The 144179-nt window shown below is 48.2% G+C and overlaps 2 protein-coding genes across 3 annotated transcripts; both read left to right on the forward strand.

The window, feature by feature from the left end:
- The first annotated feature begins 14196 nt into the window (after nt 1-14196).
- Nucleotides 14197-57743, forward strand: LOC125944333 (uncharacterized). Its single transcript, XM_049664710.1, has 3 exons — nt 14197-14328; nt 56488-56753; nt 57709-57743. Exons 1-3 carry the CDS (start codon nt 14318-14320, stop codon nt 57741-57743), a joined length of 312 nt encoding a protein of 103 aa, XP_049520667.1. The 5' UTR covers nt 14197-14317.
- A 12691-nt stretch (nt 57744-70434) lies between these two features.
- LOC119444709 (uncharacterized) lies at nt 70435-106502 on the forward strand. 2 transcript variants are annotated; one of them, XM_049663582.1, is made up of 4 exons: nt 70435-70546; nt 84593-84932; nt 88541-89077; nt 106326-106502. In XM_049663582.1, the coding sequence occupies exons 2-4, from the start codon at nt 84896-84898 to the stop codon at nt 106439-106441; spliced, it is 690 nt and encodes a 229-aa protein (XP_049519539.1). In that variant the 5' UTR covers nt 70435-70546; nt 84593-84895; the 3' UTR covers nt 106442-106502. The 2 variants fall into 2 exon arrangements, with proteins under 2 accessions (XP_049519539.1, XP_037564994.1); XM_037709066.2 differs by lacking the exons at nt 70435-70546; nt 84593-84932 and adding an exon at nt 75938-76173.
- Nucleotides 106503-144179: the final 37677 nt, after the last annotated feature.

A 144179-nucleotide genomic window follows, 5' to 3' on the forward strand; every position in this document is an offset into this window, starting at 1 on the left:
TTGACAATAGCACAGATTCCACTTTCCGGTGTACATATGAAACCTAACTTTCTGTAAAATTTCTCACTGGGCCTACTTATACTTTATCAAACAAACTTCAAATGGTGTGCCGTCATGGAACAGTCTTGGCATGAAATGACCCGAGATACCTATGAAATAAAAGAGTCAGGAAACATTAGCTTTTGTAGAAATATATTAAAGATTTACGTAAAAATGTACTAAAATACAAAGCGCAACACTTGTGCAATTAATTATTAATCACAACACAGTACTTGTGTCTGAACAATCCAACCTGTGCTTTTCAGGTGACCAGAAACACCATAATAATAAAAAAAATGTTCAGGGCGGCAAGTGCACAACACTTGTACTGTCCAGACTTGAGCTCTTCTGGACACTTCAGGTCCCTTGCGAGAAGTGAGGCCAGAGTGTTCTTAACGTAGGTCATGTTTGTCCCAGGAAACTTGTGACAGGTAAAGCCTGCAATACAGGAAAAACAGCATGACGTTAAAGATCAATGTTCCACATGCAAAAGTGCGATATACAGTACGCCCTGTTATAATGAAACTGCTTCATTTGTTTTGTTTATTCCAAGTTTTTCACGAGTTCAATTCTAGAGAATGACCAGCTTTCAAAGTGGAGTGGCACCGGAGGACTCCACTTAGTACAATATGCAGAAGGCAAACAGGAAAAGCCCACTGTGGCAGAATAACTTCATGAATATCCTTGGTGTGAAAATGTGAACGTTGCTTGCTTAGGAACAAAATGGTGGAAAAAAGACTTCATACAGTTGGTGAAAAAACTTAAAGGTAGACTACTGGCAACTAAAATTAGTTCTCTCAACAATCATAATCAAAATGTGCAGCACTTTATTGCACTTTTCCTCGCAGGAGTTGCTCCAAATACGGTTATGCGGCCAGAATTGAGTGTGGTATATCTGAATTTGTTTTACAAGCTCATATGCTACTGGAGTGCACTTCTCGCATCGTGATGACCATTCTTATGCCTCTATACTGAAAACAAAATACTGCTTATAAAGAGGATTTACTGCAGTTGCACGCCGACCTGGTTACACTAACACAAATAAATGCGAAGAAGAAATACGAAGAAATGCTCAGTCTTACAAGAGAAATATGCAAGTGGACTGGCTCTGCTAATCCTTTGAGGGTCACTGCCATGCATGTAGATTGGTGGAAACAAATTGTGTGGTCACGACCATAAATATGAGGCAGCGAAAGAACATATAAATAAGCATACCTTTTAAGAATGAAGTGTCCCCAAGCATCACATTACAGATTCTGTAACCTTCTGCGACTTCTACAAAAATCCTGATTGTGCTGTTGCCCCTTGGCTTCTTCCAAAACTGATCTTTCTCTTTATTCTATGGTGCCCATCACTGCAGTAGTTTGGGAGTATTCAACTAGTTTAATGTTTTGTGAGTGTCATTACATTTAAAAAATGTGATTATGCTAGTTTGCCCTGCATGCTACAATAAACATGGTGTAAAACAGCGGACACTAAGAAATCTTTGTCACTTTGTGACCTAAAAAGTTATTTACCCATTTTTTTTCTCGAAAGGTCACTCTGAAGAACGATTCAGAATAAAAATATAACACTTAAATTGGGGGACGTTTGCCAGAAAATATGTGATCCTCAAAGGGTTAAACATGAACACCTACAAAGCTCATTCAATCTTTGATAAATCTAAACCCATAGTACTTGAGCACTGGTTTATAATAACGCTGAAAACAGGCAAGTGTGTCCTTGAATTAAGAAAGCAGGAGACATTTCCAACAATTTCAGAGTGGGACCTGTGGACATGCCTCATGTTCTGTAATAAGCTTTATATAGTAGCTGCCAAGGGCCTATTGAGTACTGATCATTTTATGGGAACGTGAGGAAAAGTCAAATAAATACCTGTGTTTTTTCCACATCCTACAATACAATGTGATAAATTGGATCTTAATTGGTTGAGTGCCTAGAATGAATGGACATTGCTAAACATAGCAATGTTGACAACGAATTTGGCAACTGTTCCTATTGTTGCTTTCATCAAAACAACCAAACAATTATGCCCCGTAACTTAAGCTCATTCTGCTTAAAGGATACTGTCTGCCACCACATGGACCTCCTTCAAGACAGGAGCAACTTTAATTCAATGTGGTCTGTTGAAATAGGTGAAACCACTATGTTTTGCGTTACAGAATCTGGAGGGCCATTTTGATTGCTGAAATTTGGTGGAAGTGCTGTCCCTCGAGTTGAGCAGTAACTGCACTTGAGCATAGCTTCTCCACAATTCCTATAACAACACTTTCAGGCTACTTAAGCACACCCGCTATAGCAACAGATTGGTAGCAAGCTTCACAGATTGGTACTACAGATTGGTAGTTGCTTCATTGCAACTGTTCATTGCAATGACAGTCAAGTAGTGCAACTAATGCGCAAATACACCTAACTTTGTCAGTTGGAGCCACCAATCACTTCTGGCAGTTAAGGCTGCTTTTAAAATTTAGCACTTTAGTATGGAGGCGTTAGAGACTTGAGATCAAATGAACATTCATTCCAAATAGTAGGCTATTGTAGCACGTAGTTGCAGACACAGGCTACTTGAAAGTCATTTGTTGTGCTAATAGCAAGCTGGTAATTCCAAGTACAAAATGTGAAGGCAAAAATGCAATGGGTAAAAGGATGTACGGTACTTGCCTATAACAGCGTTGACCCTGATAAGGCCAAGAGCCTCTTTTTGCCTATTGGTGGTGGTGTTTCCGAGAAGTAAGTGGCCCATGAGGTTCTCCTCAGTGAACACATGGTGAATCAAGGCCCTTGCAAACTTGCCTGGTCCACCATGGCAAGCTGTGCCAGGATCATCTGAATGAGCACCTCTCCAACCTATGTGAAATGGCACGTTTAGGTAAATAATATTAGTGAGGTAGTTTAAGGATTTTAAGCACATTTACACAACAGCCACACTCCGAATAAATCACACAAATACTGCCTGCTCCAGACCTAAAATGTCAACTAATCTCTCTAATAAAAACAACTAAAACTAATGTCATAGCTTGTTATGCTACTGGGATGCCATGTGATTACTGAAGTTACTCTCAGTAACTGAAGATGTGATTACTGAAGTTACTTACTCAGTTACTGAAGGGCCAAAGGCTGAAACTTCACACCATGACATTATTTTGAATGTTTCATCCCACTAAAGCAGAACATAGCATCCCACAGAATCTGCCTTTTACGTGAATATAGAGCGCCTACGCGAAGGCGTTAGCGCGAAGTACTCGATAGCGTCGAAGGGAGATAATGGTTAAAAAAAAAAGTTCACCGCGCGCGTACCGGTAGAAAACAAACCACACATAACCTGATGATTTCACAGCATTCACTGGCATCAGCCCTTTATCTCACCTATCACAAAGAATCACATATACGCCATTGCAATTCTTTATTATTATCGCACCACAGCGCGTGTCTACCGCACGGCGTGCAGCGGATTCTGGGCACTCGATCCTGAAGCGAACAGCGCAGCAGAATACATTAGAACGGCAAAACGCCCCGCGCATATTTTCGCCGATCCCGACACGCCATGTAGTAGATGCACGTCAATGGACGGCGTTGCGCGAACGAAATATACTTGATTACAGTACAGTTCAGATTATTTCACGTGCCATTGTTATTTCCACAAAAACGGCAAAGCACGAGTGCTCATTAATAAGGCTAATTTCAGTCGGTGCTGGAACACCGTACCAAACATTGTGGCGCGCACAACATGCCCTGTTTTAGCTGGCTCCACATAGCTGCCCACCAAAACGGCAGAGCACGAGCGCTCATTAATAAGGCTAATTTCAATCGGTGCTGGAACACCGTACCAAATATCGTGGCGCGCACAACATGCCCTGTTTTAGCTGGCTCCACATAGCTGCCCACCAAAACGGCAGAGCACGAGCGCTCATTAATAAGGCTAATTTCAATCGGTGCTGGAACACCGTACCAAAAATCGTGGCGCGCACAACCACGGCCGGGCTCGACTGGCGCGCGCGTTCGCAAGAAGCGAGCGCGCGCGCCAGTCGAGCCCGGCCGTGACACAACATGCCCTGTTTTAGCTGGCTCCACATAGCTGCTTTACGTCGCCGCAAGCGCGCTGTGAAGTTAAATCAGGACAAAACTTCATGCTCAATATCACAAATCTAGTGCTGCACAACCAATTCTCGCAACGGAAGGATAGTACTAGTAATGAAAACGAGCACAGACGCGCGTGGAAGACACGCACGGGCTCTGTACGCACTTTTTCTACTAGCGTCGCAATGAACGAGCAAGTCGAATTCGAAACACTCACTCACCTGCGATGTGGCTGAGTCGGAGGCGATCATGGTGATCTTCGAGGCACCGTGTAGCCCATAAAGACCGAGCAATAAGTTGTAATATACCAAAGATGTCAAAGCGAGGCAAAGGGCACAGAAAACACAGCAAACTCATCACGCAACCCGCACACATACGCCGCACGCACAAAGTTCCGGAATCCGCCAAAGAGTCACCAGCGCAAGCGCGCATTCACACAAAAACGCTCATACAAATCCACGCTTTCATAGATGTGAATTGCCATATTTATTAACAAATCTTGTAATATAATGGTATTTCTTAACAATTTCTGTGGTTTGCAAGAGTGTGAAAATTTTCTGCTTAGCTTCCTTGAGGAACTATTTTCTTTATCGCGGTAACGCAGTCCGCCGGCCGGTCACGTACGCAGCGCGCGGGAAATAGTGCAAAATTCAAACGTCGGAATTGTCACGCCCTGTGTGCGCGCACAGTTTTAGTCGTTTGTATTAAGAAGAAATATTTATTTTAATACGTGAAGCAACCGGCGCGAAATGAACTACGGACCAGCAACGTACACAATTGTCGCTGTTTGTGCTTGTTAGTTTGACATCATGAGGAACGGTAGACAGCATGCCGTCCCGTTGATTAAACATTTGTACCTGTGCTTCTGCGCTACGATTTGCTACCGGCAAAGTATAACAGCGTAGATTGTGCGCGGTGGCCAAGCAGTTTCCCAGCACACTGGCCAGCACCGCGTATATACGTGTTACAGAATAGACCTAGGCTTTCATGTAAAATATGGACACCACGTCGCAGAGATCACCCAAACTTGTTTCATTTTATTGTGCGCTAAGGGCTAACAACTAAACAAAACGCACTCTTTAAAAAACATATTTATTTATTATGCTTACATACTACTTTTCCCACCATCTTGCCCATATGTAACATGGAGGCAATGCCGTTTTCTGACACAGACAGGGCACTGGCCACTTACAATAGTAGCCGATGGGAATCCAGGAGGTGCCCAATCATCGGTCATTGGTCACTGCTTGTTGGGAGGTTTGTCTTGTGCTCCAATGTGGTGTATATATATATATATATATATATATATATATATATATATATATACAGGCTGGTCGTTGTTAAGTATTACGGAAGTTTTAGAAATCGCCTGTGGCAGGTAGCATAATTCTTATCATTGAGCTGGGTTAATCGATGAGGCGGACATTAGTAGCACGAGCAATCGAAACACACATTCAACTAATTAAGAAGAAATCACTAATTAACTTCTTATTTTATTACTTTACGACACATATTGCGATTTACGAATTTGAGCCGGTGATCTTTTCAGGCGTATCCACTTGGAATGAATTTCCAGAATGACACCAGTTTGGAGATATGCGCCATCAAACTCGCCGTAAAAATGCACTGTTGTTACACTTAATTTGTTACCAAAATGCTGTTTTATACATAACTAAAGTAACTAAAACGCCCATGTATTTCGTCCCACACTTTGGGCAATAATATCTCGAAACTGGTATTATACTGGAAATTAATTTTAGGTGGATGCGTCTTGCAAACTCACCGGCTACAATTCATATATTGCAATATGTGTCGTAAAATAATTAACTAAGAAGTTCATTAGTAATTTTTTTGTTAATTATTAGAATATTAGTTTGGATTTCTTGCGTTACTAATGTCCGTTTCTTCGAATAACCAAGCTAAGTGATAAGAATTATGCTACCTGCTACAAGCGATTTTTAAAAATTTTCGTAAAGCCTATAATTTTTAACACCCACTATATACAGGGTGTCCCAAATTTTTGCACCGACACTTAAATATAGGCAAATGCCACGTAGCTGGACAGAACCAAGGTAATGTTGTTTGCCGTCGCTTACAGATACTCAATTTTTTACATTAGATAACTAATTCGATAATCATTATAATTAATAATTATTAATCAATTAATAAGAAATAATTAGCTTCTCAGATATTATATTTAGCTGAAAAGTGTCAATCAGAAAATTATAGAGCAACAGGAAACACTCCCGATACAGCTTTCTGTTGCCCAATACGTGGTACATTAAAAGTGTTTTTCCGAGCGTGAAAGAAGCCCGCGGATACACGCATAGTGCCTCGAGCGGCTAGTTGTGCGGCAATTTTGCGTGTATTCGCGGGCTTCTTTCACGCTAGAAAAAAAAGAAAAAGAAAGAAAATCAATTTTATGTTGCACGCATTGAGCAATAGAAAGCTGTATCGGGAGTTTTTAGTGGCAGGAGCGTCGAGTGCCATTTGTTCTTTGGACAGTACTTTCGGTTCACCTCCTGAGATGATCAAGAGGTGAAAATAAATCGAAAAAAATAGTAAAGTACAAAATTTACGAATTTCATTATAGATATGATATCAGAGCATAAGTTTAGCTATAAGTTGAGTTACTGAAGTGTCTGGAATAATTAGAATTAATTAGCTGAGACGACCGGGGATGCAATCCAAGTAAATAAAAAAAAATAGAAAAAAAATGGTTCAGTTCAGAATTCATGACTTTCATTATAGATATGATATCAAAGCATAAGTTTTGTTGCAAGCGGACTTGCTGAAGTGTCTGGGATAATTATAACTAATTAGCTGAGACCAGATTAAAAATAAATCAGGAAAAAAAGAAACAAAGTAGTACAGTGCAAAATCCATCGGTTTCTTTATAGACATGATATCAAAGCATAAGCTTAGTTCAAGTTGAGTTACTGAAGTGTCTGGAATAATTATAATTGATCAGAAATCACTTATTACTGTTTACCAAAGCACTGAACACCAACGCCGGGATGCGAGTGCAAAAAAGAAACACCTAAGTCAAAGTTTAAGGTTGCCTACTCTTTTAAGCATGAAATGCTTTTAGCTCCCGTTGTCGGGGATCTTCAAGTGACCTTGAGCCAAAAGCCAAAGCTGTTATCCGGGCATTCAAAACGAGAACATGCCGGCAAGTTGAAAATGAAATTTTGTCACCCGTAGGCACGAGTACAACTGGGCATGGACGTAGAGTGCAATATAGCGTACCGTACATGCAATGCATTGTACTTGATATAAACAAAACATATGAGCAAACGAAATAGTAAATGGTGTCTGCTTGACACTGGCTTTGCCACACATCAAACACCACTATGACAAGTTGCGAGAACAAAACGAGGTCATCCGAGCAACCAGTCAAACTTGAAAAAAGGCGGTCTCTGGCACCAACCCTTTACTACACATGCTAGTTACTCTCCAAACAAATTACAAAAAAAAATATTGCTTGCGAGTTCTTCCCAATGTTTCTTGACAATATCACTCAAGCTGTAACTTCTATTACGCTGAAGTTTTGTCATTTCCAATAGCAACGTTCAAAAGGCAGATAGATACAGGGGCAGATAAAGTGGGCCGATCCTGGAGGCAGTGCAGAAAGGGTCCAAGCTCAATGGCACATATCCCCTGTGGGCACGGGGACCTCTAACGCTTCCTTGAACTGCCCTTGTCATACGTGGGACACAAAGAGACAAAGTTAACAGCCCTTCCTCTGTCGAGAAAATGGAGTACTGACTATTGATATGTTGTTGGCATATTGTTGAGGAATTGTTGACACAATATGCTTTCAATAATGCCTCAATAGTTATTGAACGTACACAACAATACCTCAACAATAATGTTGTTGAGCGCTTCACAACAGTAAAGTCATTGACTAGTTGTTGTTGACATATTGTTGAATAATGTTGAGTATTATTGAGAAGTGTGGAGCAATATTGACATTGAATATATATCTGAAAGCAAAGCTTGTCGCCGTAAGCATCTTACGTAAGCAAAGGTATATCTTACGTAAGCAAAGCTTGTCGTCCGATTCTAGTAAGCGAAGCTTGTCGTCCGATTCTAGCATGCTGGTTCTAGCGTGACGGCTTCCGAAGCCCAGGCGAAACGTCAGCGAAGAGCCGCCGACCCTGAATTTAGGGCAAACGAAGCGGAATGCCTGCGGCAGCGTCGTCTTGCCACAAGCTCCCCCAGTTACGACTCGAGAGATAAGCATTTGGTTCAAGTTATGTGACACGCTATATATTTAGTGGTGATTAAGTGAACAATAAAACGATATATATGTGTAAAACACATACACGTCTACATGTGTGTGTTTCAGATATATATTTAATGTCAATATTGCTCAAAAATTCTCAATAGTACTCAACATTATTCAACAATATGTCAACAACAATTAGTCAATGACTTTACTGTTGTGAAGTGCTCAATGACTTTATTGTTGAGGTATTGTTGTGTACGTTCAATAACTATTGAGACATTATTGAAAGGATATTGTGTCAACAATTCCTCAACAATATGCCAACAACATTTCAATAGTCATTTTCATAAGGGATATGCCGATGACATCAAGATGTTTAAGAAAATTCACACTGTTGATGACTGTCGCCCCTGCAGTCTGACCTGTTTTCCTTTGCTAAATGGTGCAAGGATAATAACCTTACCTTGAATGCTGCTAAGACCAAAGTCATGACTTTCACACGCAAAACAGCAAGTATTTCTTTTTCTTATTCTGTAGATTCTGTGCCGTTGTGTAAGGTCTGCGAGATCAATGATCTTGGTGCACTTTTTGATGCAACCTTACACTTTTTGGCTCACACTAAACGTGTTGCAATGCGGGGTATGCGCTCTCTTGGTTCTGTATGCAGACTATCGAGGGAATTCAAGTCTCCTACACCGTTCCGCAAATTATACAAAACCATCTGTCTTCCTCAACTAGAATATGCGTCGGTCGTCTGGAATGGCTCTTCTAGATCCAACATTGATATTATAGATCGTGTCCAGAAAAAGTTTCTAAGCATATATAATCACCCCTTTGCAAACCTGGACATTGCACCCTGTACTAGCACTATTGGATTGTTGTCATTGCCCTCACTTCGCGACCGACGTAATCGCGCTGACCTCCTGTTTCTCTTTAAACTCCTTCACGGTAACCTCACGTGTCCCGAACTTCCCAGCTGTGTCATGTTCCGTATCCCACGCAAGATCACCAGAGAACATAGACCTTTCCATGTTCCTCCCTGTCATCACGAACACTCAACTGTCCACAGAATACAGAATCTTTATAACGCTTACTTTCGTGAACTTGATATCTTTCATAACTCCTTGTCATCGTTCTTTTCCGTCTATTTCATCGCCGTTGACATCATACGGAAGCTCACGGCGACAGCGACGCCGACGTCAGAAATCCGCTTTGGAGTGTCCATATAATTGCTATCGCAATAAAAAGTTGTCGCAGTTCCACCTAAAAGGCGAAGCATCAATTGCGATAGCAAATTTGTAGAGAGCTATACAGAGTAATGATATTAGCTTTATCAGCTGTATAAACTTGGATATGCAGCAGCACCGCCAACACGCAGAACTGTTGTCGACGCCGTCGGCGTTTTGCCCGCGTTCGCTCAATATGCGTGCGGCGTTGGTGACTGTTGCCGGAGCCTCTGATATAAATAGGCACTTGGTGCCGCAGCTAAACGTCGCCTCCCTTCCCTTCCCTCCCCCTCCCCCCCTCCCCCACGGCCTCTCGTACGACGGAAGAAGGCGCGTTTGCTCTACATATATGGTGATTGTAAAGGAGGAAAGAGACGCCTACTTCTGCAGCCCTTAATGGAGCAGGGCGCAGAACGCGCGTTTGTTCTCCGCCGTGCGTTCACTCCCCGTGAAAGCGCGCGCCCCTCGCTCCCTTTCACTCGCACATACAGCGTTCGGCGCGCGGCGACGATTTCATGTCCATTGACGTCATACGGAACCTCACGGCGATGGCGACGGCGACGCCGACGGCAGAAATCTGCTTTTGAGTGTCCATATAATTGCTATCGCAATAATAGAAACCGCCCGATACTTTACCAATTCCCCGCAATACTACTCGAACAGCAGCGGCGTTCGAACAGTCTCGGAAGCCGCCAATGGCGTTTTCGTCTTCGACTCGGCATCTTCGTTGGCGTCTTCGTCTCGGCGCAATTGTGCGAACGAGCTCGTGCTTAGCCTCCTATATTTTTTCATATATAGGAGGCTATGTCAAGCAGTGTCTCCCAAGGAGGGTGCCTCCGCGCCTCGGCGACGCGGAGCTATACTGACCTCTTCGCAGAGCAGTTTGTTCTCGAGAAACGAGATGTCGCTTTTGGCGGCGCGCCATACGTTACCTCAGCAAAAGCGCCCGAATACGAAATCATAAGCGCTTCTACCCTGTTTCTGTGTCATCAGCTGTCGGAAATGCAACTGGGTTTTCGCTCACGCACTATGCTCTATTTATGCTGCAAAATGTATAGCGGTGAATTGAAGACGTGTGCAGTGGTTCGCTGCAAACGTAGTCACTGGCATATTAAAGAATAGAACGAATATGTGTGACCAAGTTCACGGACCGTTTTTACATAGGGACAGCATCTGTCGCCAGCCCCTTTAAATGTACGACTTTCCTCGTGGATAAAAGAAATTCACTGATCCGCCTGCGTTGCATTGCTGACCTCAAGAAAGAAAAAAGACTTAAACCCCGGTACGTCGGCAAGAGTGAGTACTGCTCGTTAAACAATGGCATGCAATGACTTGCTGGTGTAGTATGTTTTGCGCACGTTATCTACACACATCCACCCCTACTCACACGCATGCTTACGCATACTCTATCGCCAACGTATAAAGATTATGTGAATAGGCAAACACTTCAATCGGTGGGTCAAATCATGGGTCACAGCGAATACACCGACAGCAAACCAATGGCTGGAGGTGAATGTTTCGTGACGGTACACGGGAGTAAGCGAGTTACTAGCGATACTACATATTTGCTACATGCTACTATGAAGTACAGAACAGCTACGTTCCAAGCCTGTGCGCAGCAATTACAAATCTATTGCAACTTAGCACACCGGCGAGCGATTAGGCAGAAAAAAAAATCTGATAGTGACCGCACCGACGAACTTCACTGAGTCAGAAACGTGACAAGCCGCTGCTTCAAACTATTTTCCAAATAAAGAACGAAAAACAAAACACACTGATCCCGATTCAATTCATAAGCGGAAAGCTTGGATAGCTTGGAATGCATTTTTAGCCTCGCTTTTAGAACAAGCACCATATGCGCTGCTCGCGCCGTTTGGACAAAGCTTAATAAACTGAGAAAGCGCTTTTACGTGGCCTCTGAAGCTCTGGCTCAAGCTTCGTGTCGTCTACCCAATAAGCGTCTACGATATCTCCCGAAAAGGTTTCCTGAGCGGCGCCGGTCGTCATGTTCATCCATTGTAAACACGAAGGCAACGGAGGCAGCTGAGGCAAGCAGTGGACGCGTCACCACGTGATCAAACATGATAGCGCCCGCGGTATCGCCACAAAAAGGGTCAATACTGTGGAATGACGTCATTGCCTAGCTTCGCCCTCGCGCTGCTGTGGCGAGAAGCTAGGCTGAGCTATAGTGGAGGAGCGAGTGGCGCTCCTGCTGAGGTTAGGCAAGGCGTCCATAGGTGGCGCTGTGGCGGGAGCGGTGCTTGGAATCTGGAACGTGGAATCTGGAAAGGAGTAATGATGCCAGCGCTAACATTCGCAAATGCCATTCTATGCTTAAAGTCGGATATCTTGTCGAGTTTGGAAGTTAACCAAAGATTTGTAGGCCTGTTGGCTTTGGGAGCCCACGGTAATACCACAAATGAGGCAGTGCAGGGCGACGTGGGTTGGGCCTCTTCTGAAGACACAGAAGCACAGAGCAAAATTAGTTTTGACGGAAGGCTCAGGGAGATGGATGAAAATAAATGGGCGGCTAAATTGCACAAGTATTTGTACATGAAAAGCGTGGACACAGAATGGAGAAAGAGGTCAAGGAAGTTGGCAACGAAGTACAGGATAATCGAAACTGTAAATCCAGGAGTGATCAGAAAGAAAGTGAGAGAAATACAGACCGTGAACTGGATGCAAAGAATGGAAACAAAAAGGACAATGGAGGTTTACAAGAATGAGAAGAAAGAAATTAGAAAGGAAAATCTGTACGATAACACAAAGGGCAGTGCATTGCTATTTGAGGCTCGAGCCGGTTGCCTAAGGACCCCAACATACCGGAGCAAATATTCGGAATTAGAGGACGCATGTGTATGCTCTGGAAAAGATCCAGAGACTACTCAGCACATCCTAATGGAATGCGACGGGATTCACTCAGCGAGAACCGTAGGTAACGTGCAACTCCTAGAAGCACTTGGGTTTAAAGTGGAAGGAAACATTAACAGATCAGCTGTAGAGATAAGCAAGAGACGATTAGAGTACTGGTGGAAAAAAAGCAGGAAAAAGATGGATACGATCTGATCTCTTAAAATCATAGGTAGGGGTATAAGGTAAATTTCTGTAAAGAAAAGAAAAAGAATAATGAGAGGTAATCAGCATAACTGATTAAATCAAGCAGGCTAGGTGACTATTTGTCGCCGCCCCGCTTTAAAGGGGATGCCAATAAGTCATCGTCATCATCATCACGGCGGGCGAGCAGGTGGTGGCGCAGCTTGGGCGAGGAGGTGGCTCTCTGTTGCTAGGTGATGTTGCTAGGCAACGCAGTGAATCATCGCTCAGCGAGTTTCTTTTTTTTTGTCAGCGAGGGACGTAAGTTACCGGCCGGCTTAAACAGCTCCGCTGGTAAAAAAAAAATTCGAGACGTGTTCATTGCCGATATTCGCTGCGCCTCTCGCGGCCTTTGTATATGAAGTATCTGCGCATCCTTCGACTCGGGCTACGAGTGATAAAAAATTAAATGATGGGGTTTTACGTGCCAAAACCACTATCTGATCATGAGGGACACCGTAGTGGGAGACTCCTGATTAATTTGGACCGCCTGGGGTTCTTAGAATAACGTGCACCTAAATCTAAGTACACGGCTGTTTTCGGCATTTCGACCCCATAGAAATGCGGCCGCCGTGGCCAGGATTCGGCCCTGCGACGTCGGAGCTACGAGTGTTAATGCGGCCCTGTGGCTGGTGCGAAAGTTGTAGGCACGAGGTCACCTCGGAGTCGGCAGTGGCTATGAGTGACGCTGACTCACTACTGCATCAGAAATACTATGGAGCACGTAGAGAAACCGGATGCTTTCTGTCACACTTATTAGTGTCGCATGCTCCACGCGCAATTTCTGAAATGCTTATAAATTACACTTTACGTCTGTGGTGAACGATTCGCGTCAGTACTCGCCTTACTGTCGCCTGGACGATACACAAAGCCTGCGTTCCCACAGGCTATTCTCAGATGCTGCTACGAGGCGTTTGTTCGATGTTGAGAAAGAAGGCGCCGCTTATACGTCCGCTGCCTACCGTGTAAGCAGGCAACATCCACAGAGCCGTCAAACGCTCCGTCGCGTCACCGTCACGGCACCTGTTTTCGTCAGGGGAGAAGGTTTCCAAGGTGTTTTCTTCTCAATAACGTGTCGCCGGCGACGCAGAGCCGTGCTCCATGTTTCACTCGCCAGCGCGCTGACGGAGCCCCGCCCCTACAAGTTCCACCAACCAGAAATTAAGAAGCCGTCACTAAATACAGCAATTTCACAAAGCTGAAGCTTGCAACAGCAGCTTTCTGGCGTTGCTTTTTCTTTTTTTTTTTTCATGCGTACCACGTGTGTTTCATCGAAGACACAGCTGTGCGTTTTGGTGATGCTCAGATATGCGGCATGGACAACGCCGAAGGCCGAACCCGCGATTCCTGCACAAGAGGAAATAGCGCCTCTTGCTCTTCACAACCACAATATCTCTCTCTCTCTAGCTGTGCATGTTCGCGGCGTCTGTTCTTCGCATGTGCAGCAATATGCGCCTTCATGTTGGCACAGCACGCGTGGCACTGACGATTTCTATGTAAAGCTCCGTTTCGAAGTTGACATCGGTGGCTTCACCTCGCCCCGTTGCAGCTGGTGCGCAGTGAGCGCAATACTCTTATATTCTAGCGCACTGTACCCGTGGCTGTTGTGGCTCGGCATTTTGACTGCAGGTTGGAGTTGCCAGTCGCCTCGATGGAGATCCGGTAAGTTGTTGTCTACAATAATATCGATACTGTGTTGATAGGGTACTATTAGACAATTTATTCTTAGTTTATGCAAACATTAATCCAACATCAAATTATTTAATAGATTCAATGCTTAATGTAGATTATATTTCTGTAGGTTTAGGCGAACATGGGACCACTCAGTCAACACTGTACATAATCGTGCTGCTGCCGACGTCGCCACCGCCGTCGCCTATTCGTACGCTGCACCGTCTAGCCTGCTGTACGTTTTCAACAGCGAAGCTATGTAAGCTCGAGGATGGTCCGTCGAGTATACGCCGCAAAACCTCCGCCTGGCGATGACGTCACCATGCGTTGCCTAGCAACGCTTCGCCCGAGCTGCGCCGACCGCGCCGAGCCTCGCCACAGCTGCGTGAGCCGTGGCGTCATCTCGCGCGCCTCATGGCTTCGCTTTACCTTTGCAGAGCCATGACGTCACCGCGCCGTGTGGAGTGGTTGCCGAGGCTGCTCAGAGGCGGAGCTAAGCCGTGACGTCACTGCGCCGACCCACGAGAAGTGGCCGTGGCCAGAATTCGACCCTGCGAGTCCCCAACCAAACTCCGCGTCACCCCCGCGGTGACACAAAAGCCCCGCCGTCTCCGCGCCGAGCACATCGCCGCGAAGATGGGGCGGCTGAAGAAGAGCGTCACTCCCAAAGAAGACGAAGCGCGGCGCGAAAGCCGCCGTGCTGCTACTCGAGAGCGAGTGAGACGACTTCGGTGTGGTCCTGAGTATCGCGTCGCTGAAGCGGTGGCGAAACGGCGATTCGTAGAAGATCCGGAGTTAGGAAGGAGCCCGCGAAATCGAGCAAAAGCGTTTGAACGGCCAGAAGTGTCCAGACACTTTAATGACCGAGTGTTCGTTGCTCCTTGAGCTGTCGATGATTCCGGGCTGATTTTGCACAAAACGTGGCCGAGTCTCGAAGCATAACCTCACAAAAACTTGGCCGAATCGAGGTAAAGCTATATAGGAGGAGTCGCCAGCTTCACTGTTTGCCCAGTCTTCGCACCTCTAGTCTGAAGCTGCCCCTAATGAGACGCATGCACATTTCATACGAAACTATGAGTTTCAAGATACGAAACTGCGAACTCGCTGCACGTGCCGCCACCAGTATCTATCAGCCCATCTTGTTCCAAGAGACGTGGTTGTGGTCCATTCTGGGTGACGAGGCCGGCGCGAAATGCAGCATGTCATATCTCAACGCCGACGAACCCCGGAAACGTCGGCCACTCCTCGCGCCGGACTACAGAGTGCTGCGCTTTCGCTGGCCTGGCGTCCTCGTGCCGTGCGCGCTCGCGCGTCAACGCTTCGTCGGCCTTTAGTGGCCTTTAGTGGCTTTAGTGCCCTTTAGAGGCTATGTTTGACTCTAAATAGCCAAGCCAGCCAAGCCCAAACCAAGTTAAGCAAAGGAAAGCAAAGTTAAAGCTAGGGAAGGGCCACCAGCTTCGCTGTTTGCCCAGTCTTCGCACCACTTAGTGTGAAGCTGCCCCTAAAATTTTTAACAGCCAAGCTGTTCTAGCTAACCGTAAAAAGTACCGCCTGCCGCAAAACATCGCCGAGCAGCAATTTCTGCAATATTCACCCGCGTTGCCTAGGAACCACCTCGCGTAGTGCAACCACCTCGCGCATAATGCGAGGCAGCTTAGGTTCGAGGCGCGACGGTAGGCGCTGCATTTTCCGCTGGGGGGCGCCACAACGCGTAGAACTGTCGTCGACGCCGTCGGCGTTTTATCCGCGTTCGCACCGAACGCGCGTGGCGTTGGTGACCGTTGCCAGTGCCACTGGGGACGGCTCAGAGGTTTTCAACGAGATCAGCCATTACTCGTCGAGCCGCGTCGGAAATCTTACCTACGCAACGCCGCGATGAGTGCCTAGGACAGCGCCAGCATCAACGCCAGTGTCAGCGCCGCGGTGGACTCCATGGCTACACCATGGCTGCTTCGCATACTACTCAGGTTTCCCCTACGGAAAGATGGTGTAATTTTTTTTTTTGAGGTGACGGTGACGCGATGGAGGGTTTGACGGCTGTGTGAGTGAAGCCTTCACAAAGAACGCCGGCTGCGTTCAAAGTCTGCATCACGCATTTTGTATCCTGCTCGGCTTGGTGCTTGCCTTGTTGATGGCGTCTCGCTTCGTCTATAGTGCCTGTCATAACCTGCACCATCACTACACAGAAATGTCGTTTTAAAGGCTTAACAATCAGGTTGCTTTCTCCGCCTTGCGTTGTCTTTTTGTAGAGGTGTTATAATAGTTAAAAATGGAACATATAATATTTTATCACTTGTGAATACACGCCAAGTGCCTCGAGCGGCAATTTTGCGTGTATTCGCGGCTCCTTTCACGCTCGGAAAATACTTTTATGTAGCACGTACTGAGCAACGGAAAGCTGTATCGGGAGTTTTTCATATTGCTCTACAATTTTCTCATTGACACTTTTCATCTAATTTTATTATTTGAGAAGTTGAATAATAAATTAACACTAATTATTCAATTGGGCGGAATGCAAAAATAATCTGAGCATCTCCAAGAGACGGCAAATAACATTACCTTGGTTATGTCCAGCTACGTGGCATTTGCATATTTTTCAAAATATTGATGCGTAGTAGTTGGGGCACCCTGTATAGCATGAAGGACGAAGAACCTAGCAAGAAGGAGGTTTTGTAAAATCTTGCGCTTATTTGTAGTCTTTCAAACGGAATATAACAATCGCACCACCGAGAGCGCGCACTTACGCTAGTTGAACGCCTTTTCATCGGATATCGTGTTCGCGACCATGATTATCCGTTGTTCTCAAAATTGCGATAATCCTAGGCTAGGCGTTTTATTGCGATAACAATTATATGGACACTCCAAAGCAGATTTCTGCCGTCGGCGTCGAAGTCGTCGTCGCCGTGAGGTTCCGTATGACGTCAACGGCGATGAAATCGTCGCCGCGCTCCGGCCGCTGTATGTGCGAGTGAAAGAGCGCGAGGGACGCGCGCTTTCACGGGGAGCGAACGCACGTCGGAGAGTAAACGCGCGTTCTGCGCCGTGCTCCCTGAAGGGCTGCGGGATTAAGCGTCTCTTGCCTCCTTTCCATATATGGAGAGCAAACGCAACTTTTTCCGTCGCGCGAAAGGCTGTGGGGGGACGGGAGGAAGGAGGCGACGTTTAGCTGCGGCACCAAATACGTCATCATCATCATCATCATCATCATCATCATCATCAGCCTATATTTTATGTCCACTGCAGGACGGAGGCCTCTCCCTGCGATCTCCAATTACCCCTGTCTTGCGCTAGCGTATTCCAACTTGCGCCTGCGAATTTCCTAACCTCATCATCCCACCTGACTTTCTGCCGTCCTCGACTGCGCTTCCCTTCTCTTGGTATCCATTCTGTAACCCTAATGGTCCACCGGCTATCCATCCTACGCATTACATGGCCTGCCCAGCTCCATTTCTTCCGCTTAATGTCAACTAGAATATCGTCTACCCCCGTTTGTTCTCTGATCCACACGCTCTCTTCCTGTCTCTTAACGTTAGTCCTAAGATTTTTCGTTCCATCGCTCTCTGTGTGGTCCTTAACTTGTTCTCAAGCTTCTTTGTTAACCTCCAAGTTTCTGCCCCATATGTTAGCACCGGTAGAATGCAATGATTGTACACTTTTCTTTTCAACGACAATGGTAAGCTCCCAGTCAGGATTTGGCAATGCCTGCCGTATGCATTCCAACCCAATTTTATTCTTCTGTAAATTTCTTTCTCATGATCAGGGTCCCCTGTGAGTAATTGACCTAGATAAACATATTCCTTTACAGACTCTAGAGGCTGACTGGCGATCCTGAATTCTTGTTCCCTTGCCAGGCTATTGAACATTATCTTTGTCTTCTGCATATTCATCTTCAACCCAATTCTTGCACTTTCTCGATGAAGGTCCTCAATCATTTGTTGTAATTCCTCTCCATTGTTGCTCAATAGGACAATGTCATCTGCAAACCGAAGGTTGCTGAGATATTCGCCGTCGATCCTCACTCCTAATCCTTCCCAGTCTAAGAGCTTGAATACTTCTTCTAAGCATGCAGTGAATAGCATTGGAGAGATTGTGTCTCCTTGCCTGACCCCTTTCTTGATAGGTATCTTTCTACTTTTCTTCTGGAGAACCAAGGTAGCTGTGGAATCCTTGTAGATATTTGCCAAGATATTCACGTATGCCTCCTCTACTCCTTGATTACGCAATGCCTCTATGACTGCTGGTATCTCTACTGAATCGAATGCCTTTTCATAATCTATGAAAGCCATATAGAGAGGTTGATTGTACTCCGAAGATTTCTCGATTACCTGATTGATGGCATGGATATGGTCCATCGTAGAATATCCCTTCCTGAAGCCAGCCTGTTCTCTTGGTTGACTGAAGTCAAGTGTTGTCCTGATTCGATTGGAAATTATCTTGGTGAATATTTTATACAATACTGAAAGCAAGCTAATGGGTCTGTAATTCTTCAATTCTTTAACGTCTCCCTTCTTATGGATAAGTATAATGTTGGCGTTCTTCCAGCTCTCTGGTACACTTGAAGTTGTGTACCAAATACGTATATACCAAATACGTATATATATATAAAAACGCCGCGCGCGTTCGGTGCGAACGCGGGCAAAACGTTGCCCGCCGACAACAGTTCTGCACGTTGCTGGTGCTGCTGCATGTTCAAGTTTATACAGCTGATAAAACTACTATCCTTACTCCGTATAGCTCTGTACTAATTTGCTATCGCTATTGGTGCTTCGCCTTTCGGGTGAAACTGTGACAAATCTTTTAACGTGATAGCGTTAAGGACCCCTTGTCGCAGAAAATCCGGCGATGGCAACCGGTGTCGGCACCGCTGTCGGCGTCACCTGTTGCCGGTGACGCCGACATCCCCAACCACGCAGGCCCTCTATTCGTATTTAGGTAAATGTATATGCCACACCTTCTTATGTGACATGCGGTGTATGCGGGCTATATTGCCACACCATTCTATCATTGATTTTGCTCATACCTTGTCTTGCATTCTTGGCAAAGCTATTCCTCGAAATTTTAAGAATGGCAATCCACACACAAATGCCATGAAACAAAACACCCACAGCGCATGTCATTTATGTTATAGGTTCTGAGAGTGAAATATTAAAAGTACGAAACAAAAACGGAAACCTGAAAATTATGTAATTATTTGGCGCGACTGTGCAAAATCTTCGGGATCGCCCCACGCAAGAGGCCGCGTTTCTACCACAAAGTACGACTTCATGCATAGCGTTCGCCGCCAGTGTTTCCCGGTAACCATTACGGTTGCTTAAGTTGCACTTGTCGGGAAGCCTGAGAATTAGTCAGGGAACTTTGAATGCTATTGCGTTCCATTCTTAAAAGCGAAGCTTAAGCGTACTCCAATTTTTTGCAACTACAAACCTATGGGCGGCAACTTTCATCCACGAATATAATGATTACGTGCCGAACGGGAGCTCCCAAAAGCGAGGCAGAAACCAACTACCACTGTCGGCGAACCTATAGATACGATGCGAGGGAAAATATGAAAAATGATAAAAACGCGATACCACTGTTGCGTTGTTTCAGAGTCGCAACGTTCGTTTTGAAAACTCTCGGAACTATAACATAACTAGAAACAGCCACATGTACTTTATTCTATACAAACACTCTTGATGATGATGGCAACCGCCAGCTTGTATTGAAGCTACGGATTCAAAAAAACACCGCATATCCACGGGGTGAATGATGATGAGTGGGCGAAGCTCCGGAGGGAATCATCGGTAAACCGTGAATCTTCCGTGTAATTCGCCCAGTCTCGCCTCACTAAATTGAACGATTGACTTCCACCAATGACACGCGCCATATGTGACGTCATTCCTATTTTGTAACGGCGCCCTTCATTATAATTGCACCATCTCCCGCTTAAGGGGACGCTAGCACAAACGCGTTAGAAACGTGCAGTACTCTCTAGTAAGGGGGAGAGGCCACAGCGTCTTACGCAGCCGTTTACACATGCCGGAACGTGCACCGCGTTTTCCGACGCCATCACATGACTGCTGAGAGAGTATAACCCCCGTATTCATAAACGCTCCTCGACTTGAACTTGACTTGCCACCGCCTTCAACGCGTTTCGAACGCGCTGCCCAAGGCGGTGGCAAGTCAAGTTCAAGTCGAGGAGCGTTTATGAATACGGGGGTAAGGCGGAGAGGCCACAGCGTCTTACACCAGCTTCTTACACGGGCCGTAACGCGCTAGCACAAACGCGTTAGAAACGCGCAGTTTTTCGTTGTTGGGTATTTATTGTCATCGTGGTGCGTGCGTTCATGTGCGCTTCGTGGCGTAGTGGTTAGCGCCGCGCGTTCGGAAGCGAGGGGTCCCTGGTTCGATTCCGCGCTACGGACACAACTTTCGGAATTTTTTTGTAGCGTTAGCTACACTGGCCTAGCCAAGTCCGTTTCGCGCGGCACATCAAGACCCGTGCTGCGCATGCGCAAGGATCAGTGATGTCACACGGCTTGCGCACCGGAGCAGCAGCCCGGCGGATCGGTGGTGCCGCTCGGGCGCGTTCTCTTCGGCGGCGCCCGTGTCTCCCGCTCAAAGCAGACGACAAGCAGACGACACGGCGTTCGCTTAACGCGCACGCCGTAACGTTGCATTTTGTAGCGTTAGCTACACTGGCCTAGCCAAGCCCGTTTCGCGCGGCACATCAAGAGCCGTGCTGCGCATGCGCAAGGATCAGTGATGTCACACGGCTTGCGCACCGGAGCCACCGGAGCCGGCACCTCTCGCGCACTCCGCCGCCGCCGCGCGCGACTCACCGCCGCCGGTCTGCGCATTCCAGAGGAGTGACGTCGTAGCCGTGGTAGACGCATTGGCGCCGGCGCGCGCTCGCTGTGCAGTCGCCGTCTCACACTGCGCTGGAGCCGCTGCGCTTCTGACTGGCGTTTGCCAGTGTGGTATAGCCATGGAGAAGGAGAGCGCAAATGCTGCTCAACAGCGCAGAAGAACGGAGAAGCTTGACTCATTGGATCCCGAAGTAGTTGCCTGGCAATTAGCGGTTGAGCGTAGGAGGAATGAACAGAAGAAGGCTAAACGTGCTGCGGAGACACTGGAGCAAAGGGACGAACGTCTAGCAAAGCGGCGTCGCCAGGAGGCTGAGCGACGTGCCCGACCACCCCTGCAGCAACAACAAAACGCCGTCGATGACGTCAAGGCTCGCCGATCGACTGAATATACTGTGAAACTCAGCGAAAGCGCCAATGCGACTCGGACCTTCAGCTGAACCTTTGCTAACGCTACTTATATCCTGGCATAGCCGAGCTAAGCCACTGGAACTATTTTAACACGAAAGTGTTTTATGCCGGGGTCCACCAAGACTTCACTGACGTATTTCCGTCACGGAAATACGTCATAGAACATAATACAAAGAAAGAAACCAGAAGAAAAAGTTCCACAAACATGCAAAATTTGGAAATCGAACCCACGACCTCTCGGTCCGCGACGATAGATCGCCGAGCGTTTAACCCATTGCGCCACAAACGCATTTGCAGAGAGCTACACAGACGCGCCTTATATATCTAACACTCCTCCGTGTACCCGCGCTCTTGCTCGGGGCGGTGCCGCCGCCTACGAGCAGAAAAGAGAAGTACTGCATTATGACACTAACGCGCACCGACAGTGAACGCTTCGGTGGTCTCAGCACTACGACGCCTCGATGCCAGCACTCGAAGGGACGCTGGCATCAAGAAGCACTACCAACGCCACCTAGGTGGCGTTCACCGTACTCAGCACAGCGGAGCGTGGCCTCCGCAATTAGCTCTGAAAATGTTTCTGAAATTGATCGCGGAGGCTGCAATTACGACGCGCTGTACGCGCTGATTTGACTCGGTGACGATTCAGTTACGTGCTTTGTCTTGCGCGTTGTATTAGTGTGTCAGTTACGTGCTTCGTCTTTCGCGTTGTGCTAGCGTGTGCAGCGTAGTGTAGCTTCCATATGCACGACGGTTGCTCATGGTCATCGACGTTGGTAGTCGTGATGGAGGAGACGTGCCACCAGGCGTCAGCGTGGGTGCATCAACGCCTAAGGGCGCTTTAGCCACAAAACACCAATAGACATTATATATCAATGTGCAATAAACATTACACTACTTCTGTGAAGACACGTTTCACCTATACCGATTCCTCTATAAGAGGGATCAACCACATTTTTTTTCTCATAAATGTAGACGTGGCTACCTACTACGACTACTATTACTACTACTACAGAGCAGGGACAGACCCACACCCTAAGGAGCTTCGCCCCTAAAAAAGTTGTCGCAGTTTCACCTGAAAGGTGAAGCATCAATTGCGATAGCAAATTTGTAGAGAGATATACGGAGTAATGATATTAGCTTTATCAGCTGTATAAACTTGGACATGCAGCAGCACCGGCAACGCGCCGAACTGTTGTCGACGCCGTCGGCATTTTGCCCGCGTTCGCTCAAAATGCGTGCGGCGTTGGTGACTGTTGCCGGAGCCTCTGATATAAATAGGCACTTGGTGCCGCAGCTAAACGTCGCCTCCCTTCCCTCCCCCTTCCCCCCCTCCCCCACGGCCTCTCGCGCATCGGAAGAAGGCGCGTTTGCTCTACATATATGGCGATTGTAAAGGAGGAAAGAGACGCCTACTTCTGCAGCCCTTAAGGAAGCACGGCGCAGAACGCGCGTTTGTTCTCCGCCGTGCGTTCACTCCCCGTGAAAGAGCGCGTCCCTCGCGCCCTTTCACTCGCACATACAGCGTTCGGCGGCGCGCGGCCACGATTTCATCTCCATTGACGTCATACGGAACCTCACGGCGACGGCGACGGCGACGGCAGAAATCTGCTTTTGAGTGTCCATATAATTGCTATCGCAATAAAAAAATAACAGCATATCCACGGGGTGAATGATGATGAGTGGGCGAAGCTCCGGAGAGAATCATCGGATCTCCCGCTTAAGGGGACGCTAGCACAAACGCGTTAGAAACGTGCAGTACTCTCTAGTAAGGGGGAGCGTCCACAGCGTCTTACGCAGCCATTTACACATGCCGGAACGTGCACCGCGTTTGCCGACGGCATCACATGACTGCTGAGAGAGTATACCCCCCCCCCGTATTCATAAACGCTCCTCGACTTGAACTTGACTTGCCACCGCCTTGGGCAGCGCGTTCGAAACGCGTTGAAGGTAAGGCGGAGAGGCCACAGCGTCTTACACCAGCTTCTTATACGGGCCGTAACGCGCTAGCACAAACGCGTTAGAAACGCGCTAGAAACGCGGCCTTTCGTTAATGTTGGGTATTTATTGCCATCGTGGTGCGTGTGTCTATGTGCGCTTCGTGGCGTAGTGGTTAGCGCCGCGCGTTCGGAAGCGAGGGGTCACTGGTTCGATTCCGCGCTACGGACACAACTTTCGGAGTTTTTTTTTTCATAAAACGCCGGAAGCGTTCTCCGGAAGCCGGAAGCTGGCTTCCGGAACCGGAAACGGAAGCGGAAACGGAAGTGGAACCGGAAGCGGAAGTCGGCTTCCGGTTACACTATACGTATACATATATATGTATATATGGGCATGCATACATATACGGACACACAACGCCATCTATTGAGCAATTCATAAAATTAGACGTGGCTACCTACTACGAGGGGGACGAACGCGTGCCGCTATAAGGAGCTTCGCCCCTAAAAGTAACCATAGCTTTCTGTCCCTGTGCCTGGCGTTTCTGATGTATGAAGTACAGAAATAAAATTGAATTGAATTGCCAAACTGTGGATGGATATAACACCGAGCCGGCTATATTATTATAAACAAGGTGTTTTGTAATAAATGTACATGGGTGCCCGCAATACTTTTCGTGTTTTTTTCGTACTGCTATGCCATGCTGCGTGACTCGGTATAAGACGCGGGTTATTGGTTCAAATTGTTCTCGCGTATCTTATTGAAATATGTCACGAAGAAAACATTTTTAAATGAGGAAGCATAAAAGACCCCACATCGCATAGCCTTTGTCTTACTTGACATGTTAACACATTAACGTGATGGAGGCTAACCTTTATCGCCCATATATGAATGTTTCTCGCGGAATAAAACGTGGGGCACATACAAGACATCTATGTTGCTCTTCCTAGGATACTTGCGATATAGCACACCAGTGCTGTCCAACGCTGGCAACCTAACATCCATATTCTAAAGAGAATTCAAAGCCAAGCCCTTCGAACGTGTCTCTGGCTACCTCGATGTGCTCGAAACAGCAACATCGAGTGTCATCGCCAGAGATCCCGCACCAGACAGATGTGTATAGCTGCGTACGCACTCCGGGTCCATATTCTTCATTTGTACAGAGTTCATGACCACCACCGTGCTGCCTTGGCAGGGAAGAGAAGGCAGCGTTTTCTAGTAGTTGCGGCTAACCAGTACTTTACATCATTGACATTCTCGCCCGCAGTAGAACGCCATATGCTTCATGCTGCCTGAAAAAAGCCTCCTCTGTACCTTGCAGGTCTCGGAATTGCGAGCACGGCTAGCCTATCATCTGCGGCTCTCATGGAGATCACATTGGAGATTTTACATAGTTCGATCGCGAAATTTACTTATATACGCTTACACTCACGGTTCGATACCGGGAAATTCGACGAACGTCTTCGTTATCCCATCTCGATCCGCGGTCATCAAGTTCAACAGTTCACAGGCCACGACGTCTACGGGTTCTGTACTCGCCACTCTTCACGCCGCTATTTAATATATTCAAAATAAAAAAACACCTTACAACACGGCAATATTCTGCGACTCTAACGCAGCCCTTCAAAGCGTGCGAAGTGTGAGACAGGTAAATTAAGCCCGATTGGCGCCCCAAATTGACAAAACTTCTAATTGAGTTGCGCATAGAGGACAGGTCATAATATTTCAGTAGCTCCCGGGACATTACGGCACCCTTGGTAACCACTTCGCTGATGACGCTGCCCGCTTCGCCCATGGTGGAGCTAGAACACTCCTTATACCGTTATCAAAAGTATACACGCTGCAACAGAGCTTCGTCATCTCACTCGTAACATAACGTTCAAGTCATTGGAATACTCCGCGAACTTCAACCGACACTAATACAGCCTGGATCTATCGTTACAAGTGCAGTTACCAACAAACTTTTCACGACGGGACGCAACACTGTTGTGTCAACTGTAGGGGTTTGAGTAGTCTTCATGAAGTCATGCTCTCATTGCATTGTAATGGCTGACTCGACCATGTGTGCTAAATACAGATGTGATGAGACCATTCGTTTTCTCCTGTACGACTATTCACGCTTGGACAAACAACGCCAAGCTCTACCATGCGCCTTGAGTGCGCGAGGACACCGGCAGGATGCTCAAAGTGTGCCTCGGCGTGGAGAACTAGGAGCCGTACTTGCGCACACTTACAACGTCCAGCACGCGAGCAAGGACGTGGTTGACTGCACCCCCACTAGAAGACGTGGAAGCAAACTGATTTGGAGGCGTGTTGAGGCGAGAGATCAACACAACTCTGCAGATGCCCTTCATGAAATCGAATGTACACTTGTTTTGGCGTTCGTGAAGATCGACGGTAAAGTACTCGGTAAGCATCAGAGGTATATCCTTGCCTGTGTCGTTCTCATAGCACATTTGCACTCATGGTTGGAAGCTGAAATAAACGTAACAAACACCTTGACACACACTTCTGCGTGTCAGTGCAGTCGCCGCCATGATAGCTGGCCGTCGAGTTGCTGCGGCCGAGCAATCGAAAGGAATTTGATGCGTTTTTGGCATGTTTCCTGTCTACCTGCGTCATTGAAGAACTCTGTGTGTTTTGTTAATGTTACGTATTGCTTTTAAGTGTGCTGAAGGTGCAAAACTGCACAAACAGAGCTTCTTTCTTTATTCACGAGCTACGGAACGCAGGCATAGTTAAGCTTAGGCATGAGTGCCTAAGCTTAACTATGCTTGTGCGAGGGTTGCTTTCTCGGTTCTCGTTGATATTTTTCTCCTGATTGCGCTATCGTCAACCAGCGCCTCTGCGTGGACAAGTGTAGGAAACTATGGAGCGCGTAGGCTGTCTGCTGTCATGTAGTGCTAAAACGTAGCGCGCGTTATTGTACTACTTATTGTAGTGCGTAGCTTTGTCAAACCATGCCTTTTTAGGTGCTGCAAATATATTTTGCGAGGACAGCCTGCTATTGACAAGTGTAAATCATTTTCACTATTGTGAGTAGGCTTTATATCTGAAAAGGTATACATTGGGATTTTTAAAGGGGCATCGCGCACTGTCGTGCACGCGTTGGCGGGAATTGGTAAATCCAGGCAGGTTGAAACTAGTTTCCACTAGTAAACAACATGCAAGTTCTTCCGTTCTCTGCACGAGTCCGCGTGATTAAAACGTGGTGGTAATATACGTCTTACATTTGCGCCTGTTTACTATTCTGAAGAAAGTAAGGGATATTCGAAATTATAACGTGGTGAAGATTGAGCAAACGGTCAAAAATGAACGCAGCATGAAAACAGTGAGAAGAAAACTTGGCATAAGACAATGCAAGATGTATGTACTGAATGATAAGCAGGGTAATATCATCCGCAATTTCGATGACAAAGTAAAAGCAGCGGAAGAATTCTATACTGACCTGCACAGTCCCAAAGCAGCCATGCTGCCGTCATTCGAAGTACTGATGAACAGGATAAAGAGGCTCCTTCTATAGCTAGCAATGAAGTTAGAAAGGCTTTGCAAGACATGAGCCGGGGAAAATTGGCTGGGGAAGATGGAATAACAGTGGACCTAATAAAAGACGGAGGAGATATTATGATTGAAAAGCTTGCGGCCATTTATAATAGCTACATTGGTTCTCTACAAGAAAGGTAGAAAATTACCTGTCAAGAAAGAGGTCATGCAACGAGACACAATCTCTCCAATGATACTCACTGTATGCTTTGAAGTATTCAAGCTCTTAGACTGGTAAGGCTTAGGAATGAGAATCAACGGCGAATATCTCAAAAACCTTCGGTTTGCAGATGACATTGTCCCATTCAGCAACCATGGGAACGAAATACAATACATTATTGAGGACCTTAACTGTGAAAGTGTAAGAGGGGGGATGAAGATTAAAATATTCAGAAGACAAAGATAATGTTCAATAGCCTGGAAAACGAGCAAGAATTTAGAATCGCCAGTCAGCATCTAGAGTCTGCAAAGGAGTAAGTTTATCTAGGTCAATTGCTCACAGGGAACCCTGATCATAAGAAGGAAATTTACCGAAAAATAAAATTGGGTTGGAGTGCATAAAGCAGGCATAACCAAATACTGACTGGGAGCTTACCACTGTCGGTGAAAAGAAAAGTGTACGATTATTGCATTCTACCGGTGCTAACATATGGGACAGAAATTTGGAGGCTAAAAAAGAAGCTCGAGAACAAGTTAAGGACCGCACAAAGAGCGATGGAACGAAAAATGATAGGCCTAACGTTAAGTTACAGGAAGTGAGCGGTGTTGATCAGAGAGCAAACGGGGATAGCCGATCTTCTAGTTGACATTAAGAGGAAGAAATGGAGCTGGGCTGGCCATGTAATGCGTAGGACACGCGCGTAGCCAGGGGGGGGGGGGGGGGGGGCTGATGGGGCTTCAGCTCCCCCCCCCCCCGAAATTCTTTCGTGCTGGCACACACCGCCGACCAAAACTACCACCGACGCCGGCAATCATGCTTTATTTTGTCTACAATGTCCTTTTCACGCTCGAAAAGACATTTCGGCACGAACATTGCGAACTCGGGCTGGATTTCGTGACAACGCCCTTGCACCTGGAGTCACGTAACGCAAGGAGCCCCATCCGAGCACAAACTTTCAACGGCTTTTCGATAGCGAGCGGGCGCGTTGCGGCATCTCGCAGCGGCTGCGAAGTAAACGGAGCGCATGGATTTCAATTACGAAACTTTATGGGTATAAAGTTCTCATAAACGTTTGACGCGAAAGGTGCACTGACATTTCCAAAGGCATGCTTTAAAAGATTTTCAATTCTAGAACTTTATGGGGTTAATGTTCTTATAAACTTGGGCCAACATGCGCGCACTGAAACGCTCGTGTCCAAACCGTTCCATAAATGGAAGCGTGCGCTCGCAATCTCCCACACACACGCAAATACTAAATATAACCGTGACTGTCAGCTAGCAGCTGATAATTTTCTCCAAACCTTTTCAGGAAGCGTACCCAATGTGATTGATCAGCTGGACCAGGGCAGGCAAAGTAAAATATGAGAAAACAGAAGTGAACGGCCTATTACTGAGGATTCTTTTTTTTTTTTGCGGGCGACAAGATTTTTTTGCGGGCGACAAGGTCTGACTCTCAGTGACCACAGGGACAGGGGCCCTATGGATTTAAGCAATGCCCCTGCTGAAAATACAGGCATTTTCAGAGTGCTTCTTCGCATGCGAGCTGATTGTGGAGATATATATCTGAAGAACCATTTGGAAAGTTGCCTCAGTATTGCCTCGTATTTAAGCCCAGACGCACAAAACAAAATTATAGAAATTTGCGGTGACATTATCAAAGAAAGCATAGATTCAAAAGCAGGCTGCTTCTCCATAGTTCCTGACAAAACGACAGGCATCGCTGGAATCGAACAGCCTACTGTTTCTGCAAGGTACCTAAACAAGTATGCCAACGACATCAAGGGAGTGTTTTAGGTTTTAGCACCGGAATAGATGCCCGTCTCTCACTGCGACAGCAGGTTCTATGTAAATGTGTAAATATTCCTGCAGCTTCTAGTCACCCTTTCAGTGACCACTGCCAGCGCAGAGAGAATATTTTTTAACAAGAGTTTACTAAAAAACTACTTGCGCTCTACAATGTCTGTGGAACGCATGGTTAGGGTGGCGCTTCTATACACCCACAGAGACGTCGGCATCAGCGTGTCCGAAGTCATTGACCGCTTCGCTCAACTTTCCCGCCGAGAGAAGTTTGTCCTTTAGATAGCGAAGCAGCGAAAATCAATGCAAGTAAAAAGCACTGTTCCTTCAGGTCCATAACTTCTTAATTATGAAAACGTATGACCGTTCATTAGCTTTTAAAACCGCAGAAATTTTCGCCGTTTATTCTAGCAGTTAGCATCATGATCACAATTATCACGCGAATACAAAAATTACGAGGATACCAATAACCAATTTTGACCAGCCTTGCTCATTGAAAGCCCGGCCCACGCGGCGTTCGCCAAAAACACACTCGGATATTGGGTAGTTCAACTTACCGGATCATCTGTGGCCTTCGTTTGTCCTTTTCTTTCATTTTCAGCTACCTGCGTTTATTTCTTTTTTGAAACGAAGGAATACCCTACTTTTTTTTTGGGGGGGGGGGGTGCAGAATAATTGTTGGCGTTGTGCAGGCAGTTAAATTACACATTTTAGTACTGATTTATGCATTATTCCTCTATTATTCTACCCACATGGCACTGTCGCGACCGCTGCATGGCCCAAGTACATATCACGATTTCTGCGATCATAGTTATGTTCTTGCCTAGATGATCTGTCTTTCTGTGCGCAAAGTTTACTATCTGTGACTGAGCAACATGTTTATTTGTCTTATTTGACGCATTATATACACTGACGTTAGCTTAAATACGTAGATTTATTGGAGACTCAGACGTATTCTTAAATATATTATTGCGAGGTTTTGTGTATACAAGCAGTGAACTTTGTTTCCAGCGACTCTTTTTCTGCCGTTTAGCGAGTTGTATCTTCGCATTTGTATATTCCATTCTATCTTCGCATTTCTAATATATATTTTCCAGAACTCCATATTTTATTTGTACTCACTGCTGCGAGTATTATCTCGGTGTAATTACATTACACGACAAATTACAGCTGCTCCTGCGCAATCGATTGCAACGAGGGATGGCACCATTGAGGTTTCTTTCTGGCTGTTGCATATGTAGAAAAATGTAAACAAGGTTCTTGAATGACAAAGATTCATCAAAATATTTGTCCTCAACTTATTAATTTCATGGCCTTTACGTTTTTCATATAAGCTGCATGCACTGCTTTGCTGGTTTCGTACTGATCTTGGCCCTTTTCGAGGCGATCCCGTGGGCGCTGCCATATTTGATCACGTGGAGACGCGTCCATTGCTTGCCTCAACTGCCTCCGTTGCCTCCTTGTTTACAATGGAAGTGTATGACGCCGGCGCGGCTTAGAAAACCTCTGCTTTCGCAGATATCGTAGACGGTGACTAGGTGGACGACACGAGGCTTTGATCACCTGCAGCTTCAGAGAACATGCAAAAGCGCTTTCGGAGCTGATTAAGCTATGTCCAACGGCGCAAGCAGTGTATATGGTGCTTCTTATAAAAGCGGGGCTAAATATGCATTCCAAGCTTTGCGATTATGAATTAAGTCAGGATTAGTGCGTTTTGCTCTTTGTTCTTTATTCGGCAAATATGTTGAAGCAATGGCTTTTCAGTTTCTGACTCAGTGAAGTTACTCGGTGCGGCCACTATCTGATTATTTTCTGCCTAATCGCTCGCGGGTGTGCTCAGTTCTGAATCCGATAGATTTGTTCTTGCTGCGCACAAGGCTTGCAACGTAGCTCTTTTGTACATTGTAATACCTTGTAGCAAATATATATTGTTACGCAAAAGCTACGGAAGGACAGAAGAGGAGAACGAAGTGCGCTTGTCTTTGGAGCGGCTCGGTGTCGGCGCGGCAACCCTTTGCCCTTTTTCATCGGTTCATCTTTAAATAAACGCACCCCATCGTAACAGTTTTGGTGGATGGTGCTGGGTAAAACAACGGCGCCCCCGAAGAACGACAACGAACCGACCGCTGAGGCGCAATCCGTGGAGCTTCGACGAAGTCGCCGAATTGCCGGTCTGCCACCAGAGATGGCTTCTGACGGCGACAATCCGCCACCTTCTACCAGCGTTCCATGGCAGCCCTACATCGAGCCACGCACCTTCGCTGGAAAAGACGGAGAAGACGTCGACGGATGGCTCAGCTTCTACCAACGAGCAAGTCGGTTCAACGGCTGGAATGCCACCGCCCAGCTTAACAACGTCGCCTTCTTCCTCAAGGGAACAGCGTCTGTGTGGCTTGAAAACCATGAAGAAAGCTTGACAACTTGGGAGAAGTTCGTAGACGAAATTAAGAAGTCTTTCGGAGATCCGACAGCTAAAAAGAAGCGTGCAGAGCAAACGCTAATGCAGCGAGCTCAAGTCCCCGGCGAAACATGCACTACGTACATCGAGGAAGTGCTTAAGTTGTGCAAGGCCCTGGACCCTCAGATGTCAGAAGAGGATAAAGTTGGCCATCTGCTGAAAGGGATCGCTGAGGACGTGTACCAGTTCCTCATAGGAAAAGACCATCTGGAATCCGTAACGGACGTCGTCCTGCACTGCCGCACATTTGAAGCGCTCAGAGCTCGGCGTATCACACCGAAGTTCGGTCGCCTGGCCAACGTGACTAACGTCGCCAGTGTTGACGTGGTCCCAGCTCCATCCGACCTCGCCTCAATGATTCGGCAAGTGGTGCGAGAAGAGCTTGACCGACGCCAGGCGGTATCCCTCTCGACTCCTCGGGTTCGAGAGCCTTTCTCTTCCGGCGACTTTGGTGAGACGACCATTACCGCCGCCTCCGTAGATGCCTACAACTTCGCGCCTCGTCCAGGAGTGTCAAACCATACTACGAACGCGCATCCCAGTTACCAGTTTCACAACGGTTACTCACGCAGACCGCCTGCAGTTCCTCAAGAGTGGGACGGCCGTGCCAGTTATCCTCCTACTGACAATTTCAGTGCGTCCCGTGAACGCCCCATCTGCTTCCAATGCGGCATTCGCGGTCACGTCGCCCGATTTTGTCCTCACCGCCGTCGCACGTCACCACCGTCCTATGAACGACCGCGTATTTTTATCGGCGGGGCAACCGACAAGGTGACGAGACACGTTGGTCCTCTGATTCTGATAGCAGGACGCTCTACCAGGCGAATTACCGTAGCGACTCACCAGCTTCTGTGCGGAGCTTGACGCCGCCGCCTTCACGCCAGCGCAGGTCTCCATCTCCGCGACGGCGTCGCACGTCACCGCCGCCGGGAAAGTAGGCGGCGCGACCAATGGAGGTGCGGTCGCTAGTCATCTTCAGCTACATGCCCCTATGCCTCCGCCAGTCGCCATGTGTCATAAAATGTCACAGTTTCGCCCTAAGGGCGAAGCAATGAATGCGATAGCAACACAGCAATGTCATACGAAGTAAGGTGAGCGGCTTTGGTAGCAACAACACGCAGAACTGTTGTCGACGCCATCGGCGTTTTGCCCGCGTTAGCTCAAAATGCGTGCGGCGTTGGTGACTGTTGCTGGAGCCTCTGATATAAATAGGCACTTGGTGCCGCAGCTAAACGTCGCCTCCCTTCCCTCCCCCTCCCCCACGGCATCTCGCGCGTCCGAAGAAGGCGCGTTTGCTCTACATATATGGTGATTGTAAAGGAGGAAAGAGACGCCTACTTCTGCAGCCCTTAAGCAAGCACGGCGCGGAACGCGCGTTTGTTCTCCGCCGTGCGTTCACTCCCCGTGAAAGAGCGCGTCCCTCGCGCCCTTTCACTCGCACATACAGCGTTCGGCGCGCGGCGACGATTTCATCTCCAAATGACGTCATACGGAACCTCACGGCGACGGCGACGGCGACGGCGACGGCGACGCCGACGGCGACGGCGACGCCGACGGCAGAAATCTGCTTTTGAGTGTCCATATAATTGCTATCGCAATAATAAGATTCGTGTTTTAGTGGACAATGTTACCACTTTGGCCTTAGTGGACACAGGAGCGAGTGTCTCTGTTATCAGCCAACATTTCAAAACCCGACTAGGCCGTAAAGTGATGTTTCGCTGGGACACCTCTAATACATTTCGTGCTGTGAGTGGCGAGTTGCTCCGACCTATTGGTGTGTGCACCGCGAACGTTTACTTCTCCGATAACGTGTATCAAGCCGAATTCGCAGTGCTTGCTAAATCCACTCACGACGTAATTCTTGGCCTCGACTTCCTACAACAGTGCGGTGCCACTGTTGACTGCGGTACCGGCGAGCTTTTCCTCTCTCCTCTTGCTGACCAACCTGCTACATGTTCACGCACTCTCGCCGTCATTGAAGATACTGTCTTACCGGCACGTTCCTTATCCAGAGTACGAGTTGCTGCTTGCGGTGTCGACGCCGATACATTTGATGCAATTGTTGAGCCTGTGCCTTCGATGGTTGTGAAGAAAAGTGTGCTCGTACCTCGATGCGTCCTCTCTGTGGCCTGTGGAACAACTACACTATGGGTGTCCAATTTAGCCTCCCAGTCTGTCGTGCTACCCAGCGGTATCCGACTTGCCTCTTTTGAAGTGGATACCAGTCTCAGCATAGGCGCTTTAACTGATGACACGTCCCATGAATCCCAAGAGCACGGTGCTGAAGACTCGTTGCCGTTTCTAAAAATGATCAACAAGTCATTGTCCTCAGAGAAGCGTCAAGCCCTGGTCAGCGTCCTTCGAAAGCATGCGTCATTGTTTGATTTCGCGCAGAACGCTAACAAAGTTCACGTTCCAACTACGCGGGCTCGCCACAGGATCGACACGGGGCCCGCGCATCCCATAAGGCAGAAGCCTTACCGCGTGTCCGCGTCAGAGCGCAAGATCATCGCTCAACAGGTCGACGACATGCTAGCCAAGGGCGTCATACAAGATTCCTCTAGCCCTTGGGCTGCGCCGGTCATCCTCGTGAAAAAGAAAGATGGGTCCTGGAGGTTTTGTGTCGACTACCGGCGTCTCAATTCTGTGACGAAAAAGGATGTGTATCCACTTCCCCGGATCGATGACGTTATCGACTGTCTTCATTCCGCATCCTACTTTTCATCTGTAGACCTCAGATCGGGCAACTGGCAGATACCCATGCATTCAACTGACAAAGAGAAAACCGCTTTTGTGACCCCAGACGGCTTGTTTGAATTCAACGTCATGCCGTTTGGTTTGTGCAACGCGCCTGCAACATTTGAACGGTTTATGGACACGGTACTGCGCGGCCTGAAATGGGAGATTTGTTTATGTTATCTTGACGACGTCGTCATTTTTGGCCGCACCTTTGCAGAGCACAACCATCGACTGGACGTTGTTCTGACGTGCCTTGAACAAGCTGCCCTTACCCTCAACTCAAAGAAATGTCACTTTGGCCAACGAGAGGCGCTAGTACTTGGACATCTAGTGGACAAGCAGGGGGTGCGACCAGACCCACAGAAGTTCGCTGCAGTTACCGGCTTTAAACAACCGCAGTCACAACGCGAGCTGAGGAGCTTCTTGGGTCTTTGCTCGTACTTTCGACGTTTTGTGCCCAACTTTGCCGATACTGCCTACCCTCTGACTTCATTGCTGCGCAAGGATAACCCTTTCACCTGGACAGCAGATTGCGATTCCTCGTTTCGTCAACTGAAGTTCCTGCTCTCTTCCGGACCAATCCTTCGCCATTTTGACCCCTCTGCCTCAACAGAATTGCACACTGACGCGAGTGGAATCGGCCTCGGCGCCGTCCTCGTCCAGCGTTTTGGTGACGCCGAGCATGCCATTGCCTACGCCAGCCGTTCGTTGAGCAAGGCCGAACAGAATTACACCGTCACTGAGCTAGAGTGCCTCGCTGTCGTCTTTGCAGTCCAGAAGTTCCGGCCATATCTCTACGGGCGCCGCTTTACGATAGTTACTGATCACCATTCACTATGTTGGTTGGTTGGTCTCCGCGACCCGTCTGGCCGCCTTGCTCGATGGGCGCTACGTTTGCAGGAATTTGACTTTGCAGTCCGTTTCAAGAGTGGCCGGCATCATGCGGACGCCGACTGTCTTTCGAGGCTCCCTCTACCGACAAGTGAATGTGACGCCGACAATTTCGATGAGTTTCTGGCCGCCATCGACGACATTCTTTTTCCCGATCTGGCCACCTTCCGGGAAGAGCAGCGTAACGACCGCAGCCTGGATGGCCTCTTTGCCTCAGCTGCTCAGCCAACAGGTAACAATGGCTTTGTCATCCAAGATGACCTGCTCTACAAGAAGAACTACGCGGCTGAGGGTGCCCGCCTCCTCTTAGTGGTCCCTAAGAATTTGAGAAACCACGTACTCCGTGCTATGCACGACGACTCCACCGCTGGACACCTGGGTTTCACCAGAACATACCACCGCATTCAGGGTCGATTCTATTGGATTGGTATGCGACGTGATATAGAAAAGTATGTGGCCAGTTGTAATAAGTGCCAGCAATTCAAGCGCCCTAATACTGCACCGGTCGGACTCCTTCACCCTGTGGCACCACCATCATCTCCTTTCGAAATGGTTGGAGTTGATCTTCTCGGCCCATTCCCGCGCTCATGCAATGACAACCGCTGGATTATAGTCTGCGTCGACCACCTGACGCGTTATGCGGAAACCGCAGCGATGCCAACGGCCACGGCTCTTGATGTTTCGAGCTTCCTCCTGTCCTCCGTTATACTGCGTCATGGACCCCCTCGTGTTATTGTGAGCGATCGCGGTCGCCAGTTCGTGGCCGACGTAGTCGAAGAGCTGTTGCGTCTCTGTGCTTGCCACTTTCGCCACGCGACCCCGTATCATCCGCAGACAAATGGTCTAGTCGAGCGCACTAACAGAACTTTGACCAACATGCTTTCGATGTACGTGGATTCCAGGCACAAAAATTGGGATGACATCTTGCCTTTTATCACATACGCCTACAACACCGCAAAGCATGAAACTACAGGCTACAGCCCTTTCTATCTTCTTTATGTTAGACCACCCCGCAACTTCCTTGACACCATTCTACCTTTTACTCCTCATGCGGACTCTTCTCTTGCCCAGACTCTCTGCCGCGCTGAGGAAGCACGCCGCATAGCTCAGCTCCGTACATTGGCATCCCAGGACCACTCCAAGATCCGCTATGATGCACGACATAAGAATGTGTCCTATGACAAAGGGGACATTGTATGGCTTTGGACACCACTTCGCAAGCGCGGCCTGTGCCAGAAGTTTCTGGCTCGTTACACCGGGCCTTTCGTCATCACCGATCGCCTCAGTGATGTAACCTACTTGATTGCTCGCCTCGTGTCCAATGGCTACCGGTCTAAGAAGACGCAGCTTGCTCACGTCGCTCGCCTGAAACGCTGTCATCCACGTGACTCAGAGTGGACGTAACAGTTACTCGCCCAGCGGGCTTCGTCTGTGAAGGGAGGAATGTTACGCAAAAGCTACGGAAGGACAGAAGAGGAGAACGAAGTGCGCTTGTCTTTGGAGCGGCTCGGTTTCGGCGCGGCAACCCTTTGCCCTTTTTCATCGGTTCATCTTTAAATAAACGCACCCCATCGTAACAATATTACAGCTAGTAACTTGCTTACTCTTGTGGACCGTCACGAATCATTCAGCTTCGACCATTGGTGCGCCATAGGTGTAGTCCGTCATTTATTGTGTGTATACTGTGCGCACATATTCAAGTGTGGTGTCCATTCACTTATTCTTGATACGTCGGCGATAGAGTGGGCGTAAGTTTTCCTGCCATATGGACAGATGTGTATAGATAACGTGCGCGAAACTTACTATGACAGGAAGCGGCGCTACTCCCTTTGTCATTGTTTAACGAGTGGTACTCACTCTTGCCGACGTTCTGGGGATGAAGCCCTTTCTTTGAAGGTTAGCGATACAATGATGGCGGATGAGCAATTTTCTGTATCCTCGAGGAAAGCCGTACATCTCGAAGTCCCGGTAGCACGCTCTGACAGTTGCAGCAGCGGTCCGCGAACTTCGCCACACAGATTCATTCTATTCCTTAACATATCAGTCACAATTTTTGCAGTCAACTACTACACACGTCTTCTATCCACATCATTCAATCTAGCATGATTGGAGCACAGTGTGTTAGCCAAAACTCAGTTGCATTTCCGACAGCTGATCGCACAGAAGGAAGGTAAAGCGGTAATGATTTCGTATTCGTGCGCGCTCGCTGAGGAGAGGTATAGCGCGCCGCCGTGAGCGCCATCTCGTTTTATTGCGATAGCAATTATATGGACACTTCAACCGGATTTCTGCCGTCGGCGTCGCCGTCGCCGTCGGCGTCGCCGTGAGGTTCCGTATAGATAAAATCTTCGCCGCGCGCCGTATGCCCCAGAGGCAGCGTGCGGGGACGCGCGCTATCACGGAGAGCGAACGCACTCAATCTCCCACGCGCAAGAAAGGAAGCGGAAAGCCAGCGCCGGAGGGAGCAGGGGGGGGGGGGGCACTTCTCTGCCAACAACCGCGCTCGTCGCTCGTCCGCACAGTCTCTTATCTCTCCCACGCGCAAGCAAGGAAGCGGGAAGCCAGCGCCGGAAGGAGCGGGGGGGGGGGGGGGGCGCACTTCTACGCTGCCAACAACCGCGCTCGTCGTTCGTTCGACCGCACCGTCTCTTATCTCCACACGGCTCTGACCTTTATTTCGCCGCTCAGTTTCCGTTGAAGCGATAGACCGCACGTACCTTCGCCCGCTGCCAGCGTTTTGACAGTCGTTGGCTGCAGTCATTCAGTGTGATCTACTCGTGTTTGTTTGTGCGCGCTCACACCACGCTTGTTCATTCAGTTAGTAATAGTCGGGCCACATTTTCCAACGCACGCTACACATGCAATGCTGCCCAGATCGGCAGTGCAGCACTACAGGTGTGTCCCTTCGCACGCGCTGCCCACGGTAAGCGCTTCTCATCAACACCACCGTTTCACACGCGCCTTCTCGTGGTCATCGAGTCTCTCTTCATGTCGTCTACTTACGCCGCAGCACACCTGCTTACTTAATCCAGCTCATGTTTACTACAATTCAAATTGCTACCAAAGCCGCTCACCTTACTTCGTATGACATTGCTGTGTTGCTATCGCATTCATCGCTTCGCCCTTAGGGCGAAACTGTGACATTTTTTTTTTTTAGGAGCGAAGCTCTTTAGGCTCTCACGATGTCCGTTGTACTAAATTGCATAGCAAATTAGTAGAGCGCTATAAAGAGTAGACGTTAAAGAACCCCAGGTGGTCCAAATTTCCGGAGTCCCCCACTACGGCGTGCCTCATAATCAGATCGTGGTTTTGGCACGTAAAACCCCATAATTTAATTTTTTATAAAGAGTAGGGATAAACTTGACACATTCGATTACTAACTGAATTTGGTTAACAAGCGCGGTGTCAACGCGCACAAGCAAACATGAATAGACGCGATGACCGCAGACAACCACTGTCAAAACGCGGGCGTGGGTAACGCGGCCGCCGCCGTAGCGAGCGAAGGTTCGTGCGGTCTATCGCTTCAACGGAAACTGAGCGGCGTAAGCACAGCGCATACGAAGGTCAGAGCCGTGCGGAGATCGCTTTCAAGATGCGGTGCGCGCGACAACAGCGACAGCCGGCACAGGCGCAAACTACAAGAACGCATTTGTTGGCAGAGTAGAAGCCCCCCCCCCCTCCCTCCCTCCCATGCTGCCTTCCCGCTTTGCTCTTTTCGCGTGGGAGATTGCGTCGCTAGTTCCCCTTGCGCCCGGTTGCAAGATACGCATTTGGCGCCGCAGCTCAGCGTTGCCCTCCTCCCTCCCTCCCTTACCCCCCATACCCCCACGGCCTTTCGCGCGATGGAAGTCGCGTTTGTTCTCCGCTGTGCGTTCGCTCTCCGTGAAGGCGTGCGTCCCCCGCGCGCTTTCACTCGCACATACGGCGCGCGGCGACGATTTTATCGCCCTTGGACTCATGCTCCACGTCTCATGCTCCTCCTCCGCATCGCCCTCGTTGATCTTCTCCCCCATCGGTGGGCGCACCTCGTTGAGAAGCGTGCTCACTACCGCCCTTGTCGGCGAGATTTTCCCGCGGAAGCCGCATTATAACCGATATTTCGTCTCACGCGGCTACACTGTAAGCGGTATGCGTATACATGGAGTGCTATGGGAATATTAACGGGAGTCTGAAAAGACCGTACTATATCCGGCCCTGCACTATAAGCGGTTAGGTTCAGTGGTACAGTGGTCTATACTGTATACCGCTGTCTAATGATTTGCTATCGCAGTCAATGCTTCGGGCTAAACTGTGACTTTTTCTAGAACAAACTGCTCCGCGAAAAGGGTCAATAGTTCTAAAGTTCATGTGATGTTTGCTTTACTTATTAATTAGACAAAAAACACGGAAGCATTGATATCAGTTATTTCTGCCACAATTTTTGGGGCATACGAATATACTCTTTTATGAAACCATACATATTTTAATGGACAGTGCATAGCGTTCAATAATTCGTTTGCAGCATCTAATATACAATGAAATTGGCAATGCAGTTATTATTCATGCATTTGATCCCACGACAAATTCTATAAGGAGGAGGCCGCGCTGCAACCTCAGCCCCCCCCCCCCCCCCCCCCCCCCCGAACAAAATTTCTGGTTACGCCACTGGCGTAGGATGGATAACTCTTGGACGATTAGATTTACAGAATGGGTACCAAGAGACGGGAAGCGCAGTCGAGGACGGCAGAAAACTAGGAGTGGTGATGAAGTTAGGAAATTTGCAGGCGCAAGTTGGAATCAGCTAGCGCAAGACAGGGGAAATTGGAGATCGCAGGCTGAGGCCTTCGTCCTGCTGTGGACATAAATATAAAAAGGCTGATGGGGACTATTCGGTACAAACTTCGTCCACGACCGTCGTTTTGTTTTCGTCCTCGCAATTGACCCCGTGAACGGAAGACAGTCTGCGTTACGCCACATTTGGGTGCGCGGCTAAGGTTGCGAAAACTTTAGATAAATAGTATCGTCTATGTACGGCATTTTACATTTCAAAACCACACTTGTACAAGACGCTGTATAGTTAGCCGTGCGTTAATTACGCTCAGACTGCATTTACGTTTTGACTGATTCAGGACGTGACACTTTTTCTTTGCAGATGTTCGGATGAATGAAAAGTCATCATTCCAACGTGTGTTGCGCGTTTGAGCTTTCTAACAGTTTTTTTTTTTTTGTTTTTGGGGCGCGAAGTCAAGCTTTCGCGTTCACGCACCCTGTGTTTGTTTATATATTCGAGTGTCTTCCATCAAATACCTGTTGATAGTCTGCGCTCGTGTTTGTATTGTGTCGCGATTTTATTTCTTTTTTCCCGTTCCAAGAAGTCGAGCAATCGCAACTCTTTCAGACCGGGCAAGTGTCTTTAGAAAGCCAAATAAAGAATCTGATCAAAGCAATAGAAATACCAAGCGAAGCGGCTTGATCTGTACAAGCCGCGACAGTGTTCTTGTCTGGAGGTACACTGGTCGTGGACGACATAACACTCAAAGCTCTGGCATGTATATGAACATCGTGTACATACATTACCTATAGACTATTGGCGAGACAAAGAGCTGTGTTTTTTGTGCTAGACCAGAACTCGACACTAAATTTGTCCACGATACTAGCCTCAAGAAAGCTTCTAACTGGAAGCAGGTAGCCAACCCGAAGGGGCAAAACAAGTGCACAGTTACTCTGCCGAAATAGCGCAAAAATTATTTGCTTCTGCCAGTTTCATAGCATTCTATCATCGCTCCTAGCACAACACACAATAAACAAGCCTTTAATACGCTAAAGCTTCATGCGTAAACACCCAACAATTTTTAAAGCCTCACCCAGCGTAACTCGATGGTAACTCTAATTGCGATGCCGGCGCCCTCCGGAGCTAACTGCCAAACTGCGAGGGTGAGCGACAAAGAAAGCGCGAGGAGAACAAGAGAAGGAGAGGCCGGTCGAGGAGGAATGTCGCTACCTTTAGTTTTATTCAAGGGGCTTAGCTCGTTGTGAAGCTCGCTGAGGTCAACCGCGTGCTCTGATTGACCTCTGTGGGTGACGTCGTACTTGGGAACACTCGCTGCGCAGGTGGAGCTGCAAAAGCGCCGCTAAACAGCGCCCCCTACGGCGAGTTCGTTGGTTTCGAGTAGGGGGAAAGGTAGTCGTATGCTGCTGAAAGCTCAGGAGCGCAATGGAGCCGCCGCTTTCGCTATTGGTGCTGTTTGGAATTCAGTGAATTTCAGGCGTGCAAGAATTCTTCAGGCCAAGCACTCTTCGAACAGGCAGGAAGCTCATCAACGCCCAGTACGTTTTCGACGTGCAGGGAATCCCAGGGACTATTTCGGCGCACTGCCACTCGCAAGTTCAGCAAATGTCATACGACATTGAAACACAGGAAAGTTGTACGGGGCATGTTCGCGCGATTTGCGACAATGACTGGACAAAGAGATTGCTCTTTGGAAACGCAAAATAAGCTGCTATAAACGACGAAGCGGAATCATGAAAGGTCCACCGACGACTGCCGAATTCGCACTTTCGGGCCGCCGTGCGTCTATGCCGTTTTTGCAGCACAGTCAATCGCGCAAGCTCTTTTGCAGCATGCACGGCAGTTGTGCGTAATTTTCGACATTTGTCTCCACAATATTATTCAAATTGTGTGCGTGTGCGCGGTGGCAGTTCGAAAATTCGCATTCTGACAGCCGTGGTCTTGCAATCTGCCCCGTGTTGGCTGCGCGCTCTGAAACTACTTTTAGTCGGTATTCGCTGGCCTTGACCTTTGTTAACCTTACCTGGTTAACCTAATTCGGGGCGCTGGGCAGGTGAACAAGTCGCGTTGCTTACCCTACATGTATAGGTTGTAAATACCTTACATGTGTATACGTAGCAAAGAGCGTTTCTCTTGCGTACTTCACGCGTTGAACAGCACGTATCCAGCGTTCCCGTCGCTCTGCTTCCTACGGCTTTCCGGGGAACCAATAGAACCACACATGATGATTACGCCCCTCATGTTCATGACAATCTACCAAGCAACGATAACGGTGGCTGCCGCGCTTCGGGACCGCGCGCTGCTCAGCGTAATTGTCAGGTCCCCCTGCTTTCGGCACGGTCTGTCGAAACGGAGAGCTCTCGCTTTCTATGTCCGACAATGCAGACGGCAGCGCACAAGGTCGTGCGCACGTTTCCAGCACTTTTCGAGTCTGAAAACTACTAAAAAAAATTCCATACAACGCACAAAGCGAGCGAGATCTCTGCAACTCAAGGAACGCCGTCCATCTTAACCTACCCAGCCAACTTCGTTGCACGTTAAGGTGGGTGTTACGCTTATTTCAGCTTCCCCCCATGAGCGCAAATGTGCTATGAGAACGACACAGGCAGGAAGATACCTCTGAAGCATACCAAGTAGTTCACCGTCAAATCTTCACGAGCGCCAAAACAAGAGGACCGTCGATTTCATGAAGGCACCCTGCATACTTGAGTTGAGGTCTCCCCTCAACACGCCTCCAAATGAGTTTGCTACCACGTCTTCTAGTGGGGGTGCAATCAACCACGTCCTTGCTCGTGTGTTGGACATTGTAAGTGTGCGCAAGTACGGCTCCTAGTTCTCCACGCAGTGGCGCACTTCCACATCGTACTTTGGCGCTATGACGCGTTTGTACAACGTCAAGCACGTCGTGTCTGTGATTCAACAAGTTTTACATGTTGCATGAAATTACCGCGTTCTTCAGTGAAATCTGCAACGCGTCTGTTGTTGTAATGCGTAATCTATCGCTTATAAAGGTGTCAACTCAAAGTTGGTTCTGGCGATTAGTTGTTTATTTATTTTATTTTATTGATATAGAATATTGCTCTAAATACTTTTCTACCACGGAGAAAACTTTCATCACATCTATAAAAATGCCATCCCATATTTTCTTGCGCATATGTAGGCCTTGCTGTTGGCACATAAACCTTGTCGGTCGGGCAGTGTTCATTAGAAGCTACCGTACTTGCTCGACAAAAATTTCCTGTTCTTTATTTCTTGCCGATATTTCTTACAGATAAAGGCTGCTGTTGCAGTATTATTATGGCCGATACGTGGAAGCGATCGTTGATCGGGTCAAAGGAAGGACACTAAAGTGAGGGCGTGAAACAGATTGATATTCCAAAAAAATGGCAGAATGTTTTCGTCTGTCTCATTATTTCCATGTTGGTTTCGATGCTTAGCGCAGCAGTTCTCTTAGTTGGTTCTACCGCAAGCAAAGCAGTAGGCGACGTGTAAGCACTGCTGATGCATGTTGAAGCTGCACTGCGTAGGCGACGAGGCGTCAAAGGCTTATCCGACGCGAAAGACAAGCCACCTGCGGATACTGCGTCGTCACCTCAGCAGATGGGCCTACACCAGGTTACTCCGCGTTGGAGCCTCCGCTGCACTGAGACAAGGGCTTACTGTCGGCACTCGTTAGTGTCACCAGGGTCCTTCAATACTTTCTTCTGGTCATGAAACTTCCGCCGAAGTTTCATACAGGGACAAAATCTGCCACCAGAGGCGCCGCCGTGAGTAGAAGGGCACCGATCTGCCGAGCTTGGAAGGGCAGTCGCGCGTTCGCGTGAATGTTTGCCATGAAAAACACCCCGCCCATATTTCTCTTTAACTGTGTCCGCTAAATGAACATAGCAGTGCTTACTCTTGACCAAATAAGATAGCATGGGAGTTTATTACTTCAAGTCATTCATTGTTAGCCATGGTTAACCCAAGGCTGCCCGTCAAGTGTTGCAATTTCACTTGTGCTCGTACCTACACCTACGTTTCTTGATTCATGTGTAGGTGATTAAAATCGCGCTTAAAATGTAGAGTGCGCCATGACTAAGCCTAGCAGACGTACAGATTAACGTTGCTTCCGCAAGAAGTTATGATGCGCCCAACTGCGCGCTGGCGGTCCGCAGCGCTTATTCTCCTGTTCATTGCCTGTTTATTCTGGGGCATCGCGAAGCTGCCAATGGGAATTTCGCGCGCAGAACAGGTACGTCTGAATAAAGTCTTCTAATTGCAGCAGCAGCTGTGAACAGTGCATGCTAGATATAGGAAATATGTATGGTTTCTAAGCGAAAGTTCTTGCATTTCCGCATGCAAATTTAAACGTGATCAGTTCAAACCTGCGCGAATGTATTTTTTTTTCATTCATTCACATTTTATGTCACAGTGACCATCAGTTCAAGATTGGCGTTTCACTTAGTCGCCCGAAAACACCAGCCGAGTCTTTTTATAAAGATACCAGCGCAGATTGAAACCAGCTCCGAGCTTCCATCGTCACTAGGTTATCCAAGACTACATTTACCGATCAAACTGAATAACTATATTATTTTTTTGCATGTCTCTCTTGTTTGTCTTTAGACTCAGTTTTCTTAACCCAACTAGAGCCTAATTTTTTGCATTATTTTTTCTGCCTAACAGAAAACAAGTTTGCGCAGGTCTTTGTGGATCGCGTTTTGACTAGTGCTAACCACGCTACCCCTTGCAGGATAGTATCTACTTAGTAAAAGGGCGGAATGGAGGGCATGGTATACGATTATTAGGGAGTAATTACTAACAAGCGTCAAGAATGCAAAAGTGCAGCAAGCACTAGTGCACTTATGGTTGCAATTAAGATTGCGTTTGATAAACTGGCAGAAAAGTTGGTGGATAGAGAGAATGAGACAAAAACACCAAGAAAAATAATTTGTCCCTGCTTTCCTCTCTCCTGTCGCTGGACAGGATGAACGAGCACTAGCACGAAATAGTCTTTTCCTTTCGCGTGTAAAAAAATGCAAACGGCACTTAATTAAAAAAAAGTGCACAACTTCAGCCGTAGTGCGTACAAAATGTATTGCGCATCCAACACTGGCCGAGGAAGTACGGTCGTCGAGCAGAATGTCTTCAACAATGTTTATGTTGACATTGGCACAGGCCGTCCACGGTGCACACTCCTAGGTGCTCGTTCACAATTTGCCGAAGGCGAAGCAGCTGGTCTGATGGCACTTGAAAAAATCCCCTAGTCTTTATTTAGGTCAGTGCACTTGGCTCTCGGGAGGTGCTCCTCATTGTTTGGAGGCAGTCCTTGCAGCTTATTTTCTTAAACTTTCTTGCACTCTAGCCATCAAGCTAGTCCAAAATGCCGCCCTTCGTTGACTCCGGATGATTGATATCTTGCATACACTCAGCCGGCTCCAGTAGTATATCTTCCAAAAAAAAAAACCCGCCAGGATCTCAAATATCAATCTGAAACTCAAATATCTTGCTCTATCACTCAGTGAATGACATGAGTGAAAAATATTAAACACCAGAAAGCATAATAGATTTTCACTGGATTTAAAACGAGACGTCTTTGCCATTAGCATCAAATGGCTAGACAATCATTATCACATTTCTATACAGTGCACAGCAACTCTGCAAGTTGTTTTGTTGTGTGTTATTAAAAAGTTCACCTGGTTAGCAGTAGGTTCTTTATGCTAAAAGAGATCTTGGATTTTTAAGAGTAGGCGTGGCCCATCTTCATTTTAGTCAGCGCTATCACTTTTTCGTTTGGATCATTAAGGAAAAAGTAAGCACGTTCATTGCAAATGCCGTGCTTCAAGTAAACCTCTAAACACAGACACCGTCGCGGTTTATAAAAAAAAAACAAAAAAAAACATCAGGAATGAGGGCTTACCGCACCGATTTTTTGGACTTCATGTCATGTTTGCCTTCATGATGCACTGATCTATAATGAGCATCTCGCGGCCCGACAGCTTCTGATAGGTTTCCTGCATGCCACGTTTTTCATTTGCCTGGGCCTCCGCTTTTGCGGGCTTCATCTGACACGAATGAAATTGTGGCTTCACAGTGCGAAGTTGGGCCTTCATCCTTTGCAGCTGTCAGGCAAAGCAAATAGCGTGCTCTGTTAGGCACTCTGCATCAGGACCGCCAAGGCGATTAACAGTTCGTACTTTATCTGGAAAGAGTGACCAAGAACGAATATCGCAATGAGAGTGATGCCAGTTTACCTGCGTAGTGAGCAAGTAGCATACTCCAAAGGTGTGTACCACACTTACCGTGAATTTCTTCTTCGGCTGCATCGGTGACGTCTGAAGTTGCGACGGCCGCAACTTCGGCTTCAGCGCAGTTTGAAGATACCGCTCGCCGCCTTTTTGCAGGTTCGGTGCGTGCGAACGTTCTTTGGGCTTAAACAACTACACAGGCACGCCTTGGAAAATCCTCGGAATGGCGTCTTCTCCCAGTTTGGGTCGATCGCGTGGCAGTGACACAATGTTTCCAATCACTGTACACACGTCCGCACGAATAATGTCTCCGGCATCAAAATGTTTTTTGCACACGCGAAAGTACTTCGATTCAAACGAGAACCCGGCAGTCTCTTGTCACGGGATTGCTCGCTTCCACCTGTCGCGTAGTTCCGGGTTGGCTGGTAAACAGAATAGGGAGACTTTTTCGTCGACGCCCTTGAATCCGGAGCGGCAGCCTGGCTCACAACAAGTGTTAGGTATCACTACTATGGTGAATTACAAAATGTCGATGTCACTACATGGAGAGACACGTTCAGACGGAACAAAAAACAACTATGCACAACAGCACGCCGCGCCGACACTCCGCTTTCCGGCGGCAGCGGCCGCATACCCCGTCGCCCTTCTAGCGACGCCAGCGCCGCGGCGCCGCAACTGCGGGCGCTATATGAAGCTCTCCCATAGCGTTACGCGGGAGTTTCATGACCAGGAGAAAAGTATTGAAGGACCCTGCTGTCACGATGCAGTACTTCGCTTCACCGCTTCAAGTATGCGGCACCATACCAGTCAAGAGTTCATATTTTACGCTTTCGCCGCCGACGTCGCATCCGTTACAGGAAGTTGATCGTAGACCCCGACATAAAACACGTTCGTGTTAAAATGCACTAAGACACCAGGAGGCGCTGTATGACCCCGCATGAGCGAGGCTCGAGGTCTTCCCGTCTTGAGCCGCGACTATGGTCAAAGACGGGACAAGCCACGGTTCTACGGCCAGGAAGCGACAAGGCGCATCACCGCCACGATGGCAGATCCTCGGAACCATATACCCATGATATGGGTTAGATAAGGGAGAAAATAAAATCATACGAAACAGCGTCCATCGTCAAACCCTGCAATAACCCGTTACACCCATAAGCAATATAATTGTCGCTCGTCGTCTGGCCATGTTTTTGCCTAACTGTACTGCACTTTTCGTACAAAATTGGCAGCGGGCAACAAGAGTCGCAAGGAGTTGAGAAATTAGGCGATCTGCTAAGGGAGAGAGCCGAGGCAACTGCCAACCAAGAAGGACAAGCAAAAATTTGCAAATATAACCATTGTTTGTGAAAATATTCGTCGATCAAAATAATAATAATAATAATAATAATAATAATAATAATAATAATATTATTATTATTATTATTATTATTATTATTATTATTATTATTATTATTAAGATAACTGCCTCTGTGTCAGCACTGAGGCAGAGCTCCTCCAGTGGCGTAAATGAATCCCCACGCTTTGCTTTCAAGCGTGGTGATTATGTTGGTTTATATAATTCCTTGTCCACCACCGACTGGTCACTGGTTACCGACAAAAGCAATGTTAATGACCAAGTAGATCAGTTTACAGTGCTTGTTTTGAGCAGTATGCGCAAATACATTCCCCAGTACAGGCCTAGACGCTCTAGATATCCCCACTGGTTTTCGTCTGAACTCATAATTGCCCTAAAGCATAAAGATCGCGCACACCGAAAATCCAGAATTACGTTGCCTAATGAGTACAGAGAAGAATTCCGCTTTTTTCGGGCTCTCTGTAAACGTCTCTATAAGCGGGATCAAGATTCATATATGGTATTCTTGGAAAAAAACGCCTCCGACCGGCCGGCAGAATTTTGGCAGTATATCCGTAAGTGCTCCAATAAACATGGAGAGGGTTTTCGCTTACTTGACTCTAGAGGGGCAGAAGTCCAAGCAGTCGCGGATTGTTTTGCAGCCCATTTCTCTTCCTTATATAAAGATGCAGGTTTCAACGCTGATGCCAGTCAGCAGCACACGACGGTTCCTACATCTAGTGCTGTGCTGTTTGATGAAGAGCTTGTCCACGAATGCCTTAGGCGCTTGAAGCCTTCCCTATCCTGCGGCCCTGACGGCATCCCTTCCGCAATTCTAAAAGCTTACGGCAGTATATTTGCTCCTGTATTGACATCTATATTTAATAACTCTTTGACTACTTCCACTTTCCCTCACATGTGGAAAACCGCTCGTGTTTTTCCTGTATTTAAGTCTGGATGTAAATCAGATGTGTCGAATTATCGCCCAATTTCTCTTCTCTGTGCTACGCCCAAGATTTTGGAGCTTGCTCTTCACAACATATTGTCTTTTACTGTGAAGAACTCGCTCATTCCGAATCAGCATGGATTTCTCACCGGCCGCTCCACTATCACAAATCTCGCAAGTTTCATGACACAGATCTCCACGCCGGTACTTCAAAGGGGGCAAGTTGACACCATTTACTGTGATCTCAGCAAGGCTTTTGATGTAGTCAGCCACTCGCTGCTTCTGATCAAGCTTACGCACCTTGATGTTGACTCGTCAGTTGTGAATCTCTTGCGCAGTTATCTTCTTGATAGATCGTGTTATATTAACGTCAATGGCCAAACATCTTCTTCTTACTTGGCAACTAGCGGCGTCCCTCAAGGGTCAGTATTAGGACCACTCCTTTTTTTAATTTTTATTAATGACGTTCTTTCTGTTATTCGGAACTCTTCTTTCCTTCTATATGCCGATGACATCAAGATTTTAAGAATATTCACACTGTTGATGACTGTCACGCCCTGCAGTCTGACCTGTTTTCCTTTTCTAAATGGTGCAAGGATAATAACCTTACCTTGAATGCTGCTAAGACCAAAGTCATGACTTTCACACGCAAAACAGCAAGTATTTCTTTTTCTTATTCTATAGATTCTGTGCCGTTGTGTAAGGTCTGCGAGATCAATGATCTTGGTGTACTTTTTGATGCAACCTTACACTTTTCGGCTCACACTAAACGTGTTGCAATGCGGGGTATGCGCTCTCTTGGTTCTGTATGCAGACTATCGAGGGAATTCAAGTCTCCTACACCGTTCCGCAAATTATACACAACCATCTGCCTTCCTCAACTCGAATATGCGTCGGTCGTCTGGAATGGCTCTTCTAGATCCAACAGTGACATTATAGATCGTGTCCAGAAAAAGTTTCTAAGCATATATAATCACCGCTTTGCAAACATGGACATTGCACCCTGTACTAGCACTGTTGGATTGTGGCATTGCCCTCAGCTTCGCGACCGACGTAATCGCGCTGACCTTCTGTTTCTCTTTAAACTCCTTCACGGTAACGTCACGTGTCCCGAACTTCTGAGCTGTGTCATGTTCCGCATCCCACGCAAGATCACCAGAGAACATAGACCTTTCCATGTGCCTGCCTGTCATCACGAACACTCAACTGTCCACAGAATACAGAATCTTTATAACGCTTACTTTCGTGAACTTGATATCTTTCATAACTCCTTGTCATCGTTCTTGTCCGAGCTTTGCCTTGTATTATAATATCATGTATTGTTCAAGTGTCCTTCTCCTCCTTTTTCTTTTGTATTTACTTTGCGCTTTGTTGTCCGTACTCTCTTCTTTTCACAATTTTTATTTTTATTCATTTATTTTTTAATGATTTTTCCCTGAGTGTCTTGTTTTTGGTTTGTAATGTATGCGTGCGCCAGCACTCAGACCTTAGGGTTGTTCCTGGGCACGTTAAATAAACATGATTGATTGATTGATTGATTGATTATTATTATATTAATAATAACAAATTCTATTTACTTCAATTCGTACAACGTGTTTCAGCGTAGAGCACTGTACGGGCCTGATTTTTCAGCCCGAGCCCGGCCCGGGCCCGTAATACAAAGCCCGAGCCCGGCCCCGGCCCGGGCGTACATGACTGAGACCAGCCCGGGCCCGACCCGGGCCCGGGCGTTCATTACTAAGCTTAGCGAGGGCCCGCGTGTGCATGACCAGGCCCGGCCTGTAAGAAAAGAATCTTTTTTTTTTTACTTACAGATTGTACCGTATCTGTCAGCCTCACCTTCTCGAGGCTTAATCAGCTGCAGTATATAACCAATAAAATGCCGAAATCTTTGTTTCTCCCACGGCAACATCAGTAATCCGGCCCATTGCCTGTGCTACTATTTTTCTGGTGGTGCGCATGCACTTACCTTGATTTGTATGATATGGTTCTATGATGTCATTTAGCATGCAAATATACAAAGCATTTCATTTTACCTGAACCAAATTTTGAAAGATTGCCTGTGGGAGATAGCACAGTTATAATCCTTGATCTAAACTACTCGGTGAGACGGCGATTACTTCCACGAGAAATCAAAACGCCTAATTGAAGAATTACCATAATTACGCCATTTAACATTTTAATTAATTATTTTATGGCACATCTTTCAATCTACGAATTATAGCCGCCGAGTTCGCAAGGCGTATCCACTTGGAACGAATTCTCAGGACTAAACCAGTTTCCAGATACTAATTTTCAAAGTGTCCGGCGAAATCAATCAAATCAAATTAATTTATTGTCCAGTTTACATGCTGGACGGTCATTTTGGACTAAAAGCTACATATGTAGCTTGACGTGACCCATAAGACCAGGCAAGGCAATAGTACAGCAAACATTGCTGCACACATGCACAATAATTTACATATATTTCCAGCTATCGCTGGAATTCCTCATAGACGAAATAGCTATGATCGGAAAGACAAAGAATATTTGCGTCAAGGCGAGTTAACAGAATTGGAAAAAGTTTTAACAGAATGCATTTTAAACAACACTACAATAACAATACTAGCTATACAAAACAACGCAACACCAGCTATACAACATAGCATGAAACTGAATTTTACAAGATCAACATTTGCTAAGAAAACGAAACAGGATTTACATTATATACTCAGAACCAGTACACAAAGGCAGAATAATAATCACATCAGATACATTACAAGCGACCAAATTGTCAGCTGAGTTATTTCTTACTAAAATTACCGCCATTTTTGTATCTGTTCAAAGTGAATGGTAGGTAATGTATTAACGACTGATGCTAATAGAGTGTTCTGAAGTATGGAATAGACCATATCTCAGGATTTCTTGCGTTCGCATTATTGCGACGACGCTCTAAGGAGGCTAATTGTTTTATGTAGTTGCAAGCTAATTCTGACATGGATGGCCTAATGGATGGTCAAAACGCCTAATTGAATATTTAACATAATTACGCGAATTAACTTTTTAATTAATTATTTTACGGCACACCTTTCAATCTACGAATTATAGCCGCTAAGTTCGCAAGGCGTATCCACTTGGAACGAATTCTCAAGACTGAACCAGTTTCGAGATAATAATTTTCAAAGTGTCCGACGAAATGCATGGGCGTTCCAGTTAACTTTTTGAGGAAAACGCTGTTTTATGCATTGAAGCACAAAAGTAACTGGTCTTAGAGCTAAAATAATGCCATAGTATCGACACTGGTGCGATGGCAAAAGCGGTAACGTGGAAATAGTTTGAGGAGTGGTTCTTTGTATAATTTATTTTTCCTTACGCGGAAACAATGTTCGTTTTTGCGGAAAAGAAAAAAAAAATTTAGCGTAGCTTGCACTGGCGGCGCAATGCTAAAGAGACAGCGGAGATTATGGGCACCTAGCTAGTCCTGGCTTTTGGGCTAGACTAAGCACTACCAAGCCATCCCCAGCATTTCCCGGAATTTATTTATAATTGATTGATTATCGATTAGCTATTGATTGGCTATCGATTGTCTATTGCAAGATATTGGCCACGTATTTGGGATAGGCTAAGCACTACCAAGTCATCCCCAGTATTTTCAGGAATTTATTGATTATTGATCGATTATCGACTAGCTACTGATGGGCTATCATTTGCCTATCAATAGGCAATTAGTCCCCACCATTCTTAGCTAAACTTATCCAGGCTCAGCTTCGCTAGTTCACAGGTGTATGTGCCATTCCGCTTGGACCCTTTCTGCACTGCTGCCAGGATCGGCCCACATTTTTGGATTCAGCGGACACATTAGGCCCGGCTGAAACAGCTCCGCTGTTAAAAATGAGAACTTCATCTGTTTTACTATTTTCTTTGATAAGATATATTCATGTGATAAGATATACAGTCAAGAGAGCGGTGTGGATCTGAGAACAAACGGGGATAACCGATATTCTAGTTTACATTAGGCGGAAAAAATGGAGCTGGGCCGGCCATGTAATGCGTAGGATGGATAACGGATGGATCATTAGAGCTACAGAATGGATACCAAGAGAAGGGAAGCGCAGTCCAGGATGGCAGAAAACTAGGTGGGGTGATGAAGTTAGGAAATTCGCAGGTGCAAGTTGGAATCAGGTAGCGCAAGACAGGGTTAATTGGAGATCGCAGGGAGAGGCCTTCGTCCTGCAGTGGACATAAATATAGGCTGATGATGATGATGACAGTCATCTTGCACGTGTCACTTCAGCTTGGCACAGAATGCACTGAAACATGCAATGCATAACAGTCGCGTGTGCTCGAAGGCCTACTTAGGCCCTTCAATGAGCGGGCCCAAGTCCGGTCCGGGCCCGTGACTTCAAGCCCGAGCCCGGCCCGGGCCCGCAGCCTCAAGCCCGAGCCCGGCCCGGGCCTGGCCCGAGCCCGCCGACAAACGCTTCGGACGGCCCGGCCCGGCCCGCGGGCCGGGCCGGGCCCGTGCAGTGCTCTATTCCAGCGTGCATAAGCGTTGCCGCTTGTGTGCGGGGCTGCGCAGCCAGGTTAAGCACATGAAACAAGAGCGAATAAAGCATAGTAGACAAAGAAGAAAAAAAAAAACCAACCAAATACGCAACAAGTGCTTGTGCGACGTAAGAACAAACAAACAAAAACTAACAGTACAAATGATAGTAAATTTTCTACTGTGCACACTTTCATACACGAAATAAAATCTTTAAGAACATGGCAAATTGGAAATTACCTCAGTCTATATTTTCAATCAGCCAAGGTCGAACAAACTTCTTAAGGTCTTTTAATCAGGTAATGCTCGGGAGGGTTCGTACTTTATTGAAGTGATCAGGAACACAGTAGATGCGGGTTCTTTTGCCAAAAGTGGTGAAGATGCGTGGTATGACATACTTTCCCGAATGACGGAGAGGCCGTACTTTAATTTTGCAGATTTTAAAGGAGCTGTGAAACAAGTTCCTGTATAATATTGCCATGGGGCAGAAATAGTGAAGCGAAAGTGTATTTACACGTATTTACAAAATCGCAGCAACGCTGGATACAAAAGATGGCTGCCCGAGCCAGCCGCGCGCTCTCCTAGCTAAATCGTATTCGTTGTTCATGGACACACCATGCCCCGCTGCTCCGCAACATCACGCCCCCGTCGGAAAGCCGCGGTCTCGGCGGTAGTGTTTATGGGGGCGAAGTCGCGGTGAAATAGGGTTTCAGCCTAGAGACGTGGACGACATCAGTGGCAACAGGGGCAGCCCATGTACGATAGTCCAGCGGGGAGACTTCGTAGTTGACGTCGCCGAGCTGACGCAGGATCTTGTAAGGCCCGGTGTAGCGCGAGAGAAGTTTCTTGAACAATCCGATGCGGCCGCCTGGTGTCCATAGAAGAACTTAGGATCCAGGGGAGAAATGAACGCCCCGGTGGCAGATGTCGTACCTCGTCTTCTGCGCAACCTGTCAGGCAGTGAGCAGTGAGCGGGCAATCTGGCGAGCTGTGCGAGCCAGGGCGAAGATGTCGCGGGTATACTGAGTTGGGATGTAGGTCGCGCGTGGAAGTATGTCGAAGGGCAAAGTTGGGTGGCGGCAGAACAGTAGATAAAATGGTGAAAAGACGGTGGTCTCTTGGCGGGACGAATTATAGGCAAATGTTATGTAGGGTAACGAGCCGTCCCAGTCCCTGTGATCAGGAGTACAGGACTGGGACGACATGGATAGCATCTCCGTCAACGTCCGGTTGAGCCGCTCAGTTAACCCATTGGTTTGGGGTTGATATGCGGTGGTTAGCTCGTGCGCGGCCGAGCAGGAACGAAGAAGATATTTGACAACGCGGGACAAAAATGCGTGGCCGCGATACGTGAGCAGCTGCCTCGGGGATCCGCATGACGTCATACAGAAGGAAATCCGCAAAATCCGTAGCGCAGCTTGTCGCCAATGCTCGCGTGATGGCGTAGTCAGTCGCGACAGCAACACACTTGTTGCGGGTTTTACACGTAGGAAAAGGGCCTAGGATATCGATGCCGACGCGAAGAGAGGTAGAGAAACAACTTTATTTATCCCATCTTAAAGGGAAAGGGGCTGCGAGAAGAAGGCGAGAGAGGTTGTCCTACTCGCGGTAGGCCGCCTCTACCACCTCAGCCCACCTCAGGATAGCTACCTGAAGTTCGGAGTTATAGCTGCGCATGGCAGCCTCCCACAGCTCCCATTACTTAAAACGCAAAATAATGGTTCGGAAAGGACCGCAATGGGGTGTAGGCGTCCAGCGGGTAATGCAACAGGTCGTTTGCGACCCTGACAGAGTGCACCGACAGCAATGTAGCGGCGCACAGAGTGATACAGGCCCGGCATAGAATCCGGCGCGCGCTTCGTATATCTCGTTCCTTTCTTCTTCTTCTTTCTGGGGTTTTACGTGCCAAACCAGTTCTGATTATGAGGCACCTTCGTATATCTCGGTCAATGCCACTAGGTTAGCTGCTGCGCACGCCTGCCGGCCTTGGTGCCCGCCGCTGCTTCCTCGGTCTCTCGTCACGCAGGACGTCGGGGACTTGCGACCTTGGCCCCGCAGGCTGCTGCTGCTTGCTGGCTCGGGCAGCACGTTACGCTATGATACATTACTCGCAGCGCGAAACTCGAAGCACCGCTCAGCGGTGTTCAGTTAGACATTAATGCTTTAGTATTGACAACTCATAAGTGCTTAGGTGTCCTCGGATTCTTTTCTGTTGTTGCCGATGTTCATTCCGTTGTTTCATTACAGCGTAAGCTGTTATGGGCTTACTCCATTTGCCATTCCGAGTCGCGATGATGCCGCCGCCCCGTAGCCGCTATCGCATGCGAAAAAAAGTACCCGCTCTCCGCCGGGATCGAACCCAGGCCCGCTGCGTGGGAGGCGTATACGCTACCACTGAGCCACGCAAGCGCTTGCTATCCGAGAGCGGGAAAATTACGGCGCCGGCAAACTCAACCTTTCAGACACCGTAAATTTTGCTGCCTCCTTAACCAGATGGCTCTCACATGCCGACGGACGCTCGTGATCACGTCGATTGCGCTAGATTGGGCACGTTGCAATGGGAGCGAATGTGACAGCCGTAGTTGCATTGTCGGCTGCTTGGCTGGGCCGGACGGATCTAGCCATCGGCGATGGAACGCGTCGGCTTGCACGCGCGACGGCGTCCCAAGCAGACCGCGTCGGGCGCGTTGCAATCGGAGCGAATATGACCATAGTTATAGAGGAGGCTATGATGTGACAGCCGTAGTTGCATTGTCGGCCGCTTGGCTGGGCCGAACGGCGCTAGCCATCCGCGGTGGAACGCGTCGGCTTGCACGCGCGACGGCGTCCCAAGCGCGTTCCTGACGCATTCAGTCAAATTACTAGGTTGTGCTGTCGATACGCTTGATTAGCTTACACTGTGACTGTGCTGCGTGTGCCGCGCAGGCCTGGCATTTTTTAGTGTTCGCTTTGTTTCTCTACCTTTCCCGAACTGCCGCATTTCTTGCAATGCAAAACGTGAGCAATGCAATTGGACGTAAGTATTTCCGTGTCAGATCTCTCGTTTTTATTTTCTATAGTGTTTGCAATGCGCCCCTCTCCCGAGCCTTCTCCTGCAGTGGCACTAACACATAGTGTTATGTTTCGCGTAGTAAATACTGAACAAAAAGATTTGAATTGCAAAAAGCTGGCGACATGCACATTTACTGTGCGTTTGCTTCAGCACCTCCATAGTTGAAGTGTTATAGGAGGAACGTTTCTTATTCAAGGACACATTGCACTTTCTCTGCTAATATATAACCGGCTGCCTCCATGCCAATATTTAAGACTGCGCTGCTCAGCGGAGTCCATTTCCTCACTCCACGTCTACCATCATTTCAACCATGAATAAATTGATTACGAAATGTTTATCTGGTCACCTGTGAATTGGTGGAGATGCGCAACACTCAGCTGCATGCAAGCAAGTGGCTCTCGGCCATCGTCATTGTAGTGTTCCGTAGAACATTAAGGTCTACTGCCGGACGGCCATTTCTTTACACAATAATTTATTTGGCGTAACATCGTTTTTCTCTTTTTATCTCTTCCAAAAAGTGCAGCCTGAACGTCGGTGGCGTTTGCTCAATGGAGGTCGGAATGCCTGTGGGTCGCTGTCCAAGCGATGACCACGGACACACTGAAGCGGCGGTTATCATTGACCGCTGCTGGAGCATCCCCGCAACCATAGCCGCAGCAGCATTCCTTGTCTGCATGCCGTCGGCGTGTTTCGGCCTCTTCTTCGTCCTCTTCATGAACCAGTTCGGCGCCACGAGGGAAGAAGCAGCCTGGCCGGAGAACGTGTTCGCCTTGGCCAGCCACCTGTCAGGCGAGGGATTTCACGAAAAAAAAAAACTTCAGTGTTTGCTACTCATTCGTAGACATAGAGTGCATTCGTGTGCAACCATGTCACCGTTATTTCACCGAGAAGCAATATTGATGTGTTCGCTTAGAAACACTACCTGCCTACTGAAGTAACATGCACCATCTCGCAAATTTTTCCAAAGCAACATTGCTTGTCGACTGCAGGATTATCTTTTGCACCTTTGTCGCCGTCGTGTTCTGCGATGGGTAGGATGAGTATATCTAAAGCCCCGCCTCCACTTACATGTCATCCCCTCTGCCTCCAGATGCGAGAAGCATTGAAGCAAGTTATCAACATTGTGGAAAGTCAACTCCTGACAAATGCTAACAGGAACTTGAGTCTATTTCGCCAAATATTTTGCAGTGTTAGGTAAGACACATCGTAAAAAAAAAAAAACGCCTGAGCGACATGTGTGCGTGTGTGTGGTCTAGAGGTGGCCTAGCGGTAGAGCTGGCTGTAGAGACTGCCACGTAAGTGGGAGGTACCGTGTTGAAATCCCGGTGCTGCCTGAAACCCACCGATTTTTAAAGACGATAGTCTTTCTTGGACTACCTAAACACGAAAAACTTTGTCACTCGTTTGAACCGCCCGGTCAAAACCAAGTATGACAAGAGGAGGTGCAAGAGAGAAACAGAGAGAGAGAGCGAGAGTAATAAATAAATAAATATGTAGTGACAAATACGGGCGCCAGCAGAAGACTAAGAAGACGATTCTTGTTGTTGGTCGTTGGCCGTTGCCAAGCTTCGTGCACTGTCTCCGTGAACGACTGCTGCCCGTGCCCGTGCTGTTCGAATCGTGTTGCGGGGAATTGGTCTAGTATGAGGCGGTTTATTTTTCTTTAGCTTCGTTTGGTACTTTCCTCTTATTGCGTAATTAATCTGATTGTGAGTTCCTAATGTCTCTTTCTTCTCCCGACCAGAGGGCTTTCCTCTGGACGGCTTCGCTTCCCACTAATGACGTTCCTATAGAGGCTTTCTTGCGCATTGGCATTCACAGCGTTCCACTGGCCCTAGTGCCGACCAATGGGGGATTCATCCGTGTGAAAATTCCAAAGGCGACTCAAGGAGAGCTGCGGAAAGCAACACCGCACTTCCAAAGCATAACCGATGTTTGACAGTTTGGCAGATGGGGCATTCTGTGCAGTTCGCCGGGCCAGACCTGTGTCTCCGACCTTCTGCAGTGTCAAATGTTCGCGAAGCACCCGGTGAGGGCTTTTATTCCACCTCATCTAGCTTGCGTTAAGGGGCTCGTTCGTGGAGTCGACGTGAGTCTGTTTGCTTCCGAGGTCCTCCAGATCTTCTCCCCGGCGGATGCCGTCTCAGCCTACCGATCTTCACGCGTTTCTGATAATCAAAGAGTCCCCACAGAGTCGGTCACTGTCACCTTTGCAGGCATAACTAGGCCGTCAGAGATCAAGGCGTGGTCCTTATTGTACAGGGTGGAAGCACTTTCTCCCCACCCAGTGCAATGCGTTAAGTGTTGGCGATATGGCCACCGTATTAAGGGATGTAGGTCTGATGTTCGTTGCCGCATTTGCGGAGAAGGCCATGATGGAAAAACGTGTTCCTTTCAGAGTGAACGATGCTGTTTGTGTGAAGGTTCCCACCCTGCGGACTCTACGAAATGCCCTGCGAGGGACCAAGAGCTTTAAATTAAACAAATTATAGAAAGGAAACGGTGTTCGCATCGTGAAGCTCGTGCACTTGCATTAGAGAAATGATGTGGTTATGCTGAAGCTGCTGCTCGTCACACCAAAGCAATGAATGCATCTCTTGGGGATGCTGTAGCTGCAGCTGTAGAGAAGGCTATGGCAAAAGCCCTTGACAGTTTATTTACGAACCTTTCAGAGACAATTGGGCAAGTTTTCACTTCTCAGTTGTCGCAACTTTTGCATGTTACTGCGCGTCCAAGTGTTCCTTCTGGAATCACAGTTTCTGATGAAAATACAAAGAAACACCTATCGGCAGAGGCTTCGCCTCGCAGTACAGATGACACCGCAGCTCCCTCAACTCCTGTCGAGCCTGACGGCTTTAACAGTCACGAGACCGGTTCAGATACCACTGAGAACATGGATTTGGATGCTCGAACGTGTAAACGTCGTGCTTCTCCACACTCCCCGAGAGCAACTACCCTCAATAAACTAAAAGCTAAAAAGAGTCAAAATGACAGCTTAACAAAGGATGATTTCCTAAAGGATAACATTCTACAGACGGCAGTAAATACTGCCGGAATATCGTCAACATAGGAAGCTTGAAAATGCTGCAGTGGAACTGTCGTTAAATTTTTGCTGCAGCCGCTGATCTGTTATATCTCTGTGAAGAACTTTCTCCTGATTTGATTATTTTGCAAGAAACTTGGTTATCCACAGAGAAGAGTTTTCATTTAAAGAATTATCGCAGTTTTCGTCTAGATCGCCCTTCTTGTAGAGGGGGATTAGCATTTTTCATCTCAACAAAAATTTGTCATAGAGCTAAGATTAGTCACCAGTCATTCTCTGCTGAAAGTGAGATTCTAGCATTGGATTTAACGCTTCCTGGATGCGCCCCATTTTCGGTAGTCAATGTTTATTTTCCTTCAGGAGTTCTCAATACAGTTTCTCTTCATGCCGAACTTGCAGCCTGCCGAAAGGATCTAATCATAGCTGCTGACTTTAATTCTCACCACGTATCATGGGGTTATCAGTCCGACCCTTGTGGTAAAAGATTGCGGGATTTGGTTTCGTCAAATAATCTTACTATATAAATTCGAGAACCCCAACTTATGTCTCCGGCAAATCACATTCGGTGTTAGACCACTTTTTCCAGTTCGCGTTGTGTAATTTCAAATCCCGGTGCCGCCTGAAACCCACCGATTTTTCAAGACGATAGTCTTTCTTAGACTACCTAAACACGAAAAAAAAATTTCTCCTGGTCTGCTATCACCTCGGCCACAAATAGCGACTATCTTCCAATAATTTTTGAAGTCATGCGACCAATTAATTTGGTCCAAAAGCATATCCGCACCTACGTTAACTAGAGTAAATTTCAAGATTCACTGCGATCAGCTTTAAGTAAACAGATTGGCCTAAATAATGAAGTTAAGGCAGTTAATCTGTGTCAAGTGATTAGTGACAGTTGCAAAAAATCCAGCTTCAGTATGCATTCACCTAAAGGGGGTACTTATTCACCATGGTGGAATCCGGACTGTGAACGCGAATATAGAAGAAGAAAGGCAGCCTGGAGAAAGTTACTGTATAATCAATGTCCACCTAATTGGAATGACTATAAATTGGTCACAGCTACATTCAGGCAAACAGTTGACAAAGCGAAAGAAAATTATAACGCTAAACATTACAGAGACCTATCGCAGTCTAGTAATAAAAAAGCCCTATTTAGGTTTCTACGGTCTAAAAAGATTGTTTCAGCCCCAATAAATGTAGAGTCTGTTAGCTTAACCTCCAGTGATTTGGTACAATCACTGGAGGAGATTGCAAAAGGCTTAGAGCGTCGGTTCACATCACTTCGCCCCTATCATATACCGGCGCCTAAAACGGCTAATGATTACATAGAAGTCACATTAGAAGAAGTAATGAGAGTGGTAAAGATGCTGTCAGCTTCAGCCCCAGGTCCTGATGGCATAAGTACAGCAATGATAAAACTATTATTCGGATTATCTCCCCAGGATTTGCTTATTTTTATAAATTTCTCGATTAAAAATGCATGGATTCATCCAGATTGGAAGGCTGCCAAAATAATTCTGCTACTCAAAAAGCCAGGTGATGGATATACAATAGACAACATTAGACCTATTTCTCTGACCTCAAATCTCGTAAAGTTAATCGAGAGAGTTCTGTATGGTCACATCGATAGGTGGATAGGCGAGAACAAAATATTAAGAGATTCTAAAATAGGATTCAGGCCCGGCTGCTCAATTTGGTGTGCTCATGTTGACTTGGAGAGTCGATTTCAACTCGCTCACCGCAACAGGCAGTACGCGGCCTTAGTGACTTTAGACATTGCGAAGGCGTATGACGGTGTCGATCACAGTACCTTAATCAACAGACTCGAAAGTGTGAGTCTCCCACAGTATATAATTGCATGGATTCAAGATTTTCTAAGCGGACGCACAATTAATTGCTATCAAAATGGTGTTTCTTCTCACAGTTACAAAGAGACAGGGGGCGTTCCTCAAGGTGGTGTACTTTCCCCCGTATTATTTATTATTTCACTAAATCACATCCCGACTCATCATGACGTACAGGTATACGTATACGCTGGTGATATCGCATTTTTCTCGGTATCAAATGATATACATAGCTTATATAAAACTTTGCAATCGTATTTGAATCAGATTGAAATTTGGCTAGAAGGAATACAAATGTCGATAAATGTCAGCAAAAGTGCAATCGTTGTTTTTCCCTTAACTGTTCCTATCCGAATAACATTGTCGTATGGCCAGGAGATTATTCCGCAGGTGCAGTCTTTAAAATACCTGCAATGATTTACACAGAAAACCTTAATCGGAAGAGACACGTAGAATACATCGCATCTAAAGGATTACGCGCTTTGGTTTATTAAGAAGAGTCAGCAGCAATCGTTAGGGAATGCTCAGGGAGACCTTGCTGATGATTTATTGTATGTATGTCCGCCCTATTCCATAGTTTGGATGCGTGTTATTTTCTGGAGGTCCTACTTATAAATTACGCCCTCTGCTTCTTTTAAAACGCCAATCACTACGTCTATGTCTCGGCCTCCCAAAATATGTAGCGAGTAATATTCTTTATCATGAAACTCACCTGCCTTCTCTTCAAACTCGTTTTCGTATACTGACAGTCCGAACATTACTGAATATATATGCTTCTCCCCAGAGACGCTCTTTCGATATGTTTATTACAGAACAGACTGTATTTTGAGAATCTATGGTCCAGACTGCATTGTCCCCAGGTAGATTTTGTGCAGAAACTATTACAGCCATTACAAATAGGAATCCTTGATCTGGATTTTCAAAATTTCCTTACTATGACAGTAAGCGTAGAATTCGATGATATATTTACTAATAACGCTAAACTCTTGCCTATTCGATACCTAAAAAGTTTGTTAGATGAGCACCTCGAGAACCTCCAAATAAATGCAGTAACAGCCACAGATGCTTCTGTCAGTGAAGAGAAGGCAGGAGTGGGTATTTTTTCGGCATTATTAAATTGGTCTTTCTCTCTTCGACTACCCTACTTTACGCCAATAATTCAGGCGGAGTTATTAGCGATCATCCTAGCTCTACGAAAACTTCCCACATCTATTACTTCAGTCGTAATCTTAACCGACTCCACTATGCTTTATCGCCTATGGCTAGGGGTGGCATTCACTAAATCTTATTCATTTCTGATTGGAATGGCCGACAACGCTCTTTGCGATGCCTGTCTTTGCGAGGAGACGCTGGAACACATTCTATGCGACTGTCCTGGATATAATGTTCAGAGACTGTCCCTGGCGTCCGTTCTAGCGCACCTTGACAACAGACCAATGTCAGCTGAAGTGATTTTCACATGTCGTCGACAGAAGACATCGCAGCTGAAGGCGACGAAGGGAATACTTCGGTTTTTAAAAGCAACGGGCTTGGACAAGCGGCTGTGACAGTGATGTCAGGTACCACGCAAGAGTGACGGACTGTGACTGACGATGTGTGTGCTGTGCTGTGTGCTCTCTCTCTCTCCTCCCCATCTTTCATTCCCCCTCATCCCGCTCCCATGTGTAGGGTAGCAAACCGGTGGTGCTGAACTGGTTAACCTCCCTGCCTTTCCTTCTCCACTCTTTCCTTCCTTAACCGACTCCTTGTCTGTTTTCTCCGCTTTATCAGTGCCCAATTCATCCATCATTCTCCGAGAATTTCATTAACCATCCCACAACATTTACGCCTTATCCATCTGGTATGGGTGTCAGGGCACGCGGGGCTTACTTTAAACGAATCAGCAGACGCACTAGCAGCGGCATCTCTTAAAGGCCCGGTTCTGAGGATCCTAAGACCTTCGGCATACGTCACTTCTGCGAGATTTAAAAGATCTCTGTCCAAGAAGAACAGGCCAATTCATGCGTACTGAATAACAGCAATTTTAAGCACCTTACATTTCCTTGGCACAGCAGATGGTGTTCAACAAGAAAATTTGAAGTTTCATTTACTAGAATGCGTTGCCGAATACCAAGGCTTAATTTCTATTCCCATAGGTCTGGTTTCGCGCCTTCCCCTCAATGCATTTATAGCAATTTACCCAAAACTATGGATCATTTCTTTATAGAGTGTCGTAGGTTCACCATGCATAGAAAACGACTTCTAGAAGGTGCCGATTGTCAACTTGGATTGACCATTACGCTACCTATCATTCTATCTCGGGGGGCGTCGGCCCTAGGACACTGTAATAGGAACATATGTGATGCCTTATTTAATTTTGGAATGGAAACAAGCCGACTGCCATGGTAATTTTTTTCACAAGACAACAAAAATATTTGCTTCAAATTTTAAGATGCTATAGCATGAAAATTATTCTTTGCGATTAGACTTAATTTATTATCTCATTCTTAAGTAAGAAAATCCCATTTAAGTATCCATCATTTTTCTTCCTACTGACGCCCGATTCATGGCCAATCCCCCATAGTGGGTTGTGCTATATCTATAGGCACCAAACCAAACCAAAGTCGTTGCCTGTTTCTGGCATTCATAAAAACGCCAAGCGCATCTAACCTTGAATGCGTCCTATCAATTGGTGGAGCGTGCGGGTTCCCTTTTTATCCTGTAACTCCGTATCCGGACTCTACCCCCAGCCTTGGCAATGCCTGACGACGCGCCACAGCAAGGTGCTCCCGCTACACTGCTCCGGCGTACCACGGCAGCCAGACCCTGTCATTTTCAACGGCACCGACGAGCAGGACGTCGAGAACTGGCTCACTTCGTATGAGTGGGTAAGCGCCCACAATAAATGGGATGACGCCGACAAGCCCAGGAACGTCAACTTCTACCTGGCGGGCGTAGCACAGCTGTGGTTCCACAACCATGAAGCTGATATTGCCAACTGTTCCTCCTTTAAAACGAGCTTCGCGGAAGTCTTCGGCCGACCCACTGTTCACAAGCTCCGCGCAGAAGAGCGCTTACGCGGTCGGGCCCAGCAATCCGGCCAGAACTTCACTTCCTACATCGAGGATATTGTGGACCTCTGCCGTCGCATCAACCCTGCTATGTCCGAAGCTGATAAAATCAGACACATCATGAAGGGGATCGAGGACGACGCCTTCCACATGCTCATTGCCAAAAATCCCCAAACTATTACGGACGTAGTCCAGTACTGTCAAAGCTACGACGAGTTGCGGAAACAGCACATTTCTACAGGCCTCCCGAGCTCTGACACAGCCAACATGTCAGCGTTAACTGTAGGCTCCGTTTCTACTGACACCACCATGCTCATGCGGCAAATACAGCAGTTTGTCCGAGAACAAGTGGCGCGACGATTGTTCCTTGTTTCCTGCGTCCCGGACTCCGCGCAGGCGCTTGCTCCTACGCTCCGACAGCCAATACAGGAGCGAATTTCTGAGGCTCTACCAACCACCTGCCAGCATCCGCCTGTTTCCGCTCCTCTGACCTATGCTGAGGTCGCACGCCGCCAGTCACCAGCAATGCCACTCAGCATGGATCCTGTTCGACCAGCAAATACCTTCTACGCTGCGCGTGCGCCTATCCACCCGAACCCGCCTCATTTTCGCCGTCCCGCGCCGCCGTCTACTAATCCTTGGCGCACCCAGGACAACAGGCCTATTTGCAATTTATGTTGTCTACCTGGCCATGTCGCACGTTTCGGTCGTCGTCGTGACCTCCGTACTAGTGCGGGCGTAGTAAATCAAGGCTACTTTCCTTCTGAGCCACCACACCAGATCTCTTCCCACTCAACGACGAACAGCTGCTCACCGAATCGACGTGACTACGGCCCACGTCGGCCGCCCTCAACGCGTCGCCATTCACTTCCCCTATGGTTCGTCGCCCCCCAGCCGTCCAAGCGGAAAACTAGCCATCGCAGTTCCGGAGACAAGCACTGTGCTCGTGTCGACAACTTCAAGGCCTCGATTTCTACCTGCGAACGAAATAACCGTGAATATCGAACGCGTTTCTGTGCAAGCACTTGTCGATACTGGAGCCGTTGTGTCTATTCTTAGTGGAGCACTGTGCCGCAAGTTAAAAATATACCGATTCCGCTTTCCGGCGTCTCCCTGCGTACCGCAACCGCGCACCACATTCAACCTTCAGTGGCATGCACAGCTCGCCTTGTCATTCAGGACGTTTTGTATGTAGTCGAATTTCTCGTTTTTTTCACCATGCTCACACGACGTTATTTTGGGTTGGGACTTTCTTGTTACTAACCATGCCGTTGTTGACTGTGCGCGTGCCGAACTTGAGTTGTCGCCGACGGGCGACACCGCATCTGACAAGCCGCCTTCTCGAGTGGGCGTCGCCGCGGACACTGATATTCCTCCTTTGTCTTGTGTTCTTGTGCCACTTTCTTGCGACTATGCTCCCTATTCCACCGCCCTGTTTGCGCCCTTCGAAGCCTTCACCTCTCGCAAAGACTTCCTGCTTCCTTTTGCAGTTCTCACAGTCAAAAACTCTCGCAGCGCCATTTATGTCACGAATCGGTCCTCTTCCCCAGCCACCTTATTCTGCGGTGAATGTATAGGTCGGCTTGATGATGTTGATTCCGCCTACTCTACTCAACTCCATGATGACACGATAAGTCTTCTCGTCGACAGCATTGCTCCTGTTACCATCGACGATTCGTCCTCCTTAGAAGCCTTCCTTCCGTCAATTGATTCCGAACTCCCACCTGCCCAGCCTACCCGACTCTTGGAACTGCTCGACCGCTTTCGGATGTCGTTCGATCATAAGCAATGTTCCTTGGGTCGCACATTCGCTGTCGTTCACCACATCGACACCGGCACGCGTGCACCTCTACACCAGCGTCCATACCAAGTTTCTCATGCTGAACGCCGTGTCATTGACGAACAGGTCAACGCCATCCTTCATCGTGGTGTAATACAACCCTCACACAGCCCTTAGGTCTTCCCAGTTGTGCTGGTGAAGAAAAAGGACGGTAGCATCAGATTTTGCGTGGATTATAGGCGCCTTAACAAGATCACATGAAACGATGTTTATCCGCTGCCCCGAATCGACGACGCTCTCGACTGCTTGCAAGGAGCAAAGTTCTTTTCCTCTTTGGACCAACGATGTGAATATTGGCAGGTCCCTATAAATGAAACTGACCATCGGAAGGCTGCGTTTGTAACCCCAGACGTGTTATATGAATTTAACGTGATGCCATTCGGCCTTTGTAATGCGCCTGCCACCTTCGAACGCCTCATGGACAACATTCTTAGAAGCCTCAAATGGCACGCGTGTCTGTGATACTTGGACGACGTAGTTGCCTTTTCGAAGGCCTTTGACTCCCATCTGAACCGGCTCGCAAGTGTCCTGACTTGCCTTGCTAACGCTGGATTGCAGGTTAACCTGAAGAAGTGGCCCTTTGCCGCCCGCCGGCTTACCATCTTAGGCCATGTTTTCAGCAAGGACGGTGTCCTTCCTGACCCTGCAAAGCTTCGCGCCGTCGCCGAGTTCCTCAGGCCGTCTACGCTGAAGGAAATCCGTAGCTTTATAGGCCTGTGTTCGTACTTTCGCCCATGTGTGCGCAATTTTACGTCCATAATCGCCCCCTTAAGGCAGCTGCTTGCCAACAGCCACGGCATCTCGGCATCGTCTACAGCTTGTGAAGACGCGTTCGCCATCTTACGCCATCTTTTGATATCCCCACCTATTCTACGCCGCTTTCACCCAGACGCTCCAACAGAAATCCACACGGACTCTAGTGGAGTCGGCCTCGGCGCTATTCTAGACCAGCGTAAGTGTGGCTTCGAAGAGTACGTCATCTTATACGCCAGCCGCACTCTCACCAAAGCGGAAACGAGCTATTCGGTAACGGAAAAAGAATGTCTTGCTATCGTTTGGGCGATCACCAAATTTCGACCTTACCTATATGGCCGTCAATTTGACGTCGTGACTCATCACCACGACCTGTGCTGGTTGTCATCATTAAAAGACCCATCTAGTCGCCTAGCTCATTGGGCGCTTCGTCTACAGGACTAAGACATCCATGTTGTCTACCGGTTAGGCCGTAAGCATTCGGATGCTGACGCTCTTTCGCGCTCACCACTTAGTGTGGTGATGCATCTGGCTCGACCTACGATTCTTCTTCTCTTACATTCGCCGACATGCCATCTGAGCAACGCCGGGATCCTTGGATAGCCTCTCTTCTACAGTAATTATCTCAGCCATCACCCCGCACCACCGACCGCTCGCTTCGGCGCACTGCTCGCCACTTTGCCATCCGCGAAGGGCCCCTGTACCGCTGCAACTACCTGTATGATGGCCGTAAATGGTTGCTAGTGATTCCTCGCCATCTACGCTCCGATATCTGGGCCTCTTTTCATGCGGATCCGCAATGCGCCCATACCGATGTACTAAAGACGTATGCATGCCTATGGTTTCGATACTACTGGCCCGAATGTACCGCTTCGTTCGGCAGTAGGTCCACTCGTGCACCAAGTGTCAACGCCGCAAGAGCACACCTAACCAGAAGACAGGGACGCTACAACCATTGCCTTGTCCCTCGCGGCCTTTCGACCACCTCGGCATTGACTTGTACGGCCCTCTACCGTACACGCCAGATGGCAACCGCTGGGTTATCGTCGCCGTGGACCGCCTCACGCGCTACGCCGAAACTTCAGCGCTTCCGGTGGCCACAGCAAGTGAAGTCGGCTTGTTCATCTTTCGCAACCTTGTTCTTCGACATGGTGCGCCTCAAGAGCTACTGAGTGACCGTGGTCATTCATTCCTCTCCGAGGCTGTAGAATCCCTGCTCCGCGAATGCAACGTTGTCCATCGAACTACAAGCGCCTATCATCCGCAAGCCAATGAATGGTATGACTGAACGCTTCAATCGCACTCTCGCCGACATGCTCGCTATGTACGTTTCCGCTGACCACACTAACTGGGACTGCATCCTTCCCTTTGTTACGTATGCCTACAATAGCACCACTCAGTCTACCACGGGATTATCTCCTTTCTTCTTTATGGTCGCGAACCTTCCTCGTTTATGGACACGATTCTTTTTTATTGCCCCGACTCATCAGAACCTACGACTCTATCCGAAGCTGCCACCTATGCCGAAGAATGTCTTCAGATCACATGCTCACTTACCGCGCAATACCAGGCCAGCCAGAAACATAGTCGAGACGCAGGCTTGTCTTTTCCATCATAATCACCTGGAACGCTGGTATGGCTCCGAGTTCCCTCGTCTACTCCCGGCCTTTCCACAAAGTTCAGCTCAAAATCAGACGGCTGTTACCGGGTTCTCCGACAGACGTCCCCGGTCAACTGCGTCATTGAGCCTACTCAGCCATCTATGGACCAACGGCGTCGCGGACGCGAAGCTGTTCATGTCGACCGACTGAAGCCGCCCTACGACCCATCATTGGTGCCAGTTTCATAGGTTGCCAGGATGGCAGGATGGCTCCTTTTTCGCCTGGGAGTAATTGTAGTGACAAATACGGGCAGCCAGCAGAAGACGAAGAAGAATACGCTTCTTGTTGTTGGTGCTCGCACTCGCTCCGCTTGGCCGTTCCCTGTTTCTGGCATTCATAAGAACGCCAAGAGCCTCTAGCCTTGAACGCTTCCTTTTAAATAAAATAAACTTTCTCGGCGAGGCTAGATTCGAGCTCGAGTATCCACGGTCCCAAGTCGAGCGTCATACGGCCTAGGCTCTACACACACGCTGGTAAACCTTGCATTTATGGGAACCATATGATGGCGTTGTACCAGCGATTGTAACAGAACTAGCTATGGGCGAGAGAAAGAGAAAATGAGAGCGAGAGGAAGAGACATTTAAAGGAAGAGAGAGGAAGAGAGAGAAAAAGAAAGAGAAGCACAGATAGAAAGAGAGAGACAGAAAGAAATGAAAAATGAAACGCTGCAAATGAAAAAATCAACGCGTAAGAAATGGTGTCGAAGAGACGCTACGCGTTAAAAACAAGCCAACTTTTAAGCCGCGGCTCTGTATCGGGCTTTGAGCCAACAGAAATAAAAGGTCCCAACAGATGGCGCGTGAGCAGGGCGAACGCAGGAAATTTGAAGTGAATTCAGCAAAACCTCCATTGCATCTGTCATGGGAAGAGTGAGAGGAGATGGGAAGAGCGTGAGGGGTGGGAGGAAGAGGAGAGAGCGTATTACGTATCAGGGGCGGCAGAAGACTATCGTCTTTCAACGTCATTTGCAGCGAAGCAAGCAGATATGCCGCCATTTTTGTCTATTGGGTAGCGGTGTTCCCTGTCCTGGTGCTGGGCTCTCGTGGGGATTCACATCTCGAAAGAACGCCCAATTGAGATTTCAGGAGTTGTCTCTGGGCGCCTCTTCAAGCACAGGCGGCCTTGTTGTAGCGCACCCGCTGCAGCTATGGGAGGCAAGTGCTACCGTCGGGTACCGGTAAAATAGATACAAGCGCACTACCAGCCTGGTGCTCGGCCATTATGGGACCTCAGCGATTGGGAAGGGGTGTTTGTCCTCAAACTGAAGGCGTCCCCACCTCAATGGGTGCTTGGGGCGCCACATGGGAAATGGCCGCCATGGAGGCGACCCAAATATCACTTTCTTGTGTTCAGGAGAGTTTCGACGGGAATTTAGAGCGCAGGTGCCTTTCCCAAGCGTTTCACCGCTGAAGGAAGTCGAACGCCAGACCGGGGTGCGCTCGCGTCCATTTGAACAAGTGGGTCCCCGGCGATGTTGGAATTTGAGCCCACATCCTCCCACAGCCGAGGCGGGGGCTTTTCCTGGCATTGGTCAGGTTCCTCGACCGCAACAACTCGCCGTCGCCTGTCAGTCATGGTGCGAAAGTGCGCGTCGACCGGGATATCGGATTTGTCAAATCGGTTGGCTATCTCGACCTCGTCTGCCACGTGTGGAGCTTTTGTCTCCCCGCAAGTGTGGCGCTTCCCGAAAGTGCAACGGGAGGCCAGAACGTTTCGAGGTAGTTGACTTCGTCCCGAGAAAAGCTGTTTTGTAGCTCTGGAAGGTCGTTCAAGACAGCCCGTCCCTTCCAGCTGAGCGCTTCCAGGTGAGGAGGCAACGCCGGGGCAAGTCAACCATCGGAGAATAGAGCCCTTGGAGAGTCCCCCTGGCCGAAGGGGACTTTCACGGGCCCTACAATTTGAGGAAAATGACGACACCTGAACGGACTCGACGATTGGCTATAAATGGCGTGTCCTCGACAAACTGAAGGGGTTACAAGCCAGAGACACATTGAGACGAGACATTCTTCTTGCCACGGGCCGCATCGTCCGATTTGCTGGCGGCCCTAACGATGGCTCATTTACTGTATATTTGCTTTGTTCTAATCATGTACGTAATGGAAATAATCCTTCATTTCTCTAAGTCCCCCTCAACGTCATCCAACTCGCGCCCTCAACGGCAAGATCTCATACCCGGCGTTTTTCTTCGTTGCCTTCGTTTAGTGAAATTCAGTAAACTTGCCATATGTTTCCTTCTATTTCTTTCAGGAATTGGTGTCTTCATGCTGCAGCGGAGCATAAGGACTTATCACATCATCCTTCTTAGCTGTGTCCTTAGCAGCGTGGCAATGATTGGCTCAGCGTTTTCCCCTAACATCACGTGTATGAGCGTGACCTTCGGCGTTATGCAAGGTAAGAATGACTTTGCTTAAAATAGGGTCATGTATCAGTAGCTCATACTGCGTCAGATAACGCGATGGTCGCGGTTTTTATGGGCCTTACTTCACTAAAACAGAAAAGCCTGCGTACCGGTTTCTGGATGTGCAATATATTAGGTATGAGCACGTGCGTAGTACTTCCTCCTATTGACCAGACCTGATTGTTGCTTGCAGTTATTGCTACTTTTGTGTTCTCTGACTTGATTAATAGCAGGAGACACAGTTTATTTTCACCAGCTGGCAAGGTAACAAAAATTCATGACGGCCTGTCAGCTTCTAGATTTTGTGTAGGAATGCGTGTATCTAGCTCAAGTGCTCACAGGGAACCCTGACCATCAGTAGGAAACTTACAGAATAAAAATGAGTTGGAGTGCATACGGCAGGCATTACCAAATCCCAACTGGGAACTTACCAATCTCGCTTAAAAGAAAAGTGTAACATCATTGCATTCTACGGGTCCTAACACGTATTGACACGCAGTAGTGACAGAGAAAAACACAGGAGCAATAACTGTGTATCAGAAAACTAACACTTTATTGGGCGAATTATGCCCCTGGAAGGAAGTGGCATTCATAGAACGACTTTAGCGGCGAGCACAGTCGGGGACCTTCGAAAGTCTGGGGGGGTCAAGCGCGTCGGCTGAAAGAAACCCGCGAATACACGCTAAATGCCTCGAGCGGTCGGTCGCGCGTCAATATTACGTGTATTGGCGGGCTTCTATCAAGCTTGTAATAACGCTTCTATCTAGGACGTATTGAGCAACAGAGAGCTGTTTCAGGAGTTTTTCCTGTTGCTCTACAATTTTCTCATTGACAATTTTTATTCAATTATGACATTTGAGAAGTTAAATGAATAATTAATAATAATTAGGTAATTAGATAGAATGTAAGCAAAAACTAATCTGAGTATCTCCAAGCAACGGCAAGCAACATTACCTTGATTCTCTACAGCTACGTGGCATTTGCATATTTATAGATCTTGGTGCGTGATAATCGGGACACCCTGTATATTTCTTTATGAATACCTTACAGGTTTACAGGAACGCATTGCGTGAGGGGGTAACTACAGTTGCATGAACGTAAAACAAGCGTTCTTTAAAAATAATCTACAAAAAAGTACCAGGTATGCGCGGCACACGCAGCACAGTCACAGCGTAAGCTAGACGAGCGTTCCGACACTACTACCTAGTAATTTGAGTGAATGCGTCAGGAACGCGCTTGGGACGCCGTCGCGCGTGCAAGCCGACGCGTTCCATCGATGATGGCTAGCGCCGTTCGGCCCAGCCAAGCGGACGACAATGCAACTACAGCTGTCACATTCGCTCCCATTGCAACGTGCCCAATCTAGCGCAATAAACGTGATCCCGAGCGTCCGTCGGTATGTTAGATCCATCTGGTTAAGGCGGCAGCAAGTTGCGTATCTGAAAAGTTGCGTTTGCCGGCGCCTTAACTAGATGGAGCCACCATACCGGCGGAGGCTCGGGACCGCGATGTTTGCGTTCCGCGTCTGAATCGCATCTCGTCGTCTGCGCCTGCGTCCTGCGTACATTTTCCCGCTTTTGGATAGCAAGCGCTTGCGTAGCTCAGTGGTAGAGTATCCGCCTCCCACGCAGCGGGCCTGGGCTCGATCCCGGCGGAGAGCGGGTACTTCTTTTTGGCATGCGATAGCGGCTACGGGGCGGCGGCGGCATCATCGCGACAGGAAACGGCAATTGGAATGAGCCCATAACAACTTACGCTGTAAAAAGCTGTTGCGTAACAAAATCGCCATTCGTACGATGCGTTAGCGGCCAACATCAAAACAGCCGATGCAAAAGTTCGATTAAGATGACAACTAAACACAGGAAATGGTACATTAAAGACCAGTTTAATAGCCGCACTTGCGCGGTGCTGAAAGCCGGCGTGTGGCGCAATCTGTAAAATATCAAGAAAGGAATAAGACATCAACACAGCCGCCATGCAAGTCCGGAATTTCGCCTATGAAACGTAATTTTCGAGTATCGTAAAGTAGGTAACCTCGTGTATACCTTACGGCAATAGGCAACTTCGTTGGGCGGCTGTGTGTTGTGATACGGCCTTTGCCGGACGCCGAGCGCAGCCGGGCAGTGGGCAGGAAGGAAGTGAGCCTGGCTCCGATCATGGGCACGATAACATTCTTTATTTCACGCAAGCCATATATATATATACATACAGAAAACAATCATGTCACAAGTGACGTCAAGGACTGACACCGTTTCACACATCAGGTCCAAGGCGCCCGATAACGCAGACACATGACACGCGGCATAGGCGCTATCAGCACATCTCTTTTAGGGGCGAAGCTCCTCAGGGTCGAGCCTTGTCCGCCGTCGCGCCGTTGTAGCCACGCTAGTACCCGCCGCTCCCGCTAGATGCGCAGCTGTGCTCTCTTTCTCTTTCGTTCCCGACACACGCGCTCTCTCTCTCTCGTCCGTAGCTGGGGGCGCTGCAGTGCACATGGGCGTTCGTTCCCGACGCGCGCTCTCTTTCTCTCTCGTTCCCGACACACGCGCTCTCTCTCGCTCTCGTCGGTAGCTAAGGGCGCTGCGGTGCACATGGGCGTACGTTCCCGACGCGCGCTCTTTCTCTCTCGTCCGTAGCTCTGGTTTACCTGAATGATCCCCCGTTGTTTCGCCCACTCATCATCATTCACGTCGTGGATATGCGGTGATATTTTCTTTAAGGATACACCGGCACTTGCAACGAAATTTAGCAGCACAGCCAAAAAAGATGAACACTTATGATGGAAGCAACCAATGCTCAAAATAAAATAATAACAGTCAGTTACTGAACCCATATCGGTCTGGCGGTCGGAAATGAGGGCCAAATCGCGTTCTGTATTGAGGAGGGTCAGTTCGTGGCAAGGGAGTGTTAGATGGAGCGGCAGATGCCTTGTTAGTAGCTGGATTAGTTTCCCGTTCCATTTCTACCGTCCTGCGGAAACTGATAGCTACCGCCTTCGTCCTAGCAGTCATTCTACTGTAAAACAAAGCAAACCAGGAATTTCCAGTTTCTTTCTAGAACTTCCCCAGTGAAAGTTCTAACTACATACGACCTCGGGCGCTCTGCAAAACGCAAGACTCGCGCTTTCACTTTGTGGTCTGTCACCCATACTTCCGCTCCCGGTTTGAGGGCTAGCAGCCGAAGAGCCCTGTGACGACTGTTGAAGTACCTACGCTGCCGCTGTCGGATGGTTGTATCGCCACCTCTGAACTTCTTCAGCCTCACCCTCTGGGGCAGAAGGCTCTTGGGACGAACATGAACTGTTTTGCGTAGCTGCCTGCCCATCAGAAGCTCTGCAGGGCTTTTTCCAAATGGCCCTGGGGTGTCCCTATACACTAGCAGCGGAATATAGGGGTCCTTAGATTTTATAACCAGCCGTTTAATTGTTTGGACCATCCTTTCGACTTCCCCATTTTCCTGGGGGTATCTGGGGCTCGTCGTCACAGTGCGGAATCCATAATCACCAGCAAACGACTTAAATTTCTGGGATACAAATTGTGTTCCGTTATCCTACATAACAACCTCTGGAATGCCATGTCTTGCAAAGAAACTTTTGAGGTGCATAATCACGCTGGCACTTTTTGTCGAAGATAGCAAGGCTATCTCTGGGTATCTAGAAAAATAATCTATGACCACCAAATACCACTTTCCCTCAATATGGCAGAGATAAACGCCTAGCTTTTGCCAAGGACACTGGAGTGGTTGTCGGAATCATTGGTTCCGACTTTTGCTCCCTGTGCTACGCGCATACAAAGCAATCGGTCACCAAAGCTCTCAGCTGACAACTCAACCCAGGCCACCATACACACTCTCTGGCTCGAGCTCTGCATTTTTCAATTCCCTTGTGACTCGTGGAAGCGCATCAATACCTCTGCGCGTAATTTTTGTGGGGTCACCAGCCGCACACCTTTCCGTAGTACGCCTTCTGCGACTGTCAGCCTTGCTCTTTCCTGCCAGTAGGGACGCAAGACCATAGACAGCGATGAGAACTTTGGCCAGCCTTCCCGGCTGAATTTTACAAGAGCTTGACAGACTTCATCGGCTGCTTGTACAGCTTTGACTCGCTCAAAAAGGCTAGCCTTGACGGTATTTGACAAACAGCCAAAAACGAACTTGGCGACTTCACCAACATTCAGCCTACCAGCATCAATTTCTTTTCCCTGAATCGGGGCTCTGGACAACACATCTGCAGTAACGAGGCTCTTAACCGGGAAATGCTCAACTGCATAGCTGAACCGCATGAGCCTCATGCGAAAACGTTGAATACGAGGCGGCAAAACATCTAAAGGCGATTTTCCCAACAATATTACAAGTGGTTTGTGGTCGGTTTCAAACAAAACTTCAAGACCTTTGATGTACCCTTCGAATCGCTCTGCCGCCCAAGTCATTGCCAATGCTTCCTTCTCAATCTGAGAGTATCTGCTTTCGGCGGGCGTCAACGAGCGTGGCGCAAATGCAACAGGGATTTTTTCATTGTTTGGTTGAACTTGCATCAGTACGGCCCCCAAACCGAATGATGACGCGTCAGCGGAAAGAATCGTAGGGTACTTTGCATCATAGTTAGCCATGACGCGCGTTGAAGAGATAACGTCTTTGACGTACGACAGCGCTTGCTCTTGGGCTGGTCCCCACGTCCATTCGGAACCCTTCAAAAGCAAGTGATGTAAAAGCGCTGTTTTCGAAGCCAATCTGGTATGAATCTAGCCATACAGAGCAGCCGTAGAACGTCAGACACGATTGCTGCCGTCGCCAATTTTTTGATAGCACGAACTTTTTCAGGATCTGGTTTGATGCCATCTCGACTAAGCACACAGGCATAAAAATTTATCGCGGTTACCCCAAAAGAACACTTTTCTTTGTTTAGCGTAACGCCAGCACTTGCGAGACGATCTAAAGTTAGACGCAGGCGCTCGTCATGTTGAGCCTTGTCGCTGCCAAAAATGAGCACATCATCCATCATGTTTATCACGCCTGAGATTCCTTCAAGTATCTGCGACATTGTCTTCCGAAAGAACTCGGGTGCTGACGTTATTCTAAACGGCAGTCTTTAAAAACAGTACCGCCCAACTGGCGTTATGAACGTAGTTAAGAACTGGCTTTCGGGAGACAACTTAATTTGATAAAATCCAGAGTTGGCGTCCAACTTCAAAAACAGATTCCCCACTCAAGAGACCGAGGCTATCAACAGTCGGCATGACATAACGCTCTCGATGTACACTTTTGTTTAATTGCGTCACGTAAACGCAAATACGAACCGCTACAAATGGTATGAGTACTGACACAATTCCTGCACACCATTTTGTTGGTTCATCTACTTTGCAGATTACACCACCTCGCTCCATACGCTCCAGCTACTGCTTAACTCAGTCACGCAAGGGTAAGACTATGCGACGCGCAACATGAATTGCAAAAGGTATCGAATTCGGCTTTAGTCTAATTTTGTATTCCCCTTTTATCACTCCTAGACCACTACAAAGCTGCGGGTAGGAAGCTTAGACGGCTGTTGCGCTACTGACCGAGTGTGCGAACTTAACTTCCAGAGCCTCAAGTGCTGGGCGACCCAAAAGTACGGAGCGTAATGGTGAGACTACGTACACGATTTGCAGGACAGTATGTTTTGTTTCCACTGGATAGTGGCATGAAACTTTCCCAGAACATTCAGTGGCTCATTCGACGGACCTGTTAGGATTAGGTCGCACTTGTCTAGCGTGGTAGGCAAACCGGGAAACTTTGAGGGCTCAACGTAAACTTCGGCACCGGAATCTACTTTAGCGAACACCGGAGTGCCGTTAATGATGACCTGTACGTACATACCGAGAATTAGAGTACTCTCCGTTCACGGCGCCAACGAAATACGCCCACTTGTCCATATGGAGACATGAAAGTTGTACGTTTTTTTTTATCATGTGCAGCCTTTTTCCGACATACAGCCGCGAAGCGCTTTTTCCAAAGCGCTGGCGAGAGTCAAATTGGCATCCATTTGAAGCAACACAGAGGGCTTAGCATCGCTCAGGCCGACCACGAACCTGTCGCGAATCATGCGCTCTTTTTCCTTGTAGTCGCACGGGTCCGCCAGTGCGTGCAACGCGGTAACGAATTGGTCGATTGACTCTCCAGGTTCTTGAATGCGACGGTGAAAGCATGCGCTCTCATAAACAAGGTTCCTTGCGGCGACGAAGTGATTGTCGAACTTCTTTGTGACGGCTTCTTACTGCTTCTGTTCTTCTTCTAGTAATGCAAAGGTCGAGAAGATTTCTCTTGCTTGCCTGCCCATCGTATAAAGTAGAGCCCGGACCTGGGCTTCTTCGCTCCGCTCATTTAGGCCAGATGCGAAGCGGTAGTCATCAAAGAGTTATATCCAAGAAGGCGATTCGGACGTCCGGTCGAAGTGAAACCTTGGCGGAGCTGGAACCGCGAACATGCCATGAAAGGGTTTGACAGCGTTGTCTTCTGACATGGCACCGGTTGACGAACTTAGGGTAACGCCCCTCGAATGCCAGAAGATCCCACTTCTGACACCATGTGGTGATACGGCCTTTGCCGGACGCCGAGCGCAGCCGGGCAGCGGGCAAGAAAGAACTGAACATGACTCAAATTTCGGGCACGATAACTTTATTTCATGCAAGCAACATATATCCGGAATCTGTAACCGAGACCTAATTCCCGGTTCCAGATTCCACAGCTACGTTAGCTCTTTTTTAACGGACAGGAAGGCCAAGCTTCGCATCGGAGACTTCCGCTACGAAGATGTGCCCCTCGGAGGACGGGGCACTCCTCAGCGCGCCGTAATCTCCCCCATAATATTTAACATCTGTATGATTGGTTTTTCCGAGAGGTTGGCATGCGTTGAGGACGTCAAGCACACCACCTACGCCGACGACATTGCCATCTGGTGCGCCGGGGGATGCGAGGGCAGAGCCGAAGAAGCCATGCAGGAGGCGCTCGACGTGATCGAGGAGTATCTCCGCCTCACCGGACTTCGGTGCTCCCCCGACAAGTCGGAGCTTCTGCTTTGCAGAAAAGAGAAGGGAAGAAGACCCAACGATTGGAAGCCCGTCTCCGAAAGCAGCATCTGTCTTCACACTTGTGATGGAGGGGTGATGCCCAGGGTCGACGTCATTCGGGTCCTGGGCATGTTTGTCGAATTCAACGGCGGGAACGGAACGGCTCTCCGCAAGATCATCGCAAAGACGGACAACGCCTTCCGCCTCGTTCGCAGAATCGCAAACACACACAGAGGCATGAAGGAAGCCAATCTCTTCGCCCTTATCAACGCCTTCGTATTATGCCATTTCACGTACACGATTTCCATGCACAACTGGCTCAGAGCGGAGCGAGACAAGCTCAATGCTCTCATCCGCAAAGTAGTCAAAGGGCTCTCGGGCTACCCATTAGGACCCATACCGAAGATCTCCTCAAGCTGGGGGTGCACAACGCCACCGAGAAGATTGCCGAAGCCCAAGAACGTGCGTAACTCGCTCGCCTGACCACCACAGCGGCAGGTAAACGCATGCTCGAAGAGCTGGGTTACCCTCCTGTGGTATCTTCGAGGGTCAGTACCCCGATCCCTAGGTGCATTCGAGACAATTAAGTTCGAAGTGGCCCCCGTGCCTCGAAACGTTCATCCCATCCACAACGAGGGCATACGCAAGGCGAGAGCAGTAGCAATTCTGAAACAGATCTATCAACAAGGAATCAGAGCACTCTTCGTCGACGCCGCGGAGTACAGCGATGGAAAGACCTTTGCGGTCGTCGTGGTCGAATCCAGCGGCAAGCTTTTCAATAGCGCTTCAATTCGCACTTCAGACCCCGAAGTTGCCGAGCAAGCCGCCATCGCCCTCGCCCTGCTAGACGGTCGTGGGCCTGAGATCGACAGCGATTCCAAAACGGCAGTTAGGGCTTTTCAGAAGGGTCCCATCGCCGAGCAAGCTGCTCGTCTTCTTAGCGTCTCCAATCCGATGCTCTCACGCATCATTCGATTCACTGGTTTCCCGCTCATGTAGGGTCGGTCGATGGTGCTCCCCCGAAGCTCAATGAGTCTGCTCACGAGGCTGCGCGCGACCTAACCGACCGCGCTTCGTCTGTAAGGAGAGCCGGACACCGCTCCCTCCTACGGTCACAGGGATGCTCCCGCTTCTCACAACGAGGTAACAAACTTTTTCTACATGTCCAGAAGGGTCTTTCCACCCCCTCACCCCAAATTTAATAGAGCGCAAGCTTTTTCGCTTAGACTTTTACAGACCGGCACATATCCGTGTCTGGTCGTTCTGCACGAAGTTTACCCTGACGTATATCGCGACGACGCCTGCCCATCCTGCGGGCAGACCTCCACTCTAGCACACATGCTCTGGGAGTGCGGGTCGAGATACCCCAAGTTCAACAAGGATGAGTGGGACTCGCTTCTGCGTAGCCCCGCTCTAGACAAGCAAATCCTGGCTGCCCGGCATGCACGCGACCGGGCCGGTGGGCTAGACCTGCCGGTCCCGACGTGGGAATAGCCGGGTGCGCGATGAGTTCGCGTCCTCGCCAGACCTGTAATAAAAGTAATTTCAATCACTCACTCAACAATCATGTGACAAGTGACGTCACGGACAGGCAAGGTTTCACACATCAGGGCGAAAGCGCCCGAAAACGCAGACACATGACACGCGGCGTAGGCGCTATAAATTTAGACAGTGAACCGTAATTCATGTTTGTAACGTCGCGTTTTACTGATTCCACGTTGGAAGTCCACCCAGGGTTGGTTGGAGCTAAGGGCGTAATCCAGCAGCACAGCTAGCGGGGCAAGGGGCTAGTACAGATACAGCCGTATGACCAGGGCGTTGATGATGAATAATCACTGAGAACAGCAGGAAACAAAACTCTCGTGCTTCCGAGGGGCGTGCAAACTCGGTTTTATTCAGCTCTGCTATATTTATATTGTTGCTATGCGCACACATGGGCGGCCGAGTTCGAAAGCGAAGCTTTTTTTTTCCGAAACAATCCCCGACTTTCCTGACAGTTGCTGCGGGCTGGCTGGCTACTACTGCTGTATTGCCGGATAGCTTACACGCCGGACAGCACTACCATCTTTAATACCGTTGATGATGTCCAAGCAACCGGCCTTGTTTTCTATGAAATGATTCTCTGGTAAAACAAATGATGCCTAAATGTCCCAATCCCACAAAAAAACATCATCGAGGCCACAATTTATTTATTAAAGCTCACCTGACTGGACCTCAGAACCTTTATATTCGGCCACATGAATAACCTCGCTCAATAGCCCTCATATCCTACCCCAGGCCATAGAACGATTCCTCCAGCAAAAAATATTTCATTCAGTAATAATACATTATTAATTGATTAATTCATTAAGCAAACAATCCTAACCGTTCTATGCCTACTTTACTAACCATCAGACCTAAGTCACACGCATACTTCTATCGTGCCAACGCAAACTATCTCGTTAAAATGATCGCCGCGTGTTGATGCTGATGATTATGATGATTTACATACCATGACACATGTCCACAACATTGGCCATGACGCGGGTGGCACATTTAAAATAAATAGGAAGAAATGAGGGAAATTTAAGAGTTATCACGTTGAGTATAGTAAGAGTGCGCGAGAGCAGATTGACACGTAATCAAGATTATCTTTCACCGGTGGCCACTTTCCACCGGCTAACAAATGTTAAACGCTATCACTCGGTGCAGGACGCGCCTGCATTGGAAGCTTCTCGGACGTTGTCGATGTTTCTATCCGTCGTCTGTGGTCACCGACGCTCATGTAATCTGATTTTATGAGCGACACGAAATGTCTAAAACTTTCTGGAAGACACGCGGGCACCAGGGATTAATCAGGAACCTTCGATGACTCACGAATAAAAGCCGACGCGTTTCGCCGCTGATCAGATTTGCGACGATCGGCCACTGTGTTCGCCGCTTTCGTTGTGCTTCGAGCGTAGCTTGCTTTTGTGAGCACAGGTTCGCCCAATAAAGAATCAGTTTCGTCATACACAGTTTTACGACTGTTTACTTCAGCGTTGGTGCCGTCATTTCCGTCGGTACCGAAGTGCCTGCAAACATGGAGGGCGTCATCGAGGGTGATCATCACTTACTGCTCGACCGCGAAATTTGCGTCGCTAGAGGCATAGCTGAATTACGTGAAGTAAAGTCCCTATTTAAGAAAAGTACCGCCATCCTTTGATAAACGCCGCTTCTCTCTCTCCTGTATCTCCGATTAGGCGGTGATAGCGCGCGCTTTTCACTTCTATATATTTTCTTTTTTTCCGCCTCAGAGCCATGTTGAAAGTCCTCTGCGCAGCCGCAGTCGCCGGCGGCGGCGGCGGCGCGCGCCCGGCCTGAAAGCTTCAACCTGGACTTTCTAGGTGCGCCACCGTCGACTTGGCTTTGGCAAGCAAAAGGTAAAGAAAAAAGCAATCGCTTTAGGAGAGGAGGTGGCGGAGGAAAGAGTAGATGGCGGTACTTTTCTTATATAGGGACTTATATATAAGGAAGAGTGATTGTCACGAACTTCAGCCCCGAATACAAGCACATTAACAAAGGCACCACGGTCGCCTACATCGACGAAATAGTGCTAGCCAGCAGCGCTTTCGCCTTCGCGGATTCTAATGCACCTGTAATGACGACTGTAGTACCTGAACCAACTTTCGGCGTCAGCCAGAACCTTGCCAGGCATAAGAAAGAACCGCTAAAAGTTCTGCTTCTGCAAGACAAGGACTGCTTCTTGTCGTCGTGAAAAGTTCGACAAACCCCTGTCGCCAAGCGCCGCATTATAACCGATGAATATATCCACCCACTCCATTGGAGCCCGTACTGAGTTTCGGCGTGCGAACACGAAACCATAAGGCAACAGGGCAACCAAATGCTACGCGACGACATCATCCAGCCGTCCAAGAGTCCGTGGGCATGCCTCGTGGTGTGAGTGAAGAAGGATAGAACCCTACGTCTCTGCGTCGATTATCGTCGCCTCAACAAATTCACGAAGAAGGATGTATACCCTCTCCCACGGATTGACGACGCCTTGGATCGACTCTACAACGCAAAGTATTTTTCGTCGATAGACCTCTAAACCGGCTACTGGCAAATCGAAGTCGACGAGTAGGACCTGGAGAAGACTGCTTTTATAACACCAGATGGACTGTTCGAGTTCAAGGTCATGCTGTTTGGTCTTTGCTCGGCACCTGCGACTTTCCAACACTTCATGGATACAGTACTGGCAGGCTTGAAGTGGCAGACTGGCCTCGTCTATTTGGATGACGTCGTTGTGTTTGTCTCAAGCTTCGAGGAACACCTCCGGCACATTGAAACAGTTCTTCAAGCAATCAAGACCTCCGGACTCACGTTGAAGCCAGAGAAGTGCCGCTTCGCATACGAGAAGCCCTTGTTTTTGGGCCAGGCCATCAACAAGTCTGGAGTGTGCCCTGACCCACAGAAAACGGTGGCCATCACTGACTTTCATTTGCCCGCCGACAAAAAGGCAGTTCGTAGATTTCTTGGACTGTGTGCCTATTACATGCGCTTCGTCAAAGACTTTTCACAAATCGCCGAGCCACTGACGTGCATCACGAACGCGGACGTTGAGTTCAAGTGGGAGACGCCACAAGTCGCAGCATTTCAAGAACTGAAGCGACGTCTGCAATCGCCGCCAATACTTGCGCATTTCGACGAAAAAGCCGACGCAAGCAGCGTAGGACTCGGCGCCGTGCTTGTGCAGAGGACTGACGGACTGGAAAGGGTGGTAAGTTGCGCTAGCCGGTCACAATCGAAGGCGGAAGCAAATTATTCGACAACAGAAAGGGAGTGCCGCGCCATCATTTTCGCTACATCAAAGTTTCGCCCATACCTCTAAGGGCGGCCCTTCAAAGTTGTGAGCGACCACCACGCCTTGCGTTGGCCAGCTAACTTGAAGGATCCTTCAGGTCGCCTCGCATGATGGAGTCTGAGAATTGAAGCATTCGACATCACCGTCGTTTACATGTCCGGGAGAAAGCACTCTGGCGCTGACTGCTTGTCTCGCGCCCCCATCGAATCACCGCCACTGGACGACCAGGATGACGACACTTTCTTGGGACCCATCAGTGCTGACGAATTCGCCGAACAACAGCGAGCCGACCTGGAACTATGGAGCCTTGTAGACTACTTGGAAGGCAAGACCGTCACTGTGCCGAAGGTGTTCAGGCCAGGATTGGCGTCCTTTTTCTTGAAAAACGACATTCTCCTAAAGAAGAACTTTTCGCCTCTCCGAGCCAACTACCTCTTCGTGGTACACTCAGCATTGCGTCCAGAGGTTCTGCAAGCTCTCCATGACGACCCAACGGCTGGACACCTCGGCTTTTCCCGCACGCTCGCGAAGATACAAGGAAAATACTGCTCGCCTGGTCTCTCTGCCGACGTCACCCATTACGGAAGGACATGCCGAGACTGTCAGCGATGCAAAACACCGCCGACAAGGCCAGCTGGAACACCTCGCCGACCGTTCCAGCAGATCGGGATGGACTTACTGTGGCCTTTTCCGACGTCGGCGTCCAGATATAATTGGATCGTCGTAGCTACGGACTACCTCACCCGCTACGCCGAAACAAAAGCCTTGCCCAAAGGCAGGGCCGCCGAGGTAGCCCGATTCTTCGTTGAGAACATCCTCCTGCGTCACGGTGCTCCAGAAGTCCTCATGACCGACAGAGGCACGGCCTTTACTGCAGAACTAACTCAAGCCATCCTGCGATACAGCCAGACAAGCCATCGCCGGACCACCGCCTACCACGCACATACGAATGGCCTCACCGAGCGCCTAAATAAGACCATCGCCGACATGCTGGCAATGTACGTCGACGTCGAACACAAGACGTGGAGTGCCATCCTTCCATACGTGACCTTCGCATACCAAACGGCCGTGCAAGAAACAACGCACATGGCGCCGTTCAGCCTGGTCTACGGAAGGAACCCGGCAACGACGCTTGACGCCATGCTACCGGACGTCACCGGCGAAAAAAATGTCGACGTTGCCACCTATTTGCAGCGTGCCGAAGAAGGTCGACAGCTCGCCCGCCTGCGCATCAAGAAGCAGGAGAGGACCGACAGCAGACGCTATAATCTTCGACGACGCTACGTCGAGTACCAGCCCGGCGACCGTGTTTGGGTCTGGACTCAGACACGCCGACGAGGACTCAGCGAGAAACTCTTACGTCGCTATTGCGACCATATAAAATCATCCGACGTATTGGCGCACTGGACTATGAGGTCGTGCCAGACAGTATTTCGCAATCACAGCGGCGCCGCGCACGACCTCAACTCATCCCCGTGGTGTGTCTTAAGCCTTTCTACGCCCGCTTACGACTTGGGAGCTTTGTTGCTTTATTTTTTTACTTTCTGTACGCGTGGTTTTGTTTTCGCTTTGGTATTTGTAGCATCGGGACGATGCTTTGTAAAGGGAGGGTATCATTGACACGTAATCAGGTTTATATTTCACTGATGGCAGCTTTCCACCGGCTAACAAATGTTGAACGTTATCGCTCGGCGCAGTACGCGCCTGGATTGGAAGCTTCTCGAACGTAAACCATGCTTCTATCCGTTGTCTGTGGTCCCAGAAGCCCATGTAATCTGATTGTATGATCGACAAGAATTGTCTAGAACTTTCTGGAACACACGCGGGCACCAGGGATTAATCTGGAACCTTCGATGACTCACTTATAGAAGCCGATGCGTTTCGCCGCTGATCAGATTTTCGATGATCGCCGACTGTGTTCGCCGCTTTCGTTGTGCTTCGAGTGTAGCTTGCTTTTGTGGGCACAGGTTCGCCATACACAGTTTTACGACTGTTTACTTCAGCGGCACTACTACCTGACTATATGCGCACATGCCATTTACCTTTTTACCAAGGACCCAGGAACTGAATGGGCAACTTACTTTCGCTTCACGAAAGCATCGATTTACGTAGATTCCAAAATGTGCGTTGGATATACTTATCTTTTTTTTTGCTTTTTTACTTTTTCTCCTCAGGCTTCGCAATGGGGCTTTTCCTCGCATCTTCGGGGATCTACATCTTCCTTCATTTCGACAAGTACAGGGCGACGGCAATCTCGCTGATGTACGGCGTTGGCTGGGGCGTAGCCGGCATGTTTGGACAACTGGTGCTGTCCCGCCTGGTGGACAAATATGGCTTCCAAGGCGCCCTACTCTTGTTCGGAGGGATCATGATGCACTCGATTCCGATCGTGATGCTGGCAAAGAACCTTTCTCTGATGTCTATCGGTTGCAAGTGGCGTAAAAGTGCACCTGTTGAAAACCAGAAATCGGAGCCGCATGTCGCACGGAGCCAGGACAACGTCACAAATCAAGGGTGATTGATTCGCAGGGCTGTTCACTTAGCACATGCTATGACATCACTAGCGCCGCAAATTACTACTAAATTACCGTGGGCTGCTTGTGGTATAAGCGCCGTCCAAGACGCGATAAGAAAGGTCAAGTGTTTCATAAACCTTTTTGAGCTGTAACCCCTTTGCGGCAGTTTGTTTTTCCGTGCCGCAGTGGCACAGTCATCTAAGAGCTTAGATCGCAAACATTTGTGGAGCGTTGGTGATGCAGCTGTTGCTGTTCTCAATAAGCACATTTCGGGCGCTGCTGCGGACTTAAGTTTGCGCACACTGCATGCTGGTACGTCGCAGGTTTCTGATAAAATATTGTTGTGGGACAGATGACGAAGGTTGTTTGCGCACACTGCACGCTGGTACGTCACAGGTTTCTGATAAAATCTTGTTGTGGGACAGATGACGAAATTTGGGGATAGACCTGCCTGAGACCGAGACAGAAAAACGAACCCGTCGTCGTTAACCACCTCTCCTTTCTACCTGGACGGTGATGCCTGTACAGACCTCTTCCACAATTACGCAATAACGTCACATTTCCCCATGTGCAGCCGAAGCCCACCCGGCAAGCCAAGAAGGGAGATGGGAGTTATAGTGCTTGGCACTGGGCCATCGTCTTTCCGTCAGGCAGCTACTTCATACATGAGCTCAGTAATGCGTTCTAGAATAGCGCAAGGTCAACGTAATGTGCTGCTAAATTGTTGCATAATGCGCGTTTCCGTTGCGGTCTCTACAGCAATGTGAGGTCGCCAGGGTCAAAGACGATGTAGCGGCGACAGCCATGGTATTGTATTTTTGAGCGATCGTAACAAGCTAGGATGCGCAGACGAGCGCGTCGACGAGCTTTTTCTGTTCGGCGGATTATATCGGCAAAGAAGTCATTGTCATGTGTGAAAAGCTTGAACATGGTTTTGACTGTTTAATGCGGCAGCAGAACAAAAGCATAAAGATTGCTCCAGCTATGGCATTGTGCATCATACTCTTAAATGGATAGGTGATCAGAGGTAGCATTCTGTCCAGTTATGACCAGAGTGGTCGTACATTGAAACCATTATGCTAAGCGTCCGGCTCGTACGCTCTATCCGGCCATCACTTAGTCGATGGTATGGCGTGTAATGCTGGAAGCTTGACGAACAATGACGAGAACTTCTTCCCCAATACAGAAGCTCGTCACAATATTCTTGGAGCACAGGCAAAATTTATTTACAAAAGTTGCATAATGAGTTTGGAGGCTGACAAGATGGGGGTTAGCTCTAGGATCGCTGGCCGTTGTCGTCTTCTCTCTAATCTTCAATGTCTTTATCAGACTGTGACCGCTGCTGCCGTCTGCTGAAGCACTATCCCGGTACAGGTTAGGAGGCGGCCGAATGGTGCAACTTGAAGCACGTGATAGGAACAACGTCGAAGCCAGCCTGAGCTAGGGTAAGGTCAAAAGGGGCAATTTACTACATCACGTCAGTCGCTTGACCCTAGACTCGGTAAGGCCTACAGGTGCACGAAAGCCGCTTCTCCGACATGCCAATACTCCGCGACGTGGAGCAAAGAACCATAGTATCCTGTGTGATGGAGTGTCACAATGGCGAGCGTCAAATAGGCGCCGCTGATTTTCCTGCTTGTCTTCAATCCGACGTCGGGCATTACGGCGCTACCCTTATGCCTTTAGTATAGCTTCACAAGCTTACTCTGATATGAAATTCAGGCTAGCTGGAACGAGCCCTTCGAAAGGTAATGTAGGTTCACGGCCAAACAAGAGGAAAAATTGAGATAAGCCAGCAGTATTGTGACGAGAACTATTATGATTGGGTTGCGCTTAGTGGTACACTGACGCGCAAGACCTTAAAGGATGGACAAAAAAGAACAAAAATGGACGTACGATCGCCGAGACCGAAAAATACAAGTGCAGTTTCTAGTGAGTTACACGAAAAAAACAAGGTATTAGCCTTGAGGCATTATGCGTCATTCTTTTATTTGAAAACGTAAAGAGAGACTTTACGTACACTTAAACAACTTGGAAACAAGCTTTTTGTTCCCGCCTAGCAGTCTGATAAGGCACGTGACCGAACGTTTCTTGGGGGCGGCACACTCGCTGCTGTTATCGCGAGCATGAAACCGTCTATATCCACCCTGCACCTCCACCAAGATGTTGCGGCCAGAAGAAAGGCACAAAATATATTTGCTAAATATTTAAAAGGAATTTAGTGGCTGGCACAGTGGTGGTTAGTTCGCGAAGCCTATGAACTTCGTCATCTTCTGACTAATCTTCCATCTCTTTTTCATCAGCCTCTGAAGATATACATGCAAAAACAAATTTGATTTGCTGCAGATCACGTGAGCTAAATTATGGTACTGGCATAAGCGTCATGACCTCATTGAATCCTAATAGCGACCATGCAAAACATTGGAAATGTGTTGTGTTTACAAAAAAATATTTTTAAGTACAAGCAAGCACTTCCTTACTTTCAGTGTCACAAGGATATTGCCAATTCCGGAGACATACAGGCACCACTTCTCAGATGAAATACTTCCGCGACCGAAAACATGCGACATTTTCGGTTGGTCTCCATATAGACCAAATGCCGCGATTTATTAGTTTATGCACTTCCATGTACTCAAGCTATATTTTAGGACAAGCTAAATCATGCAATTATAACTTTGTAACAGATTTAACAAAACAACGTGCCTTGTTAAATTTAGAAAATCGAAAACCATTCCTCGTTTATAAGCAATGCCAAGTGTCAGTTTGATCGTCATACGTCTGACTACAGAATACCATAGGTCTTATATTCGTACATGCACCGTGTTCTTGCAATATTTTTCTTCTATTAAGAGCATGGCTAACGTTAGCTGGGACACATGGTATAACAATGAAGATATTAGATGAATGAAATTTTTTGGCTGACGAAAGATATTCGCATGAATATTATTGCGAATGCCCTCGAACCCAGACGCGTGGAATCCGTTCCTTACGTAACGGAAGCGGTCCTTTCGTGAGGCAGCCTGAAGGGCTCCTCGCATAAGGTTTCAAAATGGCCGATTGAAAGGAAGGTTTCAGGATTTGGCCCCTACACATTATGCCACTCACTGTGCGGTCTATGACCGACGCTTATGTTTTGTGCCTTTGGTGGCTCATCCGGCCTGACGAGCTCACCGCTTGCATCGCCTCTAGCAGAAAATCCATCACCATTCGTGGTGCTGAATAAAAATTAAACGAAAATGTGCGTACCATATTGATTAACGGGGCGGACCTATCAAATAAGAACTTGTGTAACAGGACACGAAGCAATATGCAGCATCAAATGGACAGAAAAGTCTTGCCTTTCCTGGTGCTGTCTCCTATTCTATTTATATGTTGCATCCTATTAAAGCACAAACAGTACAAACTAATTAGTCCAAGGACATGTAGGGATACATAAAGACCGAACAAGGACGTCGAACAGACGGCTTTATATATATGCAACACTACATGGTGGATGCAAATATATAAGGAACTGTGTGGTAAATAATGTCGTCGATGTTCACGAGCTTGACGTCAAACCAGAGTGGTAGACAAGAGAGAATTTAAGCACCCGTTTCTTTCTCACAGGAATGCCGAAGGGCTGCAAGAGAAACAGCCCATTGCCAAGTCATCCGCCACTTGAAAGCAGTTCTCTGAGGCACACCCTGGGACTCTTCGTCATGCCGTCCTTCTACGTGCTTGTTGCGGTCAACATCATCGACGATTATAGTAGTGTGCAGTTCTCCACGACAATAGTGGACTACGCCATCGACAAGGGCATTGCACTGGATACCGCGAAGACGCTGATATCTTTCTCGGCACTCGGCGCACTCATCGGTCGTGTCGCGGTGCCCTTCCTTGCTGACATCTTGCCACGCATCCGCAATCCGCTCTGCGTGCTGGGGTTCCTTTTAGTCAGTGCTGTGCTGTTTGCGATGCCACACGTGCCGGTATATGCGGGTGTTGCGGGGCTCACCGTGATGCACGGGATCTGCAGAGGAACTCTATTATGCTTCAGGGCCGTCTTCTCCGCTGGGCTGCTTGGCGTCGATCGGATGGCCGCTTGTTGCGGCGTCACGGGCGTGACAATGATACCCCTTAGTCTAGTCAGCCCAATGATTCTAGGTGAGTGCTACGAATATTCTTCAGTTTTAAGAACAGGGCGAAGTACTCGCAATGCAGCGAATTCTATAGGGTAGGTCATTATACCCCATAGCCTGTAACAATTGTAGTTGCGTGTTTCGGGATTTGTTGTATTGCAGGTGCATAAATTTAGCATAATCAATCGCTATACAGGTGGTTTTCTATCTGAAGGGTGCTTTAGCGAAGAGTGACAATTTTTCAGAAAAAAATATTTCAGGGTAGCTAGCACTAGTGGCGCGAGGCTAAAGACACAGCAGAGCTGATCGGTTTCTAGCTGGTCCTGGCTATACGAAGTGATGCTAAGTTATACGAAGTAATGCCAAGTGATGCTTAGTTATACGAAGTAATGCCAACGGATGGTAAGTTTTACAAAGTGATGCTAAGTTATACTAACTAATGCCATGTTTTACCTCGTGCTGCAAATACCCGCCGTGGTTGCTTAGTGGCTATGGTGTTGGGCTGCTGAGCACGAGGTCGCGGGATCGAATCCCGGCCACGGCGGCCGCATTTCGATGGGGGCGAAATGCGAAAACACCCGTCTACTTAGATTTAGGTGCACGTTAAAGAAGCCCCTGGTGGTCCAAATTTCCGGAGTCCCCCACTACGGCGTGCCTCATAATCAGAACTGGTTTTGGCACGTAAAACCCCATATTTTAATTGTTTAATGCAAAGCGATGCAAGTCAAATGTCAAGTGGCACCGCCACAGTAATCACACAGTCGTGTCGAAGCAACAGTCACACTTTATTATGTCCCCGCAGGGACGTCTGCGCAAGCAGGCGTTTGGTGTGTTGCGACACCACGTATCCGAGCACACGAGGGTTGGACCCTCCCGCGTCTAACCGTGCGCGGCTTAGCCGTGTCCGGGGAAAAGAGGATCCTGGGGTTGAGCCAATGCTGAGTGCTTGGACCTCTATGGCCCCTCGGCGGAGGCAACACACCCCTTTGGCCTCGGCTTCACGTAGACGGCACCCCCGGACTGACCCACCCGGGGGGAATCGGTAGTTGCCTCTTCCTGTCCCCCTCTCCAATCTGCGTCTTTCCCTCTTTCTTTCAATCTTTCCTGTCTTCTCCTCTCTTCTATTTACTTCCGACTTTCCAGGCAGCGAGGGTTAACCTTGTGTGGTGCAAGCAACCTTGGCTGTACATATTTGGTTATAGCGGCAACGTACAGTTGGCGTCTGCATGACTTGCTTCCTATATGTCCTGCGGCGTCCCCTTGTTGGGCTCCATTGTGGGCGGCGGGCGTTTCTGCCGAAATTTAGATATACCTATGGATCGTGCTTTCCCCAAACTCCCTGATCACCCCCAGAAACGGGGGCGCACCGAAGATGTTTTCAAGTTTTTTGGCCACCAAATAGATAATTTCCCGCGCTACCATGTACTACACAGTGAAAGACCAGAGAAGACTGTGAGGATTATCTCACCGTTCCTCGTTTCCAAATGTATGACAGAAGCTATAGGCCCAGGCTACAAAGCAACTAAGTTGGCCAGCGGTGACCTCCTCTTGGAGCTCCGCGCCAAAAAAAACACTATGAAAAGCTGCCTAGTCTCTTTCGGACAAATCCCAGTTACGGTCACCCCTCACCGTACCATGAACACCATCCGTGGTGTAATCTCAGACGATGACATGATGGAGCTCACTGAGGAAGAACTTTTGGAAGGACTCAAAGAACAGAACGTGGTTAACGTAAAGTGAATTAAGATGAGGCGCGATGGAAAGGATATTCAAACGACACATGTTATTCTTACCTTTGGCTCTAGTGTGCTACCCGAGACCATTGAACCCGGGTATGTCAAGATCCGTGTCAGACCGTACGTGACTAACCCGCTCCGATGTTTTAAGTGCCAGCGATTCGGGCACAGTTCACAGAACTTCCGAGGCCACAAGACTTGTGCAAAATGCAGTGCCAATGAACACGTTTCTGAAATATGTCAAAACACTCTCCACTGCATGAACTAAGATGGGGAGCACGCCGCATATTCACGGTCCTGCCCATCCTGGAAGAAGGAAAAAGAAATTGTCACGATCAAAGTCAAAGAAAATATTTCGTTCAAAGAGGCACGCAGGCGGGTGTCATATATGCCAAAGAACACCTCTGCCGAAGTGGCGCGTCAGGGGGCAGCGTCGCAACGGCTTCCGGCGGCTGTCCGGCCCCCACAGTGAGCCGTCAGTGACGCCATCCGCCCTCCCGGCGGCTGCAGCTAGCGCTGCTCCGCCAACTCACAAGAAGGGGCCATCGACCTCCGGGCTGGTGGCCTCCAGGGCCTCGTCCCTCGAGGCGAGGCCTTCTCGTCAAACCAACCGCTCGCAAGAGCGCGTGTCCAGCGCCTCACAAGAGGCGATGGACACAACAACCGGTCAGACGGCGCCACCAGCGCCTCAGGAGCGGCGAGAATATCGTGATCGCTCCAAAAAAGAAAAAGCCCGCATCACAGGGCCTGACAAGGGCTCTGACGCTTAAGTTGGTCTCCTTTCACACAGCACAAAAAACACTTTCAACATGAATACACAAATAATACAATGGAACGTCAGAGGACTCCTACACAACCTCGATGACGTCAAAGAAATCCTACACAAGTTTAATCCAAAGGTGATGTGTGTTCAGGAGACACACCTTAAATCTACACAATGCAACTTTCTCCGGCAATATGCCATCTTTCGCAAAGACCGCGATGACACCTTCGTGTCATCCGGCGGTGTTGCTATCGTAGTTGACAGAGGTGTTGCCTGTCGAGAACTGAAACTTCGTACGCCCCTAGAGGCAGTTGCTGTCCGAGGGGTATTGTTTGACAGCCTAGTCACTGTTAGCTCTATATGCATCCCTCCTAATTATCAACTTAATAAAACTGAATTCCAGAACTACATATAGATGAACTTCCGGCACCATACATAGCTGTCGGAGATTTAAACGCACACAAGACATTGTGGGGAGACTCTCGTTGCAATGCGAGAGGACGCCTAATTCAAAACTTTCTCTTTTCTTCAGGAGCATGTTTACCTAATAAGAAAGAGCCAACTTACTACAGCATGGCGCACAACACATACTCCTCCATATATTTAAGTATCGTGTCGAGTACACTGATTCCATACCTGGAGTGGTCCGTTCTCAAGAACCCTTTTGGGAGCGACCACTTCCCAATCATGTTAAAACTGACAAAACAAGATCTATGTTCCAACACATTCCCCGATGGAAGGTTGACTCGGCTAACTGGGAGCGTTTCCAAGAACAAACGTATTTAAGCAGGGATGATATTGCCTCTTTAAATATAGACGATGATGTAGCATATATAACGGGCTTTATAATTGAGACTGCCACAACATGCATCCGTCAAACTAACGGACTGGCTAATAAACGTCGTATCCCGTGGTGGAACGAAGAATGCAAGGAAGCACGGAAAAATCAAAACAAAGCGTGGGGACGACTTTGTGACTCTCAAACCACCGAAAACTAGATTAGTTTCAAACAAATAAAGTCCCAGGGTAGAAGAACACGTCGACGTGCTAAAAGGGAGAGTTGGGAGAAGTACATCTCCAGTATAAATTCTTACACGGATGAGACGAAAGTGTGGAATCGAGTAAATAAATTAAAAGGCCGGGAGGTACACCCACTCCCCTTAGTAAGTACTCAAGGAGAGAGCCTGGAAGATCAGGCTGGTTGTCTGGTCGAACACTTTGAATATATCTCTAGTGCGTCCCACTGCACACAAGCATTTCTGAGGTTCAAAGAACGCGAAAAGCGACAGCCCCTAAAACGTAAAGGTTCATCTAGTGAGGCCTACAACTATCCATTTACTCTAACTGAACTAAAAGCATCTCTCGCTTGCTGCAATAACTCGGCGCCAGGTGGTGATCGTGTCATATATGAAATGATTAAGCACCTGAATCCTGAAGCACTGAAAACACTCCTTCTTTTCAATGTCATGTGGGCGGATGGATATATCCCGTCCTCGTGGAAGGAAGCTATAGTCATTCCCGTGCTTAAATAAGGTAAAGACCCATCCCTAGCCAGCAACTACAGGCCAATAGCGCTAACAAGCTGCCTGTGCAAACTATTCGAAAAAATGATAAACAGGCGCCTAATCTGTTTCCTTGAAAATAACAAACAGTAGTTTGTTACTTTGCAATATGGCTTCCCCTTGCAATGTGGTTTCACGGAGGGTATGTCCACAACAGACCACCTTGTTCGCATTGAATCTTATATTAGAGATGCTTTTATACATAAACAGTTCTGCCTCTCAGTGTTTCTCGACCTAAAAAGAGCTTACGACACGACATGGCGCTAAGGCATTCTCCGAGATCTTTCGGCGATGGGTGTCCGTGGCAAAATGTTAAACACAATTGAAAGTTACCTATCTAATCCCACATTCCGCGTAAGAGTGGGCAACGCTTTGTCTAAGTCATTCACCCAAGAGACCGGTGTGCCACAGGGAGGCGTGCTTAGTTGCACACTATTTATTGTAAAAATGAATTCCCTGCACAGAGTCATTCCACGCACAATGTTTTATTCCATTTATGTCGACGATGTGCAAATAGCCTTCAAATCATGCAATATTGCCATCTGCGAACGACAAGTACAGCTGGGAATAAACAGATTGTCCAAATGGGCAGATGATAACGGCTTTAACGTAAACGCCCAGAAGAGCACTTGCGTACTCTTTACAAACAAGAGAGGCATAACGTCTGTCCCCAGTATACGAATCAAAGGCGATGCGCTCTCTGTGAGCAGCGACCATAAGTTTCTAGGCATTATTTCAGATTCCAAGCTTACATTTATTCCTCATATTAAGTATCTGAGGGCAAAATGCCTGAAGACAATGAACCTTTTAAAGCTTCTGTCGCGTACGACTTGGGGTAGTGATCGAAAGTGTTTGCTTAACTTGTATAAGAGTCTTGTCCTCTCACGCCTTGATTACGGGTCTATAATTTATAATTCTGCAACGCCAAGTGCATTAAAAATTCTAGACCCCGTTCACCACTTGGGTATCCGTCTCGCTACTGGTGCTTTCAGGACAACTCCAATCCAGAGCCTCTACGTAGAGTCGAAGCAGTGGTCACTTCATCTGCAGCGGTCATATAGCAGTTTTACATATTTTCTGAAAGTACAAGCAAACATTGAACATCCCTCTTATTCAACTATAAATGACGTGACCGCTGCCACACTCTTCCATAATCGACCTGCAGCGAGAAAGCCGTTCTCTTTGCGTGTGAGGAACCTCAGTGAGGAAATGGGTGTTCCGCTGATTGAACAATGTCCTATGGCTCCAGCGAAACTATTGCCGCCGTGGCAGTGGTAGCCCATAGAGTGTGACACATCGTTCGTAGAGGTCACTAAACACGCGCCAGAGGCAGACATTAGAATGCATTTCTTAGAACTCCAATCTAAATACTTGTGTACAGAGTTTTACACAGACGCTTCCAAGTCACATGCCGGGGTATCTTATGCAGCCATCGGTCCATCGTTTTCGGAATCCGGTGTACTGCACCCGGAGACAAGTATCTTTACGGCTGAGGCCTATGCAATATTATCGGCTGTAAAGTATATAATGAAATCAAAACTTAAAAAGACTATCATATTTACAGACTCGCAAAGTGTTGTGAAAGCATTGCAATCACACTGTAAACACAAAAATCCTGTATTAATGAGCTCTATTCCATTCTGTGTAAAGCATATATATCTAACCAGCATGTGATTATATGCTGGGTGCCGGGCCATAGAGGCATCGAGGGTAATGTTCGAGTAGACCAAATGGCCATATGAGTTACATCTCAGGCATTACATCTCCCTACAGCTGTTGTTCCTGGAACATATTTGAAGCCTTTACTGCGAAAGAAACTACGAAGCCACTGGCAACGCTTGTGGGATGCGGAAAAAAATAAGCTTCACTTGATAAAACCACAGTTAGGTTTCTGGCCCCCCGTAACAAAAACACGACGAACTGATGTCTTGTTCTGTCGTCTAAGAATAGGACATACATATGGTACCCACAATTTTTTGTTTACTGGTGATGAACCACCAACCTGTGGTAGATGTGGTGAGAGGCTGACCGTCCTCCATGTCCTCATGGAGTGTCGGGAAGCTGAAAGAGAGAGAAAGAAATATTTTCCTCAAGCGTACCGGTATCATGTGCCTCTTCATCCTATCATGTTTCTTGGTGAAGAACCGCTTTTTAACGCCAAAGCAGTCGTCGATTTCTTGAACAATCTGGTCCTGCATATTATTAGCCCATTAAGGTAGTAGCGCATCCTCTCTCCAGAGGATGCCGCTGTGATAGTAGTTGTTTATAGCACTTGCCTCCAGGCCCTTGTGGTTCAAGGGCTCTGTTTAGGTAGTAGTGCTTCTTGCCAATTACTGCATCCTAAATATTTTAAATATCGTGTCATTCCCTCTCAATGCATTCTTCATTTCATAGTACACTTCATGTCATTGCCATGATTTTAGTACATGTATATTTTACGCACTTTACAGCGATTATTTTTAGGCCCTTTTACAGCCACGCTTCATCTACTTCTCAGAATTCATCGCTCCACTGCACACTCACAAACACTTGCACAAACACTGCTCTTTGGCCATAACTGGCCCTTGCGCCATAAAACACCACACACATCATCATCATCATCATCATCATCATCACTTTATTATGTACAAGGTAGTAGTAGAAAGCGTCTTCACAGTCGTCCCTCTCGTCGACCTTAATGTACCCGCCACGCGGGGCAGCCAAGTCTTTGGCAAGCCCTTCCTCGCCATTGTAGACTTGGCCAGCTCTTCGTACCGCTCACTGGCCTGGCGAGGCGGTGCCTGCAAGATATCCAGACAAGGCACGGCGCACTCGTAGCCATGAACCCAGTTTTCCATGATTGCGCTAAGCGATTCGCTCGGCCAAGAAACACCCTCCCACGCAGGTTTCTTGCACACTTTGGCCATCACGGGTTGTGATCCTTAGCATTATCTTGTTCCCTTGTTATAGCGTTCTTGTTCCCTAGCATTCTCTCGCTGGACGTACTCGGGGTCTCCGGCTCGCCGTCGTCGTTTTGCAGCGGCTTCTTCGGCTTACCATGCTGGGTCCAATCGGTGTCGACGCTGGTAGTCTCGCTTAGCAGCGCGCCGTGATTCTTGGTAAGCGGCTTCTTCGGCAGTGCCGACTTTCCTTGGTCACCCCATGACTACGTCTGGCGCCAGTGGCGCGCCGCCGCCGCGCAACAGCTTTCATATGGAACGAAGGAGCGCATGCACAGTTGGCTATGACGTCACGTCTGAGTCGCGGCGCATGCGCAGTAGTGCGCAGCTCATGGCGAAATCGTAGTTGAAGCGGAGCGAAAGCTATGCGCAGTTTACGGGCGCAAACGCAGATGCCGCAAGATGACGCTGCTGGCGGGAGCTCGGCGGAGCCGTATCTGTGTCTGGCGAAGCGAGCGCACACCGGCGCCGGTGGTTACTAGGCAACGGGAGGTGACGTCATCGCTCCGCTGAGTTTTTCTAGTGTACGACACACATATTACGCTCGGCTAAACAGCTTCGCTGTTAAAAAGTACATGTCGCCTGCGGGCATAGCCCAAGTCTGTCCTTCAACTGGACTACTCGATGATGCGAAATATACATGCAGGGGAAATTAAAATGGTTATCTACCAATTACCACGATTTCACTAATTAGGTTTTAACTAAGCACATTACAGTTCTTTTTGTAATTTTAGAGCTAAAGCCGGCGATGTCGCAACTAATATTCACTGTTAACGCATGCTGAGGATGACACAGGTTTTGATATTCCCTTAGCTTTGCACGGACTTAATGGCTAGTCCACCCCGGGGCCGGTTGGTAATGCTAGCAAGACGCTTCACAATCTTGACGATAGGTCGATTGAGTACCTCACAGATGAGATTAATCAAATGTGGTGCCACGGAATCGTCCCGATTCCCTGGAAGACTGCCCTCTCGCTCACGTCCTGTGTGGGCAAAGTTGCTGAGCATGCGGCACTCAACCATTTTACCCTATTCCTTGAGGATAATGACATCTATACCCACACCATGATAGGATTTCGGACGGGCTTGTCCACAAAGGACGCTATGAAGCTTATTAAGCATCAAGTCTCGGAGGGTTGCACCGGGGATGTCCGGGCCATTCTAGGTTCGGACCTCTAAAATGCTTTTGATAACATTCTCCACTCCCGCATTCTAGAGTCGATGTCTCGTCTAAATTTGGGCGAATGATTTCACAATTATGTCACGTCGTTTCTAGCAGGCCGGACAGCTACCCTCCGGGTAGCTGAATTGCAAACGCCATTACTCGAACTTGGTGGCAAAGGCACGCTACTGGGCGCTGTCATTTCCCCTTATTGGTTAAACATAGCCATGGCAGTACTTAGCAGGCGACTTCTAGAAATTGATGGAATTAAGCATACCATGTATGCCGATGACGTCACCATTTGGTGCACGAGAGGAAGTGATGGATATGGGATGTGAGCCCTTCTGGAGGCCATAGATACCATAGTGGCTTATTTGGAACCTACGGGTCTGAGGTGTTCCCCGTCTAAATCGGAGCTCCTCTTATATAGTCCTAAAAAGCGAGGCCAGAAACCCAAGGACTGGGTACCATTACAGACTAGGGACGTCACCTTACGTTCAAAGGACAGAGGCCGCATACCTAGGGTCGACTTGATCAAGTTTCTGGGCATGATTATAGAATCGGGAGGCACGAATAGTCAGACCATGAATAAACTAATTGCTAAGACGGACAATGCCGCTTGGCTGGTTCGGAGAGTGTCGAATCGGCAACATGGACTCACAGAGGATAACCTAATTCGGCTGATGCACGCTTTAGACTTGTGCCATTTCAGGTATGTGGCTACTATGCACCAGTGGAAAATGGCTGAAAGGGACAAATTGAACATAGAATTCAGGAAGATTGCCAAGCGAGTTCTGCGTATACGGTGTATGCGCGCAGGGATCGTTGATCGCAACATGGTATACATAATACCCTATAGAGGAGATGGCGGCCGGAGGCTCAGGAACGCGTGGAATTGGCTCGTCTCTCCGTGTCCAAAGCGGGCAGGTGTATCTTGCAGGAACTCGGTTACCAGCCCGACGCGTTTACGCAGCTACACTCAAGTCTTCCCCATTGCCTTCAGTCACTATCACCCAGATGTATACACAGACATATGTAAGCACTGTAATAACCGAGCAGACCTTCAACACATAATCTGGGCATGCCCAAAGAAACAATATAACAATAACTGTTCAAAACCACAACAACCCAGTTTAATAATAATAAGAAATGAGGAGCAATGGGAGGCCGTGTTGCTCAGCTCGGACCCGGATGTTCAAGCGAGAGTAGTCCAAATGGCTGAAGACGCCGCCGCGGCTCAGGGGCTGCCGGCCGCCGTCTAAAGGGGGGAGGGGGGAGGCTTCTAGTCATTACCCCCTCCTCTAACCACATTTTGGACAAAACAAAGTTATTTCTCTCTCTCTCTCTCTCTTCCCCACTCTATACGGGAGAACATTACTGTTCCACCTATTCCTAGGAATATGCATCCCGAACATAATCGGGGTCGGCGTAGGGCGAGAGGAGCCAACCTGCTCAAGTAGTTACATAGTGATTAACTGCAGGTCGGCTTTGTGGATGCCGCTGCCTACAGAGGTCAGCATGTATTTACAATTCTTGTGGTTGACGGTAAACAAAAGGTGCTGCCTCGGTTCGGGCGGAAAATTGTGAACTGGCTGAGCAAATGACAGTTGCCTTAACTTTATTAGATGACTCGAGAGACGCTATTTAGAGCGTCTCCCGTTCTGCGGTCAGGGCATTTGAAAAGGGCACCATCTCGAAGCAGGTCCTCAAACTATCTGAGGGCAAAACGATTACGCATCACTTTATCTACTGCGTTCCTGCAATTTTGAGTCAGGTTTAGGCTGCTTCCCCCAATCTCAACGAGTTGGCTCACGAGGCTGTGCGAGAACTTGCGTACCGCGCGGCTCCGACACGCTCCATAGACGACTCCGTTGAGAATCGGGATACCCTCTGCGCTTACTTACAACGAGCTTACTTAGCACTTTTATCTTGTACGTAGGACTTATGCCACCCCACACCCGAACTTTTACCTGCTACAAGCTTCATGCAGACGCTTCCTGCAGACCTGCACTTACCCTAATCTCTTCATTTTACGTAAGATCTACCCCGATACTTATACTGATGCTTCCTTCCCCGAATGTGGGGCTGTAGCCACAATAGAACACAAGCTCTGGCAGTGTGCGTGCCCGCTCTATTAACAGGAACGACGAAGCCAGGTTGGATGCGGCCCGCTTCTGGCTGACCAATTCTGGGCTGTCCAGCACGCCCGCGATGCGGCCGAGAGGCTTGGCCTGTCAGTCCCTACGTGGGAGCGGCCCGCTTCGTTATGAGTCACGATCTGCAGGACTCAATAAAGTTTATTCCATCCATCCATTCACCCATTCCCAAATGTTGTGACAAATTGCATTGCGTGCCTGTTGCTGTTTGGGCTTTACTGCATAAAATGTGGTAAAAACAAACGCTCTAAATAAGTGTTTCGAATGCGTACCACATTTTGCATAAAAGCCACATTGGCCTGGTGCAGGTAGTAATAATAGTCCCTCATGAGTGTCATGGATTGCAGTCTAAGTTTAATACCTGCGACAAGTTATCCGCCAAGGAAGGCCTTAACTTTTCATGCAGAAGTGTATGGTTAACAACGTGCGTTTTGCTTAAAGAGACACAAAAGATGGTCAGTAAATCATAATTGACTAATATGCATCGTATAAGACTTCAAATGAAATTGAACGTCAAAGTCACGTTTCTCGAACTTCGTGCTGAAGCCTCTGCGTCGTACTGTAACCTCAGTCCTTTAACCAATAAGAACTGAACTATGCCTAAGCAGACGCAGTCAAAATCCAATGCCTCACCGCGCGCTGGTGCAGAAAATTCAAGGTGGCGTCACCGTCCGCCTTTCATTTTTATTATTTCCTGACTTATTGTGCCTCTTCCCACGGCACGAGTGACTTCTGTGTTAATGGTAAAGGCTTCATTTACTAGTAGGGCGTTGCGTAATTTTTTTTTCGATTTAGTTTCACCTGAAGAAATAAAATTGAGCAGTGTCTCCGCAAAGACGAAGCACTGAAGGCGGTGGCAAGGTTCAGCGTTGCGTTAGGTTAGGTTACCGCTGCTCGCGCGGCGATCTCGCTAAACGCGGGAGCGCCAATGGGCCTGTAATGGCATCAGGCACTATGCCAGTGTGCTGCCCGTCAAGAGCGGCGTCAGTGAAATTACATTACTTTCGGATTGCAAGCGCTAATATTGTTTTGCTTTTTCATTAGTAAAGAAAACTAAGATAAAAGGTGTCCATTTTAAATGAAATGCTCGGTTAATTTTTCTTTAAAAACGCTGCAATTTCTCCGTAATTTTGAGGCGTAATTCAGTCAAAAAACGTAGGTCCTGGTTTGAACAACTTTGGCTGTTAAATAGTGCAGCATATAGATTGAATATGCGGCATATATAAACATATACCATAAATGTACATAAAGACAGAGCTTTACGGTGACGGCTATGACCGAAATTCACCTGGAGTGCGCACGTAATTGCTATGGCCCTAAAGAGAAGCCAGCCGACAGACTTGCTCGTTACCGCGCGCTGGATGATTTTACGCTTCAGGTATCCGTTCGTTATTTTCATCCTGCTGCTATGACTATCGACAGCTGTCCTTCTCGTTGCATGACGCCGTGTTTGTAGCACTGCCTGTAGAACTGACAATTTTTAAATAGAACAGGAATCGAATTTCGCCATAATTTTTTTAGATCGTATTTCAAGAACGTGGAGCTGAGTAAATAACTTCTGCTAAATAAATTTTACTACATTACTGCTCACTCTCACTTACCTAATTATGACATGTGCCGTAACAGAATAGTGCTATTATTAATTTGTGAAACTAATAATGCGCTGACATCATACTGCAATTTCGTGTTCAAGTAATGTCCCCCTCTTGAGGTAATGCACCTAATGTGCCGCAATTGCGCTATCTGCCATATATGTTTAATAAACACGTTTTGACTGAAAGCATCAGCTGGTATGCTATAAACAGACTGAAACTATTCACAGCGCGAAATGACAAGAACTACAGAGAAAAGATACACGGACAAGCGCTGACTATCAACAGACAACTTTATTGAAATCACACGTCTAAATAAGCGATGATGCAGGTGTGACGATGATGCAAATTCACAATGTGAAGGAGCACATGGCACGAAATGACCTTAACAATCTATAACAACAAGGACGACCATATCAACCCCTAAACCAACTTGGCCAGGTAATCTATCTCCGACTTATGGAGCAAATACACACACGCGCAAAACACGTGCCCCCACCTTATCTATGCAGTAGGTTTATACTATCTCCGTGACTGATTTCTACCCGTGCCTCGATAGTACTTTGGTTTTTTAAACCACTGGAGCGCAGCCGCAATTCTTGCTGTGCAAGGCAAGGTTCGAAGGCGGCTGTCCCCTCAAGGCAGCCTAATACTCGCTAAAGCGCACATTGACGCATCTGTCCGTCTGGCCAATGCACCGCACCCCGCACGAGATAGGAATCTCGTGCACTACAATTTCTTTGCATTGAACAGGCTCTTCACGATACGTAATGCCGCACACGTGCTCTCCCTGATCTCTCTGCCCTATTGTGCACGTCAGCACAAATCCTGCCCAACTTATTCTTTGCGGAAAAAAACGACATTATACCGTACCATGCTTCAGTCTCCTTCAAACCGTGTGGAATGCCATGCATATAAGGAACGTTTACCACATGACCGTAATTAACACCCTTCGCAGAGCTGGCGAATCAGGGAAAACGCATGTGCGGCATTATGCATCGTGAAAAGCCTGTTCAATGTAAAGAAATAGTCGAGTACGAGATTCCCATCTCGTGCACGCGGAGTGCACGAGAATTGACCAGACGGAAAGATGCGTGAATGTGAGCTTTAGGGAGCACGAGGCTGCCTTGAGGGGACATCCGTCGTCGAATCTTGCCTTGCACTGCAAGAATTGCGACTGCGCTCTAGTGGTTTAAAACACCAAAGTACTATCGAGGCACGGGTAGAAATCAGTCACGGAGATAGTATAAACCTACTTCATAGATAAGGCGGGGGACACGTGTTTTGCGCGTGTGTGTATTTGCTCCATAAGTCGGAGATATATTACCTGGCCGAAGAGCTGTTCTTTGACACCCCGCATCAAATGACGGAGCTTCTTCTCTTCCGGCATGCTGGGTCGGCTCGCTTGAAGAGACATGTCATGTCTTCAACGTACATCAGAACACTTTCATTGGGCTTCTGAGCACGCGATTGGAGGGCCCGTTCTGCTCGCTCTCGGCGATCGGGGCTCGAGTACGTGTCCAAGAGCCACCGACGTAACTCTCGTCATGATGTCAGGGCCTCTTCGCGGTTCTGGAACCAGGTGCGAGCACCGTCCTCGATGCTGAAATACGCGTTCTTTTATTTCGCTCGGTCGTCCCACTCGTTGCAATCTGCTACTCGCTAAAAGTCGTCCAGCCAGTCTTCCACGTCTTCGTAAAGGTCGCCGTGCAAGGAACGTGGCACTCGCGGGTTCTGCAGCGTTAAATGAGTTGGTACTGTCGCCGTACCTTCCACCGTAGCCATTGTGCTCCTGGTTGACGGCACAATCTCAGGGGCCAGTCCCCGAATTCTCCGACTGGCACGGTGCACTGCTGTAAGCTCCGGTATGGCGCTGACGTTCTTGCTACTAGGAGGGGTCTGTTGCATAGGTCGAGGGCTACCCAGCACCTCCACCAGAAATGTCACGTTCTAAGAGAACAGGCGACCTGAAGCGTTGAGGTCGAGTCTCTGACCTGCCAGCTGATCAAACGCAAAGCTCAAGCACCGACGCGTGGAGCGGAGTATCTTCGTCTGCTTCTTCACTGGCGCCCGTCAAAGCAGGTGCCGGCGCATGGCGCGTGGACTAGCGCGCGTCTTCGGCTTTCTAATTATGTAGCACATGTTGCAAGGTGTGGCAATATGATAGGATGAATTCTTATAGTCATTTCGGGTCAATTGTGGCATCACGTTGTCAATTTTTCTGTTCTTGTCACGTGCATCATCGCTTATTTATGTGTGTGCTTTCAATGAAGTTGTCTGTTGATAGTCAGCACTTGTCCGTCTATATTTCCTCTGTACTTCTTGTCGTTTTGCGCTGTGAATTGTTTCATGTCAATACTAACGTGCCCCACGTACCGTCCTTTTGAATGATAAACGGAGCCTGTGACAATGCCCTACCCTGGCGCGCACCTTTCTAGGCCTCTATAGTTTAGTACAAATGATGATTCATTCTTCTGCTATTTCAAGGTAGTTTTAGTCTGGTATATTTGCTATAGTAGCCCAATACTGTCATGACAAACACTTGGTGTTGCACACTATCTGTGTGTTTAGAATTTATATTTGTTGCTAATATCAAGATACACTGGATATTGCATTGTGTTTTCTTCTTTCGCGCCTTGTATTCATTCTATGAGTAAATGTAATTTACCATCTATGCGCTGGCTAATATTTAAAGCAGCCTGTAGTTCTCCCATTATCTGATTCATTTACGCCCATGTGAGGAACTTCCTTTGCTGCTTTACATTATGAACCCTTGGACAATTACGAATTTGCAAAGCCATTTCTGCGGGTCTTTAGTTTTATCGACTTTACTATTTGCAAATTACGTTACGCTTCCTTCCCAAATTCCCCTAAGTTTTTTAAATCGCTTTTAAAGCTGTTGTAAAACGAGCCCCCTAAAATTCATGGCAAGTGACTGCTATTACGGTCCTTCTTGAGATGAGCGTCCCCATGACAGGCTGAGTATATCCGTCTCGCTGAAATCTTTAGGAGTCAGACAAAAAAAATTCCGGTTTCGCCCGTAATTCGAAGCAGTCATTCGATAACTTCCCGCATATTGTGCGCAGTGTATCTGTCATTGACGCGTGCGGTCTCAGAGTAAATATTCTTTCACGCAATCTTCTTTCATGGAATCGCGAGCAATCTCCTTTCGACATAAAAAAGGAAAGTTTAGTGAGTAGTGTCTCTATAGTTCCAGTCGTCTTCCTTTGTGAAGGTGGCACTCTGTGGCCGTAGATAATTAGGAACCTTCACGCAAACGTGTGCAGGTAGGCCCCTTAGGGGTAGCGAAACAAAGAAAAATGTATCTTTCTTCCTCCTCGTGCCTATCCTAACATTTCCTTCTTGTCACTCGCTTGGTGTATATCCTTCCCCCTCAGCATTGGTTTATAGATAATCTTCACTGCATGGCGTCATCCAGTGATACATCTTAAAGAGTGTTAAAGAGACCAGGGAAAGCATTGTCCAAGTGCACTATATTGGGCTGCAGCATTTCTTCGTGGTTGTGAAGTACAATATTTCACGGGCACTTTGTGGGTCGCGAGCTGTGATCATCGCGAGGGACTGCGGCGTTTTTTCTTTGTTTCTTTATAAACTATAGCAGAACAATGATTTCTGCAACGGACGCCTGCGGGCATCAAAACACTAGGAGAGGCTGATGATAACCGCTGTCACTGTAAAAATAGTGACAGTTGGCTCTAGCAAACGATACCCTAAGTGCATTTCGTTCATGTTTTAGGGCACATTATTGATCACTTGTGCTTAAAACAGCGGCTTTTCCGGTTATCCTGTGTGGCTGGGAATCCGGAAAAGCTCGTGCGGTTATTAAATGGGCCGGTGTCACGTAAGGGTTAGGGCGACTGCGCTATAAGGCTGAAAAAAAGTAGCAGATTTATGTAATTCGTCGCTTTGACTATTATCTCGGATGACTACATTACAAAAGATGATTCGGTAGAATGCTTCCTGCCTTGCACTGTACACGTTCAAATGCAAAATCTTAATATCGGAAGGGGCTTGGACAGGAGCCCCTTGACATCTTTTGGCTGTTATAGACTTGAAGGTCTGCATATTCAGTTGCCATTCGTTGTTATCTTCCACTATTTAAATCCTACTCGGACGATCTTTCCATAGCTCGTTGCACAGTGCCTACTTTCCTATGGCCGCCTATAGCTGTTGCTATCTTTGAAGGGTCTTTGTGGTGTGGGTTCGATTTTGCCCAGGTTTGGAGAAATTTGAAAGACCTTTTTCTACATTGTAGGGCGGCAAACACGCAGTAGCACACACCTAGTTGGCACACACCTACTGGCACATACACAGTCACCCAAGTTGGAATCAAGGAGTTAAATTGAAGACCAGAACAGACCGAGTAGCACATGCCCAGTGCTCCAAGTTTGCGTCAATAATTTCATTTAACAGCAGCACTTGCTCAGTCCCCCAGCTACAGTGACCCATGTCGGTGTGAATGAGGTTCGATGAATTTCGGCACATATGTACACACTGCCGCATACTTCGTGACCTAAGTTGGTAAGTTGGTACGACAGTTGGCTTCGAACCATGTTCTTCCAGCACAGCTGCCCGATGTGCTACCCATTCGATCATGCACCGTAAAGTGCACCAGAAATTAACGGCAAGTGACTGGTATTATTGTCCTTGCACCAGAGAAGGTCAATGCACCAGAGAACATGTACTAAGCTCACTGCCTGACTGAGGAGGCCCAAACTTGAATCAAGCTAACGCACGGCGGGGCGAAAAAAGAAAACCGAAGAAAGAGCTAAAAATAAACAGTGCGCCGATTTCAAGTATTTTACTTATTGAACACATACAATTTATGTCTGCGCTAGCCGATTTTTATTTGTTTAAGTTGCGACTCGCCGTTTAACGTCTCAAATTGCAGGGGCCAGGCAATAGGCTGTAGTGAATGGAATAATTTTACCTACCTTGGGTTCCTCTACTTGCAGCGAAATCTGCGTACAAGTGCGTTTTGGCATTCCTGTTCCTTCGAAATGCGGCGGCCGTTGCGGGTTGTAAGTCAGCGGGTGACCTCGCGTTTAGCAGGACATCATTACCCCATAGCCACTAATTAGGTCAATACAAGATCTCAAATTCTTGCCATACTTCCCTGAACGAACTATTCTATGAAACGTTTTCAATGCAGACATAGCTAAGAGCAAAGACGGGGTTGGGTATTACGTGCAAAAGCTTGCGGCGCCAGCTCTTCCGACATGAGCTGCAGTGTGAACTACCATTCAACCATTACATACAGTACATTGCTCTTACAGTACATTGCTCTTATGTACACCAATTACCCATGCCCGCCCCCTCTACCCTCTCTCGTCATTCGTCCAGGATCCTACCGGGACGGAAAAGGCACGTACGATGGATTTTACCGGATGCTAGCCGCGGTCAATTTGGTGGCTGCCCTCGTCTTCGGCGTGTTTGCTGTGTGGAACCGAAGGCGATGAAATGGTACACGGACTAATGGTGACTGCAAGAAGCATAGTTGGAATTCATTGCAAACTTATATTAATAAATGCATATTTTGTGATGAGGCGGCAACAAATTCAGTTTTACTTATTTGTTTTTACTTACGTCAGGTGCCAAATGGGTCACCAACGTGCGATAAATGTGGTTCGTACGGAATAAACTTTCATCAGCATGGCTTAGTCACTTCCTTTGCAAATGGGGACGTGCCAGTCAGCAGACCGGAGTAGACCTTCACCTGAGTGCGCTGCGCAATGACAGTCATCTGCATCGGGGAGTACCGCAAATCGTGGAAAGCAACCGCTAGTTTCGTTTTCGAATTCCACGCCGCCGTCGTGACGTATGACTGTTTAAATAAAATATAAACGATAAAATTGTATAAACTGAACTGGGTCATGTGTGCTTGCTGATGCAGTGTTTTTACAACTAATACAATAATGAAAGAAAACAACTCTTATTACGTGATAGATACGAAAGCGCTTTCCTGTTCCCTCACCTGGGTTTTCGGTTCCGTCCGACACGGCGACAACTTGCAGCTGCTCAGTTCAGCTGACTTAACTGGTCATGCTTGTTGTGGGCGTTGGTAAGTGTTGTGCGCGCATTCCTTGGCTTTGGCGACAATTTCCGGTTTTACTGGAAGCCCGACTTAGGGAAACTTTCGATCCATCCGCATCTGCGAGCTGACAAGAAACAACTGCGGCAGATGAGCTCGCATCGGATGACGTGATATCTACGTCGGGGAATGGCAATTATTTTGCGGTTATTGCACGCCAGGTCTTTTTTATTCCCCAGACGCAACACGCAAGCGATATTCTGCTCTCTGAGCGTGTGATTTTCGTTAGTGAAGCATTTTGTCGTAGACGTGGAAACCATTTACTAACTGGGGTAGTTCACGCATCAATGAATCTGACATACGTTTGTGTTACAATCTTTCCATGATTCTATATTGTATACTTATGTGTTATATTACTGTATTGCTATGTATCTATGTTGTTATATTGTTACAATATTATGTTATTTTGCATAGATTTTGCCCTTGTATAACTGCGCCCTTCCTGCCCGGACCTAACCATGGTCTGCAGTATATGCATAAAAAATAAGTAAACTCAACGAATAATAGTTTCGATGAATTTGAGTTAACTTCATTCTTTCTTACCTTTGTAATAATCAATGTTTACCCACCTACGCTGAAGTGCGCGGTTCCAAAGTGCCAGTTTGTTGACAAACGTGGTAAACGCTCGCCCTAATTCATTACTGTGTCGAAACTCACGCAGTGAGCTTGAACAAATCTCTATCGTCACAATATCGAGCAGCGTGCTACCAACACGCTACCCGCCTTGCATTCGTGTTCTTTTTTCTGAAATCTTGGCGCTTCAAAGAGAGCGAAAAAAAAAAGAACATTCAGCGACTGCGCCCCAACGGAATTTGGCGAATTCGTAATGGTTACTAATCAAGGCCTCCACCCCTCCATTGTATATACGCTGAACGACATTCTTACTCTGGCACCTGGGTGAACTGTCTCACACTAGATACGCTACACTGCTAGTTTATTCCGGCACACCCGAAAGATCGCTTGCGCTGTATTTACAACCTCTGCTGTAAACATTTCACAGAAGGTGGATAATTCCATCCACTGAGAAAGAAACTAGTGAGATAAGGAGTGCCGTCTCGACGGTTCATCGGTTCCTGACAGGCATAGGGTAGTTCGGTATATAATGCTTCCAGGTCGAGCGCAAGGCCTGTTCATTTACATTGGTTTCGGTGCGTATGGGCGTGTGTTTCTTGTTTGGGTAATTTGCAATGTTTGCTCTTTGCAGTTTTCTTTCATTGCCGCCTTTTTGTTTAGTTCTTATGTTAACTGTCTCTAAGAAAAGCAAATTATGGTAAGAATATGTTTCCGTATATAAAGGAACAGCGGAAAAATGTAGGCACAAGGTAGGTACCTTGGGAAGCCTGCCAATTTGCACCCGGCAGAAGCGTACACAGAGCCACCAGGTGGTGAGTAGCTGAACTGTCTCATCTCTCTATGGTGATACCTTAGCTTTTGGGACATATATACAGGGTGTTTCAGCGAACACTTTCATAATTTATTTAAGGATGCCTGTGGCAGATAGCCTAATTCTAGTTAATGAGCTGTTCTACCCGAAGAGGCGGACATTATTCGCACATATTATTGAAATACATAATCTCCTAATTCGCAAAAATTCACTAATGAAGTTTTTTAACTAATTACCTGATGGCCCATATTGCAATTTATAAATTGTAGCCATGGAGCTCGGAAGGCGGATCCACTTGGAATAAATTGTCAGGATGCCACCAGTTTCGATTTGTGATTCAATGCAAACACATCATATATACTACATATATTGAAAGTAGGCGCTCAAGGTTGGATGTGCTCGGCGTTTTAATGAATGCACGGAAACAGGCAACGGCCAAGCGGAGCGAGTGCGAGCACCAACAACAAGAAGCGTATTCTTCTTCGTCTTCTTCTGGCGCCCGTATTCGTCACTACAATCACTACCCCGCGAAAAAGGAGCCATCAAGGCGACCAGAGCCATCAGCACTGGTGGGTCGTAGTGCGGCTTCAGTCGGACAACATGAACAGTTCCGTGTCCGCGACTCCGTTGGTCCGTAGATGGCTGAATAGGCCCAGTTACGTAGTTGCCCGGGGACGTCTGTCGGAGTACCCGGTAAGGGCCGTCCTAGAGCACTGCACGGGCTCGGGCTTACCCGAAAGCCCGGGCCCGGCCCGGGGGCCGGGCCGGATAGAGCAGTTTTTTCACGGGCTCGGGCCGGGCTCGGGCACGGCGTGTGCTTTTTGACCCGGGCCTGGGCCGGGCTCGGGCTCGGGCTTTCTGGTGGTGCGCATGTAACGTGCAGCGAGTTATTCTCGGGCGTCTCAACTCTGAAAAACATGTATTTTTCGGTCTCGGGCCGGGCTCGGGCCTAAGGTAAAGGAGTGGCGGGCCGGGCCGGGTGGGTAACGTAGATTATTTCCGGGCCCGGGCCGGGCCCGGGTCTCGCCATAAATGTTTTGATCGGGCTTGGGCGGGCCGCCCAATGTAAAAACGGGCCCGGGCCGGGCCCGGGCTGCAAAAATCCGCCCGTGCAGTGCTCTAGGCCGTCCTATTTGAGCTGAACTTTGTGGAAAGGCCCGGAGTAGAGGAGGGAACGCGGAGCCATACCCGCGTTCCAGGTGAATATGATGGAAAAACAAGCCTAAGTCTCGACTATGTTTCTGGCTGGCCCGGTTTTGGACGGTAAGTGAGCGTGCGATCTGACGACATTCTTCGGCATAAGTGTCAGCATCGGATAGAGTCGTAGATTCTGAAGCGGCGGGGCGATACAAAAGAATTGTGTCCATAAACGAGGAAGGTTCGCGACCACAATGAAGAAAGAAACAAGAGAATTCCGTGGTAGACTAAGTGCTACTATTGTAAGCATACGTAACAAAGGAAAGGGACGTTATGGGATTTGACTGCGTCTGCTGAGGCATAGTTCAGTTCTTATTGGTAAAGGGCTGCGGTGAGGTTACAGCAAGACGCTGACGGTACGGCACGAAATTCGAGAAATGTGAATTTGACGTTCAATTTCTCTTGAAGCATTAAACGATGCATAATAGTCCATTGTTATTTATTGTTTTTTTTCGCGTCCCTTTAAGCAAAACGCAAGTTGTAAACCATACGCTTCTTCAAGAAAAGTTTTGGTCCTCCTTGGCGGATAATTTGCCACAGGTATTACACGTGGTCGGCAATAGAGCACTGCACGGGCCCGGGCCGGCCCGAAAGGCCGGGCCGGGCCGGGCCGTCCGAAGCGTTTGTCGACGGACTCGGGCCGGGCCCGGGCTTAAAGCCACGTGCCCCGGGCCGGGCTCGGTCTTGAGGCCACGGGCCCGGGCCGGGCTCAGGCTTGAGGTCGCAGGCCTGGGCTGGACTCGAGCTTGAAGCCACGAGCCCGGGCCGGACTCGGGCCCGATCATTGAAGGGCCTAAGTAGGCCTTCGAGCACACGCGACCGTTATGCAATGCATGGTTCAGTGCATTCTCTGCCAAGCTGAAGTGACACGTGCAAGATGACTGTCATCATCATCATCAGCCTATATTTATGTCCACTGCAGGACATAAATCTCCATTTACCCCTGTCTCCAATTACCCCTGTCTTGCGCTAGCGAATTACCCCTGCGATCTACAATTAACACTTTCTTGCACTAGCGTATTCCAACTTGCGCCTGCGAATTTCTTAACTTCATCATCCCACCTGGTTTTCTGCCGTCCTCGACTGCGCTTCCGTTTTCTTGGTATCCATAGGGCCGTACAAATCAGTGTCGATATGGTGGATAGGCCAGGAGGGACAAGGAAATGGTTGGAACGGCCCTGTTATCTGGTGAGGTGGGCTGTTGCCGCGTTGACACTTGGAGCACGAGCAGACGTATACTGCCGAACAAAGGGGTACAGTCAACCACAAAAGTTTGCGGACCACGCGAGCGCATGCCAGACTGCCTATCCGCGCCACCTAGCGGTACGCCACCTAGCGGCGACAGGGGCGCTCTCCCGGATATGAGCCCTCTTGGTACTTGCCTGCCTGTTAATTTTTTATTCCCGTGCATGACATTGTTAGTTCGTTGTGTTGACGCAGAGCGCTGTCTGCGATAAGACCGCCACATATCTGGCTTGATAGCAGTATCGGAGCAATCACTGCAACCTTTGTCGACTGGTGTGCCAGTGGGTAGATAAGTTTCACGAAGCGCTGCGACGATTTTTTTACGCGACGTTTACTGGCGCACTTTGGTTGGCAGCATCTCGGTCCAATGAGTGTTGCTGCTTCTGCGTCTTGAGAGAAAGGGTAGGGAGGTGTTTCACTGTCATCAAAAATAAAGAAAAAGCGGATGCATAGAAAATTTTCTTTCACACATAGGCGCATCTTCGCATCAGTCGCTGAAAACGTAGTAGACTTGCTTCAGGCCACGTGGTGATTGCCTATTTGGAAAGATGCCGCTGCGTGTTCCACTTGACGAAAGAAGGCACATTGTGCGTTTATTTATAGAGGGAATACCTCAGCGCGAAATCTGCCGCCGAACCAACAGGAGCCGGACTGCCGTGAATAGGATTATTCAAGCTTTCCGCGACGATGACAGATTCACAGATATGGAGCGCAGTGGGCGTCCAAGGGCCACGACTGAGGAAGAGGACCGCCTGATTACGGCCACCATCGTGGCTGATCCTTTTCAAAGTGCAGAGGATATCTGAGAAGCGCTCTCGCTCACGGTATCGTCTGAGACTCGAAGAAGAAGGCTGAGTGAGCTTGGCCTGCAGTCTTTCGTAGCAGCACAGAAGCCCTGCCTCTCAGACAGCCAGCTACAAGAACGACTCATGTTCGCTACAGCAATGAAAGATTGGACAACAGAGAAATGGGCGATGTCATCTTTAGCGACGAGTCAACTTTTTCCACGCGCTGGGACCAACGGAAGCGGGTTTGGCGTCCACTAAACTGCAGGTGTGTTTGCAGTGTATTGGCAGTTAATTCACGAAGCTAATTCTGCATCACAACATGTTTCACGTAAAATGAGCTTTTGGACATCACGAGATTTTTCTGTAGTGGTATTATGTTGAAAACATTAACGATTGTTTCATAGTACTACTTACTCTGAAGCTAATTAAAAGCTGCCAGTGGGTCTTTCAGTACTATCTAATGATGTTTGCACGTTTTCTATTGCAACTCTATAACAGCATTATAAAGTTCATACGCAAGAGGAATCACAACATTTTTAGACGCGCCGCTGGAACCCAATTGTATGCTATTTCTTGCAGATATCTGCCTAATTACACACAGAGTGTTCTATCCAGTGGACGGTGTTCCGTGAGCGTGTGGGGAGCAATCAGCAAAGATGGCCTTGGTCCCCTTGTGCGTCTGGAAGGGCCCTTCACTGCGTCACGGTACTGCGACGTCATCACTAGACACCTCGTTCCGTATGCGCTGGACGGTCCCTTCAGCGATGGCTGCTATTTTTTTTCAACACGACCGCAGCCCGATCCATAAAGCACGTATCGTCCAGTCATTGCTAGAAGAACATGCTGTTTGCCAGCTTGAGTGGCCTCCATGTGGCGCCGACTTGAATCCCATAGAAAATGTCTGGGGCATGTTGAAGAAACGGCTGTCCACACGAGCCAACCGCGGCCGCACGGCCGATACGCTGTGGCAAGCGATCGCACAAGAATGGGAAAGCCTGCGCGGTCGACCGGAGTTTACTGAATCTTTGTACGAGTCGATGCCCACACGCATCAATAAGGTGCTAGAAAACGGCGGACATTTCACTTCCTACTAGATCATTGAGAGACCTATGTTTCATGACACTTCTGTAAATGTCTTGTGAATAAATTCATCCCCTTCAGACACGAATTATGATGCACTGTCTGCAAATGCGTCAAATGCGCATGGCATCATTTCAAGACGCTCACTATTACATTCCAAGAAAGAAGACGAAGCAATGTGCTGTTTTGTGCGAGTTTCAGTAAAAAGAATTAATTAGCGTATAACTCATTATCTAATTATTCTGAAATCCGTCAGCTTCAATGCTTGCATAAAAAGAATCAACTATTAGGCCCGAAACGCATGCACACTTGCTTTTTCGGTTGTATTCGTGTCGACCGGAGAAAAAAAATACTCTTGACGTTGGTCTTGGAACGCGGCACGTCGAACGATTGTCTAACATGGTAGTGTCTCCAGCAAAGTGATCATCTGCAGCAATACGCAGGACAATGAAGTTAACTGACCGCTAGTTGTCCCATCAGGAAGTGGACACGAATGTGCACACTGAGTTTTAGGTCATTTGAAGAAACACGTGGCGTGGGACGCGCCTCCGAAGTTCGAATCCCCAAACGAGGACGCCGTGTCGCAAAGGGTTATAAAAAGAGTCATCGCACCCGATTATTTCTTATTTTTCTAAATGTAACCACTATAGCAGCGCGGTGGTTCGGGCTTTGCGCAGCAAAACCTGGGCGCAGGCGATCAAATCCCGGCCGCTACTGTCACTTAGCGATGGGGGAGGAACGGAAATAACCGGCGTCCGAGCGAAGAACTTCGTCGGGCGGCGAACGTCCGACGGCCGGCGTCAAGAAATTTGCCGTCCGCAGCCGATCTGTCTGTCCAAACATTTTCGTCGGGCGAACGCCGCCGCCGGAAGCGTCTAGCGCGCAGCGGTGGACGACAGCCAATCAGGAGGCACTAGTTCCGGTCGCAATGCATGCTGGTGTTTCGCGCGCGCGCGCCTTTTCGCGTCGTCTGCAATCGCGTTGGTGTTGCCGTGTCTGCATGTCTCTGCACCGATTGAGTAGTTCCTAGTATGATCTCTCAGGAATCGCGTTGTATTTGTACATCCCATATCCGCTGATCTGCGAGGAAACAGACAAGCAGTGCAAGCTCTCTACAACAACCTTCAACAGAAATCTTCTGATCTCAGAGGCCACATGCTGTCGTCATGCCTATCTCCCGACTTCCCCGATAGATGACGTTGGCATCGGATATTTCTTTCGCTAGGCTTAGACGCGTTCGAAACGAGAAGCGATCTCGAAAACTACTCAAGGTTATCCATAATACTCTGTCGTCGAAGCGGCCTGAGACTAAGCGAAAGCCGTTTACGCAGTCATTTGCTTCCAACTAAGTGAATTCTACAAGGACAACGCCAAATTCAGTTCGAAGCGGGCGGCCGGGACCGCCGCCAACACGGCGGCCAACGCGCGGCGGCGTTCGCCGCATGTATTGCAACACAGCAAACATCCTGCGTCGTGTCGCCGCGTCGTTACTTGACGCGTGAAGTTCGTCGAGAAAGTTCGCTCCATGTATCCCGGGCTTTAGTGTCATAATGCAGTACTTCTCTTTTCTGCTCGTAGGCGGCGGCACCGCCCCGAGCAAGAGCGCGGGTACACGGAGGAGTGTTAGATATATAAGGCGCGTCTGTGTAGCTCTCTGCGAATGCGTTTGTGGCGCAATGGGTTAAACGCTCGGCGATCTATCGTCGCGGACCGAGAGGTCGTGGGTTCGATTCCCAAATTTTGCATGTTTGTGGAACTTTTTCTTCTGGTTTCTTTCTTTGTATTATGTTCTATGACGTATTTCCGTGACGGAAATACGTCAGTGAAGTCTTGGTGGACCCCGGAATAAAACACTTTCGTGTTAAAATTCTGCCTACTGACTAAGCGTCTGTGTCCCATGGCTGCTTCACCGCTCACTCACGCACTCACGAAAAAAAAAAAAACAGCGTGGCTACGCGAAAATAGAACTGATAACAGCCGAAGAATACGCTTTCTGATTACTTGTACTGATATTCTGCTCTCAAAATATAAGCAAGTAGCCCTGGCTAACAAAGAGCGCGTCACGTTGAAAGAGATAGGTAGAAAATATTTGCGCACAGTGCGAAAATAGACAGGCCATAGATTTAAGGAGGGATGCGTCTTCAACGTAGCGCTGCTGTCGATCGCTGGTGACGTAGCGGAAGTGTCGCGAAGAGGCTCTTGGCCACGCGCTCGCGTGGTCCGCAAACTTTTGTGGTTGACTGTACATTCCACGCCAGTAGTATCGAAGCCGTAGTAGGTGTGCATACGTCTTTAGTACACCGGCATGGCCACATTGCGGATCCACATGAAAAGAGGCACAGATGCCGGAACGTAGAGGGCGAGGATTCACTAGCAATCATTTACGACCATCAGATAGATAGTTGCGGCGGTACAGGAGCCCTTCGCGGATTAAAAAGTGGCGAGCAGTGCGCCGAAGCGAGCGGTCGGTGGCGCGCGGTGACGGCTGAGATAAGTATTCTAGAAGCGAGGCTATCCAAGGATACAGACGTTGCTCAGCTGACATGTTGGCGAATGTAAGAGAAGAAGAATAGTAGCTCCAGACAGACGCAGCACCATACTCATCGGGCGGTGGCGAACACGAAAAAGCGTCCGCATCTGAATGCTTACGACCTGACGCGTAGACAACAAGGATGTCACAGTCCTGCAAACGAAGCGCCCTACGAGCTAGGCAACCACATGGGTCTTTTAATAACGACAACTAGCACAGGGAGTGGTAATCAGTCACGACGTCAAATGGTGCCGTGATGATGACATGATGGTCAAATGGTGACGTGATGCCGTTCGGACTTTGTAATGCGCCTGCCACCTTAAAACGCCTCATGGACAGCATTCTTAGAGGCCTCAAATGGCACACGTGTCTTTGCTACCTGGACGACGTCGTAGTTTTTTTGAAGGACTTTGACTGCCATCTGAACCGCCTCGCAAGCGTCCTGATTTGCCTTTAAGACGTTGAACTGCAGCTTAACTTGAAGAAGCGCCCCTTTTCCACCTACCGGCTTACCATCTTATGCCATGCTGTCAGCAAGGACGGTGTCCTTACCGACCCTGCAAAGCTTCGCGCCGTCACCGAGTCCCCCAGGTCGTCTACGCTGAAGGAACTTCGTAGCTTTATAGGCCTGTGTTCATAATTTCGCTGATTGGTGTGTAATCCGCCTTTTGCATGTCCCGAGTGCGCATGCGCTGTACCTTAGCGGCGAGCGCCGAAAGCGTTTTGTACGGCGTCGGCGGTTCGTGCAGCTGACGAGGCACGCGTATGCAGCATAGTCGTCGAGGACGCGAACTCTTTATTGTCGGCGCTGTGTCGGTCGACCACGCGGTATTTGCGCTGTGTTTCGGTAGAAACTTCAGCTGTTCACAGCGATGTTCGGTTAACGTTCGTTATATCAGAATATATGCCGACATCACACCGATGTCGGTCAGAAGTCGACTGCACGCCGGCGCCAACGCTCGGCCGGCTGTAGTTTTCATACTGTGCCAGTGGGAGACCTATATTGCCATACAAGTTGAAGCGACCGACGACGTGGCCGACGACAGCGAGTGATCGTAGTGTGATAAGCTTTCGTACCGACGACGCCGATCGCCGTGCGAGCGACCGCCGAGTGAGAACATCGCACCGACAACATGAATATCGTCGCAAATGCGCTCGTGTATGTATTTATTGACGCTCAAATTGAGTCGAAACGTGCTTCCGACGCTGATATGCACGATTTCCAGCCCTTTCCAGCCCTCCACATTAAGTTTGAGGCGGTGTCGATCTCTTTCAGGCAGCTTCATTAGGCCTAACACAGCCTACGAGTTCGTCCGCTACCGGCGGTCCTGAAATGTAGGATAAGCAAGTACGACGAAGGAAAGTGCTTATATAGTTCGGTACTGACCTTACTGACTTGAAGTGAACCACTCTTAGCATAGTACGATGCACGCGCAGATAGTGGGAAGCGGCGACACGGCGCAGTGCTCGAGAGGCAGTACAGACATCCTTCCTGAACGAAGGCTGCTGGTCGCAGTCGCCGGCGCTTCCATGAACGAAGTGCAACTACGGAGAGTGGTAGATCTGCGTGTATTTGTATGCTGCCCGATTTAGTAGTTACCGAAAACACAGTTTGCATCTTATGCTAAACAGGCAAAAAGTGATGGCCCTTTCGATACTGCATCGTAAGCAACAACACCGCTCGTTACCACGCGAGTACGGCAGGCATCGGCATTTTCGCGTGCCAGTGCGGCTAGGTGGTCGTTGTCGCCGTTTTCGATGTGCCCGGGACGTTCATGCCTTCTCGTCTCTGTGATCGCGTCTGATATGATGCATGATAAGTGTTCATATATGCTTTGAACATTTGCTCATTGAGTGGTGCATGGTTTCTCTTGAAGCGAACAGCGAGCGGTGGCCGTACGCGTGTCGATGTAAACAAATGCGCCGTTCTTGCGTTGCATAAATACTCTGGGCGCAGTGTCGCCCCTTCAAAGAGCTATGGCCACTATGGTCAATACTCAGCTATAAAAGCAGTTTTTATCATCCTATTAGCGTAAGTTCAGTGCAGGTCTAACAGTGGCAAATGCATGAACTCTGCTGCTATATACGATACGGCTAACCTCCGCTGAGCGTAATCGACCCCAGCTTAAACTTGATGTGGGCGGCTGGCGAGTGCTCACGTTCGTGCATTTCCACTTCCCGAAGCATGTTTACTCATTCGGTACTAATAAATATGAGTAACAGGAATACAAGCGTAGGCGGTGTGTCAATCGCGTTACGGTGCGATGTATTCGTTCAGAGGCACATCGCACGGTGACTGGTTTTGTCGGCGTAGCTGCACGAAATCCCGTCATCATATTTCGACGACTCGCGGTTTTAAGTCGCACCAGAGTCATTGCCGGCCTAGGCATCTTCTCCAACAAGCGGCCACTCACACAAAACGAAAATTACAACGACTGACAAATGCACAAACACATTTCAGCTCTCTTCTTGCAGCGTGCCTCTGCGTCCCGCGGGGCCCCGACGCCGTACATATTGTTTCTCGCGGAGCCCGCTAAGGTGGCGCCACAGCGCAATGCAAAAGGCGGATTTGACCTCCATAATCGCCCCATTAACGCAGCTGCTTGCCAACAGCCAAGGCATATCGGCATGATCTACGGCTTTCGAATACGCGTTCGCCGCATTACGCCATCTTTTGATACCCGGCACCTCCACCAATTGATAGTACGCGTTCAAGGTGAGATACGCTCGACGTTTGGATGAATGCACAGAAACAGGTGACGGCCAAGCGGAGCGAGTGCCGCGCAAACAACCACACCCGTCTTTTCTTCTTCTGCTTGCGCTCGTATTTGTCACTACAGTATATATATATATATATATATATATATATATATATATATATATATATATATATATATATATATATATATATATATTCAACTATGCGCCAACAATTTTGTTTTATGTCCTTAGGAAAAGGCTGCTTTAAAAGGGCAGCTTTGTGCATGCTAAACAGGGCATAGAAAAGGGATCATCTCTTCACACCGTGCATTTAAGCTGCGGATTTATATATATATATTAGGACGTCTCTGATATGTATATGTATGTATATATATATATATATATATATATATATATATATATATATATATATATACAGGGTGTTTCAGCGAACACTTTCAAAATTTATTTAAGGTTGCCTGTGGCTGATAGCCCAATTCTAGTTAATGAGCTGGTCTATTCGAAGAGGCGGACATCACTTGCACAAAAACTTGAAATGCACAATCGCCTAATTAACAAAAATTCACTAATTAAGTTTTTAACTAATTACCTGATGGCCCATATTGCAATTTACAAATTTTAGCCATGGAGTTCGCGAGGCGGATTCACTTAGAATTAATTCTCAGGATGACACCAGTTTCGAGATATTAATTCCCGAACTTTGCGGAGAAATGCATTGGCGTTCCAGTTAATCTTGAGCTTCAATGCATGAAGTGACGTTTTGTTAAGAACCTCACTGAAACGCCAATGCATTTCTCCGCAAAGTTCTGGAATTATTATCTCGAAACTGGTGTCATCCCGAGAATTCGTTCCAAGTGGATCCACCTTGCGAACTCCACGGCTACAATTTGTAAATTGCAATATGGGCCATCAGGCAATTAGTTAAAAACTTAATTAGTGAATTTCTGTTAATTACTTGATTATGCAATTCAATTTTTTGCGCAAGTAATGTCCGCCTCTTTGAGTAGACCAGCTCATCAACTAGAATTGTCCTATCTGCGACAAGCAACCTTTAAGAATTTTTGAAAGTGTTCGCTGAAACACCCTGTATATACATGTACATATCAGCACCCTAAATGCCTGCTTCCAAGCGATGCAAGTGAAGATCCCCTTTCTACGCTCTATTTCTGTTGAACACAGCTACCTTTTTAAAGCATCCTTTTCGAACATATATGACACGAAAATGTTTGTGCTTAGTGGAATGAGTTTACAATGTTTCGATAACTTCATACAGACACTAAGGAGAGCCATTAAGTAATTAGCCATTCGCCATTAGGTTATGTACACATAATTTCCTGTACAACACCACCGGGGACGCAGCAGCTACGGAGCACCATGCAGCTCTGTAGCCCATCAGGGCTACAGAAAGGTGCGTACAGGTTTTGTTGATAACTCCAACGCCACAAATTACAATTAGGTTGAACAGCAAAACTGCTTGTTCGTTTGCTGGTAAGATGAAAAAAAAAAACGATGTCCTGATAACGCGTTCTTACAGTTAAATTAATAAAGAAAGGCGTTTCAGTTGCTGCCAGAATGAAGAATGGCACGTCCATTAACATGCATGCACATCATATCACCTGACCATTGATTTGTTTATTCTTATCTCGCTCTACAAATAATACCCAAGAGTTCATGAAGGAGGCCGCAGCTGCAGAGCGGCAGCTACCTACACAGCCTGAGCTGCCGGGCTACAAAAAGGTGAACTAGGCTTTTGTTCATAACTTCATTGCCAGAAAAAAAAAGAATTTTAGTGAATACAGAAACTCGTAAAACGTATGCTGTAAAATGTGAAACGTTGCTTTTATAAAAGGGTGCTTGAAGAAGTCTCTTTTGAATTTTCTAAAAAAAAGGTATGGGACAATATATTTAGTGAGGCCATTCTTTTAAATCTAAAATTTATAATACTACGACATACGCAGTAAACCACCCGATTTCCTGCGACATTTTTGCATCCGTGTCAGTTTTGTCCTTCTCCTCAAAATGGTGATCATGTGGCTGTGATGACACTGTCTCCTGGTTTTACATTGTTATCCTGTAGCGAGAGTGACATATCATCTTTCTGTTACTTTGAGCAGACGCGTTTACGTGCATCGTGCAATGCTTGTTTTAAGGAGCAACGTAGCTTTTTAATGGCACACTTGCCCGCGCTGCAACAATGCGGGTGCAGAATTACACAATGTTTCTCTGCGTTTAAAGACGCCTAACACGTCATTTGAGCGGTGGGAGGTACAGCTGACCGGCGATACCCTGGCGGGACAAGAACCTCTCGTCCAGCAAGTACGTCGAGCAGCCATGGCCAGTGGAGTCCTGGAATGAGGACACTCGATGGTCTAAATAAATGTTTTTCTCTCTCTCTCTCTCTGCGTTCATTCTGAGGCACATTTCGCACAGCTACAATGAGTCATTGCGTCGTAAGGGCATGTGAGGACCCCGCAAGCACCACCTCGGATGACGCTGTTTTTCCTTTCCGCGCAAGTAGGCAGGGACAGAAGGTGGGGGAAGGGGGGGGGGGGTTGCGGAGCTCTGTCACTAGTTGATTGTAGTGCATTTGCAACTTCTACAATGTAAGCTATTTCAAGTTTGCTCTTTAATTGCCACTTGTATCTTTTTAGAAGAGACAACGTGGCGTACGTATATGGGTTTCCAGATTGGCGCCAATACGCCCGGACCGAAAACAGGTGTTTGCACCGGAGACAGGGAGGATTGTACGCCGGTGAAAAGATTAATGCAGAAAGGCGCTGACGAGATCGCGAATCAGAGGGCTGCGCTACAGACGTTGAAGTCGTTCGTCAAGAGCCAGAGTTGTACAAGCCCTTGCGAAGCCAGGTCCTCCTCCAGGGTGCGGCGTGTGTTGGATGGGTCGTCGATGCTCGAAACGCTAATAAAAATGAAACTAACATTTTACAGTCAGTGGCACGCTGCATGAGTAACACACGGAAACCAGTGCTTCGCTTAGCGAGGCTGAGCGGTCGCGCCGCCCAACCGGCGAGTGGCCGCCGAAGCGAAGATAAGGCCGACAGCCGTCAGGAGAAAGGAGGGTGGAAGGGGAAAGGAGAGGAGCTCGACGTCACTCCCACTTTTGTTGTGTTTATAATTTACTTTTTCGGACGTCCAAGCCAGTGGAGGAATTGGCGCTGGCTGTAGGCCTGGCGTAACTGTGAAGCGGTTTGACGCAGCCAAGGGGAAGCATACGGAGATTCCGCTTTCTGGTACCGCCTTAGGATGAATGCAACAAGGGAGGGGCACTTGAAGTGATTGGATATGCACTGCGCAGATCAATAAGTTATCAAAGAATCATGAAACGCGTGCAGTCTTCCTCAGGTCCGGCGCGGAATAAACGCAGCCTCATTGTGACGCTAGTCAAGCACGAGATACCCACAGCAGCTGCCTACGAAGAGATCAACAAAACTGTCAGTCAACACTTGCACCTGCAGAAATCGGCGCTCAATGAAAGATTCGTGTTTTACAAGGGGAGCCAAGGTGAGGTGAACACGTTGCTGATTACGTGATAGCGCTAAGAAAGCTAGCGTAGAACTATAGTTTTAGATAAAAGGCGCTAGCGATGGATACGTTGATAAGCGACTGTTCCGTCGTCGGCATCAACAACGACGCCATTTAGCAACAGCTACTGGTCGAAAGTATTCTGACGTCTGCTGCAGATGAAGTCAATGCAGACGCAGCGCAAGCACTAAACGGCAACCACACGAATTCGGGCAACAGAACCATAGCGACGTGCCAGTTCGTGCAACTGGTTCTGGAAGAAAGAACCCTTCAATGCATGACGACTCTAGACCGAGTCACCATTGCTTGTGGATATGGCACTCGCCATCGTTGAGTGCCATCTCCACACGCTACAGGTGCAATCGCTCCTTGATGTGGCCGACGTGGCGCACCAGGAGGAGGTACAGAGCCTGAGGCACAAGTCTTTGGGTGGCGCGGCCCCGCTCGACCATGTGTAAGGGATGGACGGCCTGACGTTCATTTGTGTGATGATGTGAGGTGTTACAGGGCGCCTGGATATTCCCACTACGTGTTCACCGCATTAGGACGCTATCCCAAGACCTAGAAGATGGGGTCGTCCGGTCTACACTCAATTCAATGAATGATTGCATCATTAGAAAGAGTGAGGAGGTGTGATTGTCCGATGAGAGATGCTTATGCACATGGAATGAAGTAGGAGGGAGTCCATAGGAGCACGATTCATTCGCAAGATTCTTTAGTGACCGATTGTGAAGTGTTGGACAACCGCACGTGTTTATACTGCGAGTACTTTCTTCCCTCTCTCTCCTTTCTTTTCATCCCATTAAACCCCTTCCCCCGTGTAGGGTAGCAAACCGGACGTGCTTCTGGTTAACCTCCCTGCCCTTCCTTCTTTTTTCCTCCTCTTCCTCCTTGATCCGAGCGCGGCGTTAGTTGCGATGCTCAGCTCAACAAGCTTTGCGGGAATATATTTCTGGCCATCGCAGTGGGACGCGCGGTGTGTCGAGGCGGGCTAGAGAATGAGCTTGCTCATAAGCTTCTGTCTTCGGATGGCCAGGACTCTATTCCAAGAGGATCCGGAGCTTGGGATGAGATGAGAACAGTAGGTCTCGCTGTTAGATCATGTAGTAATTGTGTTGGTGTGATGCGTGAGTTGGTAGACGGTGTCATTAGTGGCCGGCGTTTAAGCATTCAGGGCGGTTGATACATTCATATAAGAATTTGAGAATGAATACGTTGGGCCTACTACTACCGTAACCGTTCGCTGCTTTGTTTGGGCAGCATCTGAAAACTACGTTGAAAACTTGTGTTATCTAGAGACCTGTGCCCTGAGGGGAGCCCAGATCCACCACTGACCTGAAAAAAGGAAGTGCGCTTTAATAAGTATTATTGCTCTTTTTGACCGTGAGAATTTGCCTGAAGAACAAACCTTTCCTCCTTTTAATTCGAGTAGGCGCTGAGGGCACCAGGATTTTGATCTGGATTCAGATCGGGGTAGCATTAAAGTGCAGTGGTCACATTATCTTCTCGAATCGAGCTGCAATACCGAGTGGAGGAAGGTTCACCAATACGGAAGTAACGAATGAAGACTTGATGTAGTATGCTTCATCGCCCACCTTCGGGAATTCTTTCACTCAAGGGGGTCCGCCTATCATTTGGCGTAATGCCGCACTCACTACTTGTCACGGTATTTTTACTGTCACGGTAACTGCATGCAAATTTTTGTCCAATGAAGGATGAAGGCCTCGGCTTGTGACCGCCACTAACACGCTGTTAGGCGCCAGCGAACTCATAGTGGATTGGCAAACGCCTATTCTCCTGACCAATCCCGGTGGCTTACCAGCTATCGTGTATCACTGCTAAGGACGAGGTCTCAGTTTCGGTTTCCCGCCACGGTGGTCGCATTTTGAGTGGGACGAAATGTAAAAATTCTCGTATGCCGTACTTTCAATGCATGTTAAACAGCCACAGTTTTTTAAAGTTAACCCAGAGTCTCCTGCTACGGTGTGCATCATGATCGTACTGTGGTTTTGGTGCGTAAAAACCTATAACTTTTTTCTAAATCTCATCACTGCACCTTGATTCTCCGACACATTTTAATGCACCCGCATTCGTTTGGCGCACATTATATTGCTCCGCTAAACAATCTGTACGTTACTGTTGCTGTGACATAGTTACTAGCGCGAACAGGACTAACGGGAAAAAGGTGGGACAGGACAGAGCGCTAGTACGATTTCCAGCCACTCTGTCCTAGCACTCTGTCCTGTCCCACCTTTTTTCCGATGGTCTTGTTCGCGCTGGTAACTATGTCACAGCAACTGCGTCAACGCCAACTAGCCGAACTTTCTTCGTTAAGTACGCTACTGCCCATTACATGACCTGGCAAACTTTGCCCCCCTCTCCCACCGACGCTGCTTTCTCGCTTTCGTCCTTTCGCGTAGGAGATTGAGTGGTGAGTTCCGCTTGCGCCCGGTTGCAAAATATTGTCGCGAGAGGAAAAGGCAGGCAGTCAGTTCCGAGCGAACGGCTGTTTACTGTTTTGGCCGCAGCAGCCAACAACACTTCTTCGTCCTCGTTCTCTAGCGTTACTAACGCGTGGCATTACCCCTCCCTCCAAAAAAAGAGGCATTGTCTCGATGTCGCTGCACGAAAGAACAGTGAAAGTTAAGCCACGAAAGTGGGTGACGGGTTAAATACCACAGGGAGAAAATAAAAGAAATGAAAAAGACAACGGACGTGAGCACAGGCACCGCACCACAAAGTTTGTGAACTGGCATCAGCGCGAGTGGTAGGGCTTCATCCTGGAGACGTGAACAATGTCGGAGGAGCGTGGTCTATGCGATTGGTGCGATGATTCTGCTGGGACAACTTCGTAGTTGACTTGAATTATGCGATGAAGAACTATGTAGGGCCCAAAGTAACGGCGCAATAATTTTTCTGAGCGGCCTCGTAGACGTATAGGGGTCCAAATCCACACGAGATCTCCTGGCTTGTATGTGACGACTCGGTGGCGTATGTTGTATCGGCGAGCGTCTTGACTTTGCCGAGATAGAATTCGTTGCCGTGCAAGGTGCCGCGCTGCTTCAGCACGCTGAACAAAAGCGTCCGTATCTGGGGCGGTCGTATCAGACGAAGTTGGTAGAAGCATCACGTCGAGCATAGTGACGACGTCGCGTCCATAGACCAGACGAAAAGGAGGAAACCCGGTGGTTTCTTGACGCGCAGTGTTATACGCAAATGTCACATACGGGAGCAGCTCGTCCCAATTCTTGTGATCCGTGGCGACATACATGGAAAGCATATCTGCAATCGTTTTGTTGAGACGCTCAGTTAACCCATTGGTCTGCGGGTGATACGCAGTTGCCGTACGGTGCGTTGTACCACTCAGCTGCAGAATATCTCTGACCAACTGCCCAGTGAAGGCCGTACCACGGTCTGTGATGACGACAGATGGAGCACCATGTCGCAGGACGATATTTTTGACGAAGAAGTTGGCCACATCCGAAGCAGTAGCTCGTTGAACGGCTTGGGTTTCGCAATATCTGGTCAAGTAATCGGTGGCGACAACAATCCAGCGGTTGTCAGCTGAAGACTTGGGAAACGGGCCGAGTAAATCCATCCCGACCTGTTCAAAAGGTGAGCAAGGAGGTCGTACAGGCTGAAGCAGACCGGCTGGTTTCATTGGTGGAACTTTGCGACGTTGGCAATCACGACAAGTTCGGACGTACTGCTTCACGCTTTTTGTGAGTTTTCGCCAGTAGTACTTCTTCTTGATCCTTGCCAGAGTACGCGTGAAACCAAGATGCCCGGACGTGGGTTCGTCGTGGCATGCACGTAAAATGTTGTCGCGGAGAGAAGCGGGAACAACGAGTAGAAAAACGGTTTCCGTGGGGTGAAAGTTCCGCTTGTAGAGGATGTCGCTGCGTAGGCAGAAAGAGGACACGTGACGCGCGAACTGCCGCGGGGGTTGTTGGCGGCGTCGTTCAAGGTATTCAATCAGGGGTTGCAGCTCTGAATCCTGGCGTTGCTGTTGAGCGAGGTTTTGAGATGGAAGACTACAAAGAAAACCGCAGTCCTCGTCAGTATCTGTTGGTGCGGGTTCGACGGGGGCGCGGGAGAGACAATCGGCGTCAGTGTGTTTCTGACCAGACTTATAGACAATTGTCATGTCAAATTCCTGTAGCCGAAGGCTCCATCTTGCGAGACGTCCCGAAGGATCCTTGAGATTTGCCAGCCAACAGAGAGAGTGGTGATCGCTGACGACTCGGAAGGCGCGTCCGTACAAGTATGGTCGGAACTTCTGGATAGCCCACACGACCGCCAGACATTCTTTTTCAGTTGCTGAGTAGTTTTTTTCAGCAGCAGACAACGTGCGGCTGGCATAGGCAATAACGCGCTCAACACCAGCTTGAAATTGTACGAGTGTGGCTCCGAGACCAACGTTACTAGCATCAGTATGCACTTCTGCGTCGGCCTCTGTGTCAAAATGACCAAGGATCGGTGGTGTCTGTAGACGTCGTTGAAGGTCGTGGAAAGCGTCGGATTGAGCCGGGCCCCAAATAAATGTCACGTCGTTCTTGATGAGTCGTTGCAAAGGTTCGGCAATCTCAGAAAAATTTGGCACAAAACGGCGGTAATAAGCACAAAGCCCTAGAAATCGGCGTACATCGTGCTTTGTCTTCGGTATCGGGAACAAACGAACTGCCGTGGCTTTGTCAGGGTCAGGGCGAATACCGGTGTTGCTGACAATATGACCCAGAAATTTAGGCTCCTCGTATCCGAAGTGACATTTGTCGGGCTTCAGAGACAGGCCGGCGGTGCGGATGGCCTGAAGAACAGCCTCAAGCCTCTCGATGGGCTGCTCAAACGTGGTTGAAAAAACAACTACATCGTCTAAGTAGACTAAACACGAGTGCCACTTGAGGTCAGATAAAACTGTGTCCATCATGCGTTGAAATGTGGCCGGAGCGGAACACAGTCCAAAAGGGAGGACCTTAAATTCATAGAGGCCGTCCGGTGTTATAAACACCGTTTTTTCCCGGTCCCGTTCGTCAACTTCAATCTGCCAGTACCCGCTACGTAGATCCATTGAAGAAAAGTAACGGGCATGCCGCAGACGATCCAAGGAGTCGTCAATCCGAGGAAGTGGATAAACGTCCTTTTTGGTGATCTTGTTCAGTTTGCGATAATCTACACAGAATCGTAGTGAACCGTCTTTCTTCTTAACAAGTACAACAGGTGATGCCCAAGGACTTGTCGATGGTTGAATGACATCATCATCCAGCATTTGCTTAACTTGATGACGAATAGCATCCTGTTCTCTCTGTGACACGCGGTAAGCGTGTTGGCGAACAGGTTGGACGGTCGGTTCAGTGATGATTCTGTGCTTGGTTAGAGGAGTCTGCTTGACCTTCGAGGTGGTGGCAAAACAGTCGTTAAATGATGATAGCAGGCTGAGGAGCCTCTCCTGTTGGGGTTGTTTCAGCTGTGGATTGACGTTGATGTGACTGGTCAAGTCCACATCGCTGTTTTCCTGCATCGAGATTGTCGTTACCGAAGCACATGCGTTGGACTCGTCCACTGTTTCAAAGTAGGCAATGGTGTTATGCTTCGCAAAGTGCTTGTATTCGCCGCTGAAGTTAGTAACTAGGATCGTGGTTTGCCTATTTTGGAGCTCTACGAGACCTCGTGCGACGCCGACTTCTCGATCCAGCAAAATGGTGAGGTTACCTTCGGCGATGCCCATATCTAGGTGGTCTTGAGGGCACTCAACAAGGACGAAGATGCTACTTCGAGGCGGTACCGTTACGCAGTCATCGACCACGCGTAAAGCCGCGCGATGATGTTCATCCTTAACACCAGAATCCGAAGAAACATTCTTCGAAAAAGTCACGAACAAGTCACGCAGATTAATGATCGCCCCATATTCCTGAAGAAAATCCATGCCCAATATAACCAGTCGAGAACACTTGGGCAGCACAAGGAATGACGCTACGAAGGTCGAAGTATAAATTGTAAGTCTGGCGGTGCATCGTCCAATGGGTGACACGAGGTGTCCTCCAGCCGTGACCAGATGTGGGCCGTCCCACGCTGTCAGCACTTTGCGTAACCGATTGGCCAGCGAGGCACACATAACCGAGTAATCAGCTCCCGTATCGACAAGTGCAGTCACCGGATAACAGTCGACGGATACAGTAATAACAGCAGAAGCTCTTTTGGCGGTTTCGAAGGAAGGCGTCAGCGGTATGTCGCGAGGGGGTGGCGTCGGCGGAGGATATTTCACGGTTCGCATGACAGCGGCCTCACCCCCGGAGGTCGCCGTTTTCAGTTTCCCCGGCGCGGGCTTCCGCCGGTGACTCCAGTGGAATCAAAGACGGGTCGAGCGCGGTTTGGTGATGTGTGCCGACGAGGTGACGGCGACCGCGACTGTCTTCGCTGAGGGACAGGAGGAAGACGGTTGCTTTCCAAGTACTCCTCGATTTCCTGTGGGTGTTCGCCATAGCGCGGGCAACGGGCATCCGGATGGTATCCCCGCAAACCAATCCGTCGGTAATGGCAGTCGCGATAGAAGTGTCCAGCCTCCCCACAGTGATAACACAACGGACTGTTGTCGGGAGCGCGCCATACCGTTGACTTCCGCGGACCAGGACGAAAGTCTGATTGGAGAGTCGTGCGGTGGCTTGGTCTTGGGAAGCGTCGAGGGGGCCCTGTAGGTGGATGCGGGAAACGGGCCGTCGACGGCGTAGAAACCCGAAGAGCATCGGCGTACGAGAGCGTGGGAGGTTCGGTGCGCGTTGGTGGAGAGGGATGAACCACCTGCCTGATTTCCTCCCGAATGACGTCCGTAAGAGCCGCGGCACTCGGAGGTGCCGATCCATAATGCCTCTGGAGTTCTTCTCGAACAACCTGCCGTATTAGTTCGGTAAGGGACTCCCTGTCATCCCTTGCAGGTACAAGCGAGCATGCCGCAGTCATGGTGGTCTGGCGTTCATACTGCGATAGCCGCTGCCGAAGCATGCGCTCCATGACTGTTGCCTCACGGACGAACTGAGACACCGTTGTAGGAGGATTGCGCACGAGGCCCGCGAAAAGCTGTTCTTTTACGCCTCGCATTAACATGCGCACCTTCTTGTCTTCTGGCATTAGAGTGTCGGCCCGACGGAACAATCGTGTCATGTCTTCTACGAACATGGCGACGGTTTCGTTCGGCATTTGGAACCTGGAAGATAGTGCCTGTTCGGCTCTTTCTTTCCTTTCGGGGGTACTGAAGGCGTCACGAAGCAGGCAGTAAAACTCCTGCCAGCTGGTAAACGAAACTTCGTGGTTCTCGTACCATACCCTTGCCGCGTCTAAAAGGGAAAAGTAGACGTTCTTCAACTTACGGCGATCATCCCAGTCATTAAAGGTGGCGACCCGGTCGAAATGGTCTAACCAGTCTTCTACGTCCTCAAAGGCGTCGCCGTGGAACGGGTTAGGCGTGCGAGGCGCGTTGACAATGCAATGTACAGCAGCATTTGGGATCTCCTCGGTTTGGGTTGCGGTTGTTGTTGCCATCTTCCTCGCAGAGTTTGCCAGGGAACTGTACTGCGGTGGAAGACCTTGGAGGCGACGGCTGCTTCGATGGATTTCTGCAGTCTCTGAGGTACTGGCGTGTGTAGCTTCTGGTTCAGGACCAGCAGGCATAGGGCGTATGTGTACCCAGCACTTCCACCAGTTTGTCGCGAGAGGAAAAAGCAGGCAGTCAGTTCCGAGCGAACGGCTGTTTACTGTTTTGGCCGCAGCAGCCAACAACACTTCTTCGTCCTCGTTCTCTAGCGTTACTAACGCGTGGCAATATGCATTTGGTGCCGCCCCTCAACGTCGCCTCCCCCCCCCCCCACCCATACCCCCACGGTCTTTCGCGCGACGGAAGACGCGTTTGCTCTCCGCGTGCGTTCGCTCCCGGTGATAGCGCGCGTCCCCCACCCGCCGTGGTTGCTCAGTGGCTATGGTGTTGGGCTGCTGAGCACGAGGTCGCGGGATCGAATCCCGGCCACGGCGGCCGCATTTCGATGGTGGCGAAATGCGAAAACACCCGTGTACTTAGATTTAGGTGCACGTTAAAGAACCCCAGGTGTTCCAAATTTCCGGAGTCCCCCACTACGGCGTGTCTCATAATCAGAACTGGTTTTGGCACGTAAAACCCCATAATTTATTTAGCGCGCGTCCCCCGCGCTCTTTCACTCGCACATATATATATATTGTTACGCGTGAGGAAAATGAGGACCGGTGAACGTGTTTCCGGTCCCGGGTTAGAAAAGAGAAATAGGACGACGCTGAGTGCATCAACCAGCCAGCCGCTCTTGCGTTCACCTTCGCGACCTAAAATAAACGGTCCCCTTCATCTGTAAGGTTTACAAACGGTCCCCTTTGCGCGTAACAAAGTGGTGGAGGTGCTGGGTAAGCGCTCACAACAACGGAACCGTCACTGCTGCAGCTTCGTCGAAGCCGTCGACTTGCCGGCCTCCCGCCATCTGCCGTGACCATCTTCGCCATGCCTGAAGAGGGAGCCGCTCCGAGGGCAGCGCCGAGCAGTCCGGTGCCGTACTACCGAGTTCCACCCACCTTCGGAGGAAAAGCGGGAGAAGATGCCGATGAGTGGCTCGTCCACTATGATTCAACCGCTCAGCTCACCAATGTGGTGTTCTCCCTGACCGACACCGCACTCGTGTGGTACGAGAATCACGAGGAGGCGCTTACGACGTGGGAACTTTTTGTTGAAGAGCTCAAGGCCTGTTTTGGGGACTCAGTCGCCAAAAAGAAGCGTGCTGAGCAGACATTGTCGCAACGGGCGCAGCTACCAGGTGAGACATGCACCACGTATATAGAAGAAGTTTTAAAGCTGTGCAAGGTGGTCAGTGCTCGCATGTCAGAAGAAGATAAAGTCGGACATTTGCTGAAAGGAGTGGCTGAGGACGTATACAATTTTCTAATCGGTAAAGAAAGCCTAGGTTCTGTGTCCGACGTCATTCGGCATTGCAGGACTTTTGAAACGCTCAAGATGCGTAGGATTACACCAAAGTTTGGTCGGTTGGCAAACGTTACGACGGTTGCCAGTGTGGATACGAGCACTTGCCTCGACCTTCCTTCGACCATCCGACAGATTGTCCGCGAGGAGCTTTCCCGCCGCGATGAGATGTCGCGTTCAACAGCTGACCACCATGTCATGTACACCTCGCGTGAGGGTATGACTGCACCACGTTCGGCCCCTTGGCAACCGATGGTTAGCACAGCGGCCGTAGAGTACAGCGCAGCCCCACAGTCTCGGATGACAACACGCTCTCCGACTCCACGCTATGACCGACGCGCACAGCGCACGCCTTCTCGACCCCCGATGTATCGTCATGACAGCCGCCATGCACCAACTGAATACACAAGAGAAAATGACAGTATTCGCTTCATCGACGAACAACCAAGGTTTCGACCTCCCCCGGTGTGTTACTCTTGCGGTGTCCCGGGTCATATATCGGGGTTTTGTAACCAGCGTATGAACACGTGGTATGGCCAGCCTTCAGAGTTTTCACGGCCCTCCGAACGGCCCCATGGTGTCCCGTGGCCAGCCCACGCATCGTCTGGCTACGAGTATTGGCCGCGCAGCTCCCGGAATCGCTCCCCAGCGTCTGACAGGAGTTTGACGCCCCCACCGCGTCCTCGTGCTTCCCGTTCTCCCTCGCCGCTACGTCGCAACGCATCTCCTTCGTCACCGGAAAACTAGCTAGGGCGGCCGATGGAGGTGAGGTCGCTGGAGATGTGCTACTGACAGAAATACCTCCTGTGTTGATGCTTAAAAACAAAGTGCGCGTTTTTGTAGATAATGTGCCTGTGGTGGCTCTGGTGGACACAGGCGCAACAATTTCGGTCATGAGTGTCTCTTTTAAAGACGTGTTGGGGCGAAAGGTGTTTAAATGGGACGAATATTTAAAGTTCTGTGGAGTGAGTGGCGAGCCTTTGCGACCTATTGGTGTGTGTAGTGCTGACGTGTCTTTGGGAGGCCATGTTATTCTCACAGAGTTTGTAATTATTCCTCGGTCGACTCATGATGTGATCCTCGGCATGGATTTCTTGCGGGAGTGTGGTGCCACTGTCGACTGCCGCACAGGGAAGGTATTCGTAAGTGGTAAGATTCCGTCAGGACTCCTTGAGAACCCTGTAGATCGCGAAACTACATTGTGTGTTTGTGGTGATACGGTCGTACCTGCATCTACTACCGTTTGTGTTCCCGTTGCCTGTTGCGGCGCCAATTCCGACAGCTTCGATGCTACCGTAGAACCGCTGCACATTAACTGTGTGAAGAAGAATGTGTTGGTGCCACATTGTGTAGTGTCGATCAAAGGTGGACGCGCTGGCTTATGGACCGTAAACTATTCTCAGGAGCCCGTTATACTACCAAACGGCTTGAAATTAGCCTTCGTCAGGGAACACGCGTCCTTATCAGTGGCTGAACTTACAGAAGTGCTGGAAGAACCTGATGGCCACAGTTCGGAAACGCCACTTTTGGCGATTGTAAATAAATCGCTTAGCACGACTGGACGCTGAACGTTAATGGGTGTGCTTTCGAAGCATGTCTCGGTATTCGACTTTGCGCAGAAGGACAAAATATCTGCAATCCCCGCGTCACGAAGACTCCATACCATGAACACGGGTTCGGCAAATCAGATTAGACAAAAGCCATATTGCGTTGCACCATCAGAGCGCCAGATTATCAACGACTAAGTGCACGAAATGATGAAAAAGGGAGTCATACAAGAGTCAGCGAGTCCGTGGGCAGCTCCAGTGATTCTTGTTAAAAAAAGATGGATCTTGGAGATTTTGCGTCGACTATCGCCGGCTGAATGCTGTAACAAAAAAGGACGTGTACCCACTCCTACGTATTGATGACGCAATAGACTGCCTTCATTCCGCCTCTTACTTTTCCTCAGTAGACTTACGATCCGGCTACTGGCAAATTCCGATGCATCCTGAGGACAAGGAAAAGACTGCTTTCGTAACCTCTGACGGGCTCTTCGAATTTAATGTGATGCCATTCGGACTGTGCAACGCTCCGGCAACATTCGAGAGATTTATGGACAATATTCTGCGCGGCTTAAAGTGGAACATCTGCATGTGTTACCTCGACGACGTCGTCATCTTTGGCCGCACCTTCAACGAACACAACTCGCGTCTGAATATTGTCCTGAACTGCATCAGGAACGCTGGCCTAGTTTTAAACTCCAAGAAATACCACTTCGGAGACCGCCAAACCCTTGTGCTTGGACATCTCGTCGATAAGGACGGCATCCGCCCTGATCCCCAGAAGACAGCAGCCGTTGAAGCGTTCAGTGCACCACGCTCTGTCAAGGAGCTCCGTAGCTTTCTGGGGCTTTGTTCCTATTTCCGCAGCTTTATTCCTAAATTCGGCGACGTCGCGTATCCGCTGACACGTCTGCTACGAAAGGATATCCCCTTTGAGTGGACTCCGGAGTGCGACTCTTCTTTTCTTCAGTTGAAGTTTCTGCTGACGTCACGGCCTGTTCTTCAACACTTCAATCCTTCAGCTCCGAAGGAACTCCATACGGATGCCAGTGGCATAGGCATTGGTGCCGTCCTAGTTCAACGCCATGGTGACCGGGAACACGTGGTCGCATATGCAAGTCGATCCTTAAGTAGGCCTGAGCAGAATTACACTGTCACGGAGCAAGAATGCCTCGCGGTAATATTTGCGGTTCAGCGGTTTCGCTCTTACCTGTATGGACGCCCCTTCACAGTTGTCACCGACCACCACTCATTGTGTTGGCTTGTAAATCTTCGTGACCCTTGTGGCCGCCTTGCGCGCTGGGCGCTCCGACTGCAAGAATACAGCTTCAGCGTCTCTTATAAGAGTGGTCGACGCCACGCTGACGCGGACTGCCTCTCGCGTATGCCACTTAGCACTACGGACTGTGACGCCGACGACTTCAATCACCTTGTGGCTTCTCTGTCACCGCGTTTTCCAGACTTCGACTGTTTCAAAGCCGAGCAGCGAAAGGACGCTAAATTAACACCGCTCTTCACTGCTACGACTACCCCTACTAAAGCACACGATTTCTGCGTGCGTGATGGACTCCTGTACAAGAAGAACTTTTCCGGCACAGGCGGACGTTTTCTTCTAGTGGTGCCGGAGAGCCTTCGCATAGCGATCCTGAGTGCTATGCACGACGACCCTACGTCTGGCCATTTAGGTTCGGCGAGGACGCTCTACCGGATTCAGGAACGATTTTATTGGCCTGGAATGCGACACTCTGTTGAAACGTATGTGGCCAGCTGCATGCAGTGTCAGCGCCACAAACGTCCATCTACTGGTCCAGCCGGTCTCCTGCAGCCGATCCCGCCTCCAAGCACGCCTTTCCAACAAGTGGGCATTGACTTCGTGGGCCCTTTTCCGAAATCAGCCAAAGGAAATCGTTGGATAGTTGTTTGCGTCGACTACCTCACACGCTACTGCGAGACGGCGGCCGTGCCTTCCGCAACTGCCAATGACGTTTCAACATTCCTGCTGAAATATGTCATCCTGCGACATGGTCCGCCTCGCGTGATCATCAGCGACCGTGGACGACAATTCACAGCGGATGTCGTGGAGGAGCTGCTTCGTATGTGTGAATCCCACTTGCGTCACTCGACACCGTACCATCCACAAACGAATGGGCTTACGGAGCGCACCAACCGAACAATTGTAAACATGATATCTATGTATGTTTCATCCGACCAGAAGAACTGGGATGACGTACTGCCTTTTATCACGTACGCGTTCAACACCGCCAAACATGAGACTACCGGGTATAGCCCTTTCTTCCTGCTGTACGCACGGCCACCCCGGTACACAATCGACACTGTTTTCCCTTTCCAAAGTCACGAAAATCCCACTGTCGCCGAGACTCTCTGCCTTGCCGAAGAAGCTCGTCGTATTGCTCGTTTGCGCACTTTGGCATCGCAGGACAGATCAAAAGCACGCTACGACATTCGCCACCGTCCGGTAATCTATCGCCCAGGTGATTTACCCGCCGTGGTTGCTCAGTGGCTATGGTGTTGGGCTGCTGAGCACGAGGTCGCGGGATCGAATCCCGGCCACGGCGGCCGCATTTCGATGGGGGCGAAATGCGAAAACACCCGTGTACTTAGATTTAGGTGCACGTTAAAGAACCCCAGGTGGTCCAAATTTCCGGAGTCCCCCACTACGGCGTGCCTCATAATCAGAACTGGTTTTGGCACGTAAAATCCCATAATTTAATTTAATTTTTGTGATTTAGTCTGGCTGTGGACAAGGGTACGGAAACGCGGGTTATGCGAAAAGCTTTTGGCCACCTACGATGGCCCGTTTGTGATTATTAACCGACTGACGAAAGTCACCTATAACATAGCTCGCCTCATGGCGAGTGGTAGAAGAGCTGCCAAGACCCAAGTGGTCCATGTGGCCCGCTTGAAACTCTTCACTTCAAGACAAATGAATTGACTCGCCCGCCGGGCTTCGTCTGCGACGGGAGGAATGTTACGCGTGAGGAAAACGAGGACCGGTGAACGTGTTTGTGGTCCCGGGTTAGAAAAGAGAAAGAGGACGACGCTGAGTGCATCAACCAGCCAGCCGCTCTTGCGCTCACCTTCGCGACCTAAAATAAACGGTCCCCTTCATCTGTGAGGTTTACAAACGGCCCCTTTGCGCGTAACAATATATATACGGCGCGCGGCGACGATTTATCGCCCGTGGACTTTATACGGAACCTCACGGCGACGGCGACGGCAGAAATTCGCTTGAAGTGTCCATATGATTGCTATCGCAATAAACTAAATATCACATTCGAGACCAATTTCAATTCTGCCGGTATTTTCTAAAGTAATTGAAGAACGAATACCTAAAAGAATCGTGTCATTCTTAACGAAGCACCACCTTATGACACCTTTCCAATTTGGTTTCATGAAGCAGCGTTCAACAGAAACTGTTCTAGTGTGGCAAAAAGAAATCATCCAGGCAGCCGCGCGCGCCCGCTCGGGCTGCTGTATCTCGAAAGCCACCAGCGTCGGGAACACAATCCGCCTTGCGCTGTGCTTTCGCGGCTCTGTTCGCGTTTATGCGAGATGGAACACGAAGGTGAATTCGCTCACTGCTGTGGCCACGCTTCTGCACTCCAGCGGTTTGACAAAGAGTTTCTGCGGTCGTCGAGTGAGATGTGTTCATGTTTTCTTGTGTGCGCGTGACACCATACTTGGTCATTTAGATAGTATGCCTATGTTTACAAGTTTATATAGCCGATAAACTACTACCTTACTTCGTATAGCTGTCCCGTAATTTGATATTGCAACTGATGCTACGCTTGACGGGCGAAACTGCGACTTTTTTTTCCATTGCACACGTCAGCGTAGGTAGGCCAATATTTATTCTTAGCTAAGCAAAATAAAGTTAACGGAAACTATCGAACATACTGTTCGATGAGGTTGCGTGAGCTACTCCATTTCGTAAACTGTTCCCGCGACTCCACCACGATGCTCAACTAAAGAAAATCAGAAGCTAAGAGACCACACTATCGCTTACGCGTCGTCTGTGGAGAATCAATAGAACCTGGCGTACACCGTTCAGCCGCAAATAGTTTGGGATTCCCCGACGTAGCCATCGCGTCATCTGATGCGAGCTCGTCTGCCTCAGTTGTTTTTGTAAACCCGCAAATGAAGATGGTTCCAAAGTTTCCATAGTCGGTCTTCCAGGGAGTACGCGCACCACCCTTAGAAACGCCCACAACAATCACGAGAAGGTAATCCAGTTGAACTGAGCAGCCATCCGTCGTCGCCGTCTCAGAAGAAACCGACAAACTAAGGTGAGGGAAAAGAAAAGCGCTTTCGTTTCTTTCACGCAATAAAACTAATTTATTTCATTATTGTATGCATTGTAAAAAATACTGAAACAGCAAGTACACTTCACACATTTTATTTTATACAAATTTATCGTTAATATTTTGTTTAAAAAGCCATTCGCTACGACGGCGGCGTGCAATTCGAAAACGAAACTAGAGGATGCTACCCGTGATTGGCGGTAGTCCACGATGCCGATGACTCCCATTGGGCAGGCACCCAAGTGAACACCTTCTCTGGTCTGCTGTCTGGCACGTCGCCATTTCCAATAGACGAGACTAAGGTCTTGCAAAGTAGCAACTGACGAAAGTTTAATTTGTATGAGCACATGTACATCACACGTTGGTGACTCACTTGTCACGTGACGTAAGTAGAAACAAGAAAGGGGAAAACTGATTTTGTTGCCACGTTATTACAAACGAGATATCTGTTAACATAGGTGTGCAATAAATTTAAACTATGTTTGTCACAATCACCATTTGCCCGTATTCCATTTCAACGTCTTCGGTTCCACACAGCAAACACACCGAAGACGAGGGCAGCCACCAAATTGACCGCGGCTAGCATCCGATAAAATCCATCGTACGTGCCTCTTCCGTCCCGGTAGGATCCTGGGACGAATGACAAGAGAGGGTAAGGCAAGGTGGGCATGGATAATTGGTGTCGGTACTTAAAAGCAATTTACCAATAACTTGTTAAATGGTAGTTCACACTGCAGCTGATGTCAGAAGTGCTGGCGCCGACAGCTTTCGTACCTAATATCTAACCTCATCATTGATGGTGGCCGCGTATGCAGTGAAAAACTGTTTCACAGAATGCTCCGTTTAAGGAAGTATGGCAAACATTTGAGATCTACACTTCACCTAGGTAGTGGCTCTAGGACAGTGATGTCCTTCTACTAAGAACGAGGTTATCAATTCACTTACAGCCCACAACGGACGCATTCCGAAGGGACAGGAATGCCAAACCGCACTTGTACGGAGCTTTCAGCACAGTTGAGGAACCCCAAGTACGTAAAATTATTCTCTCTACTACAGACTATTGCCTGGCCTCTGCATTGGGGACGTTAAACGGCGAGTTTCTACCCAAACAAAGAAAATTGGCGAGGGTTAGAATAAAGTTTATGCGTTCGATAACTAAATAGCCTGTTAAGGTGCCTATAAGGCCAAATGAAATCGACACACTCTTTATATTTAGCTTTTGCTTCGTTTTCGTTTCACCACATCGTACTGGTTTGCTTGATTCATTTGTGCGTTTCCTCAGTAGGGCAGTGAAGTTTAGTACAGGTTCTCTGGTGCACTGAAATTTAAATGAACATAGTTTCACGCAACTGTGCGCCGTTTTTAGGGCGTTACCACTCTTAGGTTACTTCGTGCACTTTCCTGTGTTAACTATATGCGCGTGTCTAACCATTTTGCCGCCAAACTGCGCTACCCTATAGTCCATGATCGAATGGGTAACCCATCGGGAAACTGTGCTGGGGGATCAGTGTTCTAAACCAACTGTCGTACCAACTCAGGTCACTGAATTTGTAAGACAGTGTGTGCATGACAGTGTGTGCATAAGTGCCGCTCTTCAACGAACCTCATTCACGCCGACATGTGTGACTGTAGATGCGGGACTGAGGAGGTACAGTTGTTCAATGAAATTCTTTGACGCCGACTTGGAGCACTGAGTATGTGCCGCTCAGTCTGCGCGGGTCTTCAATGTAACTCATAATCCTTTTAGCGCCGACTGTACTAGAACTAGTGTACTTTGTTTCTCATCCCTACCTCTTGAATGGCTCAATATTTCCTTTTGGCTATTTCCGTTTCTTGTACCCAGTGGGCGCGCGCACACATCCTAACACAGGGTAGAATCTGCGGTTTAATCCAAATCTAAAATTTGGCGCCAATTGAAGCAGCACTGTGAACTCGTGGACGAATCGGCATGTGTAGACACTTTTCATTTATTTATGCGCGCCTGATTTATATATTTTCTTTGTGCTTTTGACAGTGTTTAGTACATATGTTGAGCTTGTTAGAAACAAACTGTCGAATCTGCGGCTTCATTTCAAAGAACGAAACACGCATTCAAATTTGGTGTACTTGATATAGTACACTGCGCGTTAGCAGTTACAAATCGGCGCTTGATTTTTTTTTCCAACATGGATACAGACTTTTCTTTAGAGTGAAGCCGTTTTTTTCCGCTTGCGCAATGCTCTGGATGAAGTTGAGAGTGCAGGAAACATACAGATATAAGCGATATTGGGATTGTGCCACATAACCAGCTGAAAGTATGGATGAGAAGGAAAGAGATGTGAACAACATCTATGCTTTCACCGTGAACGGCGCCTGCGGTTAGTGTAGGTTAGCAAAGCCTGCAACAATATTCTGCCAAAATGGTTTTAATGAAATAGTATGATTGAGGACATCTTAGCCGCACTTGCGATGTCGGCATTGTCGTTGTCATGCCTTCAGGGCGTTACTGTATGGCTATTTGAACGCTCTATGACGGATGGCCATGGTCACTACCCCTAAAAAATCGGAAAACAGCTGCGATACCGATTTTGTCACACCCGAGCATCCTGGAGACGCGAGAAGTGCGCGGGCACATTGTGCCTCAAAAAGTGTGACTTCAAGAATTTCATATAAGGAAGTAGAAACGCAAGGACAATCCCTTGGCCATTGAAACCCATTGCGCCCAGGGTACTAGATGTAGTACACCATTGTAACTTGAAAACCAATAAATATTCTTCATCATTTTGATGACATGATCGATGATTTTTGTTATTCTATCATAAAGAAACTTTGAGCAAAATTTCCCTCACAGTTTTATCAGTGTCATAATTGGTTAATGCCAACTTGGGTGACTGGGTATATGTGTGCCTCACATTAATGAACGTTTTTGGTGCCAACTTGGGCAACTAAGTTTGTGCTACTAGGAGTTTGCATCTCTACGATGTATAAAAAATATCCTTCAACTTCTCCAATGCTGGGCATAGTCTTCCCACGCCACAAAGGCCCCTCAAGGACAGCTACACCTATAGACAGTCATAGGAACGTAGGGGCTGTGCGACGAGCTATGAAAGGAAGACCCTACTAGAAAGATTTAAATGATGGAAGATAACAAGAATATTACTTGAATAGGAGAATTTCTAGTGTGTAATAACCAAAATATATGAAGCGGCTCCTGTGCGGGCCCCCTTCAAAAATTTTCTTTTTGCATTGGAACGTGTACAGTGTCACGCATTCTACCAAATAATCTTTTGAAAATATGTAACATTATCCGACATAATAGTGACTGCTACGGATTACAACGACCTGCAACTTTTCTTCATCTTATAGCATAGTAGTCCTAACCCTTACGTGATGCCAGCAATTATAACCGCACGAGCTTCTCCGGCTTTCCAGCCACACAGGATAACCCGAAGAGCCGCTGTTTTAAGCACAAGTGATCAGTAATGTGCCCTAAAACATGAACAAAAGGCACTGAGGGTGACCTTGCTGGAGTCAACTATATATCTCACTGTTTTAAAGCGATAGGGGATATTGTCATATTCTCCTAGTGTTTTGTTGTCCGCGGGCGTCCGTTGCAGAAAGCGCAGTGTTTCGCTAGAGCTTATAAAGAAACACAAAAAAAAAAACGCCACAGTTCCTCACGGGGATTCCAGCTCACGCTCCACAAAGTACTCGTCAAAGATTGCACTGTCCCAACCGCGCACCAAGGCTCAGCCAATATACGGCTCTTAGACAATGCTTTCCCTGGTCTCTTTAGCGCTCTTTAAGATGTGTCACTGGATGGCGCCATGCAGTGAAGCTTATCTATAAACAATGATGAGGGGGAAGGATATACACGAAGCGAGTGACAAGAAAGGAAATGTAGCATAGGCAAGAGGAGGATGAAACAGACCTTTTTTTGTTTCTCCACCACTAAGGAGCGACCAGCACACGGTTGCGTGAAGTTTCTTTATGTCCACAACCCCGGAGACCCGCCTTCAAAAGTGAAGACGACTGGAACCATAGAGTGACTACTCACTAAAGTTTTCTTTTACATCGAAAGGAGATTGCTCGCGATTGCAGGAAAGCAGATTGCGTGAGAGTACCTTTACTCTGATACCGTATGCGACAATGACGATATACTGCGTACAATGTGGGGGCAATTTATCGTATGACTGCTTCGCAGTACGGGCGAAACCGTAATTTTTTTTATGACTCCTAAAGATTTCAGCAAGGCGTATACTCTGCGTGTCGTGGGGACGCTAATCTCAAAAAGGGCCTAAATACCACTCACTTGCCCTGAATTTCTGGCGACTCCTTTTACAACAGCTAGAAAAATTGCCTTGGCTGTGGAGGGTAGAGCAGACAAGCTGTCACGGAGACATTCTAGTAAAACAGATTTTAATAATTTAGGAGAATTTAGGGAGGAAGTGTGACGTAATTTGCAAATAGTAAAGTCGATAAAATTAACAACCCGCACAAATGGCTTTGCAAATCGGTAATTGGTAAAGGGTTCACAATGTAAACCAGAAAAAGGAAGTTGCGCAAATGGGCGGGAAAGGAATCAGATGATGTGAGAACTAGAGGTTCCTTTAAATATTAGCCAGCGCACAGATGGTAAATCACTTTTAGTCAAAGAATGCATACAACGCACGAAAGAAGACAACACAATGCAATATCCTGCGCCTCTTGATATCAGCAACAGGTAAGTGTTGGCCTGACAATATTGAGCTACTATAGCAAATATACCCGACTAACTTAAAATAGCAGAAGAAGAATCATTATTAGTTCTAAATTGTAGAAGCCTAGAAAGATGCGCGCCAGGGTAGGGCTTTGTCACAGCCTCAGTTATCATTCAAAAGGACGGTACGTTGGGCTTGTTAGTATTCCATACTGAAACATTCCGCAGCGTGAAACGAAAGAAGTAAACAGGAAACATACACGGACAAGTGCTGAATACCAACAGACAACTTTATTGAAAGCACACATGAATAAGCGATTATGCACGTGAGAAGAACGGAAAGTGGACAATGATGCCACAAATGGCCCTAAATGGCCATAAGAATCCATCCTATCATATCAACCCCTAAGGAAACTTGGCCAGGTAATCTACCTCCGACTTATGGAGTAAACAAACGGACGCGCAACACACGTGTCCCCCGCCTTATCTATGAAGTAGGCTTCCATTATCTCCCGGACAGATTTCCTCCCGTGCCTCGATAATACTTCAGTTTTATTGCGATAGCAATTATATGGACATTCAACCGGATTTCTGCCGCCACCGTCGCCATCGTCGTCGCCGTCGCCGTGAGGTTCCGTCGATTCCAAGGGCGATAAAATCGTCGCCGCGTGCCGTACGCGCGAGCGAAAGCGCGCGGGGGACGCGCGCTATCACGGAGGGCGACCCCCCCCCCCCCGCGCAATATCACGGAGAGCGAACGCTCGGCGGAAAGCAAACGTGACCGTCGCGCAAAAGACCGTGGGGGTATGGGAGGCAGGGAGGGAGGCGGGGCGGCGCTGTGCTGCGGCACCAAAGGCGTATCTTGCCACTCAATCTCCCACGCGAATGCAACAAAGCGGGAAGAGGGGGGGGGGGGGGCAGCTTCTCCTGCCAACAACTTCTTTGCGCTTTACCCGGGGATGCCGGTCATCCGCACCGTCCACATGGCTCTGACCTTTGTATGCGCTGTGCATTCGCCGCTCCGTCTCCGTTGCAGCGATAGACCGCGCGAACCTGCGCTTGCTGCCAGCGTTTCGAAAGTCGTTGGCTGCGGTCATTCAATGTGATCTATTCATGTTTGCTTGTGCGCGCTGACACCACGATTGTAAATTCAGTTAGTAAGCCAATGTGTCCAAGTTTATGCAGCCGATAAAACTACTATCCCTACTCCGAATAGCTCTCTACTAATTTGCTATCGCAATCAATGCTTCGCCTTTCGGGCGAAACTGCGACATTTTTTGAAAACACTGGAGCGCAGCCGCAATTCTTGCAGTGCAAGGCAAGATTCGAAAACGGACGTTTCCTCAAGGCAGCCTCGTGCTCCCTAAAGCGCACATTGACGCATCTTTCCGTCTGGACAAGGTACCGCGCTCCGCACGAGTTGGGAATCTCGTACATTGCTCTTTTTTATTGATTGAACAGGCTTTTCACGATGCATAATGCATCGCGTGGTTGAATAATGCGATCCAGAGGTTTGAAAAATTAAAGTACTATCGAGGCACGGGGAAGAACTGTCCTGGACATAGTGGGAGCCTACTTCATTGACAAGGCGGGGACATGTGTATTGTTCGTCTGTCTGTGTTCTCATAAGTCGGAGATAGATTACCTGGCCAAGTGTGTTTAGGGGTTGATGTGATATAATGGATGTTATGGTCAATTCGTGCCAATTGCGCCTTCACATTGTCAATTTGCATCATCGCTACATGTGCATCGTCGCTTATTTATGCTGTGATTTCAATAAAGTTCTCACAGAAGATATGTGCGAGCGTCTTATTGCTACTGCACCTGTCGCACGTGGGGCTGTTGGTCATTCCAATACGGAAGGCATGTGAGTTCGTAAATGCAACGCCTAGGCACAGACGATACAGCATGGTCTGTTCACGTCGTGGTAACCCAGGCGGTAGAAGGCGTGCCAGAAATTTTGTCACGCCCGCGTGCAGTGAGAACGCCGCTCGAGCCGTTCAAGCGCAACGCTTAACCTTGGTCTCGATGACAGTGCTTCGCCCTTCGGAGCCACTGCTTCATTTTATATCTTCAATTGACACTGCAAACTAAAAAAAATAAACAAGCTGTACTATAAACTAGCCTTCAACATTACACTAAGGCCACTCTTACAGTGAGAACAGGCGCCGATAAACCACGAAATAACAAAAATGAGAGACGGGCGGCGACGCCACCTTGAATTTCCTGCACCTGCGCGCGGTGACGTTATGGAATTTGACTGCGTCTGCTGAGGCATAGTTCAGTTCTTATTGGTAAAGGGCTGAGGTGAGGTTACAGCAAGATGTGGACGGTACTGCACGACATTCCAGAAATGTGACTTTGACGTTCAATTTCTCTTGAAATCTTAAACGATGCATAATAGTCCATTGTTATTTATTGTTTTTTTCGCGTCCCTTTAAGCAAAAGGCAAGTTGTTAACCATACGCTTCCTCAAGAAAAGTTTAGGTCCTCCTTGGCGGATAATTTGCCGCAGGTATTACACGTGGTCGGCAATCGATGAGACTCATGGCGGATTATTCTTACTACCGGCACCAGGCCATTGTGGCTTTTATGTAAAAAGCGGTAAGCATTACAAACACTTATTTAGAACGTTCGTAAATACCGCATTTTATGCAGTAAAGCCCAAAGAGCAACCGGCACGCAATGTTATTTCTCACAACATTTGGGAATGAATATTTCAAACTTGTGTCCTCCTCAGTATTCGTTAACAGTGAATATTACGTGCGCAATCACCGGCTACAATTCCAACAATACAGTAAATACTGTAATGTAATAATTAAAATCTAATTAGTGAAATTGCGGTAATTGGTAGACTAAAAGTTTCAACTTCTCCAGCGTTCATAGTCTGGTTGATCGAGTAGTCCAGTTCAAGGACAGAATTGTGCTATGTGCCGCAGGCGACATACTTTTTTTTTAATTATCAGTCTTAGCTAAAGCACCCTTGAGATAAAAAAAACACCTGTTTAGCAATTGATTATACTAACTTTATGCACCTGCAATACAACAAATCCCGAAGCACGCTACTACAATTGTTACAGGCTCTGGAGAA

This window comes from Dermacentor silvarum, chromosome 3 (genome assembly GCF_013339745.2).
Source record: "Dermacentor silvarum isolate Dsil-2018 chromosome 3, BIME_Dsil_1.4, whole genome shotgun sequence".
Taxonomy (NCBI): Eukaryota; Metazoa; Arthropoda; class Arachnida; order Ixodida; family Ixodidae; genus Dermacentor; species Dermacentor silvarum.

What these genes read in the sequence shown, in the direction of transcription:
- LOC125944333 (XM_049664710.1), top strand. An exon ending in CTTGGCCAGCCACCTGTCAG is followed by an intron (nt 56,754 to 57,708) that starts GCGAGGGATTTC and finishes TCTCCCGACCAG; the next exon opens with AGGGCTTTCCTCTGGACGGC.
- LOC119444709 (XM_049663582.1), top strand. Translation starts at nt 84,896, where the DNA reads ATGTCGCACGGAGCCAGGACAACGTCACAAATCAAGG. An exon ending in GACAACGTCACAAATCAAGG is followed by an intron (nt 84,933 to 88,540) that starts GTGATTGATTCG and finishes TCTTTCTCACAG; the next exon opens with GAATGCCGAAGGGCTGCAAG. An exon ending in AGTCAGCCCAATGATTCTAG is followed by an intron (nt 89,078 to 106,325) that starts GTGAGTGCTACG and finishes TCATTCGTCCAG; the next exon opens with GATCCTACCGGGACGGAAAA.